General features: G+C 38.6%; 1 protein-coding gene across 1 annotated transcript; it reads right to left on the minus strand.

Annotated features, from left to right (window-relative positions):
* Positions 1 to 4,351: 4,351 nt before the first annotated feature.
* On the minus strand, positions 4,352 to 81,300 carry LMBR1 (limb development membrane protein 1). Its single transcript, XM_037383207.1, has 17 exons — positions 80,967 to 81,300; positions 65,331 to 65,403; positions 62,796 to 62,835; positions 60,517 to 60,656; positions 53,913 to 54,016; positions 33,860 to 33,986; positions 33,360 to 33,428; positions 30,916 to 30,980; positions 29,754 to 29,826; positions 23,267 to 23,347; positions 22,158 to 22,234; positions 21,855 to 21,932; positions 20,906 to 20,979; positions 20,581 to 20,671; positions 18,989 to 19,055; positions 14,641 to 14,802; positions 4,352 to 12,034 (listed from the first exon to the last, which is right to left on the minus strand). The coding sequence occupies exons 1-17, from the start codon at positions 81,027 to 81,029 to the stop codon at positions 11,952 to 11,954; spliced, it is 1,467 nt and encodes a 488-aa protein (XP_037239104.1). The 5' UTR covers positions 81,030 to 81,300; the 3' UTR covers positions 4,352 to 11,951.
* Positions 81,301 to 102,600: the final 21,300 nt, after the last annotated feature.

Consider the following 102,600-nt stretch of genomic DNA (forward strand, 5'->3'; position numbering starts at 1 on the left):
TTTCAAATGGATCAGCCTTGACTTGATGTTGAACAGAAACCATGAATTATATACAGTTTAGGTGTAATCTTACCCTGTTCTTCCTGAAGTCAGATTTTAAAATTAAATCAGTAAGAGCAGTTAGGATTGCAATAGATACAGTTCTAGAACCTAGCTAACAACATTTCAGAGAAAACCTACTAGGACTGTTATTGTTTAATATTTTATTGTGATTATGTATTTAATTAAAGACATAATCTCATTAAAGTGTAGTGTATTAGTAGTTCGTGTCTCACTCAGAAAGCCCGCAGTGTCATCCTTTGGGATTGTTTGGAGACCACAAAGTGTAAATATTGAAGGAGGCCTGTGGTGGGATTCTTGTTTGTTTGTTTTTTGTTTTACACATACCACCGAAGGTCAGTGTGGATATTTGTGTGGGATGGAATCAGGTTTTTTTTCTTTCTTGTCAGTGAACAGTCATGGAGGAAGCAAAAGATTACCCAGGTGTTAGAAATGGAATTCTCTCAGAGAGTACAGAAGGGGCTGCTGCTTTTCCTATCACATTGTGATGTAAATACACTATATAAGGGGTCTCAGAGGATTTTTATTTTTTTAAAGTTATGTTCAGTTGATACATCAGCATTAACTAACAAGGTAACTAAATCTGATTTGTACTGACAAATGGAGATACATCCTTTCAGTATACTGTTGTGTTAGGGATCATTTGGAAATACAGCAAGTCATAACAGGTCTCAGTTAGCAGTGAATCAGACCATAAAATAAAAAAAATACACAGGATCAAATCTAACACCAAGAAACAACCAACCTGGTTTACATGATGGTTTTCACAATTTCCCTTATCTGGATGCTTCTAATGTTTGCCTCTAAAGTCTTTATTGAGAAACATTATGGGTTTCACTGGAAGATACTTTCATATTGCACATTATATGGACATAATTAAAAAAAAAAAAAAACAAATGATGAGGTTTTTGATTGTTTTAGAAAAAAATTTAGAAAATCCAAAGTTAAGTGAGCTTTTCAGATAGTCTTCATGGGGATTTTCATTTGGGCTCCTGATTCCTTTGGGCCTAGAAATGTTCACTTTGAATATTCTGATATATGCTATGAACAGTCACTTTAGCAGCAGTAAGTGAGCACATGGTTATAAGGGAGTAGTTGTAAGGGAGGCAGAAAAAAGTGAAATGAAACAATAGGAAAGAGTTCAGGTACCATCAGGCTGTCTGACCTTGACAACAACCCTTCTACCACCTTACACTTCCCACCCCATTGTCCCAGGAAGGATGGCTCCCCATTTTCCTATCGAGTTTTCACTCAAGGAAATGCATGGAGAGAAGGGTTCACATTGCACAGTGATAATACAGGTGTAGAAATGTTCCTTAAAACTGCTGAAAGCATTTACGAGCAGAGGCACAAAAGACAAGTCTTAAGACTTGTGTGACTCTCTATGGGACTTTTAGATCCTGTGGTAGCAATGACAGGAAGTGACAACAGTGAGTTGGGATTGTGCTTAAAAGCATGCGTGGCTTTTAGGTATTTTTTTGCTGAGCACTGAAGGCATCTTCAGATATGACAACCAGATCACTTAGGCCCATGTGCAATATGCAGACATGTACTTAAGGCAGTAGCTCATAAAAGTCTGTACCAAGGGCAAATGCCTCTTGCCTCACTGGTTGTCACGCCTTTAACTAACACTGCAGCAGATGCACTGGTTTCCCAGCAAATAACCAATGCTCAGCTAAGTTCTGTACTTCCTTTCTTTAACACAGCTGTGCCCTCTGTGCAGCACCCATAGGGGGTATGAATAGCACATCTGTCTTGGGGAAGTCCAGTGATGAAAATCCTGTGTTTTCTCTGAAGGATAATGGTCTATCAATGGAGTCTGGGGACCTGCTGCTTTTCACCTCTAAATCAGCAGTGGGCACCAGCTGCAAAATAGAACAAGATTCCACAGACCATGCAACTAATCAGGCTCATTTGTCCAATCACTCACAATTCATCCACATATGAAATACCTGTATGTAACTCCCGATCTAACAGCAATCAATTTTCTTTTCAGGTTCAACAGATCAGCAATTGGCTGTTGAGTTTTTATGCCATCAACCTAGGTGGATATTTTTTTTTTTTTTTGAGATAGTTTCCTTTATAGCTGCAAGTTAAGATGTGTTTCAGCAGTTGGAAGGAGAAGGAATATTAATAAGTGAAACTGACTGGGAGAAGATCCAGATGCAGGTTGGCGTAGGGGGGTGTCCCCCCTCTTTTTTTTTTTTTTAAAGTAGTTTTGCATTTATAAGCTCTTTTATGCTGTTTTGAAGGCATAGCTGTCTTCAGCACAATTGAGTCTTTTCTGTTTTCCTGTATTTTGGTTCATCTGTTCCAAATCGGTAATATTAAAAAGTTTTTACGGTTCAGAAATTTACCTCAGCAGCATCTCTCTTCTACTCAGCTGAAGAGCCCAAAGAGGCTGTAGAAAAAATTGAGAATCAAGATGTCAATAGCGTCTCAGAATACGAGCCATAAGATCTGAACATTTGAATTAGCACTTTGCTGATCTATTTGCCTTCCCTTGTTTCACTACAGGTTTGGTCATTTCTTTGTTTTTCCTCAGGCATTTTGGCAAGAGATATTTGACTGTCCTACCTGTATCACGCCACTCAGTCCCACACTTCATCCTGCCTGTCTCTCTTCTAGTACCAGCCATTAGTTTTCACAACAGACTGTTCTGTTTTCTTCTTCACATGTGTTTCATCATACCTGTCTTAAAGCATTTGAAGTTTTCCTTGGGAGAGCAACATATTTGTCCTTTATGTTGCTTATATTATAAAAATAAAATCCTCAAACGTTGATACATATAGCTCATACACACACATACTTCTAACTTTGGAGCCTTTTCAGAGCCAGATCTTCCAAGAACAAATGATTTTGTATGGACAAATGGTACTTCCAGGCAATACTGGCAAGATCCATTTGTGTCATGCATCACGCGAGGTGGTCACCACAACACCAGCTGCATGGCTTTACAGTCTGAAGCTGGAAGGGGGAAAAGGCTGTACCAGAGAACCGTTAGGTGAAGTGTTTTACAGATCGGTTGCTGGTTGACTGAGCTACAGGACTGCCAGCTGGTTTGACTGCAAGATCTTGTGGAGAACATGTGACACTCCAAAGGACTAGGAGTTGTTAAACCTATCTTGAAACCAGGGAGGAGGGAAGAAAGCCTGGGGAAATGTGGACATTAGTGTCACTTCACTTCCCAGAAAAACACTGGTACAAACTAAAAGAACTAGTATTTGACATGGGATTTGCCAAGAAGAGAATCACACTGAGCCAATTCAGTTCGTTTTTGTAACAGGATGCAATCCTGCAGATGAAACAGAAAAGTGTCACAAAATATGAAAGTGCAAAATATACCCTTATAAAGGAATAACTGCATGTATGACATGACTCACATCATCTATATGTAGCGACTTTCTGTAGAAAGACATCCAGAAACATATTGGAGAACGCAAGTTCAATACGAATGAATGATGTTGCAAAAAAAGATGCACCAAAAAGAGAAAAAAAACAAACCACAAAAAAGTGCTGAAGACATGACGCAGGGTAAGGGCTCAAGCTCTGAGATTTCTGTGTCCAGTTCCCAGCTCTGCATTTCTAGAAACATGTAAGGGTCCCCACAGGCAAGGAGGGATGATGGGAGGCCTACATCAAACAGCTGGGGGTACTGAGGGTCTCTTATAGTAAGATAAAAGGGAAATGGCACCTTTTCAGGTCTGGAAAAAGCTGGTGCAAGCAGAAATACTTGTCTTACTATGGACCTCTGAGAACCAGTCGAAAGCTTAAAGCATGGCAAGGGCCGCTAACATTTGACGTTTAGGAAAGCTTGGACAATAACGGAACACTGGCATACACCGCCCTAGAGAAAGCACAGGGCGTACACACATCATGGACAGGCCCTGCCGGGCTGGGATACACCTACGAGTAACGTACGCCCTTCAGTCAAACTATTAAATGACTTATACATACACAACAAACTATTGGAAATTACTTCTACATTACAACATCAGCATACTCTTCTGGAAACAAACCCCACTTGCCTAAAGTAGAGGGTTCAAATTAATCGTGTACCTGTCTTAAACACAGGGCTGTTATGAATGCCTCTGGATGTACAGAAATCTCCACCATGTATTTTAAAAACCTGACCATATGAGAATCTCAAATGCATGTTAAATTGCAGGGAGGAAGGAAGGAGAGAGAGGAATGCAACTATTCACACCAATGACTGACAGAGTAATTTAGAATGCCACCAGTAATTTTTTTTTCATTGCTTCAAATAACAAAAAAAAGCAAAACTCCACTATGAATCAGACTTCAACTTTATTGAAAACACAGTAAAAAAAAAAAAAATCCTACAAAACATTCAGTGTAACAGTTCAAACAAAGGAGAAAAAAAGCCACGTTACCACTGCTTTTCACAAAAAATTCAACCTAAGGTGGCAATACTTTCATTTGTTTGTAACACAGCAAAGTATCCACAATGGAGAACATTATAAAACATATTTTCGGGTGACCTAAAATAAGCCAGGAAGGATTTGGTGGGGAGAAGGTACAGATACAGAGAATTGCTCTGATTAAGTAACGCTAAAAGCATAATTTTTCAGCTATGTTTTACCTTGGTCAAAGACACACCCATGTGAAAGGAACATCAGTTGCTCAAGAATGCAGAGTTTACAAAGCCTGAAGTGCAAATAGGACCAAGAGGGGAGCGCAGATTCCATTTAGCATCTCTCAGCCTCTCATGCAGTTAAGATTGTGCATAATTTTTTTGTTTTGTTTTGTAAACTGGAATCTTAACCGGTAGTGAGAAATGTGAAAGTGCATGACACAAGCTACCTGCTGCTGTCATTAACAGTGCCAGCAATAGCAAAATCCATAGAAACACCAGTTCAGAACTGGGTTTTTATGGCTACATCACCCAAGTCCATGTGAAGCCCATCCCACGTGACGAGATGGTCAGCAGCACCCCGAGAACGTTCGTAGTCTCCTCAGCGGGGGTTTCAGAGACAGAGCTTCGTGAGGACACGAACAATGTGCATTTCGATTGAGGTAATGCAGGGCTCGGCTCGTAACCCTACAGGAAAGCAAAGGAAATCTAGGGTGGGGGTGGGGGGGTGCGTACACAGCACATGTTTCATACACTTTTAAGGTTTCAAATCCATGACCAAAACATACCTTCATTTTCTATCCATTTGTTTTTAAAGGAATAGAAGTCAAGCCACATAACACAAAAATACTTGGAAACCTATCTTTAAAAAATGAGAAGTAGCTCAACTTTGTTTTGTCATATAAAGCCAGGGAGGAGAAAGCTACTTGCACAGATTGTGTGAATCTGAAGTATTTTGGCCCAGACTAGGAAAACTTGTAGCTAGGGGGGAAAGACAGGTCATGCACCAGCTAATTTTCTCCTTCAGCATTTGAACACATCCATCATATTCACGATTCGGTACCACCACCGTGCCACCCTTCTGAATGATTGTTCTACATAGAGAGAGAAGGCGCAGAACATGCCCATACACATGAAATACAAAGGTACAGAAAACACACCAGGGCCCTTACCTTGGCACCCTGCAAAGTCTGACTGACCAAAACATGAGAGTTACACACCGGGATGACGCATCTCAATCTCCAACAGAGTACGGCAGCAAGACAAATCAGCAGCTGTGGCCTTGCTCTACAAGTTACAAGGAAGATAACCAAAGGGCAGGTCCACAGAACATCAGCTACTCCAGAGTAACTGGCATCACCACCAGCTCACACTGGCTGTACAAGCACGTTACTCTCTCACTGAGGAGTAAGCCGGTTGCCTTATGCTACTGAGAGTTACAAGCACATACATATGCAATGGCTAAACCATTTTCACCTTGCTCCTACTTCAGACTTACATGAGCTCTTGGCAATATGTTAAAGGACCCACCCTAATGTCAGAATTGTTTTAATGGAATCCAGTGGTAAAAAACAGATCAAGTATAAATGAATAAATAATTTTCATAATGGAAGAACATTTCTAACTAGGGAATGTCTCTTTATAGATTCTGTGGGAAAAGAAATATATTAAAATCAAAGCCAGTGCCCTCATACTTCAATAGCTGGTACCTATGGAAGCACAGAGTATCTGAAGAATGCAAAACAAAACACTGTTCGTAGAAGGAGCTTCATCCAGTGGTGCAGACTACCCCAGCTTAATGGAAAGGAAGGGGGGGGGGGGGGGGGGGGGGGGCGGGGCAGAAGCAGCAGCAACGCTTGAGGTTCACATACAACAAACATACAGAAGCAATTCAGAAGCAATATCCCAAAGTGGTAGGTACAAATGAATTGCCAGATACCTACAGCCTTTAAGAACTGGGATTTCCTAATCTCTAAGTTTACGTGAGGCCTTCCTACAGACACAGCTTTTAAATAGTCTGGAATTGGGTATGTCAGGATTGCCAACATTTACAGGATATTTCTGACACTATCCCTTTGACTGTCTGGAGTCACCTTCTAGACTTGTCAAAACATGTAATGCTATGTATGTTAACAAAAAAAACCCCAATCTACCAGCAATAAATGAAACTGAAAAAGTTACTTAGAAAAATACAGTAATTAACACAGAACTAGCAAGCATCCTCAGGTTTTCTGTTGCCGAGACAAAACTATCTTCAAAAGTTCACAGGCTTCTGTAAATGTGAAGTCAAGGATACTGTTGCACTGTGAATTACAAAACAGATTTTAAGAATTTATGAAGTTCTTTTCAGTGTTAGTGAATTACTGGCATATTTAGAAAACATACAATTAACTCACATATACTAACAATACATGTGTTTCTTCTCTTTGAGAGAAGAGTTTTAGGTGCTTCAGTTGTGACACATTTCAAAAAAAAACTTCCCATTTAAGTTTCCTTCTGGTATGCTTATAGATCAAACATTAGATCTACGTAGATTCTTCTTGTTCTGTTATTTCACATTTTGTCTACATCAAGAAGAGTATCTGTTAACAGCAACGCCACCGAATAAGATTATGACTTGAAAACACAAAGAAGGAAAGCAAGCAGAGATCTTAGATGTTGTCAAGAGTTAAGGCCTGATTTAGAAAAAAGTTTCATCACCCCCGACTTTCATGAAGTTAAGGATTTTAAAATGTATTTTTAGTAACACGGACTTTCGAAGATTGACTAGAAAAAGACTCAAAAACAGCCTGTCTACACAGGTGAGCTCCACGTCATTTCTCCCCTTCCCAGTTACCGGGCACAGTGGGGATTCTGGAAGTCACATTTAGATGTGCTCTGCTTCCTAAAATTCTGACCGATATTGTCAGGTTTTAATGGTTAAAATGAAACTTGTAGGAGATCCTCTTTGGACGTGGTCTGGGGGAACAACAGTTCCAGTCAGAATGACACAGCATTCTTGAAACAGCAACAAGCCAAACACCGAACGGGCTGCACAAAAACGTACCCCCAGCAAATCCTGAATTACTTTAGTCCCAACAAAACAGAGCCCAAAGTGAAAAGCAACAGTTCAAGAACCTGCACAGCTATCCCCTGGAAACCCCAGGAGCCTGCCATCCCAACCAGAAGTAACCCAATTCAGCAACTACAACTGCGTGCAGCAGGCAGACAGACCACAGGCTGACCTCCTCACGCCATGAACAGAAAAGGAGCATCACAACTTCTTATGGCAGCACGAGAGACTCTTTGCCTGAGGTGAGGGGACGGGGCAAAGCAGAAAAAGGTGGCAGAGGGTCTCACCACCTGGGTGACAGCTAGTGACAGGGAGAGATTGCTCTCCCTGAACAGGATGGACTCAAAAACGGCATTTTTGGAAGTTCAAATGCTGTTAGTGCAACTGAAATAACTTGCCAGTTTACCAATAGTAAATTCAATATTCAGGAGCTCTAGGTTTCAGCTCCTGAAACACACAGGCTGGGGAGGGAAGTTAGTGTACACAATATTGTCTCAAGTCAGCACTAAAATAAAAAACCAACACAAATATTAACACTAGGGGGTAGGGGATCTTATTTCCTTAAAGCATTTAAAGGTTGACAGTTCACATCAACACTTTTTTAAACAAAACCAAGCACATTTCTTTTTGAAGAGCTTGTTAACGTGGCCTTAGTGTCTGCTTAAATGACTTTACCTAGATTAAAAATCAGAGTATATGTAAACCAACAGGATTTAGCTGTCTTCCTTCAAACCTGTAGATGCTAGCTAAGTGTAAGGCTCAGCTGCTGTACGTACACCTCCTGAGCTCATCCGCTTCTGAAAGAGGAGGAAAAGAAAGGAAAATAACCTAGAATGTTCTTACAAAATTCAAGAAAAGTCACACGCATGAAGAGGCCAACTGCTCTTTGTTTCCGCGTTACTCCTGTCTAAAGTAGATTGTAAGTTCTTTAAGAAGAGGGCCATCTTGTCTTTACTGCGCAGCAGTGGGAACATGTGAGCACCTGACGTGGCATCAGCTGCTTGCAGCGACATAGGGGCGAGCAGGACACACAGGGTGGGACAGACAAGGGCTGCAGCCCCCTTCCAACTGATCGCTCCTGGTGACACACTGGAGAAAGTGTCACCCTGCAGCATCCACTCGCGTGCCCATCCCATTAAGCACGGCTGCACAAGCTCCTGTCTGCACAGGCCTGATGGCAGCACACTGCTGCGCCTCCCTGCTACTCAAGGTGGTACTTTGGAGCCAGGCAAGGAAAACATTGACAAATCTTTTTAATTTCCATGACGCAAAAACAGTCAACAGGGTAAAAGGTAGTGGAGGAGCAAGACCAAAGATAAACATTACATTACAGACAGTAAACAAAGCTTCCTATGAATGCAAAAACTGTACAGTAACCAATACTATTACTTTTTAGCTTAAAGGGATAAGCATGTGTGCTTTACGCTTAGAAAACCCGCAAGATTACAGTTCTGCCACTGCATTTAATATTGTGCTACCAACACAGAATAAAGCTGAGAAACAGCTAACTTAAAACACTTAGTTTACATCTACTTTTTGGTCTTGTGTGGTATCTAGTTGAAGATGGAAGCATTTATGTGCTTTTTGCCTCCTGAGAAGTGAGGCAGATGTTAATGTTACTAAGATCAGCTGTATATACCTTGAAGGTATAGACCACCTGACTCTACATGAGTCAAAATACTAGGAATGTATCGAAATATCCATTAATGAATTACCAGTTGCTTGTATTTAAGTGACCATATGCTTCTGTTAAAAGTATATAGTGACCTGTATCTTACACAAAGTATATGGGGTAGCATTGTATCTGTAAAGAAGTTTTGCACAAGCATGTCATTTCAAAGCCAAAGGCATGTTTTAATGTGGACAGAACAAAACACTGTCAGTAGTTGCGCAGGGTAGTTCTGAATTTCTCATCCACCTTGGAAACCACACAGCACCTTAACCACCCTCCACAGCTCGGTGTAAACGCTTCCCTAACGCAGCCTGAGCTCACACAGCTGCTCAGATGGTGGAACCCCGCAGAAGGGGTGGGAGCAGGCAAGGCTGTAACATTCGTTTTGAACGAGAGTTTTACAGTCTTGCCTGAAACTCGTATGCTTGTCAGCAGGGACTGTCTCTGCTCAATTGAAGTAATTGCCTGACTCACTTTCAGAAACCACATACACATTGTAATCCCATCTTCTTCTGTGTTCTTGGGTCACTGATGCCAGGACAAACATCTCTCCAAAAACACGAAGAGCCAAGACCTATGCTGGTTCACACTCCCTACATTTATTCCTTAAATTCATTTATTCAGTTTCAGACTGTATTTAAATAACTGTCTTTAAGTTGTAATAGAAATATTTGAATAAAGCTACCTAGACTCACACACAAGTCACCAGCCCCATTAAAGACACCAGGACAATTTTGGTCACACAATCACTTGCATGGACAAGTGGATACATTTCCGTTATTTTTAACTATAACGCTAATACATAAGGCTACAAGCTCTGAGAATACCTGAATGACGCTCCTAATAGTAAATCTTCCAATATTTTAAATGTAAACACATTTTAAAATAACTTTTCGTTACAGCTCCCTGTTCTTGTTTACAGGACTTTGACTTGCATAAAGATTTCTCACTCAAACGTCAGCATTGAACTCAAACAACAGAAAAGATGCTTGTGAATCTTAGTGAAATCAAGCAATTTTACTTTGTCTTCCAAGATTCTACAACACATCAATAGTCATTTTAATAAGCCTTGAATTTAAAGCAACCACAAAAAAAAAAAAAAAGTAACTCTCTAGCATCATATTTACCACAGCAATATTTACATTATGCCCCAGTTCAAGTCAGAAAAAGGCAACTGCAAAAAAACTGAGAAATCCTCACATCTACTGGAGCTTGATCGCTGAAGCACCCGCAGCAGGGCTGGGGGGCTCACACACCCACAGCCCAGACCAGCCACCTCCGAACAGCCAAAGGGTGTTTGACACAAGGTGTGGTTTGTTTGGGTTTTTTTTGGAACCACACTGGAAAGCTAGTTGTCACCTCTTGATTGCCTGTGAGACTTCAAACTACAGACACACTTGTTGTTTTACAGAAATGGGAAATACACAGGAACATTATCTGACTCGCTCCGTAACAGGCACACGGAAGGTGTCCCCTCTCCAACCTGTTTGAAGATTAATTGTGGCAGAGCAGAATGAAAGCGCAACCAGATTTTGAACACACACTTGGGTTTTGGTTGACGGGGGTTTTTCTTTACTATAAACTTTTTAAAGGACTCCTAAGGCTGAAGTAATGCTACGAAAAAGGAAATTGCCACCCACCAATGCCATCCTGAATCTAAGGCCTCTGAGCAGTTAAACTGTAACACAGAAATTCATACTACCAAGACTGAACACAAGTTTTACTTACCAAGACACCTACGTCATCTCTATAAGCTTAGAATTTAATTTAAGATATCTACACATACAGGCCTATATACATGTTCATGTGTACATTAAAAAACGGGCTAGTGAAAGATACTGGATTATGCCACTGAACAGAAATCCTGGTAACTATAGTATAAATTCAGAGAAATAATTTAATTCAAATTAAAGATTGTAAAAAACTGCAGTTGCGGCCTCCTCGGCCTGTGCTACTTGCATTGATTACAAGTACTGCTTATACACAGTAGTTCATCAAGAATTTTACAGGGGTACTCGGTAGGGTAAGTGACCTCCGTGGCACAATGGCTTACAGAACTGTAAGAGCTGTGCCAAGGGGTCTACACAGCTTTTTACAAAGCATACTAGGCTCAGATTTAACACTGAAGTTAATCTTCATCTTGTACTTCACTATTCAGTAAGACACTGACTACCAGAGAAGCAACCTGGCATGTACAGCTAAGAGCAGAAAGCTGTGACCGCTGGCCTTCTAAGAAAGCTCTGTGACGTTAGACTATGAAGAGCCTACTGCTCCAGCATGGAAGGAACTGCGATTTTTTTTTTTAACATGTTCTTAGTGGAAGTGTTTATCTACTGTCAAGGATACCTACTCCAGGTATTTTACATTTCCAGTAAGGGTCATATTGGGCTTCAAGTGTATCTTTTTTTTTTTAAACCAAGTCCCAAAGTTATCTTTTATAGCTGTGTCTGTACAACACAGGAGGTACTGTGCATTCAAATGGCAGCAGGGTTATATCTAAGAATGTGAGGCTTTCAACAAATAAAAAGGAATGCATTATTCTCTTCAGCTTCCAGTCTTCAAGGCACCTCCTGCATTAACTTACTGGGAAATAAACAAGCAGACCGAAAGTTCACTGGAAAGAGAAGAATCTGATACACGTAACTTCCTCAGAAGCACACAGCATCAAAAAAAATGAGACAAGGTTGGACCCAAATTATCAACAAATGAAATCAATATAAAAATGCTGATGAGATGACAGGAATGCCATGAGGTTGATGTTTTCAGCTCTGTTGATTGCAGGTGATTGTTAATCACAGTGTTTTCTGATGCCCATTCGCAGACGGCTTTGTCTCTGAGTCTCTTGGATTGTTTGACAGATGAAGTTTATCTAATCCTGCAAAACATTACACGATAAGGAAAAACTGAGATTCTCCCATGTTTCAAGCGTACAGGTATTCAAAAGAATACATAACAAACCAACTTCTACTTTGTGATTAAGGACTTTGGGTTTGCTGAAGACCAAAACTGACATTCTAGCTCAGGTAAGAATTATTTCTGGGAAATTCCCTCAGTTGTGTTTTAAGGGAGAAAAGTCCACTACAGTGAACAAGCATGGAGGTGACGGAAGCCTAAATTCACACTGCCTAAATCACAGGCTTAGATGTTAAAAACCCAGAAAGACTTGCAATACTTTACTCTGTCAGCCTACAAAGACCAAAATAATTGCCTACATTATTTATTTTTAAATACAGCATCCTTCTGAAAAGAATGCATTACTGTTCTTAAGATCACTGGTGATGACCACATCACTCCTCTAAATTGTTTGTATGTCTAATAATACTTTTAGGCCTATGATATTACCAATTTGTTTGTCTGCATTTTCACCCATTTGTTCTTATTGCATAGTTCTCTACTATGAGTGCTAATTATAAATTGTCCCATCCTGCTCCAGGCAATTAGTTAAACCACTCTTTTTGGTCAAGGAGAGATGGGGAAAGATGATAAATCTATGAAGTCTCTAAAATTAAGGATCAAAAATGGTAAAAGCTTCTTATTCATTTGGTGTAGAATTGTATTGAACATTTTACTGAAGTGCCATGACATACCAAGCTAAATTTCTTGCATCATTGGAATCCCAAATTTGACTGCACTGCTATATAAAAAACCCCCGCTTAATATTGTATTGTTGCCAAGTCCCAATATTATATGAATTCTCTTGGTCACAGGCCTGCAGGAGGCATTTACCTCCCACTAACGAGCTATGATGCTCCACCAACCTCTAGTCCTCAGCATCACAGTTTTCAGCATGGGGCAGTAACGAGCACACAGATTTTGGTTCTCATTCTCCGAATGCCATGTGACAGTTTTTAACAGACATTGTTATGTATAGTGTTGAAAACAAACCCAGCTTGTGTCAGGAACCTGCACTCTTCAGGATTTATAACTCCCTGCTTATGTCAAATGCAAACCTTTCACTAATTACTTTGCTTTTCCATTTTAATCACAATATTTACGCAAAAATCATGTAATACGTGATAGCAAGAGGCCAAAAAAAACCCCTAAAGAATCCGCAAGAATGATGCCATCCAGTGACCATTATCCTCCTATGCCTGCATTTTGAATTTTGTTAATCTGCCGTCAACATATATTTATTCAACATTGTGTTTAATACAGTATAGTGCCACAAATTATCAAGATAAAACTTTTACATGATTTGCTTTAAGACAGAAACTTTAAAGTTTTACTAGACCTGCTGCTATAAGCCCATGCTGACTGATGTTAATTTATTTCCTTCAGAGCTCTACAACAGCCGTTACATTATACGAAATAATCCCTTTACAGTCAAAACAGTTGCACAAAAAAAATAGGATTATGCAAGTCAACTGAAAGAGATGAATCAAGGTCTTCTCATAAAATGACCTTAACTAAAAGCTGGGGGATAATGTCAAATACATCATACTCGCACCATGTATCTGTCTCAATCAACAATGGAACTGCTCTGAAAATATTTTCAGCATAAAAATCAATGGACAGATTTACACACCCCTGGCCCACTAATCCGTTCCCCCGGAGCTTCAAAACGCAACATCAAAAGTCACAGAATGGTTTGTTTTAATCCTACACTATCAGTCATTTTGTATTTCCCTATTTAGTAGGTCTGGGTTTAACTTAATTGCCACCAGCAGAGGTGCACTCTAGGAAGCGCCTGGATTTTGTTTACCAGGGTCACAATTCTGGAAAGCAGTAATCGGTGAAAACTAACCTAAGTACCTTTTAGACACTACAAACTGAAACCGGTTATAAATAAACACTGAAGTTTTACCATTAGTCCTCTCAGTTTAAGCAAACACTACTCTAGGGTTCTAAAGAGGTAGGAGCTTCATTAATTAGTAAAGATAAAATGCAGTAACAACACAATTACTAAATTTTTACCCTCTTAGTATCAAATATTTTTCAAGCCTTTCTTCTATGGCCCAGAAACATGAACGCACAATTTGATCAAAATTTTGACTATATCAAGTACAGGTTCTACTCAGCCAGTTATAAAGATCCTGTGTATTCTCTACAAAGATCTTCTGAACATGTAGTGCTCAAAAAAAAGTATCACAACAAAGCAGCTAAGATTTCCACTAAAGCATTTTTAAGGAATTAATAAGTTGCTTTAAACAAAAAAGAAAAAAAGCCAACCCACACACAAGTTGGAGTTCTATTTTGGAATACCTGCTGAGTAGCAACGCGAATGTTTCTGTGCTCTCTAAAGGCTGAAAAATCTAACTGCAGATCCGTAAGTACACAGACGTCGCATTAAGATCAATGTTGCACCTCAGCTCCTGACTCTTCAAAAAATAACACAAACCTATGCATTCTCACCCTAATTTAAAGAAACTTCCACCGAAACAAGAGTTTTCTGCGAGTTTCAACAGAACTTTAACAGTAGCACAGCACGGTATCAATGCTGGAAACGTTCAAGCACAAACAAAGTTTTCAGCACTGTCTTACCTAATGCCTTCAGGAGCTCTTCTCGCACAGCAGAAGTGAACTTTCTGACCAGACACAACGTTGTCATGATAGCAAAGAGCAAGTTATAAGATAATACAATATAGAAGTTTCCCAGCCAGTTAAACCTTCCAAAGTCTCCAAGCAGATCAAATCTGGTGATTCCTGTTAAAATCACATTTAAGATATACATCAAAATCTTGATTACATTTTTTACAAAACACAATAATTTCATTCTATTAGTTTTTACACATGGAAGCAAAACTCTTTCAGACAACACACTACAGAACATGTGGTTAAACACACAAGACAATGCTCTCAAGGTAATTTGCTACTTCACTGGCCGCTAAAACACACATATCAAAATGTTAGTTAAGTTTCCTAGTAAAATGTTTAAATAACGTAGAGCTGAACTACATTGTCTATTCCAGATAAGAATTCTGCTTTTATAATTTCAATAAATGTATCCAGGAAAAAAAAAAAAAATCAGTATTAGTATGAAAATTGCTTGAAATCTCAATTTCTACAAAATCCTTATCTAACCTAGTGAAGGATGAAAAGCACTGTGGGCTTGCTTACTAAAAAAAATACAGGCAACAAAAAGCCTTTCCACAAGAGCCACAGCATCTTAAACACTAAGCCTCTGTAACTGTTTTTTCAGACCTGCTGCTTTTAAACCAAAGTTTAAAGACATCTTTCCAGCTGCAGTTCTTTTCCTAGATCTACCCACCACTATAGCCACAGAGCATTTGCACAGGAGGAAAAGAGTTTGGCTGAAAGACAGTGCTGACAGGTCTTCTTCACACTGGAGCTCATAATACTGACGCTTGGGCTTTGTGCTGATCAAAGGCTAGTCAATCACTACAGCTAAGGGAGCAAAATTTTTCCAAAACGTGGAAGTGTCCACAAGCTGTAGGGTCCATCTGAGAGGGCAGAGGAGGAAGAACCACAGGTCGTTCCTTTGCCAGGTCTACATCAAGGACTGCACTGAGTAAAGGGCAGAATATTAAGATGACACCCAAACAGCAGTTGTCCAGGACCGATGAGTCATATTCCCCAAAAAATTTGGCACAGATGATGTCAAAGTGATGTGCGCTCTCACAGTTGAAAGCAATAGTGGGAAGGAAGGAAGTTTACCTTGCCCCAGAACTGAAATGGCAGCAGAAAACTAAGCAATCAGAAAACAACCCTGGCTCTAAAGTTCCTGGAAGCGAGTTTTCTATCAACCTTATTTTGAAAGAGTTTGGGGGCTTTTAAAAACTGTGACTTCAACAGTGACAATAAATTGAGAGAGAAAGAGAGAATTTAGGGTCAGTTACCATCCTTTCAAAGGGTAAACCTGGCACATGATTCTCATTGTACTTCGATACCCAAGACTCACAGCCAGCTATCACAACACTGAAAGATACACACGCCTCTTGTACTCAGCATCAGTCATTTAAATAAAAAACATGGGAATCAAATTTGGTATCCCAGGAAGACATGCCAAAATGAAGAAAATTAAAACAAGTGTCAAAGGATAAAGAAAACAAAAAAATCACTGAAGCTGATCAAAACAACAAGAGAAGCAGGGAGAAATACCAAAAAAGCAAAGGCGGCCTTAGCACAAAACCAAAAACTAGCTGACTGAATTAACCAGTAAACAGATGAAGGACAATAAACACAGAGATGCTTTCACACTTGAAGGCAAACAGTATCCTTAATATTTTTGAAGGAGTGTTTTATCAGACTGTAGAGCTACAGGAAAATTGGGAAGCAGGTTAAAATGTATAAGCTATAAGACCTTTAAAGGAAAAGAAACAAAACCAGGTAGAGCACTGGGTGAAGAGTTCTCTGGAAAAGAAATAATACTCCTTGACACAAAGAGGTTCAGAAGAATAGCCAGCAATAGAGCAGGCATTATAAGGACAAACAACAATGAAGCCTGACACTTCTGTTAGAGCAGGTGGGAAAAATATTGTCCACAAGTTACATTCATTTTCTTCTTATTAAAGAAAAAGCCACTGCTCATCAGAAAAGATCTGAGACAATATCATTTTGTAAATTTGTGGGAGAAAAGGGTCAAAAAGCTTTTGATGACTTTCTTACAGAAGTATCTACTCAGCCCACAGAGAAAAAAAATTCCCATGACTGCAATTTGAAAAACTATTCAGTAACCAAACAGAAAGCTACATCTCTAGTGAACACGTATCTCTCTCTCTCTCTCCAAGAAAGTTGGTGACAATTTACCAAACAAACTAAAAACCAACTATGTTTTTGACTGTACAAATAAGTTTCAAATCACTGTTTACTTAAATGATAAAACTTCTGTACATCAGAAAATTCAATTTTGTTTGCAATTCTTTTTTTCTGTATTCTCGACAATTAAGTGCCCCGTTCCCAGTTTGTTTCTCCGTGGTTAGCGATACCGAGTTAACTTATTTTAGTAAAAACTTTCCTGGAGTTCTAAAAGAATGACAATTAGACACATCCACCACCGACATATCTAATGAGAATGCTACAAAACGTATAAAAAAAAAAAATTCCCCTATTTCCATTTTTAAAACTTGAAAAAGGTCAGTACATGTATTAGGTAACTTTTGCTTTTTTACCTTTCCCATAAGAATAAAGTCTAGTCTTTTCTGTATAGTCTAGAAACTCACTTTTTTAATAAAGTGAAAGACTATGAATCTGCTTAACATATTTATTTCTTTTTTATCTATTCAGTGCCACAGGGCGGTAGCATGTAGTGCAACACACTGATATTTTTGCAAAGCACCACATGACTCACTGTACTCTAACACACTCTATTAATCCTGTTTGGACAGCTGTGACTGCATTTGTTAGCTGTGTGTTAATTGTTCCATCTTTTTTCTTCTTTTATTTATCTCTATGGCAAACTATTCAGGAATTTCATTTGTTAGTCTTTTTTTTTTAAGAGAGTTTTATCATTAATCTGATTCCTATGAGACAACAATGCACCCAGCATGTATACTTACTTCCACAGAATCCATTTATTACCAACTGTTAATCTCGTAGATCATTAACAATGATTTTTTTTTTTTTTAAACAAGTGATGAATGCAGTAACTTAGTGGACACAATACTAATGTTAAAAAATTTTCTAAACTAATTTTTCAACATAACATCTTGCTCTAAGTGCTAGAACTGGTTTGCTACTTAAATCTTTAGCATACTGGCTATATTTTAAAACTGCACTGCTTTAAATACTTGAATTATTCTTTTGCATTTTTGTGAAGTTTTACTGCAGACTTTAGAACATGAGATCTAGAAGGTGTATTTTAAGATTTAACCCTCCAAAATGCATTGGAGGGGGGCATGTTATAGGAATTATCTAGTAAATCTAATAAAAATCATCATCTGTAGATAGACACAGCATGAAAATATACAGTACCGGAAAGTATGAACTGCTCTTCATTTGACAGTATGCTGGTTGAAAGGAGAATCAGCCACAGAACTGCTGGGTACACGTTACTGGTCTGTGGGCCTGAGCTTAAACTCCTCAGCTCGTGTTTAAGACTAGTACAGCCCGAGGTGAAGATTTTTGTTTTGTTCCGTTTCATGTTCTCAATGAAACTCACATTAGCTGCAAGTATTCTGCACTACTTAAACATATAATAGCCTTGCAATCTAACTTCAAGAATTCAAGCTGATGATTACCTAATTAAACAAAGTGAAGATACAAAATATCTTCTCTTTCCAACTGGTTAAAACAGTTTTTCCACTTCAAATGCTACTGCCAGTTCTTAACAATAAAATCAGAACTGCTTCAGTTCTACTAGGCTGGGCTACGAATTTTTATACTTGAAAACTGAAGTAACAAAGAATGCAAGCAGATTATTTCAGGGAAAATGAGTGTAGCCTGGTATCATTTCTGATATAAATCTTAATTTATTAAGATTCATTAACTTTATAAAAAGACATTTGCACTCAGATTTTATACTGAAATCCCCAAACGTAGTTTTTCCACAAAAACTGAGCACTGTAATTTCGCAGTGAACATGAAACTGTTTTACACTACTGAACAAGCAGTCTCTGTATCTACTCTTCACACCATCTCCTGTTTTAAGTTTTAAATCTGACCTACCTTTTTAAATAATCTACTCTCTAGAAAATGCTTAGCATCTTTTTTTTAGCATGTATGTTCTGCAGTTCATGTACATAGAATGTATGTTCAATGGCTCATGTTGGGGCAAAAAAAGAAGACCACACATATATGCTCTTTTTATTGAAAGTGGTGGCAAATTAAATACATATTACGAAGGCTATAGCTACTGGCTGTTCTTTCTTCTTGTTTTTTAACCCAATTAAACATCCTTTATTACAATGTGTTATACTCCCATTTCACTTACCCAGTGTTCTTGACATCACTGGCAAAGCAGAGCTCAGCACCAAGATAGAGACACAGTTTCCAATGATCTGTTTGAAAATGACAAACAGCATTTAAATTATACAGAGGATTGCTGAAGGGCAAAAAACACAACCAAACCACACAAAACAACGGAAAACTAAAACCAGTAGTCAAGATGAAAAAGAATTCCTGGAAGTTACATTCTCCAAACTGAACCTAAAGAAACTTACAATAGCATAGTTAGTCTTGCTTACTTCTGTCACATTTCTCCATACAGCGTTTCACAAGATGAAGATGATCCAAGAGACGAGTTAAAAACAAAAGCAAATATGTAATCATCTGCTTGTAATCAGTGTTATGTACGCTTAGATTCAAAATAATTCAAAACTGCCATGTTGCAAAGCATCAACTGTTTACTTAGTTCCTGCAAACTTTTATAAAAAGAACCATTCCATAGGCTTAGAATAGATGACTGATACATCAGCTTAAGCTTTGTATGTAACTGCTTGCAGGATTAGCATTATTTAAAAAATTACAACAAAGAGCTTCCTTTCAGTTGAATGCCTGTTGACTACTTTAAATAGTACGAAAAAATTCACAGCTGTTCGATTTTACTCTAGTTTGTGAAGCCTTTATAAAGAGTAATTGAAACTTTCTCTCACAAGGGATCACTTTCTTCAGCTCTAATTCTATCAGAATCCAAAAGAAAAAAACACAAAAAACTTCTTCAAAGTAAGTAGACAGTTGTGCATTCACGATTTAATTCTACACTATTCCTGCAGTACTGTAAACAATCAATAGGAAACATTAAGGACATTCCAACTCCCTACTACTTATTTACTATAACCGTGTTGTGTGTTTACCTACTTTCTCACTTTCAACATTTTATGGTAAAAATGTCTTTATCCATTACCTTAAAAAACTAACCAAACCAACAAACAAACAAATCCCACAACACACAATGAAACACATTGAAAAAAATAATTAATTAAATTCAGCATCTGTTCCCTGGTTACCAATCACCTCCCCTTGTCAGCTGTGGGAATATTTTGCCAAAAACCTAAGCATGTTCCTCAGCCTTGGGTAACAGCACTCGTTATTCTGAAGCCAGTGCTAAATTGTAGAAAGTCAAATTAGCCTCAGACTGCAAAACCGTTGCTTGAATAGACCTCCTCAGTCTTAGTTTAATTATTCAAATTTGTATTACTTTGTCTGTATTACTTCTAGCAACCAAGTTCTTCAGATTTCAAACAAGCTCCCTGAAGTACAGTTAGCACAATCAAAGTTACTCATTAGCAATACGTTTCCTTTGAAAAAAGTTCTTTCACTAGCTTTTCTATAGCTAGTTAACAAGCTCTGCTACTCCCGGCTTTTTACAAGTGAATGGATGCCATCCAAACTAAACAGAGCACATCCTTTTTCCCACTCATTCAGCATTTTGAAAATCTTCCAGTTTGCATTTACGCAGCTTACAAACAAATACTGATCACTGCAAATGAGCCATTCAGGGCAATTACTAACTAAAAGAGTCAGTTTGTCTTGGGTGGCAAGAAAGACAGGAGGGGGCCATCACCAACACAGACTTTACCTTACCTTTGTCATAGTTGTGTCATCCTTCCTGGGAGTGAAATTTTCAAAAAACCGAAGACTGTAGAAGCCGACGACAGAGGATACCATAAGATAGCTGTGAGAATCAAGGAAAAAGGAACCTCCAAGGAATGCGAGTTTCACTCAGGTTCTCAGCAGTCTCCTAAAAGTCTTAAGAACCAAAGAAAAAAAAACAAAAACACTTCGAGTGCTTGAGAAGGACTGACCCATCTCTTTCTTCTCTGCAGGCAAGTGTCTTAGTAAATAACCAGTGTCCCAGAAAACTAGACAGAATACTTGTTAACAGACAGAATTCTTAAAGAAAGGATACAAAATCAGAATGATTTCAAGTGCTGCTCCCACAAAACCAAAGGTGGATAGAGAGGCATTTCCTATTCCAGGCCCCTACAAGGAGAAAAACACTTTGCATCATTTAGTAAGGTACACGCAACTGTTCATAAAGTTGATTTCTACCAGGACTAAAAAACCTAACATCTTACATGAAATACAGCCTTTTCTCAATTCAGTATTTAAGGGGCATTCTGATTTTCTAACATGCAGGTCTCCCACCCTATGCAACTACATCAGCTAGCTTTCAAACTGGAGTGAAGTGTATTCCTACTCACATTTTATGTATGCTGCATCTACCCACCATGCTGCATTTTATACATGCTCCACTCATTACTTTGGAAACTAAAATGTCTCAGAAGATGACACTTCCAGTTGTTCGCAATACTACAGACAGAGCGGACATCATCACTAAAAACCTTTTACAGCTCTGCAAGCTCATATACAGCTACATGCAGGGGAAAGCATTGCCAAGTTAACAAAAACACGCCCTCATGGTTAAAGACACTGCTACTCAATGTGCTGTTCTTTCTTGAACTACTTTTATAATAAAAGAAAAAAAATGTCATGTTTTCTAAGAGGAACACAAACCGAGACAGGCTTTTCATATTGGCTTTTAACATATTTTCTTAAATTGAAGATTTCTAGTCCATACAAAAGTAGGAGACATGAGTAAAATGCAAACTCCAGATTACTGATTTACTGAATCACTATATCTTAAAAAAAGATTCTGGACTAGTTTTATTAAGAACTCGCTGTAACAGGACATGTAACAAATGTTTATGTGTGCACAGGACTGAAACCTAGAAGCAAAGTCAAGGCTGAGGCACATTAGTTTCAATGTTATTAAAGCAGAAGTTCTCACTTGCGATTTTGTAAGGGCTCCAAAGCTTTACTGAAGTTATAAAATTCATAAGAGATGTTTACTTTACCCCTGATCCCTTTGGCATTGCAGTCTCATCAACCAATAGGTAAAGAATGTTGAGAGCAACTAAGAGGACTGAGATGGACTATAAAAAAGTAGAAACAGTTGCGTTATTTACAAGTATCCCACATTTTTTAAATTTGTATGTTTATCCCCACCAGATTTCATAATGTTAAGTTTTTTTAAAACGGTCAAGAAAAGAATATCAAATTTGTTGCTTAAACACACCATTCAAAAATGTTAAAATTATTCCCCCAAGTGACTGAAAAATTCCTTATAATTTTTCTTGGAAGGGGGGCAAAATTCTTACCGTCTCAATCAGTAGCAATATCATAACAGCTGGATACACTAAATTCCTTTCCCAAGCAGAAGCTTTTTTCTTCCGTTCTGTTCAGAAGAGAAAAACAGAAGCTTAATACCGTAAATCACCTTAGAATAAAACGAGTCATTTAGCTATCTGTGTAAGTTCTTGTTATAGCTATAGGTAACAAAAGTTATCCTAACAAAATCTTATCCTGAACCAACACCAACTGGTTCACAAAAACATCCACCCTAAAGAGCTGTACAAAGCAACGCCAAAAATATGAAGTCTCTTCAGAGAAAGGCTGGGGAGATAGAGAAGCAGATCCTTCTTTCTTGTTTACAGGCTTGTTTCACCAGAACTTTTTTTTTCCTCTGGCATACAGCAGTTCTGAAAAGTTTTAAATATAATTACTTTTAAAATATGCTGTTCGGATGTCTATTTTAATGTGTCCTAAAGGGACTGAACAGAATTTCAAATATTTAAACAGTATTTTCCTTTTAAAACATAAAGCAAGAAAGACACGACTAACTCACCAGACTTCACTAGTACGTCTAAAAAGAACACCCCAAAACTTTTTGTTACCAGTCTTAGTTTTGCACCTAACATGTTGATACATGCAAAAATCCCTCAAGCCTTTGAGTAAGTAAGCTGACTCCTGCTGAGTGGTTACCATTACCAGAAGTATTACTTTTTAGTTATAAAAGAACAAACCTGCTGAGAATTATCTTACTGTTCTTAAACACAATTTGACTTTTACAGAAATAATTCAAAAACAGAGAGGAAAGTAATGTCTTAGATCATCCCAAATAATCATATCATCATATACGAAAAGACCGTGCTGTTGAGCTCCATGCAAGGAAGTCAAGAGCATTACAATTTCTCTTCAATTATGTTAAAAATAAGATCTACATTAGACTCCTTACTTAAATTTGTTAGAGGGACACAATGACTCCATGTAATGTATCTGGAGAAACTCACAATTTAGGAGTACTGGAAATGGACACATCTGTTTAAGAACAAAGTGGAATCCATCGACTGCTACGAGCTAAACACAGTGTCTTATGTGCATTTATTAAACTGCAATCCACATGAAGCAGTAGAAAGAAGTTTATTACCTAGATTCGTTTTCTTGCTTTTCACTTTTTCAAGCTCCCGTTCCAACTCTACCATCTGGCATTCCACCGTGGAAGATGTACCTTTTAAAAGAAGACGACAGTGTTTTCTTTTGAGTGAGACTAACTATAGCACTGTAAGACACACCACGACGATTCAGATTTAGGAAGCATCACATTAACACGCGTGGCTTTAAACTGCAGATGTTTGAGACTCTTCAACCACTTTTCAAAAAACAGAGTCTCAGACAAGGACCTTCCAATTCTGTCTAACCGGAAGAGTCCAACACATCCGAGGTTTCGCAGCGTGACCTGCTGGGACCGCTGCCTACGCTGCCGACCAGCTGCTGCAAGAACCGAGAGAACAGCTACTGCTGAACTGTCACACAGGTCCAAAACCCAGTTACCGTGTGGCAGCCTGACACAGATGCCTCAGTCTTGTACCTCTATACAATTCATATATCAAGATGTAACAAATTCTCTGGATGCCCTTCAAGGGCATTATTATTTAGCAACTTAAAGACAAGTGGTCCTTTGCCTCCAAACTAAGCAAGCTGATAGCCAGATCTCCAGTTGCAGCTTTCCCCAATCCTTTTTACCCAGCAAACTCAGTTTCCATACTGCTGACCTGCTTGTTGACACCTCTTCTGCTCATGTAAAGTTTGCCTGATTTGGTCAGTCTCTCTGTGTCTCTGACAACCATAATCCCACCTTCCTCACAACCACCCCTGAAACCATATTCTTTCATTTTCCTTTATACAGGTTACAGCATGTGTGTGTCACTGTTGTGCAATTCCTCAAATTCTCTCCTCTACACCAGCTGAAAACCGACAACCACGATCTTAGTTCCTCTCTCTCTTGCTAAATCTCTGCCTAAAGTCGCTCAGCAACCCTTCCTCTTACCCCTACACAGGCTCTAGGAAATCCAGCCCATTTTCCCTCTCCATCCTTTTTCTCTTCCACCTCCCGCTCTCTCGCAACCTCCCACCTTTCCCAGTGCAAGCACACTGTGGTTTCTTCCCTTGATTCCAGTTCCTCTATAAACACTGCACAGTGTTCAATGATACAGCTCTGAAATGCTGACTGGAGAGCTGCTATCTCAGTTATCATCTCATCATTTCTACTTTAGCTTTTACTCTTTGCTATCACAAACGGGAACTACTCTTCCCGGATTAAGTTAGAGAAACTCTCCACTCATCTTTGCCTCACTCTCATCCCTTTTATTTCTGAGTAATCTCACTTGAAAATAAATCAAGAGGGCTCATTTTCCCTGTCTATTCCAGGCCAACCTCACTCTGCAAAAACACGCCATGGTAGCGCCAAGGTCTTAATAAACCCTAAGTCCCCTCTGTCACCTTCTTTCTTTCTTTACACTGGCACCCTTCGCCTGCTGGTCGTTCCCTACCCTCGGCCTCACCTCTGGATGCAGGCTAACCTCTAACAGCACCACACTCCAGGGACCTTTTTTAAACACTCCCTAATAAATTTCTATGAGACTAATAGCCTTGTCCGGGCTTTTATCCCGTATCGTGATCATTTGCCTACAAAAACTAAGTAGCACTTAGGTTACTGGCACACTGACGCTACTTTATAGCCCAGTCTCATCATTCCCTTATTTTCTGTTGTCTGTTCATCCACCCAGCAATCTCAGCACAAGATAAGAAGGTATATTTCTAAGCCCATCCAGTCCGCGCATTCTCCATATTCCAGCACAGTGATGTCCTATCTGAAAGCCAAGAAATACACACGTATTTCTGGGATCGCATTTTTTTTTTTTAACTTTTACTCTTTTTATTTCAGAGTATTAATACTGATATTTTTTTTCTATGCGAATTACCGGTGAGACATCCAACTGTTGAAAAAATTAATTTTGAATATTTAATTGCATGCTTCTTCCAGACACATTTTTGCATGTAACACACAGTCTTTGTGCTATGCCTAAACATTTACCTCTGTTATCAGCGACATGATGTGTATGTGGTACAAATACATAAATATCTCAAATCCCAGGACTAAACCAGTAAGACCTACAAATGCTGTTTTGTAATAACCGTTCACTTGAAGTACCTGCAATATGAGTATCAGCTTAATATCTCAGTGTTTTTTAAATAAGTAATCATAATACACAGGTTTTGAGAAAAAGTCATTTTGAAAAAAAAGCATATCTAATTATCATTATAAAAATAAGCTTTTGCACTGATGCATTCCCTCTGAAAAAAAGTCTAAAACATCTGTTTTATGGAATGACTAATTACTATGAGTTGAGAAAAAGGATAGCTATAGAGATCAGTGAAAAAGTCTCAAGAACTTTACTGGAAGCGGTTGAAAAAGAAAGAAAATTCAAGTTAACATATGACATTTTCTTCTTCTCCTCCATAATTTGGTGGGTGTCAGTCTCTTCTCCCAGGTAACTGGCAACAGGACAAGAGGAAACAGGCTCAAGTTCTGCCAGGGGAGTTTCAGATTGGATATTAGGGAAAATTTCTTCACTGAAGGGTTGTCGAGCATGGGAACAGGCTGCCCAGGGGAGTGGTGGAATCACCATCCCTGAAGGTGTTTAAAAAACACATAGAGGGGGTGCTTGGGGACCTGGTTTAGTGATGGACTTGGCAGTCCTGGGTTCACGGTTGGATGCTATGATCTCAAAGGTCTTTTCCAACCTAAATGATTCTGTGATAATTGATTTAAGGGTCTCTAGGAAAAGCTTTATTTAAGATATATGTTGTTTCCCCGCCCAGTATAAAAATCCAGAGCTCAAAACACTGATATTCATTCACAGGAGTCTTTCCAACAAAGTCAACGTGATCACATTAGGTCTCTAAGAGACACTTCAGTAGAAATTCTGAATCACATTTAAGTGCTATTGTAGTTCCTCCTTAAAAATATTAGCAAACAACAGGTCGCTACACAAAAAGATATTTTATGAGAGGGGAAGGCAGCGTTTCAGATCAGTCAAAAGAGTATTTGAAAAGGATGCAGCTAAATTCTTAAAAGCTCTATAACATTAGCTTTATTTCAAACACGCACAAAGTTCAATGTCAGCGCTGTCTAGCCAATAAATCAAATCGGTAGACGAGACTAGTTTGGACTAGCAATGAAAAGTTAGAAGGGATTCTCCAAGAAAGCCACAAAGCAGCTCATTTAAGGTCAATTTAACGGTATTATTCTGTTTTTCTTCCAGCCCCAACATAAGACTTCAGTACCTCAAAGGAAATTGTAAGAGTATCTATTTGCATTCCCCCTAGGTGATTGGCAGTTCAACACCAATTAGTTCAAAATTACACTGTTACTAGCGTGCAATAAAAACAACACCTTTCATCTTTCTTACATAGGTAAGGATACCTTCAGAGCCAATAACTTTGATCAAGTAAGTATTTTTGATCCTACCCCACCCGTCTCTTTGGATTCAGGAAAACTAATAGCTGAAGGCAACTTTTTTCTTTTAATATAAAAAAGTCCCAGCTTTATTCTTTAACTGTAGGAGTGATGTGGGTACTGAAATATAATACACTGGAAACAAACATTTTCCCAAAGCCCAGTATCTCTTCAATAGATAAAAATACTAGGGTAGATAACAGGATCAAACTTTCCCCTCCCCCCTCCTCTGATTTTCAGTTATACACTGTAGACCATCTGAGAAGGAAGAGAATTAGTTTCCACCAAAAAGATACGCAGTTTCACAGGTAGATTTGTTTTCACATATGAAGAGCTTTACAGAATACTCTCATCAATTGCATCACCACCACAACAGTTACATCTATAGGAATCAAAAACAGCATCAGCTCACACAGCTAAATGTTCTTCCTCCTCTGAAAGCTGAAGCTTTACACAACCTATTCAGTGGAAACAGTGATTCATGTTACCCCCTTCCCACATCCAGACACTGTCTCAGAAAACATTAATTAGAACATGGCAAAGCAATGCTAAGAGTGTGATAATAATTGTTCTAAAAAAAAACCAAAAAACAAACAAAAAAAAACCCACAGCCAAACAGCAAACAAAACACCAAAACCAAAAATGTCAGCATTGACAATCACTAAGTATTGCTTAAGCCTATGGTTTGGTTCTCTTCAGTTTTAATAAAAATTCAACTCTTTGGTTATATATTTAAATGGAGTATATACATCAGAACACTTTTCTGCAAAACTGTCCAGCAGGGTTGCTGGAGCACATGCATTTCCTCTACCACAACCGTGGAAGAGATGCAACAGCCATGGCCCAGGGAGCGTGCAGCCCAATACACCTGCTCGGATACAGCAACAAAAATCCTTACCCAATCTCTGTGTTAAGTCACAGACTATGGCCTCTGACATCACAGCACTACATTTATTGATGTGATTAGCACCACACCTCCATTTGTAAACATTTTTTAAGAAGGCAATGAGCATGATAAGCATGAGTCTTCATAGTTCTGGCAAAAATGCTATCTATTTTTCTGCCATAATTCATATTTATTAGGAAGACTTCTGGCAGAGAATATAAAGCTCTGTATGCTTGCCACAAAAGTGAGAACAATACTTAATTAATTACTCACAAAAATCTTGCAGAGTACCTTCTTGAGCATAGAACATACTGCCTGCCACCTACATGCTACATCCAAGTTTAGATTTACTTTACAGCTTGTCCATTAATTTCCTCTGTACACCAAACTGTGGGTTTTCGAGCATTCCTTCAGCTGGTGGTTCCATACCATTCCCTCACCACGTGAAACAGAAGAATTCCGTTCCCTCTCCTGTCAAAGGACATTTAAGCCCCACGTCTTTCACCTCTTAAGAGTAGGCTGGTGAGAGCTCTGTGGAACATGGGTGGGTTGCAGTTCCACGTTACGTTGCATACTAACCGATTCACTGAAAGAGAATCCATTCTTTTGGCTAGCGGTAAGGGGAGCTACCTGCACACATCCTAAATCCAGATCCAATTAATTAGTAGATGCCTACAAACAGGCTAAGTCCATCTCACGAGGGATATTGCTGAACTGCAATATAAACAACTGTCACATAGACTTCTATGCAGAAAAACAGCAGACACTCGGCACCTAAACAATCACATTCTCTACTTAAATAGTGGAAACTACTCTGAACTACGTCTAATAGATACCTGAATAACACTGGGTCATTCTTCTGTATCGCTTTTCCTTGTGCATAAGCACAATCACCATGACAACATAAAATATTCAGCAACAAATATTTTACAGTTGCTAGCTAACATCAAACACACAGAACAATTATAATTACCCCATCACAGCTTCAAAGACATCCACTGCATGCACCTTTTTGCTTGTCTGTGTAAAAGCATATATATATATATATATATATATATATATATATATATATGCATGCATGTCAGTATAAAAACCTAAGCTTCCAAAACAGCAAAGGTGAACGTCACTTTTAAACTGAAACCATGGCTGATTTTAGCACAAAGTTGTCATTACTCCTTCACAAATTTTAAATGCTGGAAATAAAGAGAACCACAATGATCTACTGTTATCAAAGATATTTTCCCTGACCAAGCAACTTTGAAAGGGGACTTACTGAGACTTGAAAGAAGGAGAGATTGAGACGTATGACAGAAGACTGAAGACCAAGAGAGAAAGGCAGAAAATTTAAAAAATTAAGGCTAAAGTCAGTCATAAGACAACACAACAATGGATGTGTCATGACATTAATATTCTTTGGGTTTCCAACCTGAAGCAATTGTATAAATAGTGGATGGATGGCTTCTCCAAAGCAATTCAGAAGAGAATTTCTGCAACATGATTTCCAGGTTTATAGAATCGATACATTTTCTGTAATTGGTGCCTGCCATGCTGCAACACTCATTCTCTTAGAAGCCAAACCTTCATACTGCTTTTGAAACTCTTCAGAACAGAAATACCTTATCAAGAAGTGCAAAAATTTAATACTAAATACAAGATGTCTAAAACATTTGTACAATTATTCATTTTGATTGTTCATTAACAGATTTCAAATTATTAAATCTACCAAATAGCTCCTAGAATATAAAGGACTGCTCCAATGTTTAATGAATTATTACCTAAGATTCTAAATATAATGAACTGAAACAGAAAAAAATCCTCTGAATAAAAAACCCCATTATGCAGGAAGTTGAGCCTCTTGCTAATCTAAGTTCATTGTTCTTCAGACAAGGTTAAAATACAGTCATTTACCAATCCAAACTATTTTGCAGTAAGGGTGGTGGGTCTGGTCAACTACTCAATTTGCTTTCTTAGGCTCAGAATATTCACATATTAGAGCTGATGAACATGCTAAAAACAAAACCAAAGCAAACCACACACACACGCGCGAGCCAATCTTGAACACCACAGTGAGCAACGAAATGTTAGCTTGTAATGCTTGTTACACACACCCCAAGACGTTGAAATTTTCTATTTTGAGAGAAGAGGCTATGTAACAGTGAGATCAATAATCCTGACCAGAACCACTCTATTCTCAATACAGTATTTGAAGCACTATCAGAACAACCATACCATTAAGCCGCCTCTGAATCGCTTCCTCCTCTAAAGTGATGATATACATCTGCTCATCTAGGTCTTCGAGGATCTGTATTTGGAAACAGAAACATGAACTCACTGTGTATCAAAGTAATTTGTTTTTCCAACTGCACTAATCTAGTCAGGTTCATTTAGTTTTAGTAACCTATGTCTTAAATATGTAGTCTACAACTTTACAATGCTGATACAAATATACTCCACAAAAGGTTATTCCATTCCGCTACGGATTATTTACTGTAAGCAAACTTTCTGTAAAGTTTTCATTTCAGGTTAAAGCTCTTATATTCAGTTTCAATCTAAAGAGACTTACAGAACAGGGGAAGAGGCAGTACGCTGGACCTATATTCAAATCATATCAACCTATCGACATCCACACTCAATTTTATTTAAACAAAAATAACTGCAGATTTTGAAAAAGTATATTAAAAAGTGACTGCTGAAACCAAATAAATTTAAGCCTGTTTACCTTACTATTAGCTGTTTTGAGTTTAAAGCTTACAGATAGCAAAACAGTGTATATTTTCTTTGTATTTGCAGGGTTGAACTGACAAATGAGAAGGAGCGCACCCAAATTTTAGCAAACGCAAACTAAGAAACATGACATCGAAGTCACCAGAGCACTTGTACACAGTACAAGCTTTTCCCTTCCCTCACAGCATTCAGTCCAAGAACAGCAGAGTATCTACGTGTAAGAAGTTCTTACAGATGCCAACTACCTACATTTCACCCATCTAAGTGTACCCCCAGGTACCCTTCTGGCAGTCCAGCCTTGGTGTGGTCTTGTATCCTTTGCTCCTGACCTCAGAACAAGCCTGCGCTTTTCAGTCATTTGCAAAACAGACATAATAGGCAATGCTGACAAATATTAATATTACTAACAGTTTTGCAAATCGGAAAATCAGAGGAAGTCCATACTATTTTAAAAACCCAAAGATTTTTCTGTGGAAAAAACGGCTTTTGTACTCTATGAGAAATTTAAACAAGTACACAAATATTGACTATAGAAACCCTAATAAACTGAATAGAGAATTAAGTAGAAGTGCAGAATTAAGTAGAAGTGTAGGCATTCCAGAAAAAAGTTCCCTAATGGCATTCTGCCCTCTGACAGCACATGAGGACAGATCTGTGTAACACTTACTGTTGGCTTCACCAGCAACTGACCCATTACTGTAAACATCCGTGAAAGTCCCACGGGCGTGCATACTGCAGAGGAAGAAAGATTATACAAAACAGTGATTTGTAAGTCAAAGACCAATTTTTATTTGGATATTCAAAGTGCTATTCCACATATAACCAAGCACAGTGTTGAAAAGAACTGAAAAAGCTTTAAAACTCCAATATGAACTTTAAAACATGTTGTTATCATCTGAATTTTGAACGAGACAAGCATCTCTCCCCCTCCAAGAGCATAACTGATTTTTTTGTCAACAAGGATCATCACATAATCAGATCTCTTAAACTTGCTCAGGTAATTATTTATTCAAAGCATGTGGCACCAGAGGCTATGCCTGCACTAGTGAATTCAGCAGTGCCAGGAAACATTCCTGGGCAGTAAGACTTGACTGCCTGCACCAGTAAATTGCTAGAACTATCCCTGGCATGATTTGCCCTGGGCCAGTTTGCACTTTCCCAAACCATTCTCAGGCGCAGTTCTGGATTTCACGCACTCCAGGCACCATTACCGTGAGGCAATACATGCGCAGCCACCGTCTGCAAACTGCAATATCGCGGATGGAATGACACTAGTTGGCCACAGTGCTGGAGAACACCTCAGACACATTTCACAGGCACAGGTATAGCTGTAAGGTCAAGCGATCATGAAGCTGCTTTGCTCTAAGTTATACTGCAACTTCAGTTAACAGCAGGCTCGGCTACCAGATCTTAGGCTACTTTTCTATGAAATACCAATGGGCCCTTTTTGATCATAGCCTGTGAGAGTTATCAGGTATGGTACATACCTGCTTGTTGGGAGAAAGGCTCAAACCACGATAATAGAAGATTATTAGTAAAACTCAACAATTTAGGGAGAATAGCCTTCAAATACTGAAGTGTGTAGGAGATGGAAGGAACGTGTAACAGCACCGATGAGTATATACATTTATAGTTCCCATTATAGTAAAATGGTGTTGCCAAAAAAAGAAGCACACAAGATTTTATAGTGAGGATTACATTTATTTTATTAACCAGTGTTTCACACTACTATGTATTACAGGGAAAATACAAGAGTATTCAAAAGGCTAACTTCGGCTAGTCTCCCTCTGCTACAGGAGAAGCCTGCAGGAAAAGGAGAACAGGGAAAGGAAGCGGTACTCCAAATCACCGCTGCAGTTAGCCTTACTCGTACACTGCTCCAGCAGTTAAGCCAGCTGAAGATCTACTGAAGCTCTACCCCAGCACCTACCCCTTTCCCACCGCTGCACAGTGCCTTTGGAGGGCCTTACATAATTTCAGTGATGTCCTTGTGTAAGTTACAATTAACTCTTCCCAAAAATGGCCTTTAATCCCAATTAATGTATGGTTTACAACAGCCCCAGAACACACAGTGTTTTCAGCTCTGCTGAAACAAATTGTGAGACAGATGTAAGAAGTTCGTTAGCCAACTTCTCCATTAAAACATTCAGCAGCTATTGTGAATCTCACCCTTCAACAGCCTACATAAGACATGCAGAATCATCTTTTTCACTCCCCCTTCCTTGAATTAAACTGGACTTGAATCTCCACATACAGAGAACCTAAGGGGACTCTCTGATGTCCCTGTGAGCAACGCCTTTCACAGACAGATCTGCTTAGTTTTACGGACATTTCAAACTATCATTCCCCATCCTTTCTCCACAGCGACAGCCCTGTGTCAGCTGTAAACCTACAAAGCCTGGAGAACAGGTGAAACCATGATAACCTAGAAAGGGAGATGTTCTGTTCCCCTCTCGGCAATTTTCTAGAAAATATTCAGGGAGGAGCTGAAATTGCAAGTGGGATCTGTAGCCTTCCATCATCTTCCTTATTCCCCTAAACACGGATGACTGAACTCTGGCTAGGAGCAGCTGCTATAAGGTTAGGGTTTGCACTGCATTTGTTTCATATGCAATCATATAACTGGCCTCCAGACTGGCCAGATACCAGTTTTGTGATTAAGAAAGCTAATTGCATGGTGTTCCAACTTCTACCTGCATATGAACGTCTTCAATTAAAAAAGGAAGAAGCGCAGTTTACTGAATATAGAACAAACTAAATATTCAGAATACCTTTCTCTCCATATCACCAACCTCCTGCACACATTTCATTTAATAATTATGTTTTCTGTTGCAGAATGGACTCCCTATTTCTTAAAAACCTGCTTTAAAAAGTTAAAAGTTGGAATTATTTTGAGTAATGCGTGAAGTTCCTCAAAACCTGAAAATGTAAGGTAACATTTGTTCAAACTTCAGAACCCAAACCTAACAAATTTACATCTAAATTCAAACGTAATAATAATACAAAATTCAGTTAACATTCACAATCTTAATTTTCACAATTAAAAAGCCTCTTAATTTTTTTTTTAACAGAAAATCATTCATCTTTTGGAATAATCACAAAAATACTTACACAGAAGTAGTAAGCATCCCATCAGTGATATACAGGAATATAAATATGGGAGGTAGAATTCCCAGAGGTCTGTAACGAAAATATTGTGCACAGCCTTAGCTTATTACAAATAGGCTACTTAGGTCACAAACACAACTGAATTAACTTTTCTTAGGTGTTCAGGATTAAACAACTGTATTTCCAAGAATAAATTAAGAATTACTCAGTTAATAATCATGCAACAAAACCCCCAAGTACTTCAGCCTGAAAAATATCTTCAGCTTTTACTTCCATTCCACTTAAGTCACTTGTTTTTAGAACACATCATGTCCACATGGGCACAGAATTCTCAGCATGGTAAAAACGGATTTAACAGGAAAAAATGGTAATGACTAAATTAATACAGCTTCTTCACAACCTGTGCAATACTCACAGAGCATTTACTAGAAATGCACTTAGTTCAAAACATCCATTTCCATAATTAAAATGAAACCAGTGTGGTGTTTTGTTGAATTCCATACCATACAAAGACTCCATACTGGCAGCATCATTGTCTATGAGTGCTGAAGCCACCCATACGATTCCAAGGATAAGCAGTGCAAGAAGAATAAGCATTACAAGGGTTTCCAAAATGCGTGCTCTGATGCCCTGTGGGCAGAAGAGAGGAGAGGGAGGAAAAAACACAGCCAAAAAACTTTAAATCAGATACTTTCAAACCTACAAATAAACAGCAGTTCCTTCTTTCTACACACATACTCACATTTTATCATGCAGACAAAAGCATAACAGTTGCACATTTTAAAGGCAGTGCATAAAAAAGGAAGTACTTATGGCTTTATAGTGCCCAGATGGCGTTTTTCCCCTTAAAACCATAGAAAACTGTTTTAAATTGCATATGCCTTACAGTTCTCATTAATCTCATTATTACATAAAGTATTCTTTATACCGTATGATTTTGCTCAAGCATTTTTAAAAGATGGATTACTTTTCTAATACTTTCAGCAAAGAAAGTGGATTAGCAAATTTTTATCTATGATTCCAATCAAGGGAATGGAAAGCCAATTATGGCAAATAGCCAAATGGCCCAGCAAGCATTAAACCCTGCGCAGGTACAATGCACCAATTTAGTTAAAATACATTCTTCAACTGCAACTGCTCCTGCACCATTCCTCTCAGTCTTCAGAGCCCTCAAGCGTGCTGTCGGAGTACTGCTCGCTCTTGGCCTACCCATGCGCTGCTGCTGCTGCTGCTGCTGCATCCCTTACCTCCCCTCTCTGCATGCTCCGCGCTGAGCAAAGCATGTACTTCTCGCTTACAACACACACAAATCACAGGTCTACAAGGTTGTATGTCACAGCATTAGCTCGAGTCTAAAAATGTAGCAATGCTCTAGTAGTTGAACGTTAGACTTGCAAGTGTAAATATACCAAATAACACACAAAATCATGGGTTTTTTCCCTACTGGTGTTTTTACCACTAATTTTACTAAGTTCAAGCCACACAGTTACTGGGACAGTTTCTTCAGACATCCATGCATTAAGGGACCATCAGATTGCTGTTCATATAATTTTATTTTTCTTCATTTGCCAGTATACATCTCCACAAGCAAACGCAATCTCTTCTTTCTCACAGGCTAACCCCCAGCTTGGGCATATTCCACTGAAAAGTCTACTTTATAGTTAAATGCAGAAAGTTTGTTCTACTTTATAGTTTGGCTACTTTTCTCAACTCTTCCCTCACTGCTTAACACAAGAGGATATTCTTTCCATGATCGACATTCACCCGGAAAATCATGCTCCCTACATAACCGCTGCATCCCACCATGAAAGAGGACCTCAAGCATCCTAACAAGGAGCACTGATCCCTTCTAGCACACCAACTGCGCCACGCCATCAGTCCTCTGCAGAACAGCTAAAGTAGCAAGAAGGAAAAACAGACAAAAAGAGACCTTCACAAAATCCCCCTAAAGGCTTAAATGGGCAGATTAAGTCCAATTCCACAGAGGATCTTAAACATCAAATTTCAAATTAAAGGTAGCATGGACAGGATATGGATTTACTCCTAGAATGTATTTTGTGTATAATACAAGTCGCTTTAAGGTTGTTAAAAGTTAAATAACGTGTTATTTGTTTAGTACTCAGAAACCAGCTTTCAGTCTTCCATGATTTATTTTGAACGTGAGCATCTAAGCCAAATATACATATTTGAAGATTAAATAGCCATAAGTTTCATATGAAAGTTTTGAGCTTTAGCTGTAAATTACCAGGAAACAAACAGATTACGCTCTAAGTACTGAGCATTGGTTCAGAGCCTTCACTTAACAACAGAAGGAAGTCACAGGATTAGAAGAAAACCTAAAATATTCAAGGATGCATGCACAGAGATCTGCTTCAAGTTCTCCAGAAACCTTGAAGACTCCCCTCCTCTCCTAGGCAAGGAAAATATAAAGCTACCTTCCGGGTTTCAGAAAGTCTTAGCCACAGAAAGTGGATTCCTTACTTCCCTACTATGAGACACACGCACAAATCTCAGCCTCTCTGACTTCAAGTTTCACAGCAACAGATTCTTCTGGACAAACCCGGAAAATATTTCATTTTACACGGTAACTCAAACAACAAGTCCTCCTCCCTTGGATGGAGTAGCGATACTGTCAAAACAGATAAGTACACACTGTGATGGAGATAGTCAACTGTAAATAACATTTTTTCATTTTTACTGCAAGTGTCTCTGAAGACAGGTAAGATTAGGACAATGCAAATAATACTTACTTCCAAAAAAAGGGAAATGACCACAGTAAGTACTCCAAAGTAACCACCGCTTTTGTCCAAAAGCTCCATTGGCACAAACTCTAGAAAAAAATCAGTCAGCTGCCTAATGAGCTTTCCCATTTTTTTTTGTTTCCATGCTAGTTTGAATAATATTTGATTCTCAAAAAAAAAAAAAATCTATCAATCTCCTTTGGCTCCCACTAATTACACCTATCTCCACACCTCTGTGATACATCAACAATACTGCAGTCTCATGTACATGCTGAAAAGCAGGACTGACACTTCACTCCAAGGGCAGAACATTTTTTATATTACACAGTACAGACTATCAGATTCATACACTGACAATCATTTAAAAATAGTAAAATAGTAGTATTTTTAAGAACTTCAGTGAAGTGACTAGATAGAAACATTCTGTCACAGGCACTAATGAGTAGCTTTTAACAGTCCAGGATTAAAAAAAAAAAAAAAAAAAAAAAAGAATTAAGATGCTTAAAGCATATAGGTAAATACTTAATCTCAATTAGGCACCCATAAAACTCTGCCCTATTAAAACATTAATGTTCCAGGCACATTAGTTCATACTTACATACATTAGTGTACCTATCAAATAGCTTCTATTTGTAAGGAATGAAAGGTACAGAATTTACCCACCATGCGCACACAGAGAAAACCTCTGGAGAATCACAGAATGGCTGTGGCTGGCAGGAACCTCTGGAGATCCAGCCTGCGCAAGCAGGGCCACCTACAGCTGCTGACCAAGGACCACACTCAGGTGGCTCTTACATCTCCAAGGACAGAGACACCACAGCCTGCCTGGACAGCCTGTGCTAGCACCCAGGGCACCCTCACAGTATTTCAAAATAAAAAAAAAAAAAAAAAAAAAAACCAAACCAAAAACACACCCAACACACATGGTAGTGAAAACTGAGCCCTAAACACCTTTATTACTTCTTATTTTTGCTGGAGGTAGTTTTGTTTGTTACAAATTCAAAGCTTGACCATTACCATTAGGAACATCACCAATTTAAGAGCTGACAACAATCTATACTCCTGACCGAGAACAGGAAAAAAAAAAAAAAAAAACCAAAAAAAAAAACCAAAAAACCCACACACCACCAGGTAAATGCAAGCAACATTTAATTTGATTACTATGAAAGCAAAGCTATGCAAATATATGTTGAAATTCAATGCTGAATTATCTTTTTCTGAGCAAAAACCTCTTCACTGACATTTTGGTTTTGGCTTAACATTTCTTGAGTCATTTCACTTCTCTCCCACAGCCCCATTATATTACTCACATTTCTTAGATGAACCAAATGTCACAGCATATCTTCATGGCACAGAAGATATTGCCACTTCTATTCCACATAATACTGGTTGCACTTTTTGAATCCATTTACTCCTTACATTTTTTTGTGTGTGAAAAGGAGCATTAGTCTGCCATCTTCAAAAACTGCAACAATCCCATCTAAAACTGGAGATTTCAAACCAGCTTGTGAGAGAACATTTATTGTTCATGTGCAGTCTACACCACTGTATCTGTCTTGAGCACAGAATTAACAAATAAATGCAATGTTAGAAAACGTGTAGCATAGGTACATAGGACTACTGCAAGTTAGCATGCTAACCAAGCAAGCAGAAGCAGTCATACAGCACTAAATCTTAGTGTCAAAACAGTTGACTGCATTTGAATCAATTGGAAGAGTTCTTTGAGTCCTCACCATCAGTGTGCAACTGGAAACAAAGGGAATCTTCACCACACAAAGGAAGATGGCCTACCCAGCAAGTGAGGTGTGTACATGTGTGCATGCATGTACACGTGCTGGGGCAGGTGACGGAAGGAGGAGAGAGTAGTCACCTTGTACATCAGTTTTCCAGTTCAATTATTTATCAGGAGAAAATGCCTCATGAGTTCCTACGATCACTGCTTTACATTCCTATGGAAACTAAACTGACTGTAAGAAAGAGAAATGGGAAAAAAATACTCTGTATTTTTAGCTTTCCATATTCTATTTGAGAAGGAAAATTAAGTTATCCAAGTCTTCATCTAGTCTTCTCTAATGGCTCTGACAGGGAAGAACAAAGAAAAGAAATAGGCACTATACAACTAACCAGCTTTCATCAGGTTCTTCAGAAAGTTGATCTAGATCTCCACTTCCAAACCTGCATTTGACAACACAAATACTACTTCATTTTTTAGGTGCCCTTCATTACAAACAGAATGCATATAGCACAATAAATTCACTGTCTTTTGAATTATTTTAATGCAATTCCACTTGCAGTTTAACCTGTTTTAAGGGAGGACAGATTTATTGACCTTCAAACCAAGCATGGATTGCACAGTAAAGCACTACGGTATCGCCAGGGTATTGACACAGGGGGAAAGATACCGGTTTGCACCTATCCTATGTTCCAGTACTTAAAGAATTCAAACATAAGATGCAAAGTGAAACAAATTATAAACATCTACACAGGTTATTAAAGGGGGGGTGGGGGCATGAGGAGAACCACCTTGACATCGCTATCAATTAAAATACCAAACTCAGATTTCAGTACAGCATTAACTACACAGCCTTAAATAATGTTCCCATGCTGTGGACGTATAAGCAAAACCGTAGCCTTTAGAAGTAATTAAAAATGTTCCACTTTACCTCAGGCTAAATTGTGTTGGTTTTAGATACTATGATAAGACAATTCTAAACAAGAAGAGTGAGCTCAGGCAATACACTTGATTTTCAGTAAGACAAGCTGACCCCTGCAGTACTTCTATTAGCATGTCAACTTCAAGGAGGTCAAATTCATTAATTTCTCCTGGCCAAATACTGCTGTGATGCTGGTTAGAGTTGGAGGGATAACAAAACCAAAAAAAACCCCAAACAAAACATAAAAAAAACCAACCAGTGCTACAACTACCAAATACCAGGAAGAAAAATCGCAAGCTACACAACAATTGAGCTTGAAGTTATAAAATTAAATGGGGAATAGAAATACATGTTAAGGTGGTGGGTTTTCATACTTTCACTGCTATACACTGAGGATATTGCTCTGACTTCAGCTTCCACTTACGTGCACAAGGCAAAGGGGTGAGAAAGAAATAAGGGAACTAGAAGGATCTAGAACAAAATATATTCCTTTTAAAAAAAATTTGTCTAGAATAAAGCCTGGGATTAGAAAGATTATTTCCCCGTCAGGAAGATTAGAAAATACGAATCTGAAACCAGGACACATAGTCCTCAAAGGTAATGGATGAAGCAATGCAGACCATGGTTACTTCTTCAGACACTCCCTGAAGATCTCAAAAAACCCAGCATGACATGAACAGATTAGGGGGTTTTATTATAGCGAAGGGGCTCAGAAAGCATCATCACTTTTGTAAGCATTGGTCCTCCCCATTTGTAAGCATCAGACTCCCCATTATTTGAAGGAAGGTGGCACTCTTGCTGGATAGTAATTTTAGTTGTAGTAGCCCAGTTTTGAAGTCGTCTTCCATGAAGGTATCTAGAACAAACCATCAATTGTCATTGCTTCCAGCACTACAAGTACCTAAGATGATCTTTGGTAACTGCTAAACAGGAAAACAAAACACCTCCAACAGCTTGCAATTTCCTCAAGTGAGTTTCAAATTATCCATAAGGCAAAACGGACTTCTGAAAGTGAATGACCTGCACGATTCCCTATTGTCAGGGAAGCAGAAGCTTGGCATCACACAGGCCAACTTGGCACATAAAAGGAGTCTTGTGGAAGATGGAAAAAACCCCGAACATATGGTCAACAAAAACTTTTGGAAGCTAGTAACTATAATCTGATAGAAACTAAAACTAAAAATTTTTATCAAGAAAATCAGGGGGAAAAAGACTGGCAGATTATACCCTCTAACCATCACCACTCCCTTTTTTCTTTTTAAACTTCAAGTTTCATACTTTAGACTCAACAGCTCACCTACAACTTTACTCACAGCACATTTTAAAAATCCACCCAGTTCTTCAACATCAGGATATCCGACTCAGACTTCCTTAAAGTTCAATTGCTGTGACATTCAGAAGTTTTTATATTGTTTAATACTGAGCTACTTACGCTGCCTGGAACAGCAGGCATAAGGGTTCCTATTTCCCAAAAAGCCTGACTTTAACAAGAAAGGTTTCAGTTACTCTAGAAGCATTCTGACAAATTTTTAGTTGCTACTCTGGAAGGCATCACCGAAATCTTACCATGTTTCTTTCTTATTATGATTAATATAGGTAAGTCATCCAGGACAAATATCCAAAACATTAAAAAAACCAGCACATGCCAAAAAAAGGGTCATTCTTCAGCTGAAAAACCCAGTGAAGTACAAACGGCAACAGCAGTCCTGAAGGGATGACAGGTGTCATACAAGAAAGTCAAGAAGTGTAATTACTAAGGAAACCATTTCTCCTCCCCGGTACATTTGTTAAGCAGGATGACTACCATGCCACTTGTAACACATTAAGACTTTTCCCGCTATATGTATTCACACATAAAACCTAGAGGCTGGTTTTTACTTTTTAAGAGAACATACATTTGTTAATAGTTTCTTACAGCTTTTCAGTAAGGATTGATTCTTGAGAACGGAGACAGTAGTAGTGCTGGGGTTTTTCCCCATTTTAAATTCTGTAACTATTCCGAATGATGCAAATGTAGCAATACAAAACGCTTTGCCATTAAGCTAGCATAAGTTCACAAGCAAAGACTCTGCTGCATAGGCTGGTTGCCCAATGAGGTCTTGTGCAACTAGCAGTTAGCACAGGGATTTCTCCAGCCTACGACGACTCATAAGGACAGTGCATAAGCAAGAAACCTACTGACTGCTCCTCACTCCATTAAGAGTCGCGTGCAAGATGGAGAAAGGCTTGAAAGGAAATCTCTGACAACTGCCATTCTTGCAAAGCTAAGGTAAAACATGCACCATATATCCAGGAAACACTGTGGAAGATACGGTTATATTCTAAGCAGTGACACAACCCTGTGCCAGAAACTCACAGGCTGTAGCTTTTTGGGAAAGAATGATGACACAGAGGAAGGCAGTCAAGCCATTTTTTGCCAATTTTTGCTCTGCTGGTTGTGATAAGGAACAAAAATATTATATTCCAACAGTTTAAGCATATTTTTTGACACTAACGCTGTAAGAATTTCAACATATATGTACAAATAACATTTACAAGATTTCTTGTGTTTTAACGCTGATGAAGGAGTAGAAGAGCTTGCTACATGGTACTTTCCCTTTCTGCAAGAGGCAAAATTCCTGGTAAAACCAAAGAACAACAGCCCCACCCCTACGTCAAGAGAAAGCATTTCTTTGCTGGAACATTTGCTGGTGATAGTGATTTTGATGAAGACATTATTAGCTCCTGGATGGACATTTTTGGAACCACATCACTAATGTATAATATAGTATGGCTTTTGTTAATTCTACATTTTAATTTGGTTGCAAATTGTGCAGAAAAAAAAATTAAAAAATTATCAATGAAGTAAAAATTACATTACACACAAAACCAGAGAGTCCTAACAAAGTTTCTATGGCACTGAATATTTGAACACAGTTCTGCTTGGACATCTTGACCTCTTGCAAGACAGGTAAACATTACCTTTTACACCAAGCCCTGACCCGTGGGGAAAGCCTGGGAAACATTTCTGCAATCATGGGACATTTAAAGTACACATGAAACCCATTGTTTTCACGTGACAAAAAGGAGTCTTAGTAACCTTAAGATTTGTTCAGCGAGAGGCTAACAAACACACATGCTAAAATCTGCAGAGGCACTGAAAAAAAAAAATTAGAGCTGGTATGAGGCTGGGGATTTTATTATATTAACAACAATTACATTTTTAGCACATCATATGCCCTCTTTCTCAAATTGTGAGCATTAGTGAAGAGATCAGCTTCAAGCATTCTAACCATTTCTATGGTTAGAAACCATACTTTGAGCAACCTTTATTCTGATCTATTCAAGGCAGTGCAGTAACAATTTTTTTTAATAAGCAAAGGAGAGCCATTTTCCATCAGGTAACATGGAAACACATAGTATATTTAGCACACTGATACTTAGTCAAGTGGTCATTACCTTATGAGATGACCACAAATTACTGAGTCAAAACCAGAAGCTGTAGTTTTAGGAAAACTCAGTTCATTTTAAAAACGTGTAAGCCAATGACTCAGAACCTTCACATAGTAAGCTAAAGAATTTTAATCAAGAAATAACATATTCAGAATCAGATTCATGAAATTGGAAAGAAAGTTTCCTTGCCCGTGCAAGAATGAAAGACTTCAGACTGTAAACAGTGCTGACTGCCTTCTGCCACACCACCTCTCCCCTCACAGAATCTTCCCAGCCTGTGGGGATTTTAGGATTTAAATGAATACTTTTCATCACAACACAATGAATTTATTTTAGAGTTTATACTTAAGATTTGTATCGTGTGGAAAATAAAAATTCACAGCCACAAAAACATTCCCAGCAACTTCAGCTGATTTTTGTATTAGTATCTTTTCCCCACATAATTTCATGGCAGTTACCATTCCATCAATGGAGCAAGGAGGCAGCTGAAAGAATTTAACTGTATAGAATCTAAGTTACATAGTACAAGTCACAAAATCGAGAAATTTCAAAGAGAAACTAGGAACTGGAGAGAAAAAAATGAAATGAGAGTTAAAGAAACTTGATCAAAAAAAAAGATTAATTATTTGGCTACTGGCTAAAGACATATACCAGTGAATGCTAGAGCTACGCCTGCCAAGTTGGAAATGAAGGACCAAAATCACTCAACTAGAGGTCAAAAAAAAAAAAAAGTCTTTATTTAGTAGACTGGTGAAGACATCTATTCAGGATGCAGTACACCCACTAGAGTGACTCCTCTGCCAAAGAAAACTTAGGCCCTCTTCTCCAGTGTCCCAGCAGAGTACCCACACCACAGTGCTATAGTATATTTTGGGGTCTGTATCAGTCAGACTTTCCTGTTGACATCATTGCATCAGATGTATGCGACTACCCTACTGCAGTCTGCCCCTCCTTCCTTTACAGAAAGAAGCTATTACAAAAAAAAAAAAAAAAAAAAAAACAAAAACAAAACACAACAGGATTATGTGTAAAGCTTTTATTAAAAAGGACAGATGCAGGTCTATTAACACTATAGTCAAAGCATACATCCCAAACCTTTTGCAAGGGAAGAAATGAAAGGATACACACAGTAAAGTAATGACTGTCCCAATGCTACCCCTTTCACCCACAAGTTTTCTCTGTTGTTCCATTTGCTAGCCCAGCCCTCGCTAATGAGCTTTTAGATGCTCCACTCCCTCCACCTACCAAGTTTCCCAGACTTTCCAGAGCCACCTGCAACAACATGGGAGCTGTGGGATTTCTGACACTATGAGTCTCCCTCTAATCATTTACTTTTGGATCAGAAAGAATCTTTCCTGCTAGACTGGAGTGATAGGAAGATAAATAGATATTTTCCAACTTCTTTGTAGCTTGGCAGAGGATTAAGATAAGTAACACAAAACCATAAAAGAGAGACTTGGAATTTGTGATTGTGTTTCTGGCAGAAAGAAACCACAAAGACAGTTCCCAAAAGCAAATGACACGTAGAAGCACACAGGTCACTATTAAAGTTCTAAAACCTGAAAGTTTTTTTGGTGTCCAAAAAAATAAAAAGAGAACACAGCAAGGGATGAGAGACAAACTCATTGGTCCTCCTTCCTCCCCCCCCTTGTAAATAAAGTTGTTGGCTGCCTTACAAATCCTCACTACAGATGTATTAGCTTATTCCTTGCATTGTCAATTCAGGATAAGTAATTCTTAATATAGACCAATCCTTAATGTGGAGTATTTCTAGTAATACTAAATAAATAATATAGACTAAAGGTCTAAATATCACATCGCTGGTTATCAGTATTAACGAAAAAAAACATTGTTTTCAGAGAGGGAATCATAAGTGGTATTTACCTGGTAAAGGCTCACTTAAAAAAAGGAGGCCTATTAGAAAATTGTTTAAAGCCTTTCTACGGTTAAGATATTTATATTAAAACTTGCCACTATCAATATAAAATTGTACGGCAATTTTCCTCTCTGTGAATTAAAATGACATTTCTATTAAATCTGCACAGTCTTTCTAAATTTTGTAAGAAGTAAAAGTGTATAAAGAGACTTAAAATATATACAATGGTTTTGCTTGTCCTGAAAGGTCACTATTTGATGTCAATAAACTCAAATGAAACACAGATTAATGTGAAAACATTTAAATATTCAAATCTTTATAAAATATTCCTTATGCATAAAACAGCCACTTTAATAAATCAAATCACCATGATAAAATAGCAGCAGACCAATTTAATTTCTTAGCATTTAATAAAATAAACACAAATACAGAGATGGGAAGGCGGTCACATTGCCCTCTTGAAGCCTCTAACTCAAGACATGCTAAATCCTTCAAGGCATCTGCCTTTTACCATTGACTAAAAGATAAGGCTTCTAGATTCCCTGAATCACAGCCATTTCAGGGATCCTGCATGTGTGCAATATTTACTTCTTTCCCAAAGAATGGCAAAAAGAAAAAGATCTAGTTTAAATGAAATAGTTTTATAAATTTTATTATAATCTGATAACAAAAACAAAATTAAGAAATACATCTCAGGCTTTTAGATATCAGCTATCATCTACCACAAACAGAAGGGCCTATAGAGGGCATTAAGAATGCTCCAGCCAAACAAGATGTGAAAACTACTCATTTCTGCCTAAAAAAGTGTCTTAGAAAAAAAAAAGAAGTATTTTAGAACCCAGTCCTTCAGTTTACATCAATGATCAATTAAGAGACTCAAGCATAGTATTGGTGGCTGTACCATCTGTACACTTTAGAAACAGTAGAGCTATTTAGCATGTCTATTTTTACTCATGCAGAACTCTAAGTTATCCTAAAAAGAAAAATAAAAGCTGTAATGTAAAAAAATGACTCAACTTATTAAATGAGAGCAGCAGAGAAAAAAATTCACATCTTATTGTTTGCATGCTACCAGCTACATGTTGAAGTTTTTAGCACAGAACCACAGAAATTCCACAAAACTTAAGCATGCTAAATACAGCAGAAAAGTACAAGTTCAGAATAACAGAGGAGTGGAGAAAGCACAAAAGTTCAGCAATATATTTCATTCCTGGCACAGATGAGGTGGAATAACTAATGCTCCAGTGCTAGCTTCTAAAACTAATTAGTTTTACAGATGACTACCTACTCAGAATGCATCAGTCATCTAATACAGTTTCTCACAGTATGCTAGAGAAGTAATGGTCAGAAAACCACACCTTGAAATAACTAAGCAAGTTTGGGATTTTCTTTGCACAGTGTTTTTACCCCAATATTACTAACAATCCTTGTTTCATCTTGTTACTCTACTGATTTCCATAGCTCAAATACATGAAAATGTTGCAGCAACACAGACTAACCTGACACATTTTGCTTTTCTGTCTGTATTAGGGTTGGTCAAAAAAAGTAATTATAATCTCAGTCCCATAAACTACTGCAGCAAGGCTGAGCTAATAAAGTTGCAGCAAGGCAGGTAGTGCAGAAAAGCTATGCTGAATAACCTATACCATCAGTTTATCTCCTGTTAGCCTATTTTTGTGTATGTTAAGCTGAGGCCTCTTTAAAAGAAGTACATTCTAATTTATGGAAGCAACCAACTGACGTTTAACTACTTCAATGAAATGGAGCGCAGATCACATCTCATCACATCTTGATCCAATGTGTGCAACAACCAACATCCACTTATTGCCCCCTCAGCTGTCCCCAAATACAGAACTGTTACATGCATTCAACAAACCGCAGAGCTCCTTACGGTAAAATCAAAAGGTCAGATCTTGCATCTAATGTCCCCAACTGACTGAAGCAAGACGTCTTATAAAACCTTATAAAATGTTTTATATTTCTACAAAAACAAATTCACATTAAGCCATTACTCCTCAACAGTCGGAAGTTTCTCTCTTAGCCACCAATTCTTGAATTTATTTCTATCTCGCTCTCGCTGAAACGTGACATGGCCCTAAGCTGAAGAATACATACATGTTATTCACCTGTCCTGCACAGCCTTCTTTCCTAAATGTCTAAATACAGACACCAAAGTAAAAAAAAGCTATGCATGAACACAAAAATTAATACAACCAATATTCCAACCTCTTCTTGAACTATCTGTAGTAATTTTCGTGTCCTTAGGGTCTTTAACTTAACTTGGTCTTACGGTCATTGGGAACAGACAGAAAAACACATTCCTGCAACACCATTGCAAAGTTATTTTCACCTCATACTAACTTAAGTACAGTTACGTAGTCCAGTCACAGGTCCTCAAAAGCAGGCCAATACACTCACGTAACTTTCAGACTAATTCACTGAAATATACCTGTGAGGTTAAGAATATTTTCTTTTTTCCCCCTCTCTCTGCAGAACTGCAAATCAAGGACCTGGTAGTGTAAAGCTATAATTTTAACATGTTTTCGGAGTTTAATGTAGACACTTGTCAATGTGACATGCTAACAAGTACGCTAAACCTACTCATCTTCGATTTCCTGCCATTATATAAGCTCTTCTCAAATTTTAATATTAGATGTGCATTCTCTACATTACAATTATAAACCCACTCTATATTTAGCTGGGCACATGACATTTCTGAGACTTCAGCAGAAGCAGGAAGCATACGAAGAGTCAAGATACACACCGTTCTTAATACAAGGTTTACCATTAAATATAGTCCCTAACTACGCACCTTACATCTTACAGATTATGTTATGGGTTTGTATAACTGTCAGTTAAGTATGCTTTTATTTTAATAGGAAGGAGGAAAAACCCTGATCAAGCGACTGGCCAAATCAGAATCCCAGAATAATCAGGCCTTGCTTCTAAACAACAACAAAAAAAGTCTAGTAAATTTTAAGTGGTGTCATTTTAAATGACTGCAGCTTAAAGAACTGGACTTCGTATCTGAACTTAAGATGTTAGCATATGTCAAAAATACAAAACCAAACAGCTGCCTTTGATGTGACTGATTAAACAACTTTTGTCTCTGGTATTACTAATGGAATGAGTAAATGGGTTGTAATATAATGTACAATAATTCGGTTACATACTAGTAAACATTTCATGGAGATCAGAGCACTAAAGTCTCAGTTCATGCTGAATGATTTTATAGACAAATAAATATGAGCTTAAATGCCAAATAAACATACACTGTTAACAGGGTACCTCAAGACTATTTGGTGAGCCATTACACACAGTGGCCCGTGGGTATTGCAGTAGGAGGTACATGCAAGCATAAAACACAAAGTGAAATGCTACTTCAAGACACTTATACTCTCCAAATCACTTTTCCAGAAAAATCAACACAAATTTAGAGAATTGACTGGTTTTCGTTAGAGACAATCTCATATTAAAAAGGATTTCCAGGCCACTTTCCCCAGTATTTTGTATTATACGAACAACTGCTTTCCAAGGAATACCACTTGAGAGTAGCAAAGATGTCTCTAAAAGTAAATACTTCAAAACTAAACTTGAACATACTTCCTACATTGGCTTCATCACATACTGAAAATGTATTTTACAGTGTTCTACACCTACAGTTGTACCAGAGTTCTACTGGCACACACAGCAAAACTGGGGAGTACAGCTTTTCTACATGAAAAAATGCAATGATTACAATTTCCATACCCACCAAGAAAGGTAAGAGCTGCAGGCTTACTTTTTCACTTACGCTTATTACTATGTTTAATTATCTGGAGCTTGCAAATACAATGCACTGCAACACAACACATTAGAAACTTAAGTTTAGTCTCACTATATAGTAACATAACTAGAAAAAGTCATTACTATTGATAAATACAAAGTGTATCAAATCAACTCAAATATTGAGGAGATGGAAGACATGGCTGCTCAGCAAGTTAACAATCAAAAGCTTACCTTTACAGGGAAAAAAAAGCAGTTTCAAAAAAAATGCTAGTAACTATTTTTGCAAAGCTTCAATGTTCACTTCCTCCCCAAATAAGTAATTTTATTTACAAAAACCATTTTTTTAAAAGCCATGCACCAATGAAAGAGGGAAGGGAAGAAATCTGCTTTTAATAGCAGAAACCACTGTCTTTCACTATTTGGAAGGGAACCTACACACCACATTTTACTTGCACAGGCTAAGCTGCAACTGCTAACATAGGCAGGACTTTGCAGTCACGACAGCTAAATCTTTATACAGTAGCATGCACTATGCAATAAACTGTTCTGAACGCTGGCCCATCTCACCTGCCTTAAATGTATGAATAAACCACTATATTTCTAAGTGGTGTTTTTATTAAAATAAATTCAATGAGAATTTGGGAAGAGATATCAAGGAAAGGCAAGCAGATGGGGAGACTAGCTGACACATAACAATAGCTGGTGAAATATTACTCTTATTTTCTGTAATAAACACCAAGATCAAAACATTATGCAAGTTAAATTTCCTTGAAAGGTTCCCAGCAGGAGTTTTCCTTTTTGTTTGTGCAGTACGCGATTTCCTCTCACCCACAAAAAACATACCAAGAATGTGCATGTGCCACTAACACTAAGCAGCACTTCCTTAATCACTCATTTCCAACAATTTATGGATGATCAGTGGCAAAAACGAGCAAAAATAATGAAAGCATGCAATGAAAGCTCATTGAGACAAACCGGCTTGGACTTCCTACTCATTTCTGTGTCTCTTTAAGATGGGGGTCTGATACAAATTAGCCACTGGGAAAAAAGTCATCTGGTCATAAAATACAGTACAAGGTCACTTTTATGTAAGTTTGCCAAAAGGGACATAAACCAGGACAATTTCAAACTGTGACACAGGATAGAAGTATATTAAAAAAATCTTTGTTCCTCCTCCATTGTGCTGTCATGTTGCTCAGCTTTATAGACATTCTGAGCACCAGCTCTGGCCTCTTCGCTTCCACCTGGTCTACCTAATTAATTAAGCAAGGAAGTTACCTCAAATTTTTGTACTATTTGTTTTTATTATCATGCACTTCTTTTGATGTTCCAGGAGTCAACCTCTTAATCCACAGACTCTGTGTGTTGTGTTCTGAACATTTTGGGATGTCTGGATAATTTGGATAATTGGTCAGGATGTTGCTGTCGCTCATGTTAAACTTTATGCCATGACTTCAAGTTCAAAGATCAGTATTAAGGTAAAATACTTCATAAAGCCTTTTTAAAACTCTACACTCATGATTATGCAATACCCAGTTATTCCAGTTTCTCATGGCAGTAAATTGCACTATTTGTATTTTCTTACAAGGAAATTACTCCTAAACATCTTTATCTTTGTCAACTTCAAACAAATACAAATTTCAGTTGAAGTTACATCAAGAGAAAGCATATTTTAAAGGTCAAGAAAAGGTATAGCAATTATCTCCTCAGAAATGCTCGCCTCCTTCACACAGCAGCACACATGTAATTTTCTATGCAGTTTGTTATCACACATGGAAACATCAGCACCATGAACTACAGATGCAAATACTGCAATTTTCCTTTTTTGGAGAGAACGATAAAGAATGAGTTTAATTCTGACATTAAGAAATATAGGTGACATCTTTGTTTCGTAACTACACCACAGAATTTGAGAAGGCCAGTGACAAAGAACTGAAAGAGTACCTAAACAAAAAATACAACTTTATGCACAGGCTCTAAAAAAGAAGACAGAAGAATACAGAAAAATACAACAATTTTTAATACCAATGCAGGAGATGAAAGTTACTTCAGGTACTCCAACAGCTCAGTTAATAGCACTGGCTAAGGTGTAACATATCACAATGACCTCCAACTACTTCAATAGTCTTGAAAAACCTAATTCACAAACGCGCATGAAAACACACAGATGGCATGTACACATATATACACATACATATATTACACACCTCCAATATTGCTTTTATAATGATCTTCCTGATAACAGAAGTCTGCAACTGCCACTAAATGGAAATAAACTATAGCAAGGAAGAGCACTTAAGCTCTTTAAAAGGGTATGGTCAACCCCCTTAGGCCCAAAATGCCTTTTTTTGAATTAACATAGTGTTGTTCATTAAAAACTAGGCAGAAAATCAGTTTGATTTTCAGTACAACACTGCATTCATCCATGGTGAGTGCCTAATTTCTGTATTTCTCTCCTCCGCACAATATGCAAATCCTTGGTTCTCTTAAACTGTTGCCCTGGGGAATCGAAGAGAGCCTATAAGAGGGGCCATGTGCCATTTAGAAAGTACACTGGCAACCAAGAAAAAAAGCCATAGTAAATTGGAAGATGGTTAATCAAACCCATCCTGATTCATGAAACTTAAACAGTTAAGGGGGCAATACTTCCTTATGAGAATATGGAAATAAAAGTGACACAAAGCTCATATAGAGTAACCTATGAGTTATCTGAAATATAATAGCTTGCAAAAATTTCACATTACAGTGAATACATAAAATCAACTTTTATAGCGTAATCTATGATAAACACTCAGATGACTAAAAACTTTGGGGGCTAGGCCCATATCTGATAATGACTAAAGTTACTGTTGCAATTTAAGCTGAACAAAGAAACCCATTAAAAGAGTGAAAAAAATCCATTCAGTTTCAGAACTGAATCTCTTTTAATCATTCATTTGCAGAACTTTATTTAAATCCAACAAGTAATTCTTAAATCAACACCTTCCAACAGACATCTTGACTGTGCACACCTAAATTTCAAGTGACCTATTTATTCATTAAATGAAGGTAATTCTATGACAAATTCAAGATGACCTGCATAAAAGCTTCCACTGGAAAAGTCTTTTTATCCAAATTTAGATCTGAGCTGGGTATCTACAATCAACTGCTTTCCCTATTCCTTGTATCCAGCTCCCAGCTGAAAGATTAAAGATTACACATCCTGTGCCAAACCTCCTTATTGAATGTCTTCACATTTACAGTAGATCACTCTTTTCTTAAGTGCTGAAGGTTCTGCCAAATGTACGAAATGTTTTTTTACATTGAGATCACTAAAATCTGATTTTCCCAGTTAATAGTAATAGTCTTTGCATGATGTTTTCCCTCTGGCCCATTAGTCTGATGTGATAAATAACATGATATGACTTAAAAAAAAAAACTTGCACAAGCATAATCAAAGACATAATAATTTGTACAAGTACCAGAATTCTACAAAATACTCATGGTCTCAGAGTCTTCTCTGAAAAGAGATAAGCCATGTGCCAAAATCTACGGAAAGTTAAAAAAATGGGAAGTACCCTTCACAGATTCTAAAACCAAAAATCTTACATGAAAACCTGAGTTCAATTAAACATAAATCTTCTCAGATTCTAATCACCCCATTGTGTGATGTAATTCCTTTAAAAGTACGTATAGTACTTAGTGCAAGTAGAATCATGTATCTGCATCAGAATTTGAACAGAACAGCACACTCAATTTTAACTATCCACTTAGTCCATCAGTGGCATTTGCCACTTTCTAAGAAAAGCAAGCCATGACAAGGTATGTTCATATTAAAAATGGACTAAAATTCCTGCACCTTTAGGGCTCACTCAAAGCTGGTACAACAATTCAGTACATCCGCATCCATTTCAGACACTTTTAAATAGAGCAACCAGGTAGAACCGATATTGGACAAAGGTCCCGAGTACTGTACTAGGTATTAGATGTACCAAAAACATCCAGAAGACAAAGAAAAAATAAAAATATTGCAAAAAATCGGGTTCCCCCCCACCATAGGCAGGTTTTTAATACTACCCCCATGAAGAAGCAACATGACTGTAAAGCACCAACAATCATCTTTTTCCCTGTATCTGCAGACAGATTATGGCTTTATCTCATCTGGAGTTACAAATGGTTCCAAGTGTAAACATGTAACAGTGATCCTATTTATCCTGAATGGGATTAACTGATAGCCAGCATCATAAATTTAAACATTACGCTATAACTTAAGACAGCTGGGATACATAATGCATCTGCTGGAGCCAAACAAATCTACAAGTCAAGGGGACGCACCAGCAGCACTGTACATGGTGCGCTAATGGAGAGAATCCTTGGGTTTGGTTGGACTGCAGGAGACACAAACCCCACCAAAATCACTTCTTTCTTTTTTAGAAGAGAAGTTATACATTAGCTGTGGCTAGATACTTCCGAGTCAAAAAAAAAAAAAAAAAAAAAGGAGCTGTCTCCAACAGAGGATAAAATGAGTTGCTAAATTTTCTTAGTCCTATAGATACCTGAAGTGAATGAAGAGGGGGAGGGGAGAGTGTTTTCCAGCCAAGTTGGATGAGCGAACACATTAGCCCCATCACCAAACCCCTCTGAAACTGAATTCATTAGCTTGGTCATCCAAACTTGTAACAGAAGTAACTTTGATACATCTACAGTTCAGTTAATGCAAACACTGCAGTAGCATCAACCAGCTCAGAACAGCCTACACCAAACAAGTATTTACACACCATCTTGGTGGGGTCCATCCTGCAGGTCCTTTCTGACACAGCTATATTGGTCACAGTCTGTGTAATCTCCTGGTAGCTTCAACTACAGAACAAAATCTGTTTCTTCACATTATTCTCTCCAAATTAAAATTCTCCTTCATGCTGTACTTACTAAGTTTCTTCCTTTTTTCTTTTTTTTTTTTTTAATATCCGCCATTTTCTCTCTTAGGTGTCTACGTGAACCCTAAAATCCCAAGCTGAATGCAGCACTCCAGTTGAGTTTTCCCCAATTCCACCAAAAAAAAAAATGGCGACTTCATTGCCTCCATGCCAAGTCCTGTCAATGCAACCAGGAATTATGCTTTCCTTCCCACCACAATTATCCCCTCATTGATTTACGTTACATGCAATCCACCAATGACTCATAGACTTTTGCATCCATCTTTAATGCATTTCATTTTCCCAATTTCAGACCACTTTTCAAGATCCTTTGCTTTCTAATAACTGTCATCTAAAGGGCACAGAATTCCCTCTAGTGTAGTATCATTAAAAACAAAAGTGTAATCATTTTGATGATAAAGATTAATGCAAACGTGCTACAATTGGTCCCTAGACAGTCATTCCAGTTTAATTTATCTGAAATTTATGATTTGAAATTCATTTTGCTGTGCCTCCCATTATAGTAATTTTTCATTATATTTCTTTAGTTCACATATTAATATAATCATTACCATCTTATTGTTCAGAAATTGCTTTGCCAAATTCCGTGCTTCACTGAAATACTCAGCCCTCTCAATTTGAATGTGTTCAGCTAAGTTGAATATTTTTAGTTGTTCTCTACCCATTTAAGACAGTTTTCTTAACGTATTATTGTTAATACTGACCACACTTGAACCTTTGTTGGAAGGTTTGTAATCTTTAAAATTCACAAATCAAGCTTGTTTTCTCTGGGTCATCTGTTATTTTATCACCCTTCCCGTTAGTAAGAAGCCTGTACTTTCCCTTGTCACAGCATTTCTAGCATATTTATTGAACCTTTTAGCATCTCAACAAAACCATTTCCAAAAAAAATAATCTTGGTTAAAATATTTCATTATTTAAAAAAAAAAAAAAAGGACATTTTCCTGATCTCAGTATACACAGCTTTCCAAAGACCATTTTCCCCCCTTGTATATACACTGCATACTCACTTCACCTGCTTGTACAACGCACATCTGTATGAACACATTCACATAAGCATACACATTCCAGCACCAAATCCTTCCAAACTTTAAATTTCAGTTTTATAAACAAGGGCTGAAAATGGAATATATACTGTAATTACTCTGCATTTAACAGTATTATCCTACCTTTTTTAAGCCAGCAAATCCTTCCGATTCCAGGAAGAAAAAGGCAAAAGGCATCAACACAAACAAACATAAATTAGAAAAAAGAGAAGCAAGATTCCATAAACCTGCAACAAACGAGAAGAAGGTTTATATTATAATTTTCTCAGGTTTAAAATGAAAGATGCGGCATTTTTCTCTTACATATAACAACGCAGTATACATACAAGTACTAGCAGAAGCCAGGTTTTTACAAATACATAGCTATATACAGGTCACTGCTGAGAAACACCCATTTCTCTGTATGAGCTTTAAACAAAAATTGACTACCAACTTAAACAGCAGTAAGTTTCAAAAATCTTGGAGACAGACTGCAAACTCAGCTGCACTACTTCCACAACACCCAAGTGAAGGCTCTTCAGATAACCATTTTAAAAGTTTTCAGGACAAAAAGTATTTTACTATTATCAGTGAATGTCACAAAATTCAGTCCTGTGTACTTACTTCCTCGCATATTTGTTCCAAGAGAAACTCAGACAAATCATGGATTTTAACACAAGCAATACACAAATGCCATCACCACCTTCAAATCACATGGAGGTATCATGGCAACAGCAACGGCAGCCCTTCACGATAAGATGACTGGCTCAATATGCTAGAGGAGAGCAGCGGATGCTGTTTATCTCAGCTTCAGTAAGGCTTTCAACACCATCTCCCAAAAATCTCCTCATAGTTTAATTAACGAAGTATGAGCTAGGTAAGTAGACACTGAGGTGGACTGAACGCTGGCTGAGCTTCTGGGCTCAAAGGGTTGTGACCAGCAGTACCAAGTCAGGCTGGAAGCCAGTCACCAGTGGTATTGCCCAGGGGGGTCAATACCAGGCTTAACATCTTCATTAGTGGTGACGGTGGGAGACAGTGCATCCTCAGCAAGTTTGCTGAAGATAAAAGATGGGCAACAGCAGCGGCCTGCCACTCAGATGAACCTCAACAGGCTGGACAAATGGGCAGAGCACACACCAGGGACCAATCATTCAAAAAAAACATTTGTAGAAAAGGCCTCAGAGGTTCTGCTGGCCACCAAATCGAACACGAGCCAGCAGTGTGCCCTTGCAGCAAAAGTGGCCAACAGCATCCTGGGCTGCACTAGGAGAAACGCTGCCAGCAGGCTGAGGGAGGTGGTCCCTCCTCTCTGCTTAGCACTGGTGGCACACATCTGGAGCACTGCACCCAGCTGTAGGCTCCCCCTTACAAGACAGACGTTGCCATACTGGAGCAAGTCCAGTAAACGGTCACAAAGGTGACCAAAGGACTGGAGCACCCATCATACAAGGACAGGCTGCAAAAGCTCCAATTCTTTAGCCTTGAGAAGAGAGGACTTGGCGGAATTCATCAATGTATGTATCTGATGAGGGAGGGGAAAAGGAAAACAGAGGCCGACTCTTCACCGTGGTATCCAGTGAAAGGAGAAGAGTCAACAAGCATGAATTGAAAAAAAACAGAAAGCCTACTTAAATGTAAGAGGAAAGAAAAAAAAAAACCAAACCAAAAACCACCCCCCAAACTTTTTCCACTAGGTGTAGTCAAACACTGCGACAGGTTGCCCACAGAGGTTTTGTAGCCTCCGTCCTTCAACATATTCAAAACCCAAATGGGTGATGCCTTGAGCAGCCTTCTCTAACTAACCGAGCTTTGAGCAGGGGGGGTCAGACTAGATTATTTCCAGAGGTCCCTTCCAACCTCAATCATCCTGTGATCTAGGTGAAAAAAAAAAAGTCAACTGACTAAAACTAGGACATCTGTAAGACACATGTGACATCTGTAGGAAAGGAAAAGGTTTAGAAGACAACCTGAAGTGATAACTGATCTCCATTAAGGGTATCTGCTCTATTAAGATTTTCTAAGCTAAACACTTTCTGAAGAGCCAGTTTCTGGTGCCTAAACAGGAACCCACCATCAATCATCCTATCAGAAGTTGTGCAGGATGCAGTGTTTCTTCTTTATAAAAGCAGAGGCTTACCTGCAATTTAGTAGCGAACAGGTTTAACTAGTGTCATTTATTATGCATCCTGAAAACACAGCTTTTATTTGGTAGCTGACAAAAACTGGCTTTGTCCTCCACCCTCCCCAAAACACACACATTTCCACAATTCTGCAAGACTAGACTCTCTCATCTGAAATCCAAAAAAAGAACATCCCCCACGATAAGAAAATTTGAACTAACAGCTTTGTTTATTTCTTTCTTCTCATGTACAGGCTTGTTCATTTTCTTCTTTGAAATTGTCCAATTTGGAAAGAATAGGGAAGGAGAGAGACATTTACTAGATGTCTGGGGAATTCATTATTGAGACATATTACTGTATTTAGTTTCAAATGTAAAATAGTTAGACATTATCTTCACCTACACCCCCTTGAAAAAAAATGCTTTCACCATATATACTTCCTTTTCCCGTAAAGGAAATTATTTAAATTTCAAGGAGAAATAAAAACAAGGGGGGAGAAGGGGGGGGCCAAGAAATCTACTTCTTCAGCAGTTGATACCACCAGGGCACCAGGAACCAAACTTAGCCAAATAAGCTACAGAAACAAAACAAGAAAATTCCAAAAGACACGTGAAATATAATACTCAATTGCTAAAGAAAACAGACTGCCTAAAGGTGGCTAAACTCCAGTTAACAAAGAGGGGGATTTTTCCTTTTGAATTTGCTTAGCCAGGAAGCTCCTGTTACCATTTAAGAAACATTTACACATAGCAACATCAGCAAGAATGTCATTAACGGCCCTTACTGGGGGGACATTACCTAAAGCACTCTGCATACCTCCCCCCCAAAAAAAATTACAACACCAGAGTTAGAGTAGAAATACTATTAGACAGGGGTAGGAATTTTATATCAGCAGTTTTCTCTAACTGAAGACAGAGAGCACATTCAGATACCTAATGCAAAGCTGAATACCTGGTCATCCTAACTTCAGCAGCTCTATTACATGTGTATCTACAATGTAAAACGGTGCTTAGGAGCTGCATAGTATGTACAGAGTATTTGAAGGGAGAGGAGAGTGGTGCACATCCAGGGTGATTTTTAGGAAGTTAAAATCCAGAAATGTACACATTAGCAGCTAAAGGCACCCACATTTACAGAAATCAAACTACAGAGCTACAGTGTGCATTTAAAGTTATGAGAAGTATGCACTGCTGTACTGCTCCTGACATACACATACACTTTCCTCAAAGTAAGGAACATACAGGGCCCTCTTCTTCCCCTACCATATTTCTTATCCTAATTTGATAGTTCAGAAATCAAATTAAAATAGACCCAGAAAAATAATTATTTCCTACTACACTAACTGCATCACAAATTGCATGAGAGGCTTCCACATATCAACATATATAAAAAGCTTTAAGCAGTCTGTTGGAATATTGTAAATTTTTTTTCTGTTTGTAGCGACTTAAGACTATCACCCATAAAACAAGTTAATAAAACATAAAAATTAAAAATCTCTTAGTCTTTGGCAAACAGGTTAGACCCACAGCAATTTTTTGACTGTCTTAGTCATGGCAGTTTCATTACATTTTACCCCCACCTGGTGGCTGTATCCAACAACACCACAAGCGAACATCCAGCGGTCAGAAGTATTTCTGAGCTTAGTGGAACATGCATTAGGTAAGATTGTTTATACTGAACCCAGATAGGGGCTTTCTGCCTGCTTGCAAAAATTAGAGGCACATATTTTTTATTTTTCGATATGCTGCAACTCATGCTACAGTCTACATACAGTATAAAAAAACCTTAATATTATGGTCAAGTACCCTCGATTATATCTGTAACTCAGAAATCTAGCAAAACAAAACTGGTTTAAAGCAATACAAATCTCTCCATTTGATAACATTTCCAAAGCAGTAAGGAAACCGTACAGGAAGGTATACTAAACAGAGTATCCTGGAGATATGAACATTTTCTGAACTTGATGGCTTGTGATAGCACCAGCAGCTCTCAAAACTTGCACAGGTATTTCATAACTCCAAAAAGGTACTGACACTGCGTGGAACAGGGTTTTACAGAGCAGAGCAACACTGCCGTGCAACCCTAGTCCCTGCCACAAGAGGGCGTCCTTCCCCAAGCTAAGGTTTTGAAATCAAGCGCAAAGGTTTTCGTCAAGTTGCCGTTAACAGAAGCCCGCGGTCAGATCCAAAACAAAACAAAAAAAAAATTTAAAAAAAAAAATTGCTGATGTTTCTGAACATCTTCTCTCCGGCTGTGGTACAGCTTGGTTTAGTTCAGCCACGTCTACCCCTAGGATAAACTTTGCAATACACAGTTAAACTTGGAAACACCAAGATGCTGAATTTGCTTCCCCGCTAGCCATTACTACTGGCCTTAGGAAATGTAAGTTATACCGTGCATGCACAAAGCTGTACTTTCAAAATATTATCACATTAAAATCAAAATATCATGGTCACTGGAACATTCAAAGGCCTTCCTATGTGCCAGCTACTTCTTCCAGCAGATTTCTAATTAATCCAAGTTTTCTCAAGTACTGTAGCAACTCCGACAGAGTGAAAATTTCCGAATTGGTTGTTATGTAATTTTCATTCTCTGAAGTATTTTATTGTAGTTTTTCCAAAGCCAATTCAGGCACAGAAGGAAGGATTATATCTCATTAATTTTTTTTCCATGTTTGGGAATAAAGAATATAAATCTGTCTAAGCAGCTAAATCTGTGTAAAAAATGAGAATTAGCTGGGGGTTTCCTTCCATGTAGGAGACATACCAAATTAGCAATACCCCACATGATGTGTGACAAAGCAGATCACAGAACAACCCAACTAGAAAGAACCTCAAGTCATGTAGCCTGATCTGCTGCTTAAAACAGCTAAACTGCAGGTGCAATCTGGTTGCTCATGGCTTCAGCCAGCTGAGTTTTGGAAAACTACCAAGGATTTAGCTCTCCCAGTCTCTCTGGACATGCTTTTCCAGTGTTCAACCATACCCACTGTGAAGAACTATTGCTTTATGCCCGGTAAACATTGCTTCTTGCCTCTCACTGCGCTCCAGAGAAGCTGGCTCTACAGAAACCCCTCACCAGTTGCAAACCCAGCTGTGCCCTGGCTTTTCTCATTTCACACCAGGCTACCAGCCCAGGAGATGTTTCTATATCCATCCTGGGCAGCTGATACTTCTGCCTTCTGAACACTTTCTTTTTGGTTTGAGCTCAGGCTCCCCATTAAGCCAAGTCGACCTCCTATTACATCTGCTCATTTCCTTGCAAACCAAGGTGCGTATTATGGTCCTTGAAGGTTATCCTTGAAAGTAAGCATCTCTCCTGGCTTTCTCTGCCCTCAGACCATTCTCCAGTAAAGACCCACATACACATTTCCTGAAGAGGACAAAGTCTACTCCTTCAAAATCTAATGTCTTTATTCTACTGTTTTCCTTCCTCACTTTTCTCAGGTCTTAAACTACTCTGTCACCACAGTCAGGGTCACTGTCGACCACCACATCTACAGTCAGCTCTCCTTATTCATGGGTTTACAAAAAAAAAACAAAATTACTGTTCAGATAACACAAAAAAGTACTCAGTTTCAGAAAGATGACAGACAACAAGCATTATCTTGTCTTCACTTATCCACATTTAATTTGTTGTAAACTTCTTTAATTTGAAAAAACAAACACACACACCACACCACCTCTGCAAGTTAGGGATCTGGAAATCTATGAATTTGCTATCTGTGAGTATTCAGACATTTAGCAAAAAGTGTATATTTTTCAGAGAAACATCCTCCAAAGCCCGGTTACTATGTCTTGACAAGAACAGAAAAAGGACAGCACAGCTAACTTGTAAATTCTTTATTCCAGATTAAATAAATAGTACCTTCATTATCTGAAACAATCTTTCTCCGGCCAAATCTACAAATCGGTGGAAATAGGACATCTTTTATTTCCCTTAGACACATAAAGGTGTCCAAATTATTTTCAAATATTAGTATGCATTATATATGTCACAGTTGTAAGCATGTTAACCAATATTAGAAAGTATGCAAAACTCACTCTGCCAAACATCAAGGTGTCATCGCTGCAAGTAGTATTTTTCCTCGCATCGTGTTTTCCTTGAAATAGTTTGTTTACATGGTGCCTCTTTACCACACTCAATACACTGATACTCTATAATTTTCCTTCTTTACAAATAAATCACTAGCAGTGAATTTAACTATCTAATCCCATCTGCTCATAGCTAGCAAGTTTCTTAAAGACTATTTCTTATTTTGAGAATAAGTTTGTATGTATTATCATAAAGAGACAGACATGAATCTTGCACTGATCCATGAGGAAGAAGTTTGAACAGTGTGTTTTCAAGTTAGCTTCTAGTAGCTCTTATTCTACATTAATATTCAAAGCAGTGAATTTGGTTTAAATCCAGCAAGTCTGCTCAGTTCTTTAAAACAAGCCAACAGAACAGTTGTGACAGACTTTTGTGATATATCACACAGCAGCAAAAAAAACTAGCCAATAACATATTAACAATTCAATTAGCATCTTAAGTGAAAAGGGAGTTATACGTTTGAAAAGTAAGAACATCCATGCACATATAATGAAGACATCCATTTTAATTACATTATGCTGAGTACTAACCATGAATTAGTGAGCCATTTAACCACTGAATATAGTAGTTTTGTGGAAAAGAAAGCAGGATCTCATTGCTGATTATTGAGAAAGGTAGAAGCAGGACTGCACCAGCTGAAACTGCTAGAGTGAAGGTGCTCAAGAACAGCCTGAAATTTAAAGAAACGTGCCACTGTTACCACCAACATGCTCTATTTCTATATGCTTACTACATTCTATTTCTATATTCTTACTACGATTTTTAAAAGCTGAGCAGCTTTTTAATGTCTAAAAAGCGAGTACAATTATACATAAATCCTTAAACACCAAACTGAAAATACTGGTTTTCTTTCACAAAGCTGTTATTCGAGTATCATCTCATAGCTTGGGGTTTTCTGACAGCTGTAAAGTCAATCCAGAGAAATTGTCAGAATTATTTAAAATATTTAAGCTTATTCTTTTTAGATCCCAAACACAACTTTGATCAAATGCCATCTTGTGGCATTAACGAGAACTGCATCCTTAAAAAAAAAAAAACACACCACAACCAAAAACATTCTTACAAAACTAATCCAATGCTAGAAGAAAATCAGAAATAATTCCCAAAATTGCATGACCAAAAAAATATAACCTGAAATAGATCATTCCTACAACAGGAATGTCAGTAAGTTGCTTACTGAGATCTTACTTTTCCTTAACAGTCTACAAATCCATTTTTCATTCACATAATACTTAACTTACAAAAGAAAGTCTGGGTGACTGATTTTATCAAAAAAATATTACTATATTTTTTTCCTGTTTCTGAAATTTTTTTGGTTTTATTTTATTTTAAGATGTTTAAGAATTCTAAGCCAGAATTGTGAAACCTAACGCGCTACTGCCTTTCAAGGTGCTAACAGCAGTATGGCTTTGTGTTCTCCCACGCAACATATCTCTCCAGTCCTGACAATTACACTATTGCAAAGAAATATCCATCTGCATACATCTGAGAGTTAACACTTTTTGGAAAATAACATGCATACTTATGGAAAAAGAAAGCTTAGGCTGAAAGAAAAAGCAGCATTTTATATTTATAACACCACTTTTAATGAAAGGCTCTGATGGAAGTGCTGATCTTGTCTTATCCTCTTTTCCCATGAAGAACACGGTATTTAAAAATGGGTACTTGTATTTTAAAGCTAAACTAGAAAACAGATGGGAGAATAACAGTTAACAAGACAAATTTTATTCTTTGAATACTGAAAAATTTAGAACCCAGGCTAAGAGCACCGCTCCTATGAAAATCACTCAATGTATAAGAGCCTCCAACTAGTCTTAAAAGCATAGGAGAGATGCTCCTCTACTTAAGGGAAGAGCTTCAGAGCATTTACAAGAATACGGTTTTCTCTAGATCTGAAGTAGACCTTGTGGCAAAGTAGTATTTCAAATTCATAAAAAATACTAGTATCAGACACTACTGGGAGAAGCACACCTAAGATTTATATCATCTTTGTACATCTTTCAAGCTTGCCACAAATGCACAACTAAAAGTGAACAGCTTGCAATGTACTCGGCACTTTCCCAGGGTACAAGGCAAATCAATAAAAAATTCAATGAGCTCTCCTTCCAAAAGGATGACAGTACTACCACGGAAGAGCTAAGAACACTGTAATAAGCAAGTAGCAAGTCCACACAGTTTAGCAGACCACATAACTGAGAGGGCAGCAACAGCTCACAAATGTTCCGTAAATCTTCAGACATATTTAAATAGGAGACATAAATATCTAGCTTTACAAAGGAACAGGAACAGGAGACAGAGTTGCTGGCAGACCAACCGGTCTGGCAAGGCTTGTCTTCCACTTGTTATTCCTTTTTAAGCTTTTTTAAGATGATCAAATGCAGATGTCTACTTCAGGATGAGCTAATTTCTTTCCATAACCCATTACCTCCCTTCACAGGGCTTCCATCAGCTGCAGTGGGAACTTAAAACACCGACTACCCATATAAACACATTTTAGAGACCTAAACTCAGGTGCAGGTCTTGCACTGAATTCCACCTCTTGCATCAGGTTCACATGCAATATTCTGTCCAAATTCATGCCTACCAGGAAAATCACAGGTGAAAAAAAACCCTAGACAAAACTGCCTTGCCTCTTGTCATGCCTTTCATAATACAAGGTGCCACTTGACCAAATCTTTTTCTTCTGCCCTCTAGCAATCTATTTGCTGTCACATTCAAAATGGACTGCTCCTTATCTGGAAGCATACAAGATTCCTATCATAACAATATATTCAGGACAAAAAGGTCTGCAAAAGAGAGCTATACATACGATATTCTGTTAACAATAGCATCTTCATCCTCTTGCTCATCTGAAAATTAAAATACAGCAGGTTATATTCAATACTTAGTCATCCTTCTTCAGGCTAAAATGTATATATGTAGTGCTAATTTTGATTTCCAATTAAAATTTAGAATTACTAAAACAATTTAATAGCATGATTATTTTAAGAATGTTCCTACTAAAAATAAGTAATTTTTTTGCCAGTATTAAACTTTTTTTCAATCAACATAACTACAAAGTTATTTCACTTAATTTAAATAGGCAGATCAAAACTTCTTGGAAACATCTCCCAGAGGGCTTTACAGTAAACAAGCTTCAGACTACTACTGTGACTGCTGCTAGGAACTGTCCTTTTGAACATCCCAAACCACAAGAGAGCAGGCAAGCTAGAGGGAAGTCTTAGGGTCCATACTAACTACTACTATAAATCCCTAAATAGATGTTTCATTGTCAGAATTTACGCATTTTTAAGACAAGAAAGCATACCCAGAACAGTAGTGATGACCATTCAGTTGCTTCCCCTTACTCATCCTCCTCCTGACACCTGGGGATTTGGGGAGGCAGGGGAAGGAGAACTGTTGTTCTTGTTTGTTTTGGATTTAAGGTACCATGGCTTCTTTTCTGGTATTTCACATTTTAGACCATTTTTGTTCACTTACTCAATTAATATTCCAAATTTTTGAAATATTATCAACATATAACTCAGAGGTCAATCACTAGTATATCCTTCATTTATTCTCTACATACTTCTCTACACATATCTATCTGTACACAAATATACACATTTCTACATTTGAAATAATTTTAGTCAGCTTTTTTCTTTCAAGTCTCCCAGATTTTCTGTGAGAGGTAACTCAAATTTATTAAAAGTCTAAAAATAAATAAAGCCAGGTGTTTCAAGTTCTTAAGAGTCATGCACACACTTGAAATAAACATGTAGCCACTAACATCATACTATTTTCAAATTCTTCTTGGAAAGTACATTGAGTTATTGTTTCTGTTTATTTGATGGGAATCTCAGGGTGTTTTGAGAGACTAAGTCAAGGTCTCTTATGAATCATTTTGGCTAAAGAGCCTGTTGTAGAAACAGCAAACAGTTTGTCCTGAAAGAATTCCAGATGTGTTAACTCTTCAAACTTATCCTTTCAGGAAGATCCTAGCAGGCTACAAAGTTTGTCTACATAAATGTTCACACAGCTTTCATAAAGTTACGACAGCTGCAAAGCAGTTCCTCTCAGCTGATGAGAGCAGCTGCCAAAAGATAATAAAAGTGTCTTTACATCCAACAGTGTTTGACAAACCCGCTCCTCGTCCCTGTTCTTCCCTATCTCCAAATGGCAGCAGCTTCATAGTATCCAAAGTACATACCAGGATCAGAAAATCATATCCATCTTACTTCCTATGTTTAAAGAGATGCACTTTTTTTTAAAGGTATCACATTTCTTCAAGAGTTTACTTTTTTAAATGTGAATCCATCTATGAAAGCAGCTCTATCGTAACACAGGTCGTTATAGTTCAATAAACAGTTGCCCTTAAAGTTCAAAGTGCCAAAATCATAATGCATAAGAATGCTTCTCCAGTATGACCGACTCTTACCAAACAACACAGTCCCAGGTAAGCTGTCAAGAGTCAAAGATTCTGCCACCGTATACAGATTTTTATGCTATTTGTCTTTAGAAGAAATACAGAAGAAAATGACAGGGGTTCCTACAGACTAGTTTCAGGCAGACGCCGTTTCCAAAGTAAACCAAAAAAAAAAAAAAAAACCCACCACCAACCAACAGGGTTATCTCAAGGAGTAAGACTTCAGTGGTGAGTTCACAAGGAACAGCTTAAAAACACTGAATTAACAGTAACTGAGCAAAGCAGGATTTTTAGAAGAAATCTGCTGCTTCACTTCTGTATTACAGGCAGCCTTTTCACTTTACCAGCTAAAGCTCTGAACTTGATCTTGGTGCTAGAACACAGCCTGAAGATACTTATTCTGGAAAAGTTGACATGAAAGGAGAACAACAGAATCTAAAGGCAAGGGAGGCAGAAGTGTCTACTTGAAATTTTCCACTTTCTTCCCCCTCAAAACAGTTAAGATTTAGGCGCCCCGGCAAGCCACAACAGAACAACTGATTGTTGCCATCCACACCACCTCTACAAGAGCCACACACTCTCACTCAATCGCAGAGTGCCATGGACAGCACTCACTGATCCTCTTCTGAGATGCTTCAAGTGCACTCCCTTCCTCGGTTGCTGATGCTAGAAGGCACATTGAAGGGTCTGAGAATTGCCAGAGGAAGCACAAGGGAGATGACAGGAACTCATGGCTCGGGGACAAAGGGAGCAGAACAGAGGGCAATAAAGCAGCATATACAGTCAGACCAGTCCAAGCTGCCATAGACCAGCAGCCTGAGAAACACCTTTGTTCAGAGAGCTAGTTCTGCTTTCCTTGTGCAGGCAGAGAGAAAAAGCATCACCTATTTACTTGAAGAACAGAATTATTTTTGAATCTATGAAGAAGTCTGTGCTTACCTGCTTTCCTTTTGTATCTTGTGATTATAAAGTAGGAAACTATGTAGAGAACAGCAAATAGAAGAAAACAGATCTGGAAAAAAACACATTGCATTTATTAGGTTGTGAAGAAATGCCTGGATTATAATAAGAATAAACAGAAAATGCAGTAACAACAACTTAAAATTGAATTCAGATTGACAAAAGCGCATTCTATGTAATTCTATGTAAATGCCAACACTTACATTTTATATCTTATTAATAGAAAGTTAAGCCCATTGAGAACAGTTTAATTAGAATAACAGGCATTGGATCAATTATATGGCCAGCAAGTTTTACATTACAATTAAGAAGAGTGTCTTATTTACAGCGCAGTTTCTTGTTTGGGGGAGGGGTGGGTGGGGTGGGTTGTTTTTCTGAAGTTTGAATCCACTCGAGTTGTAAAAGTTAACACGCTTTGTATTCCCTTCACATGTAAGCTAAGGGTAATCTTCAAGAGCCCACTGCATAAAATACAATCTACTTTGGAGTAAACTATCAACATAAGTGGAAAGAAGAAAGCAGTTATGTTTATTATTTCCATCATGTCTTGAATCAAACAGGTTCCAGGTGACATTTCACCCAAGCGAGACTCATCTGCCTACAGTGGTTGCCTAAGCCAAGCATGAGCTAGTCAAACATGATGTTTCCTTTACGTTCAGAGACCAAGGGCACAATTTCCCTCCTCATAAAGTAGGTGGCTTATTTAGGTGAGAGGTATCTTGAGCCCACACCATGACTTCATCAAATTGTTTCCAAGATTTAGCATTTAAAATTCAATACAATAAGGTAAGACCAAAACACCTAAAGTATGTTGGAATGCTTAGAGGAAAGTAATTGAACAGCAAAACAGTTTAACCCTCCAAGCCTTTGTGGGAAACGAAAAAACACATTTATTTGCTCCTGAATGAGGCACCAGTGGCTTGACACTGCTTCCTTAATCTGGTTTGTTGATACCTATTAAAAATGTGAGTCAGTCAGAAATGAAACAAGAACGAAGCATGCCATTCAGCCCTGCTGTGGCCCTTAGCCTTCACTGGTACCTGAGCAGTCACAGCGCACAGTGCTGCATACCACCAGTGTCTCCTGCTTTCTGCTGGCTTGCAGGAAACAGATTACCTGCACACCACAAGCTGAGAAACTAGCTGAAGTAGCCCAAACTGCCAAGATTCTTTTGCTTGTGCTCAATACAAGGAGCGACCTAATAAGCCTGAACACACAGCAGTTAACCAATTGAATCTGGCAAAACTGTTCTAGCAGATTTAACCATTAAAGTGAGTTTCCCCTGTTACCCCATACAAGATTCTTATTTTTTTCAATTGGCCCTGCCTGGATCTGCAATTCATAATATTAGCACCCTAAATGGGTTCTGCTTCAGTCTGAGCTTTAATCTCCTTTGTGGTCTGAAATTGCAAAATTACTTTACCAGGCAATAGTTGATCTACTTCTTTAATCAACCATTTAAAGATCTGTTGTTTTAAGAACTCACTGTCTTAAAAAATTAAGAAGCAGAAGAGGTACCCTAAGTGAAAGGAAAACGTGAAAGTGAAGGTAGTGATGATAGCCCTTAAAAAGTTACATCTAAATAAGCATATTATATCCAAAGCAGAATCGGAGGGGGGGCAGAATATATCACCCAATCAAGAAAGACAGACTTTTTAAGAAATGCTAATAAAAATAAATGAGGAGTTATTTTGTGTAGTTGCGCATTTTAGATTTTAAAAATAAATAAATAAATAAAGGAAGTGTTTGAATATGGCATTTGGGTGCCTGCAACAGCCATACGGTTGTCTCCTGGGAGTATTACAGTGCCATAGGTCTGAAAGTGGCAGCTGAGCTCATTCTCTGTGCAGGCAACACACACACACTGGTGATACGTATCTGAAATACAGATGCAGAAAGTTAGATTTCAGAGCTAGATCCGAATTCAAATATTTCATCTGAATACAGTTCACGACCCCAGTGCTCTAGAGGATGCCTCAAAGTGGAAAAGGTTTCACTAAGGAATTGAATTCTTTAAATAAATAATTTCATTAATAAAGAATGTTATTAAGATAACAGAACATTCTTTTGTACAGTATTTTTTAAACAGGAAAAACAAAATAAACTGAGAATAGCCTTGGGTTTTCAGAGTACTCTGACGCAGCTTGTCCCATCAGTATCAGAAAACGCAATGCCAGTGCTGAAAGAGAGTCCTTCTCTAAGTTTCCAGTTCCTCTGAAAATAAGCAAAAGGCTACGGATAGAAACACCTGATTTTAGGCATCCACTTTTGAAAATCAGGTATCGCATAAAAAAAATAATCTGTCAGACCCAAATAACACTGTCCCTGTGCAAAATAAAGATCTAGTTAAGTTCATTTTTAGTTTACTTTTATTTAAGGCAAGAATTTACTGGAAGGGTTTTTTGTAATTACAATTACTGCAATCTTCTTGGTATCTTCAAATAAAATGGATGACTTCTATCTGTGATAGGAAGGTTACAATGAAAATGTGGGTCTGTACTTACAAGGTACCACTAAGATAACTGAGGTATTTTGATGGCACAGCAAATGAAAGCTGTCCAGTAACATGAACTGTCAAACATCGTATTTCTAGTTTTAGATGACAGCTACTTTGCAACTCAGCAATAAGGTGTAACTATATATCTTGGTGCAATTATCCGTCTACTTCTTTCAGAACTGAAAATGATTTTATAAATATTTGTTACAGTTGTTTATTACTGAAAATTCATGTAATTTTAAAATGACCGGCAAGAAAAATAAGTAAATTCTACTCAGTGAAAGCTTCAGAATCTTAAAAAAAGAGAATTCATAAATTACAAGTCCTTCATACTGACAAGTCAATAAGCAAACTCAGAAATATTACTTCAATTTCAATTTATCCTTGGTGAAATCTACAATCCCGAAGTGTTTCTAAGCATGCATTCTGAATAGCTTTCTAAAGGGAGTAACAAAAGCCAGCATCCTAACTATTTTTAGAGTGGAACTCAGTTAAGTTGGGGAAAAGGAATGTGTTGCCCACGATAGCCAAAGAACAGACTCCACCATCCTGTCACACTGCAATCCTGAATTCTTACTCCTCTCACTGTTCTTTGTTTCAGGATATTTTTGTACTACCCCAAAAAAAAAATAAAATAAAATAAAATCCCTTGTTTGTACTTGTTCTAGCTTCAGTTCAGTTCACATTTCTCGATTATGAACGGCTGGGCTTGTATGCAACATTCCAGGTAAGCTCTTATGGCTATACAGAACAGCACTAAGCCCTTCTTTCTGTACTGAAAATACTTCAACATGTTCACCTAAGAATCACACTAGCAACTTGGCATTATCCTCTGATCACTGAATCCACCCATGCTGACCCCTCCAACTGCTTCCATCAGAGCAGCTCTCAAGTTACAGTAGAAACTTGTTTTTAGGGTTCAAGTTCATCACTCTGCCTTCCGCCCCCCCCCCCTTTTAAAAACCACACCTTAATTTCATACTACATCTATTATTTGGGGGTCATCAAGTCCTTTCTGCACCATGTTCTAACCCTCCTTCGTATGGACTGTATCTCCTAAAGAATGGGTTTTCTGCTAACACCATAATGTTTTAATTCATTTTCACCTAAGTTGAGCAAGATTGCTCTTAATACTGACACCCAAGGAAAATTAATAGTAGCTTTTTTCCCCAAAATACAATCTGTTGTCATGTATACTGCAGCCAGTTTCTTACTCACTTTACAGCTCTTCTACTAAGGCATGCTGACCCTAGCTTAGGAAACACCTTTCAATGTATTTCCTGGATGTAGCCCTTGGCATATGCAAAAGAAACTCCCTACCACATCATGTGGCTTCACAAATACAGTTCTTAACCACCCCTAATTGGACTTTCTTAAAAAACCTTTGGAAGAGGGAAAATTCACATGTACATATGTCCGTAGTACCCTAAATCATCTGTCAACTTTCATTTCTGATCACTTATTAAAAAACATAGGTAGTCATACTGACATAGGGCACTAATGAAAAAGGAACACCACACATGAAGCTGTATCAATACCTTCAGTTAAAGAAGAGCCTATACTCTTGAATTCCATCTTTTCTTCAGAAAACTATTATACGCAACAGTATTGAAGCCAATACAGTGCTAAATTCCAATCATACTGCAAACTATGTTTTCAACCAAAAAGCAGCGGTTTATACCATCACCTATCTGTACAAGAGCTGACAAAAGTTAAGGATGCTGCAAGCACAGCAAATTTAGGACAAGCTGTATTCCTCATAGACCCAAGTTCTCTGCAACGAGTTTGTCACTGGGGCTCAAATGAAGCTTTTCCAGGTTTGACTTGAGGAAGACAGGGAAGACACTGTGCAGAGAATGTACACAACTGATGAGATGGGATTTCTGACATTCCCCAACAGTGTTAATTAAAAAAAAAAAACCACCACACAATAACTTCCAATCTTTAAAATTATTTCCTTAAATCCATTCCGGCTTTAGAGAGAAAAACTAGTTGTGTATCTGTTGCTATAGGTAAGACTGCTCCTGAGAAGCTGCTTTAAACCCAGCTATGGCAAGTTTTCACATTACAGGGGAAATACACTCAGTCCACATTTGACCAGCTGCATCAAAATACAAAGGAAATTAAGAGGGGTTTGAAAATTTTATATGGTTATAGCCGGTCAAGCAAAGCATTTCTTAATATGTGTGTTCCCCGCTCCACACTACTCAGTAGTAACTGAAAACAAAATGCATAGATTCTATGCTGCATCTGTGGGCTGCCTTTTAACAGGACTCATATTAAGAAGTCTTCAAACCTCGAGCATATAACTTCACATCGCTTTGCATGGATTAATACAACCTTTGATAGGACGATCAAAAATAACGCTGTCTTTGCTTGGAGTTCTTCATCTTCATTTGGGAAAGGAAGTACCTTCTGCTCCCACTTAAGATTATACAACTAGACACGCTGAGAGGCTACTTTTGGAGATGCACTGCACTACATTCTTAGGCATCTTGTATCCAGCTCTTCCACAGAGTCATACTTTTGGATCTGTCATCCAAAGTCATCCAAGTATGATCCAAGTGATACTTTTGGATCTGTACCAGACAGTTCTCGGCTCCTCTGAGAATTGAGCTAGAGATAAACTGCACGCATTTCAGTTCATAACTATGTGCATCTAAGGGGCTGGCACTGAAGAGTCCAGCATCAACATGAGCAGTACAGATCTGAACTAACTCAAATTACATGGTACTTATCCCTACTGACAGTTACTGAAGATCAGCTTTAAAACTTTGGCACTGAAATTCATGCCTCAGCTTGATAAAGCATCATCTTCTGTTGCAAGTGCTAGAGCAACACTTTCATGCTAAGAAAGAACATGCTCAAAATATACAAGATTCTCTCTTTTTTCCCCTTATGCACAAGACACTACCATGTTTCACAATTGTAATTCATGTGCATTAAAAGCTGCATTTTTGTGTACAGAAAGAGCAACACTTTTTATTTATATAGCATGGTATTCTTCCCAACTGTTGTGCAGGGAATACAGCTGTAGTTTATACTAGGAAAAAAGCATACAGCTGCAGTGTCCAGTAATTGTTCAATATCTGACAACCAGCGTGCCCTGGTAGCAAACATTCCAAAGAGCATCCTGGGCTATATTACCAGAAGCAAAGCCAATAATCACAGGAAGTAATTATCTCTCTCCAGTCAACATTCACACGTAGTTGCTATGTCCAGGTTTGAGCCCCCAATATAGGAAAGACATCGGCAATTGCAACAAGGAAGATGACCAAGATGGTCAGCAGGCTGGAACACTTGCCTGGTTGCAGACAGGCTGAAGGACCTCTGCTTGTTCAGCCCGAGGGCAACAAGGCTTCAGGAGAACCTGGCAGCAGCTTGTCAGTACCTACGAGGAGATCATTAAGGTGGCAGAGCTGGGCTCTTGACGGTGGTGCATGGTGGGAGGATGAGACTGGAGGTGAGTAGAAATCCCCTCCTGAGGAAAGCCAAGCAGTACAACCAGTTGCCCAGCAAGGTTGTAAAATCTCCATCCTTGGATGTTTTCAAGTCCTAAGTAACCTAGTCTGATGTCATAGCTGATCCTCTTCTGAGCAGAAGGCTGCGGTCCAGTCAGCCTTCTTTTCTATTATCCTGAATAAATCAGCACCATTAGAAACTTTGTCACCTCATAATTTATACCCTTCTCCAGGTCATTATTAATGTGTTTAGAAGTATTAGTGTAAGCACAAACCCCTGCAGCACTGTGTCAGGGATGTCCTCCCACTATGAAAAAGCTGTACATCTTACAGAACAACAGCTTTTAGCAATAAGGAACCACCACAGAACTCTCTTGGAGAAAGAAGTCACAGACCTTAGCAATGCTCTTGGATTTAATACACTTCCAAATGCAAAACACAGATTCAAGATTTCTACTTGAAAAGCATCAAAGCAGACAAGTGATCATTTCCTCTCACTTGACTGCATACTAGCGTCTAGAACAGGGAGAGTAAAGCTGGCAGAGCAAAACAGACAAGTAAACAGCATTTTACTATGCTATGTATGAAATGAAAGATCAAGAAGCTCCAAAAAACTAAGGAATAAGGTAAGTAAAGAAAAAAAGCTTTCAAAGAAAGTGGCTGCATCAGTATTAAAAGAAAAAAGCGACTGCTATTAAATCCACCAGCATTTCTATGCAAAGGATATGCAAAAAATAGTAGCTACAGACATTATGAAGAATATAATGAAGAATATCTCCACTTCTTGCTGTTACTTTACGGAATGTGTTCTTTCCCCTAAATAGAAAAAACAGCGTAGAGAAAAGGTAGAGGTCACTCTTGGTAACACCACCCTGTAGAATATGTCTAAAGAACACATTTAAGAGTTGAAAATTGAACTGTCAGAGTTTTGCTTGACTGGGTTTACTACCTACAGAAAAACAGTAGTGTTGCACTTCTGGAGTTTAATTTCTGGAACAGAAAACAACTAAACATAGCATTATACACCCATCTTACTGCTCTGATGCTGAAGTATGTTAATGCGCATTAAAATGCCACACAGCAACTAAAAATCTTCCTCCTACTGTCCCACTTGGCAACTACTTTTGTTTACTTGTGGAAAGGACGGCAGGAATAAGCAGTAAGAAAACACAGGTGGAGACAAGTAGTTCTGCTTGGTTTATTTCTAATAACTCCATTGTCCCATCAACATCTATAAAGCAAACAAGGTGTTCCACCTGTTTTGGATGTGTCAACAGTAAGTTACCTGTAACAAACTATGCACACTAAAGAAAACTAAAATTTTTAGCTATTCTCTCAGTTTGAGCTTGGCATTCATAGTATCATCTGCTCTGGCCATCTCATTTTTCTCAAAAATGAGATATTAACTATTTATTCTTAAAAACTCTGTGCTCTGTGATTAAAGTTCCCTCTAATCCAGCCAGCCTGACAGGCTTAGCGACACACTAAATTCAAGCTTATGAGAAAATGTCAAATATGTCTTATGACTACAGATTAATTGAACTCATTAACACAGCCCTCCACACCTATGATTTCCCCCACGTGTATGGTCTCCTCTCAGGACTCCTCCCTGGCTTAAAGTATGTGCAAGAGGATGACCCATGGTTTTTTGCTGGTTACTAAATTATTAAGAAATCATAAGTAGTTCAGAGGCTGGGTGCCTAGACTTGCTCACCTAGGGAAAAATTCCAGGATCTAACAAAGTATGACATTTCCAAAACTATATTCTGTGTGCTAGAAATACTGCTAGCTGAAGATAAAAAAATCTAGAGCCCTTCAGCAGGTAGCTTCCATGTGTCATTTACTTAAACTACCTTCACGTTAATGTCACCAGCAGCAGAGCCTCACTTCAAACTAATGAAGGAATTCAAATCAACACATAAATTTGTTAGCTTTTATGTTCCCTTTTATATACTTAATGGGAATGTATTTATGTTCTGGGTAAAGGGGAAAAAAAATGTTACACCACCTCCATGATCCTTAGTAATAGGCCCAAAATACCTCTGTTCAGGGTACTGAATTCTATACCCAGTAATACACTCAAAATTCCTCAAAGAATGACTGCAAGTCATTTTTCTTTGACCTGTATGGGCTACAGCAACGCCATTAAAATCAGATTCAAGAATATTTTTCAGCATTAGTACATGATGTAAAAACACCCTCTAGAATTAACGCCAATAGCACCAACCTAGATCATACTAGCATTCTGCCACTGAATGAAAGTATTATTAAACATTTTACAGACAGGCTATAATAACCAGTTATATTGAAACTTCACAGAGTCATTCCATTAAAAACTCTTTTCTGAAAAAATAACCTCAGAAGTCTCATTAATATAACAAACTTGATAAACAATCTATTTGTGTTAAGGCAGCTTCTTTGGCTAATAATAATTTCCAGGGCAAGATGCCTATCTTAGAAGACAGAGCTAATGAATTTTCTCCTCCTAACTCATAGAAATACATTTGTTTGTCTTCTCACACATACATACATACCTTACGATTCAAGTAGCACACTTTTTTTTCCCCACCGCCACTGCCAAAACACAAGTATATTTAAATGGCAACACTTGCATTGTTTTCATAATTCTCACCAATTGTGCAGACTCTCTACTGGACATATCACAGTTTGAAACTCAGCCAAAATTTTAGACATGTTGCTGTAGTCAAACTCAACAGAAACTCATCGGCATCAATTCTTCCCATCAGCCAAATACATTGAAAGTACAGTTACAGGTAATGGAAAAGATGGGATACTTAGGGCATAAACAGGCACTTAAAAATCAACAGTAGAACTGTGAAGCACCACATTTCAGTGACAACTGTGAAGCCTAACAGTGGAAACCACACCACTGTAAACCAAGAAGGTGAAGGGGGAAAGAAATCTTAGACACATGCTGCTTCCATCCTCTATACTAAACTCAGCCATACACTGATTTCAATGCCATCTATACACATTCTACTTGCTATGGAGAGCGCAAGTGATACGGAAACAGAGGAACTGAAACAATTTTCTGTGGAATAATATTTTCCAGTTAATCAAAATTTTCAAACCCAAGTTATTATCGAAGTGCTCAAATATTAAAACAGTATTTTCTTGGAACTATGTTGATGGTAGTTAGAAATAATTTTTAACATATTCAGTTAATCAAGAAACTAGAAACCTCTGTGTGGGAAGCAGCTCAGCAATACTGCAATGCATATTCAACACCAAGTTGATGAAACATCAACATGACTTTTGTCAGCATCTTCATAGACCAAATTGGGCCCCAAAGAGCAACAGATCAAAGCTCCTGAACATATGAAGCAATTTCACTTGTCATGTGATGACTAATAAGGGGGTTACAGCAGTAACTTATACCAGGTCATCTCCACCTAGCTGTATGCTTACCTGCTAGAGTGATGCAACAACCAAGGCTGTTAATTATCACATGCATAAAAACATAAACTACAGTCATGACTTTCAAAGTCTCTCCTGTTCCTGTGTTATGTTATGCAAATTCTCGCACATTAATGTTACCAGGAAGTCATTTGACATGTTTATAGGAAAGCTTCAGTGGTTTTCAAAGTAAGGGGGAGAATGCAAAGAGTATTGCAGAAGTTAAGACCTTCTAATCGAGTTATCACTGCCCTCCAAAATGAGGAAAAATATCACATTAAATAGGGGATAGTGAAAGACAGGAAAGGAGAAAACCCTGCAGTTAAAAAAAAAAAAAAACACTTATATAACCTTCAAATAAAAGCAGTCAGCTTATACCAAATGAAATGTTTTCTTTACATAGTCTTCCTTAACCCAAATTTCCATCTATGTCACCAGAACTGAATTCTCACTTATAACTTCACTGGCAACATGCTTCAGATTCAATCTCCACTCTGACATTACCACCATCTCCTCTGCTGCTCTGCTTTCTGCTTCACCCACCCCTCAACCCTCCTCAACATCTCTGAAAACGCTTCTTTCCAGAGAGTCTTGTGCTTATAAATTCAAACACATTCAGTATCCCGACATCACAGCAAAGATTAAGACGTTCATTACAAGCCTACGATCTCTCAGTTACATCCTGCCATCTTGTCCAGTCCCTCTACATGACCAGCCATCCAAAAAAACCCAAGATGGATATGCTTGTCTTGGCCTTTTAATCAATAGCAGGCTTTGTTTGCTGTCAGTTCTTTCACTTTTCATTAGATTTTCTCAAATCTACTTTACACCTTAATCTAAACTTTCTTAATCAGATGTCTGTACCTTCCACAAAGTGTGGTGTTGCCCTTTTGGTCAACTGCTACCACAAAGCAGCACACCAGTGTTCAAAACGAATTATTTGGACTTGTAACTTAATAGTAACTTTTTACACTTCTGCCTTTCATGCTTATTTTACGTAAACAGAAAAAGCGGAACTCTACAAAAGTTGTTCCTGTTCGGGGAATACGCATCCCTCTATCCACTTGTCTTTGCCAAGTATTTGGAGATGCCTATTGATTCCAGATGGATTCACCAGGACCAGCAGCCAGAAGATGACTCATCACTTCTTAAAGTTCAGTACAACACCCATGTTTACAAGTAAAGATATATTTTTAAGATGACTGAATGATGCCAACATTGTATATACTTAATTCCATTACATGTGCACCTATCTTTGAGCCTTATATCTCACCCCACTACCACAAATACTTCTTCATTCAGTTACAATTTTTTTCTAAAATATTTAAGAAAAAAAAAGCAATACTGAGAAACCTATGCAAAAGTTATTTTTGAGATACAAGAAGCCATTTAAGATATAAACTACTCCAACATTTCAGCATATAGATAAAAAATTGAAAGGCATCAATTTTATTGATAAACTTGCATAAACATTCAAACAAAACTAATTCAGTATTTGTAATAGGTTTGTTCTTAAAAAATCACCCATGCTTCTAATCAGCATTTTCTTCCTGGCCCATTATCAGAATACCATCACTTCTGGTGTAAAAAATAGCCTGTGAAGATTTTGTCTGGAACATAAATTTAAGGAAGCAAAACTGCTCAGGAAGAAAAGCACACTACCAGCAGGAGTACAGTGCTCAAATCAGTGTTCTCATTTTATAGCCTATAGGGGACAAATGCCAGCAGGAACCACGCTGCATTAGTTCATACAGAAGAATCCCAAACACCTCTCTACCCCAAAACGGGACAAGAGGATAAAAGGCACAAAAAGAAACCAGAGAAGAAAACAGAGCCAGTGGTGTTAGTGTGAAGCTGCAAACAAAACCAAAAAATCAAAGACATGACACAGTTGCAACTACCTAAAAAGGACTTTCTGAACTGCTGCACATTATTTTTAGATTCAGATTGACACACATATACACAGCAAATAACCATTGTATCACTAGTAGCAAAAAAATAAAAAAAAAAAAAGCACCCCACATTTAATTTTTAAAAGTGGTATGGTACCAAAAAAAGCCTTCTTGTATAGTGAATTGCATTAAGAATTAGAGAAACTAAGTTTTGCTAAACATCTGGCATCTGAAGCCTACCTCTGAAAATATTTAGTCTTTCAAATGGAAGCGTTTGACACTAATAATCATAGAACTATATATTACACCAGCTTCAACATCTGCCTGGACTTCCATGGAACAATTATAATAACACTTTTGCATTTTAACTTATTCTACCAGGACTGATTTTTTTTCATTAGGTATTTATTAAGTCATTTCCAAACATACTATAGTAGTTCTTAAGCTTTCCAACTTGTAATTCTATAGTCACCAAATTGTTTTCTTCCACAGTTTTCCTCACACCACAAACGCAAGCACAGTGTGTTTATTTTGCCAAGGAAACCTCATAACCAAGCGTATGTGCATGTTTTTACAAACTCAAAATCCAGCATTTTGTAAATGGAAAACATAACATCAAAAGTTAGATCTAAATTTTAAAAATACAAGCTAATATTCCAGAATAGAAGACTCAATCTGGGAAAAGAGGAGTGTAAAAATATTCTAAAAAGAGTATACCCAAGGGAACGCAAAGAAACAGAATCACTGCACTTACTTGATTTGCGTTTTTCTGAAAAACAGCTCACAACAATACTAGCAGAAAATGGAACACTTTATAATTACATTGTATAAACAGACATACCAACAGGACACAAGGGAAAAGCAGTTTTCTAAAAGCTTAAATATCTTCCATAAATGTTCCAGGTCTCAGCGAACTATAAATGCATCTAAAGCCTAAGAAAGGCAAGCCAATTACGTGTACAAAAGTAACAGATAGTATCAGACCAGCACAGAACATTGTCTGGCCTTTAAATCTCTCTCATACAAATGCTGACAAAGTGCAGAACACAGACATTCCTCTATATTTTGTAATCAACTAAAGTTTCTTTTTAGAAATATGCCCTTTTTAGTCAGAACTGTGAATGATTCTGGCTTTATTGAAGTCAAGGCTCTCATTGACTTTGAGCAAACTTACGGCTGTGCCATTCTCTTATACTGGGTCATCAGTTCTCCATCTCCACTTTTACTTCACTCAATCTGAATTTTAAAAGTTCATAGAAGTCTGAAAAAGTCTGGGTGTTCTCTGCAACTGTTTCAAACAACCGGTCCTCTGCATGGCAGACTCACATTTGAAATGCCGTGCTGAAACTAAGCTAGGGAGTTAGCCTTCTATAAGTAAAAGAGCATCCTCATGAAGAAACAAAATACATTATTTTCTTGCAGACAGACACCCTCTTGAAAAAAAACAGGTACCATACAGACACTCCAAATGAGGTCAAGCCTGAATGGGCCCGAATTAAATTAATCATTAAAGCACAGAGACAGTCACCTCGAAAGCAGATGAAGGATTTATTTTTGTAAAAAATCATCTTCTACTACCCTTGCTCAATCTATAAATGTGTCAAAAACGTTTGTCTTTTCAAGGTGGAATTAGCAGAAGTTGGCACCTACAGACAAGTACCACCAGCAGAAGGATAACAGGCCTTTATTTTTTTGTTACATAACACAACTTGATGGAAAACTTTGTAGCTTGTCAGTTCAAAGAATAGATGAATTCTTAACTGAAGTTAAACTTAGTGTGCCCTTAGGACTCCATCAGAAAGCACAATCTAGAAATTCTGTATCTATTCAAAGAAAATGAAGAAAAATTGTAAAAGAAAAGTGAAAAGGGTTTTCTTTTTAACTACATCAACTTAGTTTGGTTTCTCTTCTCCCATGAATATATCATTTTAGCTTCCAGTACAGATTGTGCCACACAACTAGATCTCCAAAGACAAAACTCCCAAACTGCACAAACCCAACTTGCTCCTTACAGGCATACAGACATTTCCTCCACTGTAAAATTATGCAACAAACATCAAATCCTTCTATTAACTGCTTCACTTCCCCCAGCCTACCTGCAACTGGAACGAAAGTCTTGTGCATGTGTCAGAACTCCATGTTCCCTCCTCCAGCTGAGGGGCGGATGATTACACCCACTACCCGCACAACTGTCTTCTTGCATATTTTAAGAAATTATATTCACCATATAACTTCATGACCAGCAAGAGCATGAATGATTAGGACAGGATGTTGACATAATGGTACATGTAAGCAACACACTCTGTGTACTTCAATATGCTTAAACTAACCACAAGTGTAATCAAACTTGCAATACACTTTTGCAGCATGTGAGAGTCACAAGGACACTCAGCTGTGGATGGCAGCAGTTCATGCACTCATAAAACCCTGTGGTCTTCCAACATAAATTAAAGACAAGATCACAACTGTAACAACGCATGATTTAAAAGGCAAAATTGTCATTATTATCCCCACTGATTGAACAATAATATAGATGGTTTGTCATCAATATTAAAGATCACAAAGTACAGTTTCAAAAGCAAGAATATTCTGCCTCCACTGTCCAAATAAAGCAACACTGCACCTCTAAAATGAAAGTTATTTATGTCTATGTGATTTCTTATATGACTACCAAGGGGAAGAGTTACCAATTGCTTTAAATAGGCTAAAAAAGTTTTAGGGAAGTGACTGCAGCATAGATAGGCTACTTCTCCAAGAATTTATTAACCTTCACTGTTTGTAACAGTACCTGGAGAGGCTGCACACAGCCATTCCTTCAGACTCAAAATCTGTGCACCCTACCAGGTACAAAAGCACAATATGTAGCATACAATGTATCTGAACAAGACTGGTGGATGTAAGTAGGAGATAATTAGCACACAAAGAAATAAAAATGGAAGAACGGACACCAGGGAAAAAGATACCTGCTAGCATCCAGAAGGGAATGCATGATTTGTGTATACACTTGCATTTTCATAGCATAAAAGAGACTAGGATAATGCTTAGAGACTTCTTTAGAAGAAAGTATTTCCTTTTATGCCCCTCTCATGACATTCCACTCACAAAACACAGAAGATCCAGAAAATCTTGTAAAGCGACAGTTCTCTTCGTATGGACTTGTTTAGCGCTCCAGAAAAAATATTCCAGAAATTTAATACTTCACCAGAAGAAAAAAGGTCTTGATATAGGGATTTATAAAACATAGAAAAGACATTAACACACTAGGGGTCCAAGCAAGTCTCTGTTATCAAAGAACCTAGCCATAGGCCTACATAAATCAGTTAACAGTTGTATTTAATATTGTCTCCCGATACAGCTCAAAAATAATTATTAAAATAACTAAACTGTATTTGAATTCAAGAAACCCATTCTTTCTTAGAAAGCAGTAACTGCAAAGAGAACGCAATTACCCAGCTGAGTTTGGACAGCATGTGCACAGAAGACAACACTGCACGTCTCCTACGTGCAGCACATACTTCCTTCCTTGAACTGAAGCAGAAGAGACAGAAGCCCCATCAAAACACCTCTGTCAGCTTTGAATAGTCCTGAAAACAATTACGAGGCAGTCAGAGAGGAAACCACAACAGCCCTGTCCGTCTGCACGTTGAAGTGTAGCGTTGCACTTGGCTACAGAAGGCTGAGTTAGATGGGACAGCACAGGGTTCTGCACTCCGTATTGCTCCGCTTGGGGAGCCCAGGGCATGCAGCAGCACTGGGAACAACACGAGGGGTTAGGGAAAACATGAAGGTTACACACATCCGTGGCAAACAGCACAAGACAGGAGGGTCTCAGGGTCACAAGCGGTAACACGAAATCCCAGGCGCACGGCACAGTAACACGGCTGCACTCGAAGGCTGAGGTGTTGAACGCATATCGCAGGGCACAGGAACACACGTTCGGAAGCACAGCCACGTCCCGCATGTGTGCACGCTATTTCCCCTCCTCACGGCAGGCACAGCCAAACCCACGGCGGGGTAAGGCTGGGACCGCCCCCGCCCACCCCCGCGCCCCCTCACGCCCAGCCCGGGGCAGGGAGGCGCACACCGCTATGCCCACACGGGACAGGCCACCCGACCCGGGCTGGAAACGGGAGCTGGGGGGCAAGGGGGCAAAGCAGCCAAGGTCAGGCAGGGAAAGAGCGGGACAAGCCTGCGGCTGCCAGGCGAGGGGACGGGCGGGTGGGGGGGGGGGGGGGCGCAGCCAGGCGGGGAAGGGGGGTCCCGCGGCAGCGCGGCCTCGGGGGCACCGCAGTGACAGGTCAGGGAGGAAGGCGGGAGGGTGCCGCGGGGGCCCGGCGGTGCCGCCTACCGTGTACTCCCGCACTTGGCTGTGGAAGTTCTGCTCGCGGATCGTCACCTCGTCCGCTTCCATCCTTCATAGTCCCGCGGCCCCCGCGCGCAATGGCGGCCGCCGCCGCCGCGCCTGCTCCTGCCCCCCCGGCGGCAGGCGGGCCACCATGGCCAGCGGCAGCGCCGGCTGCTCCCCCGGGACCTGGCAGCGGCTGACTGGCCCCGGCAGCGGCGCTGGCGGCGGGCTCCGCCGCTCTGTCACCGTCCGGCGGGGCGCGGAGGAGGAGGAGGAGGAGGAGGAGGAGGAGGAGGAGGAGGAGGAGGAGGAAGGGCGAGCGGCACCGCCTCAGCTCCTCCTGCTCCGTCACCACGCAGCGTCCCCGCGCACGCCCCGCCCCAGCCGCCCGGGGGAGAGGCGGGGCTCAAGGGTAGGAGGCGTGGTGAAACCTGGCGAGGCGGGGGCGGGGCTAAGGCTAAGCGGCGGGAGGGCGAACCGGCGCCCAGGGGAGGGGCTAAGAGGAAGGGGCGGGGCCGGGATGAGAAGCGGGCGCGCAGCGGGGTGCCGGTTTGACCTGCAGGTCCGCGGCCGCCTGGGGCCTGCCCCGCGGAGCCCGGAGGGGCGGGGAACCGGAGGCCCCGGAGGCGCCAGCGCTGGGTGGGGAAGAGCTCCGGGTGCAGGGCCAGGGAGGAGCCCCCCCCCCCCTAGTGAGGGAGGTCACCTGTGAGAGCCGCCCTGGCCCCGGGGGTCGCCCGCAGGGTTCACCCGCACCTGCCCGTCAAGGCCCCTCAAGGAGACGGGTGCGAGGAGGGGTCAGAGCCCCGCTGAGGGAGCAGGACAGCCGGCAGTGCGGGGGATCCCGTCCGGCGCCCTAGCTGAGCCTCCTTGAACTCGGCCCGCCCTGTAAATGCCTCAGAATTTTCAGTTTGAAAAATGGTACTTAAAACTCAAGTTACAACTCGTCTTCTACTTGTCTGGAGCAGCTTTTTGTCTTGGAGTGGTTTCTGCTGACAAGTTGTTGTGTTGGGTTTTGGCCAAGTGCTGCGGTAGGAAGGCACAACCCCCCAGCTGTTCCTTGTTCCCTCTATACACACGGGCAAACCTCTTTGTTTCTGAGTTTGCAAGTAGATCAGTTGTCTAAATATACACAAAAAACTATTAATCTAGGACACTATAAATTATAGATAGTGATTTAGCAAATCAAACACTTATTTCTATCCAAATATCTAACACTGTTCCAAGGAAGTTCCAAAAATAAGGATCCTTGCTTTCTGCCTGTTTACATCTATTGATACATTCATTATATATGATATTCATGCCAATTATAATTGAGATTATATTCATTCCCCAGCCTCCGGCTCATTTTCTGGGTTAAAAGCAAATGGTGAGGTATTTATGCAATTTTGGAGTTAGCAAAAGTAATCTTTGACTGTCTAACACATTTCTTGTAGTTCTGAATGGATGCAGAACTTCCTTCAGCTTCAGTATGACCAGAGTTTCACCCTGGTTCTTTTGATACTTGAGAAGATACAGACAAGGCACATTCAGGCAGAACCACGCCACAGGCATGTGATGGGCACTTGACACCTTAACCAAACTAGCGGTAGTTTGGTACAGACTGCAAAGGAGGTAACAGCCTGAGCCACAGCCAGGCCAAGAACTCCTCTAGGAAACCCACAAAAGGGCAGTGAGACATCAATGTATGTGAGCTTGGAACAGGGATCATGCAATTAACACATGAGTAGCAGTGTGTTTTTCCAAGATTCATTTATCAAGGAACAAAGAAAGTTGTGGGTACAAGAAGTCTCATGCATACCTTTCCCATTGCATGCAGTTGGAGTAGGAGCCAACCACTTTATCACGTAAATATGACAGCCTAAGCGAGCTGCCTTTGAGCTCTCCCTGCCTGGCAGCATGGCTGCACGCATGGCGCTGACCTCCCCTTTTGCTGGAACACCCCTCAAGTTCACTCGTCAAGACAGAGACCTTCTACCCAAAGGTCTGTCATTACCGAGTTCAATTCGCATTCTTTCCAAGTTGCAACCGGACTGCCCACCCGTGACTCCCCTTGAGCTGGGACACCTCAAGGTTTGAGATTCCTTGCCTGAGACCAAGAGATCCTTCCTTACCCAAGGAGGAACCTCTCACAACAGATTCTTGCAAGTGACTGATAGCATGCTGAATTAATACTAATGAAATACATGTAGCTTATTCCATTAGACATAAACCATTGTCCAAGTCTGAGGCTAAGATTGGACCTAGCTGCACCTAAGCTCATCAGAAGTTTACAAAGCAAGAGGGTCCTCTCTGAAGCTCATGACTCAATGGGAGGGGCTCTCTTACCCTCTTGCATCTCCAGTCTCTGTGTAAATCGTCCTAGCCTGATTTAACTCTATTTTCCTTTGTATGTTTTGTCCATGTAGTAAGTAATTGAATGACCTTTGTTAAGTCATGCCTTTACAAATTCATATTAAAACTACCTTTGCTAGATACCTTTGACTGTGATTCTTTGAGTAATCCTAAGTCACTCATCCGCAACAGGGTGCGAGACGGCAGAAATATCCCCACTTTCTCTCCTCCTGAAGTCCACTGCTTGAGGAGGGAGACTTTCTAGGTATTCGCTGAGGCTGTAGGAACAAGGGAGGACCATTAAAAGCAGACCTGAAGGAGCAGGGAGTACAGTCTTTTAGATGCTTCTTGGGAAAAGCTGTCCTGTTTTACAGCTATTCCCCACATAGCACTAGATAGTGTCTGATAGACAATATTATTACTCGTCTGTTTTTTTCTTCAACTATTCCCACTTATCTTCAATCAACTTTTCTTCTCAGGGTGCTGAAATTGGTGAAAGCATCCATAGCTCATCCAAGAGGAACTTTACATGAAATTTGAACTTTCGAGAGTGGCTAGGGCTGTTCCCCTCTCGGGACTTGGCCCAGAGAGCAGTTTAACTGAAGGTGAAGTTTATGGGTAGAAGTAATATCTTTTATTATAACAACAATATCTTTTTATTATAACAACAAACAGCTAGAAAAAATAGACAGCTGTTTGGTATGCAGGAGCCTGACCCTAGAGAAATCAAATTTTCTCAGAGCTGCCTATAGAAATGTTTGTACAGAACAGATAGGTTCTCAGCTTCTGTCACCTTGTTTAAAACACCTACAAAATAAATTGCAGTGGTATTATAACCAGGGAGTGAGGAACCTAGCATTTAGACCTTCACTAGATTTGTAATTAAGACAGAAGTGGTGCAGCCAAAACAAACCAGATCTAAGAACTGGGAAGACCCGTCCCAGTCAAAGAAGGTCCCATCAAAGGGGAAAACTGGGAACAACCAAGAGATTAAGCCAGCAATCAGTATGTTAAATATACATACTAATGCCAAGACAAAGGAGTAGCATGGCTGGTGTTCAGGCTACAGTCAAGCAGCAAGTTGATCCAGGCAACAAGGATGATGCACAAAAAGCAGATAGAAAAGTGAAGCAGTTTGAGGAAGAAGAGACAGTGAAAGCCATAGTTAGGAGTCAAGAGAAGGAACTAAGATTAAAGCAAGGCAATCTGTTGGCTCTTTGGGAATCTCTGCCAATAAATACCAATACCTGCTGCCAGTTGCTTAGAAATCTAGGCCTGAGGTGAGATTTAGTTCCTGAGCTACCTGGGAAATGATTCACTCTCACGGTTTAACCCCAGCCAACAACTAAATACCAGGCAGCTGCTTGCTCACTCCCCAACCCCGGTGGGATGGGGAGGAGAATCAGAACAAGGTAAAACCATGGGATAAGAACAATTTAATAATTGAAATAAACTAAAATATATTATTAATAATAATAATATAGTACTGAAAAGGGAGATAACAAAAAGAGAGAGAGCAATAAAACTCAAGGGGGGGGAACACAACAGAAACCCCCAAAACGAGTGATGCACAATGTAGTTGCTCACCACCCACTGACCAATGCCCAGCCAGGCCCCAAGCAGCTATCTCCCCCCTCGCTAACTCCCCCCAGTTTATATACTGAGCATGATGTCACATGGTATGGAGTATCCCTTTGGTCTGCTGTGCTGGCTGTGCCCCCTCCCATTTTCCTGTGCCCCCCAGCCTACTTGCTGAGAAGACCTCAGAAACTGAAAAGTCCTTGACTTAGTATAAACACCACGTAGCAACAACTAAAAGCATCAGTGTGTTATCAACACTATTGTCATACTAAATCCAAAACCATAGCCCTGCACCAGCTACTAGGAAGAATATCAACTCTGTCCCAGCAGAAACCAGGACAGTCACCCGCTGCTAAGGATGAGCTCATTGAATCTGAAACTAAGTTTATTTCATTAAGGAGGTCTGAGAGTCGTATCTAGGTGCCAAGGTTTTCATACATTTCTAACTTTATTTGCAGACTTACTAAACAGTGCTCTGAAAGAGAAGGTTGTATGGAAAATGACTTGTACTTTTGTAGCTGTTATAGAAATAAAATTAAGTTTAAGATTTAGCAGAATTGAACCTTTTGCTTCTACCTGGGCTGTATGTTTTCTTTTAATCTATTAAATTTGAAATACACCTGAGGAAGAGATACAGAACACGATTTGTCTCATACTGTGGACTGGCAAGTTCTTTCTTCCATTTCTAGCAGATGAATCATCAGAAACATGATACACATTTATATTTGCTAAAAAGATGGGGGGGTGGGGGGGTGGGAAATAGCGTCGATCCTTTCTTGGGCAGAAGTTATTGCTAGTTCCAAGGTGTCTGCATCACAAAGGAAGGTCATGGCAGCCACCACAGCAAAATCTATTTATATCAAAAGAAGTACAATCTACAGTAGGAAGCTCTTGCAAACTAACAAAAAGGGTGATCAATGAATCCATTGTTTTTTGACAGGAGTACAAAAGTCATATTTTGAGGCATACCAAAAGAAAAAAAAATCAAAAAATAAGCCTGAGGTTCCTTGCACCAGAGAGTGGTTAAAAGACCTCTAGATGTTTTTCATCCATACTTCAGATAAAACTAAAACTGTGCTGGAGGGAATGTCCTCAGCAATCCTTAAGACCTCCTCAGTAAGCCTAAGGAGCTTGGTCTAGGTATAAGCTATACATGATTTAGATGTAAATAGAACATTTTCTCAAACTGTTAATGTACAGCTATACACACACAAAAGGAGTAATGAAAAACAGACTTAATTTAGACTTACATTTAGTGGTGCCTAACCCCTCAGCATAAAGGTTGGGAATTTAATAGATTTTCTCAGTTTATTCCTTTTCAGCCTAGTTTTAAAAGTACAGTTTTTCAGCTTCAGGATAACTCAGTAAGTGTCTGGTATCCTGAATCCCCAAGGGGGAGTTTACGCGCACTGGGTGAACTCTGAGATTCTCCAGAAAAAAATGTTGGAATATTCAAGCTAATAAAATTTAGTTGAACTGGCTAAAATTGAAGTTGCTAAAGTTGGAACTGTTTCACTGGGAAGGTTCCCATAGAATTTGTCAATGGTTTTTAGATCCCTCTCTTTAACTCTAAATGTGAAATTGGCACCATGCCTTTAAATCTAAATTTATCTAGCAGCATTTGAATAAGCGATGCCTTCTTTTCAAGTCATTATTCAGCCAAATGCTGCTTGGACTAAACAGAAAATAGGAAGTTATTCTCTCAGTTAACATGACAACTTACATTATTACGCTCAAGATACCGCGTAAGAGTTGGCCGGATTGAAGCCTGAAGCCCAGTTTAGTATGTTGCTGAGAGTGACCATTGATTTTAAAGAAAACTTAGGGTAAACACACCACAGATAATAGCCAGCACCTTATATATTCAAAAGCAATTATGGAAGACAAAAAGAAAGATTGAAAAATTAAAATAACTTGATCATGATATAAAATAAATGTTATGCTAACATAATTATATACATTAAGATTATTTATTGGGTAATCATTTCAATGTCTTATATTTGGTAAGCTAAAGCATAGCAAGAATTACATTATAACTTGAGAAAGCCAGATCGATCAGTCTTGGATCTGGATTCAACCTGAAATATTGCTGACTGGTATTTCATTTCTATTTTCTCTTTGTTTGCTTTTTTAAAATACAAAAGCATTCTTTTTTTTGTTGTTGCTCCAAATACCTCCAGCCTGTATCTTCATTGTGTCAACAAGTAACACTAACTCCCCATCTGAATGATATATTAGGGCATTATATATGTATATGTATGTATTTTGAAATATATATATTCAAAATATAGCCAAGGGAAAGAAATTTAAATTAAAAATTAGAATGTTGGCACAAAAAATGTATATGAACTAGTTCCATATAGACTCAAATAGGTATGTGCTGGATTTTTTATATATATATATGTATATTCATCAATACATTGAGGAATCTATACCCAAAAAGTAGAAGAAAAAACGCATCAAAGTCATACAGTTTTGAACAAGCTTTTGAAATTAACATTTCAGTAAAGTATCTCCACTACTTTTGACTTAAAGGTTGGTCCAGTTATAAAATTCCGTCCAAATATAAAATTGCTTTCAATAACCAAGGAACTGGATTCAGTGATGAATAAAACTTCTAGTCCTTAGGTTTGCTTCACTGATAGGCGCCTAGAGTCAGAAGACCTCTGCAGAGTTTATAGTCAGAGGCATAAACTCTGCAGGAGTTCAGTGTTGTCAGGTAAAGGAATAAGGCATATGTCATGAAGCTAGAACAGTTTCAGTTCCATATCTAGGCAGCATGAAGTGACTAAAAGCTCAATTTTGTTTCCATTCACCTTTACTGTCTCTTTCATGTCCCACTGTGAGGATTCGAAACACTCCTCAAAGCAAAACAAAACAACAGAAAAAAAGAAAAGAAAAAAAAAACCACCATACTGCAGCTTAAACTTGGTTAGGAATGAAATAAAATTAAATATTCAAGGATATGTGGCTGCATACAAAAGCCAAAGTCCACCTACTACACAGATATGAAGAAGCCCAGGGACACGTGCTCCATGCTGTCTATCTGTGGTGGATTTGGCCGATTCTTCAAGTAGGTATTTATTGGTAAAATGCCTACACTCCTGCAAGGGTCAACATTGTTACAGAGTTGAAAAATCAAAACCAAACAAACAAAAGGAGAAAAAAAATAAAAGCCTCACTTTTACTAGTCTATGACTATTCCGAGCCCAGAAATTAGTGTTTGATTCAATCAGCCTCTGAAAGGTAGAGTGAATGGATCAAAAGAGTGAAAACTCACTACTTTATGATGTGTTTGATATTTAATTCTTCCTAAGCACAATTCACCTCAAAATCTCCTTTTCAGTCAGTTAAAAAGATACACTCTAAGTAAATTTGCTCTTTAAAGATTTTTCTCAACCATTAACTCAAGGGTTTTTTCTTCCTTCTCTAAATTATCCAAACTTTTTTTGTTTGGGTTTTTTTTATTGTCTTATATATAAAAGATAAAATTTAACATACTTATTAAAACACAGGGAAAAGAACTGATAGTATTCTTGGCTCAGCTTCAGCCATTCTATGAACAGATGTAAAGTCAACTCCTTATTTTATGCTCTCTATTACAGACCATTTTAATCATTAAAGAGGAAAATAGCACACAGTTTCAGAGGTGAAAAACATGATTACTTCCCAGAAGCAAATGGGATGTGCAATTGAAGAAACTTAAGTCTACTCCTGTCTTCCTGCTATCAGAGGTCTGGCTGTAGGTGAAAAGCTCCCTTGTGGCAGACCTAAAGTGAGATTAACAGCTCTCTACCTTTGTTTTGGGTTGCCATGCCCACTTATTTACTTACAAAAAAGCCAGGTTTAGGGACATTTTAATCCAAATGCTATAGCAATCATTCCCTTGAGGCAGAAAATAGTGGCTACCTTTGACCTTTGCTCATATCAACCAGCAGCAATCCATAATTTCTATTCTGAATCATTGTTCTCCAGATACAGCCCCAGTTCTGTAGATAGGACCTCAATTCCTTGTTCCTGGTGCATCCATGGGCATTTGGCTGAATTCAAACTCTCTTGTTGTCTGCTTCCCAAACATTTCAGATTGCTCTGTATGATTAACTCATCTTTGTAATTTACCACTCTGTGATTTCCAGTATTTGCCAACCTCCTTGTGGCATCAGCCAGCAGTATGATCAGTGATTTGTTGACCAGAATAAATATATTCTTAAAAAAAAAAAACAAACCAAAAAAAAACACAAACCCACAAACATTTCCATCCCTTTTTTATCCAAATCAATTTTTCTTAAAATTTTTCTCATAATTTTTCTCACCTTTGGGAACTTCCTGACATACTAAGTACATCTAATATTCATTTTACTGGTTCCAAGTGTTATGTTTGACCATATGGAATAAGAGCTTGCCAATATAATGGGTTGGTTCCATGGTAATACCATAATGGAATCCAAAAGAGTTATTTGAGAGTGAAGTTAATATTTTTTGTGTTAGCAAATAATCATTAGAAATTTAATGGGTTTTTTTTTACCACTGGTTGAATAATAGTACCAGCATATGTCTCTAAAACCAGTGTCACAAATAATTTTTCTGTTCTTAAAGAGCAGATGCTTTCTTCTCTCCTGTGCTTTGTCTTCAGTTTATGTTTAGTTCTGATTCTTGAAGTGCTTACACACGACCATTTTAAATTACTCCATCCCCTGCTCCACTGTGGTTTGTTGTGTATGTAGCACTGTAGCATTACATCGACACAACATGCTGCACTACCTATAGAGTCTCACTCATCACTACATCTGTGCTTTCTCTGTGAGTTTTGTTGATTGTTTCCCTTTCATTGTTTCTCTGTCCTTTTTGAATATTCTCCTTTCATTTGTGGGCCATTCACCATCTTTCATTAGACATCTTAGTCTGCCCATTACTATTGATTCTAAAACATGTGACATGCATTAGCTGCATTATGAATTGTGAAAATGCAAATATCCACCCAAAGCATCAGTTCCTGACTACTTAACATGGCTGTAATCATCATCCTTTAAAAAAAAAAAAAAAGAAATCATTAATCTGCTGAACCATCTGTGCTCATTCTGAACTATCCTCAAGTTACATTTTGTAAGTTACATAGTTCTGAGAAACGAAATTTTACAAATTTTGGAGAAGATAAGCTGCACTGCCAAATCCTTAAACAATAAAAAAAAAAAAACATCTTTAGTATCAGTTAAATAATTTTATTTTTCGTTCTTAAATTCAGTATCTGACTCATCATGACTAAGATGCCTGTACTGTTAAATATCACACAGAAGGCATTTCTAAAATCTATCCAGTATTAAACTACAACCATTTTTCAGTCTGGTTGACAAAAATCACATTGTATAAATTTAGTCTTTGAAATTAAGCCATGCACTTTTTATGAAGGACTTTTATCCAAAATGCTAGAAATTTTAAAGGAAATAAATCATCTTAATTTCTAAAATTAATAGGTGCAAGATTTATTCTTAAATCATGGATACTCCTTTCTAATTAAATTCAAATGTGTTTAATGCATCTCAGGAGTGTTAAGATAATAAGTAATCCTTTTCTGGAACTTAACATCCCCGATCCCTGTCAATAATTATATTGGGTGACTAATAAAATATGATGCCAGGCATTTTTTAAATCTTTATCTTCTTCCTCTGTCTCATTAGCAAAATGAATAGGTTTGCTCCACAGGCACCACCTAATCTGGAGAATTCAATGTTGTTCAAGGACATTGCAAATAAATTTCAGCAGGTATTCCTTCATGCGACGGTCACACATAACACACTTTTACAATACTCACCAGTTGCCATGCTAAAGCTTCTCTTTGCTGTATAAGCTTATTGCTAGTGTCAAAGGCCAGACGGCCAAAAAAGGCCACTGCAACTGTCAAGTCTGATCTCCCAACCAGGAGAACCTTATGCAGTTATCCCGTCAAAGTCTACACTCTACATAGAGCTCCAATGATCAGTATTTGATCCACAGAACACGTAGCACTCACGCATTCCATCAGTGGTCTATCAGAAAATGCTGACATCGCAAGAAGAGATTATTTTATAACATAAGACAATACTTATTTTCAGAAACTGGACTCAGATCTAGCAGGCCTTTTAACAAAAATCATGCCAGTAATGTGAAATTAGCTAATTTGTTCTTGAGAGTTTAACTTCTTTTCTCAAGTAGATATTACATTACAGTAATTACACCTCCAAGTAACAAAAATGTGGCAGGATCATCAACCCCTGGGATGATATATCGTCCTCTGGCCCTCATATAAAAGCAAGAATCATCTCTAGTGCCTTTAACTTTTGGGTATATCTAAGTATTCAAATGGAGGACTACAGATATTTCATACTGTCTTGAAGGTAGGAGTGTAGAACAAGGAATAGGTTGTGATTCATCCAACTCTAAAATATTTTCATCTTCCTAATTTTAGGTCCTGTGAGCCACACACTAGATTCAAATTATACCCACCCTGCCAGAAACAGAAACTGCAGAGATACCCCATGCTGAATGTTCCAGATATGCCCATGCTACAAGGCACACATAAGATATTTGACCCTATTTTATATGTGGTGTGTCGCATAGAGTATCTTGAGTTGGAAGGAACCCATACTCCCTGCTTCTCACAGAACTACCTAAAACTAAACCATATGACTAAAAGCATTGTTCAGATGCTCCCCGAACTCTTGACAGGCTTGGTGCCATGACAACTTCTCTGGGGAGCCTCTTCCAGTGACCACCCACCCTCTCCATGAGGAACCTTCTCCTAACATCCAGTGTGAACTTCCCCTGATGCAGCTTCATTCCATTCCATAAGGCACAACTTTGAAAGTCATTATCACACTGCACCTGCTTAGGTTTTTTGCAATTTTATTGAGCCATAGCCCTTGGCCTGGGCAAGAAGAAAGGTCAATCTACGCAACACACAGTAAAGCATACAGCTGTCCTACAAACCTCCAAATCCAAGGTTTGCCTAGAGACTACTGTCCACATGCTTCTCGTCTGTCATTCAGTTTCTTCACTTCCACCTAATCTGACTCACATACAGAGGTTGTTGCCAAGGACTGTGCCTTGAATTCCAGGCCAAACTTCAAAAGAAGACTGAAAAAAACACGTGAGAAAATATCTCATAAAGATCAGCCCTTCTTCCTGAAGTCAGCTCGAACTAGGCAGACACTTATCAGACACCGAAAGACACAGTTCTGTACCTTCCTGTGTTCCTTGGGACACCTGGAATCTCTCAAAGTACATTCAGACTAAGTACAAGCAGAGACCATGCTTAGCCTGTTCCCTGGATCAGGCTGTCACTGCCCTGAATGTCCCAATAGGCCCCAGCTCCGCCAGGAACCTCCACCTATGCCACATCACCTCTGGGTAGGTGGCAGAGATTAGCCACATCCAGCTAAGAAAAGCCCTCACCCTGCCTGATCCTCACTGAAGGTGCTGGGGAATAGGAATTACTCTGTGTATGAGGGTGTTGCAGAAGCTTTCAGGGCTGTGATCTGCCTCTGTGGCTGGGCTTGTATCCACCAGGATTCTAAAGTGAGCCTGGAGCTGTGGGCAACCCTGTGGGAAAGTTCCTATGCACACATCTCTCTAAATGAGGGACATGACAGTCTATATTCTCATTTTTTAAAAGTCTACTATCACAGTTTAAGAGTGGTGGAGTACAGCTGCTATGATGTCCAGGCATATCCCTTTCCCCTGATCTCATAAAGCTGAGGATGCCACCAGCTACGTTAGAAATGTTGCAGATGCTCTCTCTGCCCTATTTTCTGCCTGGATTGTCTAGTCAAATAGCATTGATACCTGAAAGTCTCTTAACAGCCTGATATCTGAGGCTGCTTTCTGGATTGGAGGATTCATGGAGGCCCCTGAATTCAGAATAGGTCAACTATGGAAGTTGCCTGTCAGTTCCCCCAGTGACATGGGTTTAGTATATGCCACCATGGATAACATGATGCCACCATCTTACTCTGTCTCAGGTTTTCCTATGCTCCAGACAGAGGTGTGCAGGTGAGGTCAGAAGTACTCCATGACAATGCCACTACTCCCTGGCCTGTGTGTTTGCTATTCCTGCACTAAATCCCATCCACAGCATGCATGAAGTCATCCCAAGCCCTCTCACTGTTGGCTGAATCCTACACATGCAAAAGATGTGTCTCCTGGTATTTCAACAGGGGAGCAGCAGAAGGGAAGGTCTGCCTACATTACTGGCCTTCAAGTTGCATTTGAACTTGTAACTGTAAGATGTCTTCTTTGCCTGACCAGGTGTGCCCTGCTTTTCTACCTGCTGCTAATGACTGAAATGAGAGGAGTGGGACAACTCCCAGCCTTAACCATGTAAGGTTGAAAGTGTCAGTATTCATCCTTTCATCTCCATCAGTGTATGATAATGGTCATTGACCCCATTTCTCATCAAAAATGTGGTCATGCATGGCTCAACCTGTAATAATGACTACCTGACATAGGAGAGCATCTTCTCCCTGGCCCAAAGAAATAACCATACCTTTGGCCTTGCTATAGGTGTCCTACAGCTTTATAACCTCTAGCCAGTTGCCCCGATTTTCCACATGTTCTGCATTGATATGGCTGTTGCAGTCAGGCTTTCCCAAAAGCTCACCTTGTAGAGAAAAAAAAGCATAGAGCTCCATATGGCTCCATCACGTGACAAGTTCAGAACTGCTGATGAGCTTAGTTCACCACAATATGCTGGCTCTGTATCATACATGGGAGGATAGAAGGCTGCAGAGTTTTTAGAGAAGCACAGAGACAAGGAGTTTCTTCAGTGTGAAAGTAGATAGACCATTCATTCATTCTTCTTTGAAGCATGCTCCCTACAACTGGTTAATGATAAACTTGCAGAATCTAGTTTTTCTATTTCAATACTGATAAGGTTACAAACATGTCATCTGTTTGCAACAGATGGTCTTTTGTTTCTAGACCATGTCATTCTGCGAGTAATCACTTATTTAAACGGTAGGGATAGTACAGAGTTAAGTGTTTCTTAGCATACACTCATATTGTTTTGTATCTTTTGTGTTGATACCTCAACACTTTCTGTAAAATTGCTTTTAGAGAAACAATATTTTTTGTATTGTTCATTAATTTGCCAAAAGCTAAACATTAAAAGCATACATTAAAAGTCACCATAAGATACACTGGGAAACCTGGATACAAAGGAGTCACTTCACCCTAAATAGTAAAAACAAGCAACCACAGGAAATAACTCTGCAGTTTGCAGCCACTGGTATTGCATAGGATGTAGTTTTCTTGGAAGTACCAGTAATGCTGCATAGCATATGACTGAATTTTACTATCTAGGTAGTCACATCTGCACTGAACACTGTTTCTATAGCCTGCCAGGCCACCACCTCACACTGCATTCTATCCTGTTATCATTGTGGGTATCCAAGTGCCACAACTCTGGGCACACACTGACCTGATAGCATCGCTTTTTTAAAACCCTAGCCCACAGCATGCTTCGTTCTGTTTATAGTTCCATGCTCCCAGAATTAGCATAATTGTAATATAATTTCAGACCTATTTGCTGTCTCATTGTGTACTAACACCTGGATATCATCAACAAAGTAGGAAAACAACCAACATCTCTCAGATGGGTCATCTTCACACTTGAACTCTTTTACCAAAGTGACATTTAGTCTTAAACGTATTCAGGCTGCCAGGAAATCCGTGAAGGAAATCATTACTGAACATTGCTGTTGTCCCAAACACTATATGCTATGGCATATGTTTGGATTTTCTGTTGTAGTGGTAAAGGTAGCACAACAGTCAGCTCGTGACCTTTCCAAGTTCTCTTCACCTCACACACCACAGTAAAACACTAGCAGCACCTTAGTGAGAGACAATTTTCTAATGTCTGAAATGCCAGCCATACTCCTCCCTTCCTCTGTCTTACATGCCCACCATTGACTCCCATCTTCAACACCATCACTACGCAGCAGGATCTGCTGGTACCTCCTCTACCCTTCATACTTTCTGATTGTACCTTGAGTTGCGACAGGTTTGAGGAAAGATCAGCTTTCCTGTCAAATAGCTCTGAAGGAAGCCTCAAATTCCTTCTCTGTGGCCTAAAGAACCTTACAGAATATCTGAATAAAACCCTATTGTCTGTGTTATAAAATTTATCACATAATTTGGCACTTGTGAAGTAATCCCACAGCAGACGCTGTACAATTCCAACTTCCCTACATCTAATTGATTTTTTTATTACTTCAGGCTAATAATCTCTATAGAGCTTCTGAAAAACCCAAGTGAGGATTTCATTTTAGCACTTTGTAAAAGTACCTGAGCAAGTACCTCTCAGGCTGTAGCACTGATCCTGTTCAGCTTTGTTCTTGTTCAGTTTGCTCCCACTATCCCTTCAGCAGTATCGACACAGCAATATATGGCCAGACAGACCTGGGGAAAATAAAGTAGCAGAAATAAAAAATTTAACCAGAATGACTTCTCTGAGCCAGTTCATTCCGTGTTCACACAGCAGGAGGAGTGAAATAAGTAAGCAGACTAAGCTACTCCAGCCACCACTGTAATAGAAAAGTTTGTGAGCTACAGTGTACACTCAAAACAATCACAAATATGTTCCACTATCTGGCCGATGCAGTTTTTAGTACTGAGAGTAACAGAAAAAGTGAGAAACTATATTGTCCTTTTGCTCTGCACATGCACAACCCTCATAAAGGATTCATGAGTCAAGAAATAACTATAGACCATAATTTTCAGATAGTTCTTCCTGCCCTATGTTATGGAGTAATACTTACACACAATGTCAGCAGGACAAATTTATTGCATTTTTGGAAGAATTTTTTTAAATATTCACTCACAAAATAGATATTAAAGTGTACATTTTCACATCATTAAATGAATGTACATATTGTATGCATACTTACACATAATGTATGTCTGTGTATTTATATATCTATTTATATGTATGTGTGCTTATTTTTAGTTAAAGTTCTCTGAAGTACAGTTACCCTGCCATAGTTCTAAAATGAGCTGGTGCAGAAGACAGCATTGCATAGCGTCCTCTACAGAATTCCTTTACAAGAGCCAAAATACACTGATTTGTATGCTAAGTTAATTTAAATCAAGGTACTAGTATTACCTTTTTTGTTTGTTTGTTTTTGACAAAATCACTGTCTATTGACTCTTCTGAAAATGGTATTTTTGCCCTTATAAAGGAGCAGCAGCTTATAGTATTCTTTCATATAAGTTTCTGTGAGTATGTATATGAAAGAAAGAAAAGCATAGTTTAATTACTGTTGGAGTGTCTCTTCAGTTTATCATTTTATTATGGAGTTTATATTTTATTTACTCTAAGAAGAGCATTGAAGCTTGTGCCCCAAATAAATGCTTTATTTTAACACAGAGGAAATACTTACATGTCTGAAACATTTAAATAAACTGAAAAAACATGATTATATACAAATCTGAAATATACATAAACTAAAGCATTACCTTAGTTATCTACCTCTGTTAGATGCATCACTGCATACACAAAGCCCCATACCCCTAATCAATGTCTTCACTGCAACTACACTCGGGGGGGGGAAAAAAAGGGAGTTTTGACTGCATAGAAATATGGTAAGAACTTCACAATGTGACCTATAGTTTTTACTGAAATAAATTAATGGATGGCATGCAGATGCCAAGATTAAACAGAGTAATAACAAAACATTAGTAAGCACTTTTAATGTAATTAAATTTTTGATGTATTACAATTTTTAGTGTGTAATTATTTTTGAAGGAACTGAAGGGTAATACTGGATCACACCCTTACTCAACCTAGTTACTAAATAATAAAATGCAACAATGTTTTTAAATTCTATTGCAGAATAATAGTGTATTGTCCATCACAGATAATGATGGCAAGATTTTTCTCATCTGATAATCACTCATAGTGATTACCTAATAAAAGGACAATCCTTGGTACTGTAAGAACCTATGGTCAGTCCAGAATGTAAGCAAGCATGGAAACGTGCTATATAAAGCATCTCGGCTTGAAAGTGACCTTGAATCTCTGTTTCCTTATTGCTGGAGGTTGGGATTGTTCCATGGCTACATTCCCAGTCTGCATCAAGGGGCTGCTGGTAACATCAATCTTAAACACTGGCCTTTAAAACAATTTTTGATGTTGGCCTTGAACAGGTCTAATAATTTTGCTTAATCACTTCTGTTTCTACACAAAAGCTGGGATCTAGGCTGACTTCTAATTTTTCATTCTTGTGAAACCCAGCCACAGGCTTTCTGTCTGCCATCAAATATCTGGAATCACAATTAGATAAAATATGTCAGATGCCTTGTGACACCCAGTCATCTTTATTGTATAGAAGTTCACTTTCAGCCTAGAGCAGAATAAATTCCATTTGACTCAGAGGTCAGTACGTGGGAAGAAAAATAAGAAGTGTGTTCACTTGCATATTCAAATATGCTAATTTGGATGCATCCAATTTGCGTTATTTGTCTCCTAATGAGAATGACCTTTCTGCTGATAGGAAAAAGCAATTGAACTTGGGCAGGTGAAAGTTATGGAAGAATAAAAAATTCCAAATCTCTAACAAAAGAGGTCAACTGCCTGCTTCTGTGAATTAAAAAAAAAATAATTGAGGTCAAATTGAACCCTAAATCCCAGTGCTCTTTCATCTTTAGGGACACCCAGATTAGGGTCACTACCTGAATTTCGCTGCTCAGGCATATCTCTAATAACACTTCTTGCCTAGTACCCTTCCTCTTCACCATCCTTTACAAAGAACATCTGAAGAGTTCTCCCACCACTAACGTGGCAGGCACAGCTTAACGCCATAGCATCTTTATAATTAGCTTACATAACAAAATTCGAAGCACCAAAACTCAAAGACTGACTAGCCCAAGGCTACAAAGAGGATGTTATTACATCAGGAATGGAACTTATTTGCATCTAGTCTTACATCCTGTGTTCAAACACGTAAGATCAAGTTTCTTTCAGTACTGAAACTGAAATGGAAAGAAGCCATGATCAGTTTACAAAGTAGCATTAGGATCACATAGCCTGTGTTCTACTTCTGTGAACACCAAAGAAGGAAACGAGTCCTGCACGTAGGCAGCTCACCTATAGACAGGTAACGTCATCATTATTACCATTTTACTACACATTTAACTGTCCTCTTCACTGAAAAAAAACCCCAAACCACAAACATATATGGTCAAATTGCCAGTATGCTTCTATTCCTTTCAAGCTTAATTTTTCATCTGCAGACCTGAAAACCAGGCAGTAATGTCATGACATAGTTAGTAGGTCTTAGAACTAGAACCACTCACGTGCAGAACTCAGGATTAATTAAAGAGCTATGAATTCAAACAAACATCTTGGCATGGCTTATAAGCAAGGGCACAGTTATTTATTCTTCTTGTTGTTTCTTTTTCATTATGGTGCTGCAGGAGTTGCCCATCAGGGATCAGGGCACCATATTGTGAGGATTTATTTATACACTTAATGAAAATATGGCACCTGCAGTTAAGAATTTACAACTGCAATTATAAGACAAAGAATAAAACTGTCTCTTCAGTCAATTTCTGCAATCATAATATTCTAAATGACACTAACACATACCTCATTTTAAGTGTGTGCTTTCCCATGATTATATATAGAATGGGCTGCAGTAAGCTTAACACAGCCACTCTGAAAGTGCATCCAGACAAACATGGGTTATCCTGAAAATAGATATCTTACCTTTGCTATCAGTAAGCAAGGAGGAAATTTCCACTTAGAAAACAAAATTCAAGAACCAGCCAGCTCTCTAGGCCTATACATACATATCCACTTGCATAGAACTTTGTTCTTAATGTTAGCTTACTTGCTAGTATGCTATTTTTTGCAAAATTACACAGGAGAGCAAAAAAGACAAACCGTTTCATGATAAACAATGTAATTACACGAAAAGGGCAGCTTTTGCAATTGTTCCTCTTTTCACCTGTGTTTCAAATCCTATTCCACATTGGGCACAGGTGCAACTGCTTACAGATTGGGCAACAGAAGGACCAGCTATAGTTGTTGGAGTAACGAATTCTCCTTTAAAGCAGCATGCGAAATAACTGTCCTGCTAGTAGGCTACTCTGATGTGGTAATGTTTGTAACCTGCTAATGGTGTAGTTTTGTAACTGATGTAGGGGGACCTTAGTCTGTGCTATTATTGGAAAGAGCAGTTCTTTTTCCTATTGCTAACTACTTCTTTCTGTAGCTGAACCAGGAAATTAATCCAGCTCAATTGAAAAGCTTATTAGTTTCATTTGAATCAAATTTTTTATTTGGTGGATTATGTTACAAGTCCTGGTGTTAACATAAAGAACAATAAGGAAATGTGTTACCTGGGTAAGCGTACAGCAGATTGAGGTTGTCCTAAAGTAGCTGCAAAACTGCAATCGTAAAAGATGGTGACTGTTTGAAAGGGATGTTAAGAGGTGTAGGAGTAGATTAGGGTGGTTTCTATTGTCAGACACATGCTAGGCACAAAATATGTAAATGTGAGGTTACCCAAGCTCATGTGCAGGTAGTTTTGTTTCACTGCTTTGTCTTTGCATACAAGTGGCCTAGGTATCTACAGTGCGGTTGCTTGCATCTAAGCCAGTTGTGCAAGATCCCTTTTGAATCAGTGGAAGTCTAACCATTGTGTCAATGGAGTCTGAGGCGCTGTCCATCTTTTCCTGAAGCAGAAGCCTAAAACGGAATAGATTTTTCTCTAAAACTCACTATTTCTCAGTTTGACTATAAACAGAGAACAGCGTGACTACCTTTGCTCTAGTGTCTGTCTAAACTGAGGGAGAAGAACTCTATCTTGTCCATCAGGGTCAAACCAATTTCAAAGTACTCTGAGAGAAGAGCCTTTAACTAAAGATATGGTATGCACAGTCCACTGCTGCACTCTGGTTATGGCCAGGTAAGTAGAGCTCTTGACCAGGAACTGTTATCTTAAATTAATACTATATTACAAACAGGTCCTACAACACATTACGTTATTGAGATTAAGATGTAGAATAGCAACCAATATGTATAAATTGATATCATTGTTATAGTACAAGTCACCAGATCCAAAGTTTGCTGTCATCCTGGAAAGACCTCCAAATACTTCATTGTATTTGGCTCAGATACATACTACATTTTGCATGTTTAACAAAGCCTCAGGAAAAATGCAGTAAGGTTTTGTTAAGAGCTAGGAGCACCCTCCTGAGCTAGAAAAAGCTGCTGGAAATTAATTTTCCCTGAAAACAATTACCTTGCACCATGTCTAAAAAAAGACAGTGTTAGTAGTGGGACAAACAGTAACACTGCACACTACTACTGGTACAATTTTTCCGGTGTCAGTGGCACAATACTTATTCTTGCCAGTGTTTTCACTTTTATAGATAAAAAAACAGGTAAAAGGTGATTTTAACAAAGTAGCAGTAACTTTAGTAATTTTAGGGGATTTGTTTGTTGAATTCAAGCATTCACATTCTGGAGTGTCACTCCTATTTCTGGCTATTTGGTTTTTTTGAAGTTGTCTTGAAAGAATTAAAGAAGTAGCTAATAAAAATAAAGGCTGATCTTCAGGGAATAGAATTATAGTTGATATGTTAAAGGTAAGCAATTACCAACAAAGGAGAAAGAACAGACAGAAATGTCCCTTGTTAAATATTTACTTTAAAAAAAAAAACTACCTTATAAATGACAGTATAATAGAAGTGCTCCTTAGATAAGGTCGGTGTTCAGCATAGAGTTAAGCCTCCCAAAGAGACTTACATTTCTTGGCACAGAAAGTTTGATTACATAAATTTCATATAGGAAATGCAAAGTGCCATAATGTGGGACTTTGATCAATGATGCTATGCTGATTTATAATTGTGGGGTTTTTAACTGTGATGTGCACATAGCACTAATTTAAAAGCTCATTTGAGTTGCAACCTACCTCTTCCTTTTAATAACAAGAAAGTAATCTGATTACATTTTTTCAGTCATCTTTGTGTCACGTATTAGATAATCTCCTTATAGTTTAAAACTAAAAATGCTAATGGATTGGGGAAATGGATTTTTGCTTTCACCCAGCATATCTGTCTTTTTTATGCTTGTCTTTTGGATCATTTATCTAAATAATAACCTTTAGTACTCACTCCTTCCTTCCAATGAACTAGATATTAATGATTAAAGTCAGTGAATAGACATCTTCTTCCTACTCTAGTTTTGCCAGCTGAGGTTACCACTTTCAGCTGCTCTTTTTTTTTTTTTTTTTTTTGAGAAGGAGGTGGAGCTACAGGTATCCCCTCCATCCCTTTGCAGAGCAACTCATATGTTTACTTCCTAATCTGTCAGTCAAAACAACCTAAATTAGCTTAAACTACCTGTAGGTCTCCCTTAATGAATATCACCAGCCAGCACTAACCGAAAGGGCATTGATCTCAGCAACTAGAAAAAAGCAATTGTATGAAAACTTAGCAAACAGCTTTCAGTCAGCAAATCTGTTGGGGCAGCCCCAGAAAAGAGGCAGTAATAAGCCCCCTCAGGGAAGGTGCGGGTGGTAACTTCTTCAGCAGGCAAACCTGGAGATACAGGAGGATATATTTGCATGCCCTTAATCTCAGAATGATGGAAGATAACTCATTTTGTACAAAAGCAGCACGGAGAAGATAAATAAACAGCCCAAGGTCAGGTACAAAAATTATGGCAATTGTGGGAGTAAGTGCCAGGACAGAGTTTTTGCTAGAGTATTTGTGTAGTGCAGTTCTCATGACGCCTGACTTAATCTGTACAATGACCAAGCTTTCAGAAACTGCCTAGTACATACCCTCAGGGGGGAAAAAAAACCCAAAACGAACAAGATTCTGAGCAACAGGGATGTATCCTTAAAACACTAAGGAAATCACTTTCCTCACCTACTACATCTTCTGAAACAGATGGAATTTGAAGCACATATGAAAAGCCAACAACTTTGTACTGCCTTGAGACTTCAGAAAACATTTTCCAGAGCAAAAGTATCCTTCCACAGACAATCTCTCCCAGCAGACCAAATTTCAGTCCTGCTGACCCCAGTGGTGACAGTATGACACAGGAAAACAATACCCCAAGTAGATGGATGCTGTACTGGAGACTCACAGCACAGTCTTCAAGTAACTTGCACTGTTCTGAGGCTCCCACTGCTTAGAATAAATTCATTCCGGCAGGAAGCTTTCCATCTGCATAGTCAAAAAAGGCTTTGGATGTAAAGCAATATTCTTACATGAATCAGGCTGTTTTCTCCATTGATAAGAACAAAGAATGACCCTTTGAGCTTAGTCTAAAAGTCTTTCTGGTGCTGCTTTGGTATTTCCTGTGGTGATAAATAGCACAATATTCTCAATAGTTGCAAATTACAAAAGAGCCAGAATATACATACCTATGTGTATTATGTAGTCACTAAATCACATTTTCATGGCATGTGGGAGGTGACCAGGAGACAATAGCAGATCTGCTGAGGGGAAAAATATATATATATATATATCTCCATGAGTATAATTTAATAGGAAGGAAATCTGTTAACAAAGATTATCTCAGCAGGAAGCAAAATTCTACTGGAGCAACAATTCTATATGAACTTCCATTTCCAGTGAATCATGCCATTATGTTCATTTTCATTATACATGCAAAACCTGCCCTTGCGGCTTGTTCTTTGCTGCAGGATCACTGTCAAAACAAAGAACAATTACAAAA

The sequence above is a fragment of the Falco rusticolus genome, chromosome 4, assembly GCF_015220075.1.
Source record: "Falco rusticolus isolate bFalRus1 chromosome 4, bFalRus1.pri, whole genome shotgun sequence".
In the NCBI taxonomy this organism is placed as follows: Eukaryota; Metazoa; Chordata; class Aves; order Falconiformes; family Falconidae; genus Falco; species Falco rusticolus.

Coding starts and splice junctions, on each gene's coding strand:
- LMBR1 (XM_037383207.1), bottom strand. CDS start 81,029: ATGGAAGCGGACGAGGTGACGATCCGCGAGCAGAACTTCCACAGCCAA. Junction 21,933..22,157: donor TATTGCTACTGATTGAGACG/GTAAGAATTTTG, acceptor ACTTTTTTATAG/TCCATCTCAGTCCTCTTAGT. Junction 14,803..18,988: donor AGTGATGTCAAGAACACTGG/GTAAGTGAAATG, acceptor TGATTTTAACAG/GAATCACCAGATTTGATCTG.